Below are 144179 nucleotides of genomic sequence, written 5' to 3'. Positions count from 1 at the left end.
CTGGCAGGCACCTTATGGAATTGATCTTCCCTCGCAAAATCTCTGAGCAAAGCAGCTGGTAGGATGGAAAGCAAAAAGGCTTATGTCAGGGGAAGTCCTTTGATAACCTGGGTGGCCTTAAGAGTGAGAGTAAACTCTGTGCCTCAATCTCCTCATCTGTGAAATGGCCATAATAAAGCTTCCTTCCTGCCATTCCCAGGACGTCTGACCCATGGTTGTGGAGGAGCCCAGCCCAGACAGGGTGCCCAGCCCAGACAGGGAGCCCAGTAAGTGCTTCCCTTCCCTCCAGATTTTTCCAATAGCCCTAACAAAAACCTCCACTAAGAAAATGAGCTTCTGTATTAGTCAGGGTTCTCTAGGAAAAGAACCAACAGGAGGTATCTGTAAATAGTAGGAGATTTTATAAAATTGTCTCATGCGACCGTGGAGATGCACGAGTCCAAATTCTGTAGGGCAGGCTACAAGCCAGGGACTCTGATGCAGGTCCTCGATGTGTTCCCCAGAAGACACTGGCTGTCCCAAATAGAGATGGGAATTCTCTCTTTGAATGTTGAAATCACGTCTCCTTTCAAGGCCTTCAGCTGATTGGATGAGACATCCTTCATTGTTGGCAATCTCCACAGTAGATTGTAGATGTAATCAGCCAGAGATGCAGTCCACTCACTGATGATTAAAGCCCTTGAAATGCCCTTGCATTATAATTAGCCCAATGCTTGCTTGACCAAACAACAGCACCATTACCTGGCCAAGTTGACACATGAGCCCTAGCCATCACAGGCTCACCTGCAGTTTTTTGTAATCCTGTAAAAATATCGACCCAAAGGGCCATTGGGAACATGGACTTTTGTGTTCATCTTTGGGAGATGATAAGAAAACCCAAGTGATGTTTGCTGCCCTATGAGAGTTTCTCATTTGCTCGAGAACATAAAAGCAAACATTTATTGGCAAGGAATGCTCAATCACGGTAGGTTTTACACCACAGCTCTAGGGACGGAGTCCAGCATAGCCTGCTACCAGCTGCAGTGTATGGGAAATTATTACCCTCTTGGAGCCTGCTTCTGTATTTGTACAGTTGGATTTTTAATGCATGGCTTCTGGGGTGGTGGTTTGTATGACCTGAAAAAAAAAAAAACAAATATAATGATGTGAGTGAAACTTAATATTGTGCCAGGCATGCAGTAGACATGCAATAGGTGCTTCTGGAACCTTATGACAAAGCAATAAGGGGATGATGTAGTCCAGCCACAGCCAGCAGGTGGTAATAGACGGAAGTGAATGTAAAACAGGGAGGATTCGCTGCTGCTGCAGTGCAGCCCGTGCGTCATGATTCCTAGTGGTTTCTGAAGCTGCCCCAGCTTCCACCACAGTGAGGGGCAGGGTGCCCAGTGAAATAGGTGGATGTGTGCCAGAAAATGAACAAATAGGGGTTCCAAATCCAGTTTCCTGTGTCACCTGCTATGGGACCTGGACTGAGTAGCGGACCTTCCAAGTCTCTACATTTTGGCTTCCACGTGTGGGAAATGGCAATCATCTGTACACCTCAGTGTAGACAAAATGGTGTGGGGGGCCCAGGCTTGCCCTAGTACCCACATGCGGTAGGGGTCAATGGGTGTGAGCTAGCATCATTAGGAAAGACCCCATCTCTAGCAGCACTGGGAGGAAGCCGGTCCTGTCCTCCTGTAGGGAAGGGGCTTCCTCGGTACTGGTGAGGGGCCAGGAAGAATGTCAGAGAAGGGGAAGGAACAAGACCTGTAGGGTCCTCACTCATGCAAAGTGAAGGGGTCTAGGAGAGGGTCTCAGCATCACACCAGCACAAAGGAGAAGAGGAATAAGTTCCAGTGCCAGGAAGCCTCTCAGTCTCGGGCAGCTGGTCAACCTAAAAGCAGCATTAAAGTAGCAGCAGCAGTAACAAAGAATGCAGAGAAACCGGCACAGTTGAACAGTCAGAGCAGGAGAAACCAGGGGAGCATCTGAGGAGTCTCAGTAAGAAAAGCAACACCCCAAGGAGAGGTCCGCCAGCCCCTGAGCTATTGCTCAAGCTGGAGCTCCATGCGTGCGAATCTGCTTGTGACGGCAGCTCATCAACAATCTCCCTGACCCCACACTCTTCCCAGCACGAGGCCCTGCTGGCTGTGGTGGGCAGATGCTTCCTGAAAGTATCAGTGAGCCCCCTGCGGTGGAACTGTCACCAGGAAAGGAGATGCTGAAAGAGCCACTGGCCCTTTGGCCCAACTGGTGAAACCCCAGAAGAAAATGGAGAACCTTGGGAGAAAACGGGGCATTGAGGCAAGAAGATAGAACAAGGAACCTGTGGTGTAGACTCAGTCTCCAGGCGAGGAGGGACTGATGGTTGAAATCCTCAGCAGGATCTGTAATAATTTGTATGAGTTTAACCTCACTGTTTAATGAAAGCGACCATAATTTCACATACTATAAGACACGGTAATAATAATGATAGCTAACATTTTGGCACCTCACTGTATGCCAGGCACGGACAGCTTTTATCTCATTTGACCTTCACAGCAGCTCTGTTGTACAGGTAGGTACAATCTCTATGCCCATTGTACAAAGGAGGAAACTGAGGCTTAGGGAGGTCCACTCACCTGCCCAGATCACCTACTGGAAGAACCGTGAGTGGAACAGGGCTGTGACCCCCACATGAGAATAGGTCTATTGCCCGAAGAAGGGTGTGCTGGCTTGGTGCTATGTACCCCAGAAAACATGTTTTTCATCTTAATCCACTCCTGTGGGTGTGAACCCATTGTAAATAGGGCTTTTTCATGAGGTTACTTCAGTGAAAGGTGTAGCCCTCTGGGTTTTAGTCCTATTTCTGAGACCCTCTAGAGAAGGCTATGCAGACAGAGAGCAGCTCAAAGCTGGAAATCAGCGGGACTCAGCAGAGAGAGGAGACCCTACCAAGTGTGTGGCCCTGTGACAGAAAAGCCTAGGGTGCTCCAAAGATTGCCCGCAAGTCAGAAGACACCGCCCCCGGGAGGAAGCCAGCCTACCAGCCTCTGAAACTGGGAGCCAATGAATTCCTGATGTGACGCCAACCCACTGCCTGGACTCCATCTCAGCAGCCAGGAAACTAAGACAAATGAGAAGTAGGTGCTAAGGAGACCATCCCCCAAGTCCAGGGTCCCCTGAGCAACTGTACTCAAATTTGCTTTTAGTACCAGCTATAGTCAATGAGCGCCCCCCCCCCCACCCCCCACCCATCTAAAATCAAGCCTTGCCTAAGCCTCTTTTGTTTGTTTTGGTTATAGAGTTATTAAAAGTAAAATACCTTCTAGATGCCAAGTCATTGCCCAGACGCTCAACATACTCCAGCTCCTAAAGGCACGTTTTCACGTTTCACATTTTCTCCCATTTCAGTTAAAATAGTTGTTTCTGACAACCGGTAAAGAACTCTCCCACAACCCAAGAAACCTATTTTTTTACTTCTCTTTGTGAAAATAGGGTGTGTAATTATAAGAACCTAATTACCAGCTCTTTCTGAAGAATCAGGTTGCCTGGGCTGTGTTTGTGGTGTTGGACACAATGGTGTTGAAAACTCGACTTGCACAATATTATAATTATTATAATCAATCACACTAGCCTTGCAGCACAAAATGGGGACCTTTTTTCTAAAAAGGAACCCTTTCTCAATGACAACTAAGTAGCAGAATGAGAGGCAGTTAGCTCTGCCACCGGGAATCCCATATAGGAAACTGATTTAGAAAATTTCAGACCAGTCTTTACTAATTTTGGGACCTTGGGCAAGTTGCTTAATCTCCCAGAGCCTTAGTTTCCCTGCCAGTAGAATAGGGAAACAATTATTTCCCTTACAAGGCTGCCTGAGATTAACAAATAACACAGGTCAAATAAAATCCCAAAGCGCCCGGCACAAAAGAAGCATTCACCAGCTGGTAGCATTCCTGCAATCTGCTGTCTTTATATTATTTCATTGAATGAGGATGAGGGACTGTGAACGTTCTCGGTCAATCATCAACTGCTTTCTGTATGTTTTTACTCATTTGTCCCTTCCCCTCTACTTTCCTGGGTGAAGCCCCGTTTGCCAAGCTGAAGGAAAATGAAAAGATCAACAGCTTAACTTCCGGGGCCCTGGCCTCTCATTTGTAAAATGGGCTTGTTGTAAAGTATTTAAAATGTCCTCCTCTGTGTTCAGCACATATTTACCTATAAATGGCAGTTTTCTTCCTTTCTGTGCCCACTACGCCATTCGTTATGAACCACATTCCTATCCAGAATCGATAAATGGCAGTTTTCTTCGTTTCTGTGCCATTTGCTGAGAACCACATTCTTATTAGCAAAGCAGGGCTTGCGAAGATCCTTGTCTCCATTGGAGCAAAGAGGCGAACTGACCACTTTGAGGATCAAGCTGGCATTTGAACTCTGTCTCTGGCTTCCACTCCAGTCCTCTTTCTAATGCTCCCCCACTGTCTCATTCATTCGCTCAAAGAAACATCTGAGTGCTTCCCCTGGGCCAGGCTGCGGTGTGGGCTTCTGCAACAGTCCAGGCTTGACTTACGAGAGCCTGGGGGCGGGTGATGGCAGCAAGGAAGGGAGACGGGGCAGCGTCTCACCCTTCTCTCTTGTGCTTCCTCCTCTCTCTACCCTGACTATTCCTCCTCTCATTTTCTTTTCTCCAGGGCTTCACCACCCACGCAGCCAGCCACATTCTCATGAAGTTAATAATCAGGGTGTCAGTTTTAAATACCAGTTAGCTCAAGGGAGAGAACCTACTTGCCAAAAAGAAAAAACCAGCAAGAGGAAAATTCCAGCTAGGCTACGCCATTGCCACAGCCTATGGTGCCCAGTCTGTGTACGACACAGTTATGTTGCACTCATTCATTCATTCATTCATTCATTCTCAGAGCAAGTATTATGAGCATCCAATAGGTGCTAAACAGTGCTCTGGGCCAGAGGTCAACACACTCTGTCAAGGCTATGCAGATCGTGGTTTCTGCAGCAGAGACTCAGCCCTGCCACCATAGGGAGAAAGCAGCCATAGACAATACATCGATGAATGAGCTGCGGCTGCGTGCCTATGAAACTTTATTTATGAAAACAGGTGGTGGGTTAGATTTGGCCCATGGGCTCTAATTTTCCAAACCTTGCTCCAGGTGCTGGGACCCCAAAGAAAACAAGATCCAGAATTCCCCCGTGCAGGTGACAGTCTAGAAGTGAAGACTGACCACAGGCCACAGGCTTACGCTGCGATCGGAGATAGGTAGCCTGCAGTATCTGGATTGCCTGCTGTGTGCCAGGCTCTCTACCCAAGGTGTTTCATTTATTTTTCCAACAGCCCAATCATGGGGTCTTGTTTATTGTCATTGAGAGATGAGAACAAGGAAGCTCAGAAGGATGAAACGACTTGCCTGAGTCTACACGGCAGGCACTAGTGGAGTCAAAATGTGCATCTGGGCCTGACTTAAAGCTTACAGTCCACTGCTGCTCTTCTGTGGAGGCTGAAAGGAGAAAGGGAACAGAAGGGGTGGCACCTAAGCCCCAGCTTCAAGTACTGGCTGGAGCTCACCAGGCAGTCAGGAGGAAGGGCCTTTCGGGGGGAGGGTAGAGGGACCCACGCTCTGAGCCGCGGTGTGGCAGTGGCTGGAACAAGGCCAGGGCGGGCTGACCCCCGCCCCCTTCCTCCCACTGGACCAAGAGACCATGGCTACTAGCAGCTGGGCTGTGGGTGTCCAGAGGGCGAGAGCCGGGTCTTGTCTACACTCTTCTGCAAAGTCTCCTGGGTCATTGCCTATTTGCCTCATTCAAAGACGCACAGCGTGTGCAACCAGATCAGGCAGGACTCCCTTGAGAGCTGCCCTGCCCTACTCAGCTCCCCCAGAAGCTTACCAGCCTCTACGTTGGCCCTCCCGAGGGCCTCCCCATCAGGGCTAATTCCCAGTTCATGCTCTGCTGCCCCAACCCCTTATTGCTCCAGGTCAGGAAGCACTTAACTAGCCAGCAGACCCGCCATGCACAGTTCACGGGCACAGGAGGTCAGCAGGCCTGGGGTCTGCGAGAACGAGGCCAGTCCCTCTCCGGGGTGGGGGTCCAGCTTTGGGGGGAGGTGACAGCCCCCAGGACCTGCCCCACCTTGCTGGATGAACGGCTGCCCTCTCCTCTAGCCCGCCGGGGCTTGCCCCCTGAAATGTTGCGTTGGGACGGGGATAGCTGTTCCCATGCTCCTCGCCCCGCTCTGCTGTGGGCTCCTGCCCTGGGACCTGCCCTCCTGGCCTGCTCTGGCCTCCAAGACACACAGAACCTCAGGGCTTCTGCGCAGCAGACAGGAGAGGGGATTTTCAGCCAGCCAGGCCTGATTCAGACTCTGGCTCTGCAACGCATCTCCTGTGTAAACAGCGGACAGCGCGGTCAGCGGCCCACAGGAGGGGATAAAGGGCCTCAACAGCTGGTTTTCGGGCTGGGCTGCGAGGAATCAGGACAGTCGTGCCACCACTATCATCACAGGCCCTGTCCGTGCAGCTGAATACCAGCCAGCAGACGCGATAATCCATAGAAAGTGCTAGCACTGTCTTTGCCACATTGTCAGTGCACGGTAAATGGCACGTAAATTCGCTCAAAAAGTGGGAGCTGTTTTTTACCATTAGCATCATCATATTGTTTTATGGAGCCTGCCCCATTCTGTACAGCAACGTAACTCATAGTCTCACAACAATTTGCAAAGCAGGTGTCACGAGTCCCATTTTAAAGCAGGTGTCACGAGTCCCATTTTAAAGAGGAGGAAACTAAGAGAACAATTGTGATGCTTACTAAAACCACACTCATTCGTTGGCTCATTCGTTCAGTTGACAAATATTTTTTGAATACCTATCTACACCAGGTACTGTTCAAAGCACTGGGGATATAACAGGGAACAAAACAAAGTCCCTTCCTTCACGGAGCTGACATTCTCATGGGGAGAGGCACATAATAAATAATAAAATGATAACATGTAAGGTGGTGACAAGTGCTTGGAAGACAAGTGAAGGAGGGTGGGCAGAGGGCTTCTCTTGGGAGCTGGCACCGGGCAGGAGGAAATGAGGGTATGAGACTCCTGCTCCAGGCCTTAAGGACGGCTTGTGCAAAGGTCCTCAGCCAGTAGCGTGCTTGGGAGCCACAACAGACTCAGGGGAGGAGTTCCGCCAGGGGCCAGGGGCCAGACTTCCGATTTGGAGGGCTTTGCGGAGAGGTTTCGAGCAGCCAGGAAGGGTCAGAAGTGAGCCTGAGCTGCCACAAGCCAGGGCTTTCCCACTAAGCCAGGCTGTCTCCACTCCCACAGACCCAGATTGCCAAGGACATGCCAGCTCGAGAACGGGGCATGGCCCCAGCACCCCCATGCCCATCTCTCCACTGCCCACAGGGGAGGCTGCATGGAGATGGGAGAAGGCCCCGGGTCAGCCCAAATCAGAGAAGAGGCAGGTCTGGGCACCCTGCTTCAACTGAAAGAAATGGAGTGGGAGGATGTGGCTCAAGCGGTTGAGCGCCTGCTTCCACATGCGAGGTCCCGGGTTTGGTTCCTGGTGCCTCCTAAAAACAAAAAAGTAAACAACAAGCAAACAAACAAACAAAAAAACAACTCAGGGAAGCCGATGTGGCTCAGTGGTTGAGTGCTAGCTTCCCACATAGGAGGTGCCAGGTTCAATCCCCAGCCCAGGTACCTCAAAAAAAAAAAAGAAAGAAAGAAAGGAAAAATGGAGCAGCAGGAGAGCTTGAAACCTGCATGGTTCCCTGCAGCCCCGATAGCAGCTGTCACAGGAACGAGTAAAAGGGGAGGGAGGGAAGAGATTTCTTTAAACACACACACACAGGAACATTCATTTCCTAGTAAATCCTAACTGCTAAAAAACAAGATCAGCCAACACTTCCATAAATAAAACATCATGTTTGTCTTTTGTGAATCTGTTCTGATTTCTCTTTCCCAACACTACAGGCTGATGTGTGTAGAGTAAAAGCAACTATTTAGGTTGACTTATTCTTTCATTTTTTTTTTTAAGTAAGCCGGAACAATCACCAAAATTTCTTGCCCTTTAAATCAAACGTTTTTGTTTTTGAAAATTATTTTAACTAAAGACAGGAGTCAGAAGAAACCCATTGTTTTTCTTTTTTTAATTTCTGCTCTTCACCCTGAGATGGCATCTTTGTGAGCTTCCTGGGAATGACATAGCATAGCCTTGATTATTGTGCTGATTGCTTTTCTGAAGTGGGTATGATGTTGGGGGTGATGAAAAGATGTGGGAGATAAGGGTCCAAAGGGGGTCACGTTTTAAATCATTGATATTGAGCTTGCCATCACTCTGTTTCTGGATGAGTGTGTGTAGATGTCATAGAAATCTGCAAGGAATTTTAAAGAGGCAGGAAACGATATATTCCTTTTGACACTATCTGGATGCCAGAAAAAAGCTTCTGGACCTCATCTTAAGCAGTGGGCCCAAAATATGTCATTATCCTTCAGGGCTGCTAGCCGAAGGACCGTGTGCAAGAAAATGTGAGTGTGGTAGGATTCAGTCTGTGTTTAGAAAGATGAATTTAAAGTACTCATTATCTCAACTCTTTCCTCTTGGGGAAAAAAGCAGGCTGCAGGGATGCTATGCTAAAAAAACAAAAAACAAGAAAAAACAAAAAAACAAAAACTGTAGTTGTATCTACTTGCAAGCCTTTTTCTCTCGTATTTTTATTTGAAGGGAAGGTATCATAAGGGAGACCTGAGCTTATCACACTGTTTCCCACCTCCATGTTTTGAACAGCCTGATCCTTTTGTCTTGGGAGCCCTTTCCTATTATTCCTGCATGGAGAACTTTGACTTTTCCTTTAAAATCCAGCTCCAAATTCTGCTTGGGGTATGGTGAATGAACTCCTAGATTAACCCTCCCACAAACCACCACCACGAATTATGGACAGAAAACAAAAACAAAACACAACAAAATAAACAACACCCACAAATATACTAAAGATTCTGGTGAGTAACCACAAGCAGGCAGATCTTGGAAAAGAGCCAAAACATAAAAGGGACTGATACAGGATGAAAGCCCCATTTTCTCAGCTTTGGTCTGCACGTGGGCTGCAATCTCAAAGTAGCATGAAGCAACTGAAGTTCTGACAGAAAACTCACCATCTTTCTGACCTGAGGAACAAGAGGACAGAAACCAAAATGACCACAGACACCAGAAAGTAAGGGCAGGGAGCAAAAGAAGGGATGCTCCACATTCTGTGTGGAAACCGTGTACAAATATCTGAAAACCCACCTGAAGTGCATATGTATGGGGTAGGTTCAAAACAGCCCAAATAAAGATGAAAAACTGAGAACAAAGCTACCACCTGCCACAGGCGCTTCAGAGATTGCAGTTTGACTATGTTATGTTAATTGCCTGCTAAAACACAAACACAAACATTAACATTCCTCAGAGGAATATAACAGAATTCCAGTGTTTCCACAACATAAAAATCAAAATGTTCAGGATAAAATCCAAAGCTATTCAACATGTCAAGAACTAGAAAAATGTATCCAATTTTCAAGGGAAAAGAAGAGTCAATAGTGATAAACCACAAGATGACTCTAATATTGGAATTATTAGAAAAGGACTTTAAAGTGGCTCTTATCATTGTGCTCAATGAAATAAAATGTGCAAGTAGTGAATAAAAAGAAATATCAGCAGAGAAATAGAATATGCACTCTTTTAATTTGCTGAAGTCTGTCAATGCAAAATACCAGAAATGAGTTGGTTTTTATAATGGGAATATATTAGGGTGAAATCTTACAGTTCCAAGGCTGTGAAAATGTCCAAGTCAAGGCATCATCAGAGATGCTGTCTCATAGAAGGTTGGCTGCTGGCAGATCCTGAGGCCTGCCACATTGCATGGCAAAATAGAGACCAGTCTCTGCCTTCTCCTCCAGGCTCACTTTCTCCTGAGCTCCGCTGTGGGCAATCAGGCACTGGTACATCTCTCCCCTGGCCTTATCTATTCAGCTTCAGCCTGCTCCACTGATTCCCAGCCTCCAGGGTCTCTCTCCGCCTCTCAGGGTTTCTCTGTCTTTCTGTGACTGTGGGCGATCCCAGAGTCCTCTCTCACGTGGCGGGGTAAAGTGACTGCTCTCTTTCTCTGTGTGTGTCTGCTTTCAGTCCTCAGTTTATATCATTCCAATAACAGAATTTTGACCCACCCTGAGCCCCAAAATCTAATCAAAGATCCTTAATTAAACTGACCTAATAAAAATTCCTTAATTGAACCTAACCAAAAGGTTCTACATATAATAGGCTTATATATACAGCACTGAGTTAGCTTAAGAACATAATTTTCTGGGGCCCATAAAAGATTCAAACCAACACACACATGCCCGCAATCTAAAATCCAGAACTGAAAAAAATACAATATCTGAAATGTGATATTCACTGGATGAATAACGGAGACTTATAAGACTTCCAGCTTTTCCTTGATTTTGGACCTCTAGCCTCCAAACCTGTGAGCCAATAAATTCCCATTGTTCAAGTTAAGCCATTTTATGATACTTATTATAGCAGCTCTGGCAAGCTAAGACACCCAGCATCACCACCAACAATCTCACAACAGAAAAAGCTTGAGAGGGAAGGAGAATATTAAAAGGATCCAGGGACTTGAGCTAAGAAAAGGGCCTAGCCTTTGAGTTAGGAGGTCTGGGCTCTGGTCTGAGTGCCACCTGTAACGAGGTAGCTTCTAAGGGCCTTTCTCTGGTATGCCCAGAGTTGCCTGGAAATTCTTTTTCTTCTGTTCCAAGGCCGTTTTCTCTGACTCTTGTTCCACTCTCAGCAGAGTTAGTGACATCCTCCTTTTCACTCAACATCTTATTCATTCCTCAATTACAGCAGCTGCGTTTAATTACAATCATTCATGGTCAGTGGAAAGAACTAGGGTTCCTTTATTAGTCAGCCAAAGGAGTGCTGATGCAAAGTACCAGAAATCTGTTGGCTTTTATAAAGGGCATCTTTTTGGGGTAGAAGCTTATAATCACAAGTCCCTAAAGTGTCCAAACTCAAGGTACCATAAGAGGTATTTTCTCACCCAAAGTCTTTTGCCACATGTTGAGCAAAATGGCAGGCAATGTCTGCGAGGGTTCAGCCTCCCTCTTCCTCTTAAGGCTCTGTGGTCCCAGCTTCTTCCAATCTCAGCTATAGGCTGGGATAAGTCTTGTCTCTCTCCCAGGGCTCGTTTCTCTCCGGGCTCACCTGCAACTGTAGGCTATCAGGCTCATTCTCTTCCTGGGGCCTCCGCTGTGTCTCTGGACCCATCTCTATTCCTCTGTGTTCTTCTCCTGTGTATTTACCTCCTGGTGCTCCAGCATCAAAAACTCAAAACTCTTTCCTCTGCCATGTCATTTTCTCTGTGAATCCCTGCCCACCAATGGGACGGGGACTCAATGTCCTACTGACGAGGCCTAACAAAGCCTTAATCATAATTGAATCCAGTAAAAGTGAAATCTCTGAATTTAATACAATCTAATATGCCCCGAGGAACAGACCAATTCACAAACACAATCCAATATCTATTTTTGGAATTCATAAACAATGCTAAACTGCCACAGGTCCCCATCCTGAGCTCCCTCTCTCACTGTGTGTGACATTGGGGAAGTCACTTTTCCTCTCTGTGTATCTATCACCAACTGTTGTGAGCTTTTAAACATGAGAAGAAAAAATGCATATAAACTGCTCGTTATCACAATGAAGCACAATAAATCCTGCTCTGAGAAAACAGCAGGCTCCAGGTGGACAGATAATCTCTGTCTTTTGTGTCTCTCAGGGCCTGTTTGCCACCAGATCAGACTTTGATCATGCCCTGGCTCTGTCCCTTCCTAGATGGGTGACTTGAAGGCAGATCACTTTATCTCTCTGAGCCTCAATGTCTAAATCTGCAAAATGACAGCTTTTGTTAGGATCCATGGAGATAATAAATGTCAAATGTCTGGCTGTGTCTGGCACTTATTATGAGGTGTTCAAATTGCAAATTGTCAACTAAGCGCCTTAAATGGAAGGCCCTGTGAGGCTGAGAACTGTCTCTAGCTTGTTCAGGACTATACTCCCAGTGCCTAGCACCCAGGGCTGCCCTATACAGCTGGGCAAGTTGTTCACTGCACTATTCCAGACCCGTAATTCATATAGACTTGAATGTGAAGGGTGCCCCCTGGAGTTGTGTGGCACATCAGCCCTGCCAGCAGCATTGTTGTAGGTTCTGTGAACAGGACAAATTCCTGCTCTTGTAGAGCTTTTATATCCTAGTGGGGGTGGGTGGGTGGTGGTAATAAGAGAATAAGTTAAATAAGTTATGAATAAGCGAAATCCGGCAATGTGGCAGAGAGTGACCAGGAGAACTACTTTGGGCGGCCAAGGAAAGCTTCATGAGCGTGACATGAGCTGAGACATGAATGTTAGCCGTGCAAAGATAGGGAAAAGGGGGTCGTTCCAAGAAGAAAGCAAGGCAAAGGCCCTGGGGCAGGGATGAGTGCAGGGAGAGGTTTCGGGGAGGGGGCAGCTATGTTCACAGCCCAGGGGAGGCTAAAAGATGCTTATAATTGCTACAGAAAGCCACGGAAGATTTCCACCAGGGACTGGACATGATCCAACTGGTGATGTAAGAAGAGGAGGGATGTAAGAAGGGAAGGAATCTGATCCTGGCTATAGATAAGGGCCACTGGTACTGGGGAGGGGAGTTTAATTGGAGGGAAATGAAAGGAGTTGTACATATTTTAGAAGTGGAGTAAGAGATAGACCCACATTAAACTAGATGGGGTGGGAAGGGGAAGAGAAGAGATGAGAATGCTTTCACCATTGAGCCTTGAGTCCCACTTGAGTAGATGAGGAGCCATTTAAGAGGATGGAAGAGGGAAAGGAGAATGGGCTTGGGCAGAGTCCTGTTTGCAATGCCCATGAAGGATCCAAGGGGGGTGCCCAACTGGTGCCCAGTGAAACTTGTTGGATGAACGAATAAAGGTGACTTGGGCTAATAAACCTCACCTCTGTGGAAATTAAACGATGTCCGGGAGTCGTGACACAGAGGAGGTTGACTCTGATGCTTCTATGAAGAAGAACAGTTCTCCACTGCCTGAGCCTAGCTGCACCAGTGCACCCTTTAACCCTCCGCCCTCCACCCCCCTCTCCCTATCTCCCACCCCCTGCCCTCCTTGTCCCTTCCATTCTCCACCCTCTCCACCCTGCCCACCCCCCCATCCTGTCTGCCACATGCCCCCTCCGTTTTGCAGGCCCGGCCCACCTGCTTCTCTTGTCACTTCTGACTGTCCCAGAGCTCTGAGCATTCCTTCCCCAGGCCCCACTTTCCAGGAACTGCTGCTGCAGCAGCCAGGGCCGTGGCCCGTGGTGGAGGGCCAGCTCAGCTCCCGGGGTGCAGGGTCAGAGCCGCCAGGCCACCCGCGGACGGCACAGAGGCAGGGTGGCCGCGCTGTGTGCGTGTCACTGTGCGCTGCGCTCGGCCCCAGCCTGCCTCTTGGTTGGTGGTCTGAGAGGAGGATGGACTGCGGGGGAGGCTGCTCCTGGCGTCCTGGGGAGGGGCGCTCACCAGGTGGCGGGCGGGGCTGCGGCTTGCTCTCCGCTCTTTTTGGGTAATTCCCTAAATCTGCTGTTTTCAACCCTCCTCTGCTCCCACCCTCTAATTTGCCCTTTTCATTCTCTGGCAGGTGTTGCCTCTGAACTGGAGGTGTCTGCCAACACCGTGGATACGGGAAAATGTCAGGACTCTTATTTCTGAGCAGCAGCTTTTTTTTTTTTTAGAGGAGTTGTGAGTTTACAGAACCATCATGCATAAAATACAGGCTCCCCAGATACTACCCTATTATTAACACTTTGCACTGGTGTGGTACATTTGTTTCAACTGATCAAAGCACCTTTTTATAATTGCACAATTAACTACAGTCCGTGGTTTCAGTTAGGGTTCATTTGAAATGCTCTTCCAGAGACCTGGGACTTCACAGCAGAGCTACGGAACCAGATAGGCTCCGCTTGTATCCTGGCACCTTGCACTGCAAGCTGTGCAGCCCTGGGCAAGTCCCTTCACGTCTCTGAGCCTCAGGTTCCTCATGTGTCAAATGCACTGTTTATGAGGTGTGTGTGGTTACGTGGTGATGTACATTGGACCCCCAGCCCAGAATAGGGGCTCCTTAGATACTAATGCTTGGCTTTCTCCCAAATGAATGTAAGACCAGAGATCCCACAAAGCTCCCTACATGCTTTCAGACATTCATTCTTTCAAAAAGTATTTACTGAGCCTCTAGTGTGTGCCAGGGCCTGGGCCGCATCTCGGAGGTGAGCCAGAGGGAACCTGAGCTTCAGGGGCACTCACCAGCCTCTGGGTGCTGACCACTCCACCCCCTCTGCTCCCCCCACCTCACCCCACTTTGCCCTCCCCTACCGCCTATGACAGTCTAGTGAATGCGTGCACAGGGGCACCAGCTGACAAAAAGGCCCCGTGCTCAGGCTCAGGGAAGGCTCCTGGTAAAGCTTGAAGGAGGAGGAATGACCCCTGTAAAGGTGAGGGAGCCACCTGCTCTGAGGCAAGGGAGAGCTTGGAGCTTAGAGTAAAGGACCCAATGCATTGGCAGCCTCTGGGACACCCACAGCAACACTGTTTCATATGCCACTTTCCCCCTCTAAGCCCTGGTTTCTCATCTGTAAAATGGGAGTAATTGAGACCACGCCTCTTAAGCCTGTTATAAAAATTAAATGAGGTCAAACGTGGCTGGTACGGAACAGGCACTCGGTAACTGGAAGCTATTCCTCCTGCAGCCTTTTTCTCCCCATAATGCACACGTATACCCCCTTGCCCTCATGTACCCTTGGACTTGACCACGAACCCTGTTCCCATTTTTACAGCCAGTCCTGAGCCAACCACTGTGAGCAGCTCTGGGTTGAGGGCCGAGTGGGGCTGAAGCCCCGCAGGATTTGCGCGGTAGCTCGGTTGCGTAGCAACAGCATCAGCCTCTGCATTGTTGCAGAGCCAAGCTGCATCAGGCAACAGTCAAAACAAAGGCAGCAGAAATGACTCACAGCCAGTCACTGGGAATGGGTGGGAGCAGAGCCTTGTTTTTGGCAGGGATCAGGGACACCCAGAGTCTAGCTCAAGGGAGGTCCCAGCTCCCAAATTCTATCTCCCTCGGCTTCCCCAATGGGGCCCACACCTCTCACAATTCCCTGGGCCTCCTGGTGGAAAGAGGCAGCTTAGAGCTGCCTGTGTGCCAGTCCTATGCCAGAGGAATCTGCATCCATTTTACCATCACAATCTCCAGAACAATGCTCATCCCCAATTCACGACTTGAGGACACTGAGGTTCAGAGGGAAATTAAAAATTCAAAGTTTAAGTCTCTCTGTCTTGATTTGGAGCTGTATGTACCTGTGGAAAAGCATGCTGTCAAGTTATCTGGTCCTGTGGGTGTGAACCCTTGTGAATAGGACCTTTTGAGGAGGTGTCTTCAGTTAAGGTGTGGTCCAGGGTGGGCCTTAATCCTATTCCTGAAGGCCTTTTAGGGAAGGTCACAGAAAGAGAAAAGCCACAGACAGAGCAGCCAGAAGCTGAAAGTCGGCAGAACCTGGAAGAGAAGGGAGAGGCCAGGAGAGGCCGCCACGTGCATTGCCAGGTGACAGGTTAAGGAACAAGGTCACCAGCAGCCAGCCCTGGAACACCAGTCTTCAGGAGGACAGCAGCACCTTGATGATGCTTGGATTTGGACTTGTAGCCTTGAAAGTGTGACTCAATACATTCCCATTGTTCAAGCCAGCTGTATAAGTCAGCCAAAGGGGTGCTGATGCAAAATGCCAGAAATTGGTTGGTTTTTATAAAGGGTATTTATTTGGGGTAGGAGCTTACAGATACCAGGCCCTAAAGCACAAGTTACTTCCCTCCCCAAAGTCTATTTCCACATGTTGGAGCAAGATGGCCGCGGACGTCTGTGAGGGTTCAGGCTTCCTCGGTTCCTCTCTTCCTGGGGCTTGCTTCTCTCCAGGCTCAGCTGCTCTGTTATCTCCACAAGGCCAGCTGTTGACTATTAGGAAAACAGCTTGCTTTTCCTCCTGGGGCCTTTTCTCTTTCCTCATGACCAAGCTCCTCTGTGTACTTACTTCCCAGGGCTCCAGCTCAAGACTCCAGCATCAAAACTCCAACTCTGTCCTTTACCATGTCTTTTATCTGTGAGTCCTACCCACCAGAGGGCAAGGACTCAACACTCTACTGACACGGCTCAATAAAAGCCCTAATCATAACTTAATCATGCCCATTTAAAGACCAGTTTACAAACATAATCCAATATCTGTTTTTGGAATTCATAAATAATCCCAAACTGCTACAAACTGTAACAAAAGACCAAACTCCTTATATTGTGCATCCAGGGTGCTGATGCTTCTTGGCTCCTACTCCCCAGCTCTGACCTCTCTCTGGAACTCTAGGTCCAAATAACCAAGTACACCTGGGCTTCACACATGGATGAGCCTCCTTCATCTTACTGAAATGATCAACACTGGACTCCTTATCCTCTCTCCTCCAGCTCTTTGTCCTATGACCTTATCTCAGAGATGGCACCAACATCCACAAGTCCCACAAGTCTGATACAGTGGGTGTCATCGTGGTCCTGCCCTTCTTCCTTGACCTCAAGGCTAATCAGTCACCAAATCCCAGTAACTGTCCTCCTTCACGTGCCCTCTTCTCCACTCTCAGGACCATTCTCCTAGCCCAGGACTTGCCAGGGCATTCCCAGGCTAGGTACACTCACCTTCCAGCCTCCAGCCTCAGCCGCCCCAGCCCATTCTATACCCTGCAGCCAGAGGGCTCTTTCCAAAGGCTAAATCTGACCTTGACATTACTCACTTGCTGGACTCCCTATCATGGCTCCACGCCACCCACAATTTGAAGTCCAAACTCCTTACCAGGCCCTATAGATCCTGCACAATCCAGTCACTGCTTCCTTCTCCAGCCTTATTGCCTTCCATCCCATGCCTGCTGCCCACAACACATACACACACACACACACACATACACACACACACACACTTCACTCCCAAAACACTGAGCAACTGAGCTTCTCACCATTCCCTGCAAACAGATAAGCGAAGGGCCACTGGTGACCTTAGGAACTGAGGCCCCTCTCTGGCCCAGCAGTTCTGGAATTAGTCTTAATTCTAGGTCAGGTGCGGTCATCCCTGGGTCTGACTCCTCCAGTCAACCTCAGGTCAATCAATACCTAGTTCCACCCTCAAGATGGGCAAAGCCTGTGACTTCAGTCCTGTACAGGATGCAGAAGGCAGCAGGAGGAACCCAGGCTTGTCCTTAGCACTGCCATGATGATTGGGGTGTGAACCCCAGCAAGTCCACCGACTAGTTCCTTGACTCTGGTGGTTTTAAAATATGTCCACAAATTCGTTGACAACTCCTTTCCAAAGCTGAGACTTAATTCCCCCTTTTGAGTGTCAGGCGGACTTAGCTTATGTGCTTCTAACAAACAGAAAACGGTGGAAGTGTGGGCGTGTGACTTCCAAGACGGAGTCATAAAAGACATCCCATCTTCCTTCTTGCTCTTTCTCTTGGACGATTCACTCTGGACAGAGAGCGGCCGTGATGTGAGGACACTCAAGCTGCCTGGTGGAGAGGACCCTGTGATGAGGAGCTGAGTCCTCCTGCCAGTAGCCATGGGAGCCAGCCATCCTGGGTCCTCTAGACCATCAAGCCTTCAGGTGTCTGTAGCACCAGTGAACATCTTGATCACAATTTCACGAAGGACCTGAGCCTGAACCACCCAGATAGTCTGCTCTGGAATTTCCTACCTTCAGAAACCCTTCCTGTAAGCTCCACAATTGTGGAGTGATTTGTTTCACAGCAGGTGATGGCTGATACAATGTCCTAGGGTAAATTGCTTAACCTCACTATGCATCCATTTCCTCATCTGTAAAATGGGGTTAAGAAGAACACATGCAGGAACAACTTGGCCCAGTGGTTAGGGCGTCTGTCTGCCACATGGAAGGTCCGCGGCTCAAACCCCGGGCCTCCTTGACCCGTGTGGAACCCCGGGCCACCTTGACCCGTGTGGAGCTGGCCCATGCGCAGTGCTGATGTGCACAAGGAGCGCCGTGCCACTCAGGGGTGTTCCCAGCGTAGGGGAGCCCCACGTGCAAGGAGTGAGCCCTGTAAGGAGAGCCGCCCAGCAGGAAAGAAAGTGCAGCCTGCCCAGGAATAGCGCAGCACACATGGAGAGCTCACACAGCAAGATGATGCAACAAAAAGAAACACAGATTCTCGTGCTGCTGACAACAACAGAAGCAGACAAAGAAACAAGACGCAACAAATAAACACAGAGAACAGACAACTGGGGTGGGGAGGAGGGGAGAGAAATAAATAAACAAATAAATCTTTAAAAAAAAAGAACACACGCATAGTGTTGTTGAAAAATTAAAAGCGTTAATGATTAGAAAGCACTTAGCACAGTGCCTGGCATGTGTTAAATTGTTCAAAAGTATTGGCTATTATTAGTATTAAAGTGTATAGAATGTTTCTTTTTCATTTTACCGTATTAATGACATTTTTCATTAGTGTAGTACATTTGTAACTATTCATGAACAAATACTGAAGCATTGCTACTAACCATGGTCTATAGTTTACATTATGGTTTACACTTTACACCATATAATTCTACAGGTTTTTGACAAAATGTTTAATGACCTGTATCCAACATTGCAAATCTCATTCAGAACAATTCCAATGTCCCCAAAATGCCCCATGTTACACCTGCTCTTCCCTCTCTCTCCCCTCAGAACCTCTGAGGGTGACCACTGCCTTTCTATCCATGTTACAAGTTCTTCTGTTACTAGAATAATAATAAATCTACTTTGGTCCATAATTGCATTCCCCCTTATGTTTGTTCATTCCTCAATCTTGAGGATTTTGGAATGACAATGTCCGCACTACTTCAAGAGTTTCTCTTTCACTTCAAAAGACTACAAATAAGACCAAAATCAAGGGTCTTGCCCCAGACTCAAACTGGGTGTGTCTAGCTTATCACATCTGCCAGAGGAAGGCTAGATATTGGGATCACTGAAAGCCAATGTCATTACTTTGCAGAGAATGAGTTTCAGCCTAATGATGCCCAGCCTTTGCTTTCCATAACGATAACAACAACTGTAATAGAAACCATCATCACACCCCAAACTTTTACTCTACAAAGTGCCTTATGTACGTGAATATTGTAGGAATATTGTACCCAGTGACAATGAGGAACTGGAAACTCGGAAGAGCTGAGTTCTGTGCCGCAGATCTCTGAGTGAGCAGCAGGGCCAGTTAAGCCTCTGCTAAGAGGAGCTTGGAGAGTGGGAACCGCTGACCTCTAGCCTCAAGAACTTCCAGAAAAGCGAGTGTTGCCCAAGGTGGGGACGCAAATGTTACATTAAAAAATATAGGAGGTTCCCATATGCCCCACTCCCCTCATCCCCCACTTTTCTCACATCAACAACCTCTTTCATCAGTGTGGCACATTTGTTGCATCTGATGAACACATTTTGGAGCACTGCCGCACCACATGGATTATAGCTGACATTGTAGCTCACACTCTCTCCCAGTCCATTCAGTGGGTTATGGCAAGAAATATAATGCCCTGCTTCTGTCTCTGCAATATCATTCAGGACAATTCCAAATCCATAAAATGCCCCCACATCACCCCTCCTTTTCCCTCTCCCTGCCTTCAGCAACTCCAGTGACCACTGTCTCCACATCAATGATATAATTTCTTCCACTGCTAGAGTCAAAATAATTCTATAGTAGAATCTGCGTTTCAGAGACTTGAAGCCGCAGGATGCTTTCAAAACGGATTGCTCTGCTTTGCTAGAGTGCTGACAAAAACCCCATATCCTCCCACGCCGTCCGCTGTCCCGTCTTCCATGGTAAAGCTTCCCGAGTCCGAGTAAGACCACAGGCACTGGAATGAGAGAAAGTGACTTCCTATCATCCCTGCGTGCTCACCTTCCTGACATGTCCCAGAGGTTTGTGCTATGGGAAATGCTCTCCTTGCCTCCCTCTGCTGACAGAGATCTTCCTACCTCCCAAGACAGTCCTTTCTGGAAGTGAGATTTTGGGATCCCTACTGGGTCTGCAACTTCAGACCCACCCCTTTTGTCCCCTGAGCTTCAGCCTCCCCTTCCGTCCACAGGATTCCTAGTCTCACGGGGCTGCAGGGAAATTTAAACACACAAGGGACTGTGGATGTACTTTTCAAGGGCCAGGTGAGAGGCTTGCTTCGGTGGTAAGTACTGTTTTGCCGAGGAGGTCCCTAACTGCCTAACTGCCCTGCAGCTGTCCTTGATGCTGAACCCACATTCCATCTCCTCCAGCTCTGACTCACTCCCTATCAGAGGTCCTTAACAAGGGGTCCAGGAGCTTAGTGGACGTCGCCGCCCCAGCGTCCTCAGGATGGAGGAATAAAATACGGATTAGAGTGGACTTCCTGGTATTCTACTATAGAATTATTGTGACTCTAGCAATGGAAGAAATTATATCACTGATGTGGAGACAGTGGCCACTGGAGTTGCTGAAGGCAGGGAGAGGGAAAAGGAGGTGTGATATGGGGGCATTTTTGGGACTTGGAGTTGTCCTCAATGATACTGGAAAGACAGATGCAGGACGTTATATATCCTGCCATAACCCACCGAATGGACTGGGAGAGAGTGTAAACTATAATCCATGCTGTGTGGCAGTGCTCCAAAATGTACTAATCAAATGCAATGAATGTGCCACACTAATGAAAGAAGTTGTTGAAGTGGGAGGAATGGGGGTTGTGGGAAGCGGGGTATAATGGGAACTTCTTATATTTTTTAATGTAACCTTTTGTGTGATCTATGTATCTTTTTTTAAAAAAAGATAATAAGAAAAAGGGAAAAATTTTCAATAAAACATTATTTTTGTGGGGACTTGTTGGTGTGGGTGTGCTGTATTTATAAAATAATAGTACAGTGTGGACTTAGTAAGGGCTCTGTGGTTTTAACCTGACTGGCAAAGGGGTCCATGGACTGCACTAGATCTTTCACAGTAGTCGTGGTGAGAAAGATAAGTATTTGTCAGCTTTATTGAGACCCAAATCTCATCTGAGCATTGCCATTTTGGAAATATATTGGCGAAGGCAGTGGGGGCGCTCGCTCAGAAGGGTGGCACCCAGGGATCCTTGCTAATGAATTTGCTACTGGTCATGAGGCCACAGGCATCGAGGAGAGAGAAGTCCCCCCGCCCTCATGCCTCTCCCTTCTTTTTTTTCCATGGAGGCTCCCCAGATCCCTGCCACACTCTCAACATACCGCACTCAACACTCCATCTCCTGCAGATTTATCTCCTTCCGTAGAGCTTATTTCCCCCAGTAGATTCATCTATTTGCTTGCTTATCTGTCTCCTCTTGCTAGAATGTGAGCCCCTTTCAAGAAGGAAATTTGTCTGTCTTGTTCTTCACTGAGTTCCCAGGACCCCACCTAGGGCCTGGTCTATGAGATACTGAATAAATGTCAGTTGAGTGAATCTGTAAACAAATAATGAACAAAGCCCAATTTCTTCACCCAAAGGACTTCTGTTGGGTGGGGAAGAAGACTTGTACACAGATGGCATCAATTCAGTGCAATAAGTGCCATGACAGCAGATAAGCCAGGGATAATAGGGGCAAAACAGGATGGGGGAGGAATTCTGCTTCAGCTGTGTCCAGGGGGGCTTGCCTTGGGGGAGACATGAGGGGGGCTTTGAGGGATGAGTAAGAGTTGGCCAGGTGGATGAGAAAGTAGTATGTGCCCAGAACTAAGGATGTGTTTGGAAGAAGGAGCACAGCAAGTACAGGGTTCAAGTGGGTTCTGTTGAGAGAGATGAGGCTTGAGGGCACACCCTGAAATGCAAGGTTTGTATGTCTGAACTTTATTTTAAGGGCTGTAGGAAGCTCTGAGAGCCTCTGGCAGGAGCATGACAGTCAGATTTCTAGCTGGGAAAGAGCACTTTGATGCAGTGAGGAGGGAAGAGATTGAAGGTAGAGAGACCACTGAGGAGGTGGATCCAGGGGAGCGGTTGGGGGTAAAGAGGCAGGGAGACTGAGGAGGCAGGAAGGAGGGTTTCAGGAGTCAAGATGAGAACAAAGTAGGAACAAAGAGGACTTGAGGGATTTTTAAATAAGAAAAACAATATGAGTTTTATCATGTTAGCCTGGGTCTAAATTCCCAAGGAAGACGGGGAGAGACTGGAACAACCACATTTTGGCACCTGCTGTATACCAGATATTTTACATTGTTGAATAAAATTAAGTGGCTACCTGCGCTGGGCATTGCAGGGGCAGGGGCAGGCGAGGGGTGGAGGGGGTCCCCTTTCCTAGAAAGACCTTTCCAGAAGACAAAACTAATTGACCCGCAGAGGTTTTCCAAGAAAATGGAACACAACTTGTCGGGTTGCGGATAAGCAACCCCTGGTCTTAAAAACTAGTTTTGACGCAGTGGGGATAGTTTATCAGATTGGACACCCATACCATCCTAATCAATGTGTATCTGTGCCTCACTTTGTAAGACGCCCCCCCCCCCCGCCATGTAAAATAGAAACTTAATTATCAGCCAGTCAGAACATTTCCTTACTTCCTCTTTCACTCTATAGGAGCTTTTGCTTCCTGAATGCGATGCCGACCAGTTCATGCATTACTCAATAAAGCTGTGAGATCGAAAGCGCGAGAAAAGTTTCTATTTCATCAGCCTGCATTGCATTACTCAGTCCAGAAAGTGAGCATTATCATCTCCATTTACAGAAACTGAGACTCAGAGAGGCTGAAAAAGCTGCTTGAGTTCTCACATGTAGGAAATGGAAGAGCCAGGAATCAAACCCAGCTCCTTCTGACATCCCAAATCCCAAGTTCCTTACATTATACCACCTACTGCCCTGAAGACTCAAGTGAAATGAGGTATCAGGAGGAGGAAAGAAGAGAAGTACTGCGGACAAAATTGTACTGCCCTGGGAACTCAACCTCCGCGGGGTTCTCTCTTTCTCATTGCCAAAGTCAATCTTGTCTAAACGCCAAAAGTGAAAAAGAACGAGTCATCCATTTTCTCCCAGGCTCATTATATTAGCATCAAAGATTTTTTTTCAAAAACTCCTCCCCTACGCCTATCTCCAGGCACTATTTCCCCTTCTTGTGCATGTAAAGATTGTGAGGTCTAAATGCGGACCCTCTTTTCCCCCTCTCCTCTCGTACCAATCATTTGCAAACCTTTGGCTTTAAAATGAGAATTTCAGCACAGACACTGTGCGCTCCTGAAAGAGCCAGCTCTCCAAAGGGCAGGAAAAGCCCAGTTACTCAACACCCATGAGGGAGCTATTACTCAAGTCACCTTCTGTGCAAGATTGTTGAATCATCGTGTATAATTATCCTGTAGGTTGAATTACATACCCTAGAAAAAGGCATGTTCTTCATCTTACTCCATTCCTGTGGGTGTGAGCCCACTGTAAATAGGGCCTTTGGAAAATGTTATTTTTACCTAACGTGTGGCCCAGCTGAATGAGGATGGGGGCCTGCAGCCGGTACTGGAGGCTTTATGGGGGAAAAAAAGAAGCCGCGCGGAGGGGCAGAAGCTGCGAGTCAGTGGAACCTGGAAGAGACCAGAGAAGCTGCTGCCATGCCCCTCGCCATGCGGCGAAAGAGCCAGGACCACGGATCCCTGGCAGGCAGCCCCAGAACCCACAGTCTTCAGGGAGACACCGAGGCTCCCCGCCCCGCTCCATCCTCTTAAACGGGGGGGGCGGGCCCGTGACACGCACAGCAGATACTGTGTATGACACGGAGAGCCAGGCCAGGGCCGGGCCAGGCCAGGGGTGAAGACTTCCCACCCCCATGTACTTAGGTGGTGTCTGCTTTAATCCCTACCACCAACCCAGGAAGGAAACACCCTGGCATTTTTTACATGACGAGGGCTGCCTCAGGGTCTGTGCGTGGAGATTAAAGGAGAGGAAAACAGGGGCTTCCTCCGAGCTTCAGGCTGCCAGCTTGCAGAAAATCTAAACGCTCAGAAAAGTCACACAGCACAGACAGCACATTTCAGGAAACACCACGAGGCTGTAGGAGTGAGGCCTCCCCTTCCTGAATGGCCTCCGCCCCTTGGGTCAGAGCCCTGTCCCCGCACTGACAGCGGAGGACGTTAGAGAAGGCTCGAGTCCCAAAGAAAGGGCCCCATCGCTGCTCCAGGCTGAGCCCCGGGAGGGTGGCAAGATCCCTAAGGAGTTTGTGGGGTCCCAGAGCAGAGAGGACCTGCCCCGTGCGTCCCCCAGGGAGCCCGGGGGACGCTCAGGCACCCTGAGGCTCAGAAGCAAGTCTTCGTCCAAGGGGCTGCAGGAGCACCGGGATGACCTCTGCGAGCCAGGGACCCAGAAAAGACCCTCAGCGTTCCGGAAGTGGAGTGAGGGCCCCCGCGTGATCCTGGTGTCCTCGGAGTCTCTCCCACTTGTAGCGTTTCCTTTGGTTCCTCCCACTCAATCCCTAGCCAGCATCCCCCCCTTCGCTCCCTTTCTCCCTCTCTCTGCCTCTGTCTCCCTCCTCTCTCCTCTCTGCCCCCCTCTCTCTTTCCCTTACTCATCCCCCTGCTTCCTTCCTCTCTCTCTTCCTGCCCCCCACCCTTCTCTCCTGCTCTCACACTGTCCACTTCCCACCCAGCGGTCCTGGGCTCGTCCTTTGCAGCCTGCGTGCCTGGCTTGCTTTCCACTGCTCTTATTCTTTCTGCTTGGGCCCTTCTCACCAGCCTGGACCCGGCTGCCCCTCTCTCACCTGGACTGCTGCAGTAGCTGCTAGCATACATCCCCCTACCCTGCCTCAGTTTACCTGCCTAGAGCAGTCGGAGCCATCCTTCAAGACACACATTAGGCCACGGGGCTCCTCCTCTGCTCAGAATCCTCCAGGACTTCTCATCTGACTCCGTGAATCCTCCAGGCCTCACCGGCCCACCTCCCAGACCTCCTCTTCCAGACCTCCCCCCGTCGCTCACTCTGCACCAGTCACCTGGCCTCCTGGCTGTTCTTCCAACTTCCCAGGCTCACACGCCACCTCAGGACCTTTGCACATGACCTGGAATTTTCCCAAGCAGAAATGGGGCTTACTCCTTTCATCTGTCCAGGTTTTGACTCAAGTGCTACCTGGACACCTTACCTAAATCATCCTCTTCATCCTGTAGCCCTGCTTTATTTTTCTGTGTAGCCTTGATATACCTGTTTATTTGATTATTTTCAATCTCTGCTTCCTATCCCATTAGAATGCAAGCTCTGAGAGCAGGGACGTTATCTGTCTCTTTAATGTCTGCCTCCCCAGCTCCTAGGACAGTGCCCGATACTCCTTGTCTGATTAAGGAATATTTTTAGAAGGAAAGATGATCCACGCTGACAGATAACCAGGGGCCGGTGGGACAGAATTCTTTGTCAGGAGCCAAAGACCAGAGGAACCAGATCCCAGATGTCTTTAGAGAAGTTGCACCCTCCAGAACTTATTTGTGTCAAGAGGAATAAATGGGAGAACACTTGGTTAAGTGTCTGCCACCCTGGCTTGGGGACTTAAAATAGAAATGAATAGAAATGATAGAAAGTAAAGTTATGTTTCTTGCACTGCGTTTGTGGCCTGGGATTCATAGTAGCCACATTTTCTGTGAAGCAGAACCCCCCCCACCAGCCGGTGGCCTCCTACGGAGAGCCTCAAGGACTTTGCTATTGGGACCAGCTCACCTGCTTCCCCCACCAGTGCTCATTCTTCAGCATTGCCCAATCCCTTTCTCCATATCGGCCCGAGGCTGGGGGGGTCTTGGTTGCTATCAAAACTACCAGTAATCATGATTAGCACCAACTGAGCATTTACAGTTTCAGAGAGTGTGCCAAAGGCTTTGCATGCATTGTCTCTTTTTTCCAACTACCCCATAAGGTTTGCAAAGTTCCTACTATTCTTAACTGCATGCCACAGATGGCCCCTGACCCAGAAGCACTCTCAGTTCCCGGAGAGAGACACAGACATCAACTGGTAATCACCATATGGCACAAGCTCCCCCCCAGAAGGAAGCACGAGGCTGCAGGAACACAGATGGAAAACTGCTTAATTCTCTTTGGAATGTTGTTAACGAATTCCACTTGTTGCACTTACAAAACCCTCCCAAGCTCCTTCCTTTTCAGGGTCCCTGAACTTGCTGGTCCTCTCTGAGAGACTCGACCCTTGGCTCATGACAGGGGCTGGCCCCTCCTCCTTCAGCTCAAATGACTCTCCAGCACCTCCACCAAAAGTAGGACCCCTCTGCCCCACCTGTCTCATTCGTCACTGGATCCCCAAATCCTGGATGAGTGTTTAACACAGCATGGGTGCTGAGTAAATATCTATTGAAAAAAATGCAGGTACCAGTGATGAGTGATTTAATTAATTGACATTATAAGAAAGACTCAGTAGGCTAGTTGGGGGAAGGGAGGAGAAGAACATTCCAGACTGAAGAGATGGCATGGGCGAAGCAGAAAAGGGTCGACCAGAAGGCATAGCAGAGAGGGGCACGCAAGACCCGTCCACCTGAGATGGCCTCTGCCTCACTCTGTGTAGAGAGATCCTCACGGCCAGTATCTCCTAGTCCCTGCTTCCCCCACAAGTCATGCCTGGCAGAGTTCTTAGAACACAGTAGATTCTCCTCAATGTTGAAGAATGAGTGGATGACAGGCTCATCCCCATATGTAGATGAATGGGTGGTGTTGCCTCTCCCTAGGGCTACCCCCTTGGCGAGTAAGGGGTTGGTTCATTTTTCTCAATAGCCCATTCACTGGAAGTTTTCTTTTTTTTTTTTTTTGGTCCATATTAAGAAAGCATACAATTCATCTGAAGTGTACAACCACTGGTATGTGGTACAATCACTAGTTGTACGTTCATCACTTCAGTCATTATTAGACACTGGAAGTTTTATTGTCAGGCAGACCTAGATTGGACCCCTGGTTCCACCACTTACTGTTGCCTTGGACAGGTCACTAAGCCCCCTGAACCCCAAGTCAGGGCAGCATCACCTGCAGGAATGCCGTGAGGATGGGGTGAGAGGAGGTCTGTAAAATCCTCTACATCATGGCAGGTACATAGCAAGAACTTCATAAATGCCTGTGAATGAATGAATGGCAAAATGACATGGTTTTTTTTTGGCAAGACTTTGGGTTTAGCAAATTCAAGGCAATAGGACCCCAACGAGGCTGGAAATCCTCTTCCCTGCGCATACTGAGTGGGGGTGCTTCTTCAAGGCACGGGCGCAAGCTGTACGAGACCTTTGCTCTGGCGCCCACCCAGCGTCTTGACACAATCAGAGCAGCGGGTTTGAGGCCATGCCTCAGGGACGTTGTGTGATGGTCTCCATCTTCCTGCCCTGGACTCACCTCCGGCACAGCGGAGGGCTGCCCCTGGCCCACAGAGAAGGGCCTTGCGATGGGGAAGGGAGGCAGCTGGAGGCCAGCCCCTAGTCAGCTTGCCGATCTTTGCAGACCTAGTTTAGTACCTGAGAGTGTGGACTCTGGAACCCAACAGTCTGGGTGTCTTTAGGCAAGTCACTCGACCTCTCTGTGCTTCCATTTCTGATCTGTAAACTGAAAATAGCAATGGCACCTGCCTCATTGAGGTGGTGTGTGGAGTTAACACATGGGAATTGAGAGAATAATACAGCACACTGTATGTATCCAGTAGAGGTTGGCTACAAATAAATAGATTTTGGCATTTTACAACTCCCCTTTACTTCATGTCCGCTCTGTTCTGGGTCCTAGACATGGAGGACACAGAGGTAGACAAAATGCCGTCCTAGCCTTCACAGTGCTCTCAGTCTAGTGAGCGAGGCAGCGATGTCAGTGGATAGCCCCCTCCAGTCGTGGAAGCACCATGATGGAAGAGTAATTAACAGGCTCTGAGCACTCACAGGAAGGACACCCACCCCAACCCTGCAAGCCAGAGAAGACTTCCTGGAGGAGGTGATGAACCAGGAAAGCAAGGGACACCGAGCTCAGGAGAGACAGGGACAGTATTCTAGGCAAAAGCCAGTGCATGAGCAAAAGCCCAGAGGCAAGAGAGAGCTTGGTACGGCCAGGGTGTGGAAGGACAAGAGGCATGTGGGTCACGTAGGACATGACGGTCGGCATGCAGAGCACCGCCTGGATGCCAGGCCCTGCACCAGGCACTGGGCACAGAGAAAGCAGACAGCAGCAGCAACCAAGGAGCACGCCACCTAGTAAGGGAGTAGAGACCTGGGCAATTAATAATCCTTGCAGTGTGGTACAGCGGGTCTCGCGGATGAGGTCGCCCAAGCCCTGTACGGAGTTCCCAGGAGACACACGAGAAGGGTCTTGGAAGACTTCTCAGAGGACACAATAACGCAACAATTGTCCTTCCTTCCATCCACCCATGAGGGAATACAGCATGGGAGCCGAGAGCGATGGAGTTATATTCAAATCTTGACTCTGCCGTTTACCAGCTGAGTGGCTTTGGCCAAGCCTCTTAACTTATCCAGGTGCCTCAGTTTCCTTATTGCTCCACAGGTTTGCTGTAAGGATTAAATATGTTTGCATATTTAAAGCCCTTACAACACTGCCTGGCATATAAATAAGTGATTAATATGTAGATGTGATTTTCCAGTTGTCCAGTGTGCATTTATTAAGCTCTTCTGGGTGCCAGATATCCTTCTAATCTGGGATGTGTCATAATTATCCAAGTAGATAAGATCTTCACCTTCCTTCGGCTTCTAGTCTAGTGAGGGAAGACAAGAAATGAATGGTTAAGAAAATGAATGAGATGATGTGTGCTAGTGATTAAGTGCTATGATAGAAATAAAACAAGGTATGAGGGGCTCAGGAGAGGGTGAGTGGCTTAGGAGGATGAGTGGCTTTCTGCTCGGCAAAAGCTTTTGACAGGAGGTGACATTTAAGCTAACTTCTTGATGATGAGGAGAAGGCACTGGGGATAGAGATGGGGGCAGAGAGTTCTGATACTGGCAACAGCAGGCGCAGTGACTCTGGGTGAATGCATGAAAGCTCAGCTCGTGGTTTCCCACCAAGAAGTCTTCTGAGACTCTCACCAAGCTGGGAACCAGCGAGGTATGTTTGAAAAACAGAAAGAAAGTCAGTATGACTAGAGGAAACCTCACAAGAGACCCAGTAGTAGATGAGGTGAGTGAAATGTGAGCCCAGCAGAGAGAGTTGGTGGAGTTGGTACTTCTGGGCTAAAGGCTCAGATGTGTAGATTTGGCAGGTTTCACAGCTGTGGCTGATGGAGGGTGGGGGTAATGGCAGAAGAGGAAGTTGACGTGATAAGAGGGAGTTTGAGCTTTATCCTATGTGCCTTGGGAGCTTTGGGGCGTGGAGGACTCTACACTAGAGAGTGGACAATGCTCAGATTTGGTGTGGTAGAAAGAGCACTCTTCCATGCAGCTGCTCCATTGACCAGGGTCAGAGTTGCCCCTGACCCAAATTGGCAGGGATCTGTAAGCCAGAAAATAGCATCCATTATGGCCAGGAAGAAAAGGTGAAGGCCAGTGAGAGCTCCTTTTTGCAGGATCCAAACAGAAGCATTCACCTTTAAGACCTTCTCTATAAATAGCTGGTGGGGTTTATTACCTGCATCCAAACAGCTGCCACCTTCCTGCTGCTGCTCTGAATCAATAACCTTATGTCCCTCCTGGAGATGGGTTTGCGTCCCCTCACTTGAAATGCACTTCAGATGCACAAGCTTTCTCCCTGTTACCTTCACCCAAACAGTAGCAAACTCTGAGGACTGAATGTAGCCCATGATGGAGAGGGACATCCCTTGACTCACAGAGTGAGTAGGGAGGAGGGAAGGGGGTACAGGCTGAAACCTCCCAAGCTCAGCCCTCTGCCCAGATGGGCACTGCACTTCTTTTCAAGTCCAGCTAGTGAGGGGCCACCACCACCTGGATTGGGCAATAACATGATCCAGAGGAAGGGACCAGAATTTGAACTGGGTCTGCCTAATTCCTTAGACACCAAACTTCTCTGCCTTAGACACAGTACATGCTCTGGTCTGGAGCAGTGCTGGGTAGGCTTTGGGGCTTGGTGAGTTCTACCTGATCATTTTGTCTGTCAGTATAGTCTAACTGCTGTAACATCCAGCCCCAAAGGCCCAAGAGGCTCATCGTCATAAGGGTTCATTGCTCATTCACGTGGAAGTTCAGAGTGAATGTACCTGGGTGGGTAGATTTTCTGGGTATCTGTAAGGGTCTGAGATTTTACCCTACTTGAAAGCTAACAGGTTGGCTGGCCGCCATTTTGTGGATGCTGACAGAAAGCACAAGACTACTGGGGCAGAGACAAAGGATTTTATCCTGTATAGAAGAGCAAACAGCATGAGCTTCAGGTTCACACTTGTCCCCTTGCCCGCGGCAGCAATGGAGAGTGGCCCACGTAGATGCTGGATGGTGGGTTTCTATCACAGACAGGATCCCCCAAGATTAGGGGACGAGACTCTTTCATAATAGACAGTTATTCTGCTTGAACTTTGCCCTAGAGGGAGACATTATCTTTATTATATTAAGCAAGCAGTAAGCAAATCTACCCTCTGCTCCAGAAGTAGATACTATCTTTATCCCGCAAGGCTATTGGCTACCCAAACATCCTTGAAAAAATAGTTGGAAACAAAGTGTCAGAGCCTCTGCTCATAAAACACACAGAAATGTGAAAACCCCATAAAAGATCATCTCTCAACGGTGGTCCCCACTAGCAACGACCCAGTGACCCAGCTCCTTCCATTTTATATCAATACCCTTCTCCAGGTCCTTAGAGCCTTCTCTACACAGCTGGAGGATGGGAATAGAAACAAGAGGCTTGGAAGGGGATACAAGTTTCTAATGACCCCAGCTCAGAAGTGGTGTGCCTATATTCCAATGGCTAGAATTCAGTCACATGACCTGACTGCAAGGGAGGCTGGGAAATGTGGTCTGGCTGTGGGCCCAGAGAGAAGAGAGCAGAGAATGTTTTGGTGAACCCCTAGCCAGATTCTGACATTCTATTTTAATTCTAAGCTGAATTTCACAAAGGTGCTCCAAGGATTTCTGGGAATCTTCTGGGAGGTGGAGAGGGGAATGAGCAAGAACGAGAAAGAGAGAGAGAGAAACAACACTTCTGAACACAGGCACCATATTTCTTGAACAAGAGCAGAAGATTTGGGAAATGACAGGCATGATTTTAAAGTGCTGAGACCACACTTCCCTAAGATGACCAACTGTCCCAGGCTGCAGGGTTTTCCCAGATGTGGGACTTCCTCTGCTGAAACTGGGTCTATCCCAGGCAAACTGAATAAGGATACTCCTTACTTTTCAACTGCATTGCCTTGGGGCATCATTTCTCCTTTCTGAGCCCTGCACCTGCTGCCTTGGGGGTCTGCAATGAGGGACCCCAGAAGATCCTGAGCAGGAAAGTCTTTTGTAAAGGCTCCAAACATGGTTCTAGAATACAAAATGTTGGGATGGAGCAGACAGCACTGGAGCTGAGGAGGGGAAGATCTCAGAGGCCTGTCACTGAACCAGCTCGTTTTACAAATGAGGACACAGATGAGACTCAGAGAAGCAAATGGGGGATGATTTGCCCATGGCCACCCAGCGAGTCGGTGGCAGAATTGGCTTCCCAGGCCTCTTGGCAGTGAGTCCAGAGCCCTTCTCCTGCCTCTCACTTATTTTTCCTTCTCTTCTACACCACAAGGGTGAGACCCTTGTGGAGTTCAGTGCATCACCCCAAGGGGAGCCCTACTCAAAGCCATTCTAGTTGTCATTGGGGCGATTCCTTCTATCTGGTCAAATCAGTACCCCCCATCCCTCTGCTCATACCTTTGCCAATGTCTATGCGAACCAAGAATTGGTGAAATGACATTTTTGCCCTGTCACGAGTATTTATTTCATCCAATAAACTCTGTTGTTGCATTATGAAAGCCCTAAAGTATTGATATTCATCATGATTTGGAGTCCACAGGGAGCCAAGCATTTTGCACAAATCCCAGTTTATAACTCAGAGATTTTAAAAGGAACTCCAGCATTTCCATTCAAATCTCAAATGAAAACCTGCTATCCGGGTTGGGTCTGCCCAACTTCTGACCTTCAATGCAGTATAAATAATATTTGCTTTCTTCTTGAGTCCAGAAATTCCTTTTATGAAGGCACCCTTCCCATTTCTGAAAAGGGCTAATTTAACAAGGCCCCATGAGAAATGTGAGGCAGGGAATCTGCTCATATGGGTTGCCCAGATGTTTGCCAGCAATGAAATATCCTCACATCTCATCATGGACACACCAGCAATTTAATCATGTGTCGACAACCAAAAGGGACCTCTTTATCTTTACCCCAAACCTGGTTCTCCTCCTGCGTCCCCTGTCCTTGTAATGCCAGCACCATATCCTAGGTGTCCAGCAACATGGGAATTATTCTTCCCTCCGTCTTACCCCTCACATTCAATCTATCACCCTATCCTATCATTTCTACCTCCCCCTATCTGTCACTGAAATCAGTTGACCTCTCTCCATTGCCACTGTTACTAACTTAGTTCAAGTCTTTGCTTCTTTCTCCCAGATTATTATAAGAGGGTCCAAACTGTTCTCTGCCCTTGCCCTCTCCTGCCTCTGACACACACACTGCTTGGGCTCCTGGAGTCATCAATTCCATAGGGAACCTGAAGGTCACACATCCCTTTGGATTGTCTCCCTTGCTGCCCTTTTTCTTCATTAAAGATGTTTCTCCTTCCTCCCTGGTTCTTTATTAACCTTATCCTCCCCCCTTGGTATACATTCTAACACGTCTCATTTAATATGCCTCAATTCTTATCTAATAATAAGTAATAATCTTGCTTTGTGTGCACTATATTTCAATTGAAATAAATCGTATTCATTTCATTTAGTTTCCCACCTTGCTGCATGGAGAGCTACCGTGCAGCAGTCTCTACTTGTAGTAGGCAGTTTCTGGCTGTTGCTTAGTACAGAGCAGTAAGTTTTTACCATGTTTCATTTGTCCCTGGACCTAAACGATGAACACCCAGGTTGCTTTCAAGCCTCACCTCCCCTTACTCACGAAGTTTAGCAAGGACCATCCTAGTATGTGTTTCTTTGCACACCTTGGTAAGAACTTATCTGGGCTGTACTCCTAGGAATGTGTTAACTAGGACGTACGGCACATGCATGCTCAATATTGCTAAGTGTTGCAAATGGCTTTCCAGAAGGACTTTGCTGATTTACATTCCAGCTTGAGGGCAGGAGAGTTCTGGTCTCCCTGCATCCTCACCAGCACTTGGAATTACTCACTTGTTAACGTTTGTCATGCCAGCAGATACAAATTGATCATCGCATTGTTGTTCTCTTTTCTGTTTCTCTCATTACTATAGAGTGTGAGCCTCTCTTCAAATATTGTATAGCCAATTGGATTCTCTCTCTGGGAGATAATAGTTCATCTTCTTTGCCCAATTTCCTATTGCATTCTGTCTTTTCTTCTTAAATTTATTTGAGGGATTTCCTTGTATGTCACAGATATCAATAATTTATTGTTATGAAATATTGCATATATCCTCTCTCAGCCTGTCATTTATCAAAGAACTTTCCCAGAGGAATTCTTCATTGAGAGAGAATCCTCCACTTTTAATGTCAAATTCATTCAACTTTTTTGGTTCTATAGCTTGACAGATCTCTTTTCCTTCTCCAACTTACTCTGCCCCCAACCACATGACCATAGCAGAGCATCCTTGTGCCTTTAATAGTACCTTTTCTCTCTGGACACAAGTCTTTGGTGCACAGATGGGCACTTCACCCTTTTGGGCCAATGACCCCATTCCTAAAGAATACAAAAAAAAGAACTAAAAGCAAGTCAATCCATTCCTCACTTAATGGCTGTAAAATTTTGGAGCTGTTGACAATTTTTTCTTCTGATAAAGTTATCCTCCAGGGAGAGATGAGAATGGACTAGATGAGTGGAGAAAAGAAGAAACGGAGAAGGACCGGAGGGCTTTGTGCCTTCCCTCCCCCGTCCTTGGCTCTGAGGCCCAGCTCCACGGGCCAACCCAGCATCTTCCCGGCCATGTTCCCCAACTTTTCAGCCTTCAAATACTAACTTTATTTTAACCATCTCCTTGTACTGCATTGACTACCATTTATTCAATATTCAGTATTTTCTTTAAATTGACTATGTTTCTGCCTAACTTTCAATTTCAAAAGGAAATTTTCCATCAAGACTATAAATAGAAAATTAGTACCATTTCCTATACCTAGAGATAACGATGAAAATAAATATAGCTGAAACAATGTACATGCTAGGTACCATCATATGCTGAAGATAGAGACATATAGAATGGCCTATGGACAACATCGTCGTAAGTCGAGGCTTTCTCCTAATGTAATCAGCATTTATAGCGATTTTGAAAGCAAATAATCTTTTCATAGTTTGATTCCATATTATTTAATGCCTTGTACCTGATCTCTGAAAAGCACCTCCCTGTCTCGGTGACACCTTTAAAAATCAGTGTTCTAATAAATCCCTCCTCTCTCCCCCCGACACCCTGTTCTTTCCTTCTCTTTAACCTACACCTAATAGGTTTCTGATCATCGCAAACAGAAACATAACGAATTGAGGTGTCTGTGGTTAAGGAGACCAATATTTCTAATTCCTCATTTAAGAACCAGGCTGACGGGAAACCGCGCACATTGCCTCCTCCCACACTCCGCTGGCCGGAGCTCAGTCACATGAACGCCACCTCCACGCAAGGGTGTCTGGGACATGTTGTCCGGAGCTCAACTGCTGCTTCCCTGCATCCACTCTGCCCCATGGACAGGATGCATGAAACTTTGATGGACTGTGTGTGCCACACACTATCACCAGTAGCCTGCCTGGTGTTGGATGGGTTACAGGAGCTAAAGGAGGGAGGATAGGGAGAAAAGAAGAGGGACAGGAAATGAAGGCGCCTTATTCTTTTAAGTGGGAAAAAAGTTCTGCTTACCCTTGAGTTTCATACTATTTTAAATGAGCATGAACTACTTGTATGGTTGGTTTCAGTGAAAACTTTATGATCTTATTAAACAGTTTTATTTCCACTCCCAGAATCTCTCCAGGTATACATCGTATATAGATTAATTCTTGAAAGGTCAACTGGAAAATGTATTTCTACAAATTATATCCTTTTTCCAACTGACTTTCCTGATGCCACGAGAATTCAGTTAAATATATAATATCACAAACTTAAGGGCGGGATGTAAGGGGAAGAAGAGTTATTAAAACAAGTCATGAAACAAAATGCCCCAGGATTAAGAATTACTTCATCTCAAAGTCCAAATATTCAAAGGAGAAACAGCAGGACCCATGTAAGAAAACAAAATGTACTGTGCCAAAGTCCATCAGCCTGTGAAGTCCTCCTGGGCACCAGCTAGACAAACACGTTTTTTTTGTTTCTCCAACCTTATTTCCCAGGACTTAAAATAGCTCCTGTCCTCTAAAAGGATGGGCTGTGAGCCAATCTTAGGACTCGGGGAGATGATTAAAGCATGGGTGCTAGAGGCAGACTGCCAAGGATCAAATCTGGGCTTCCAGCTCTCTGACTCCATGAATTTATGCATGTTATTTTAGCTTCTCTGCACCTCTGTTTTCTCATCAGAAGCCTAGGGTGATGAAACCTCCTAAGATTATTAGAATGACTTAATGAGCAAAATTCTGGACAAGTAGTTCATACTGGCTAGTGCTAAGCCCTGAGAAGAGAGTGATGTTTAAGAGAGTCCTACCTTTAAAAGAATTGTACAGTGAATAGCCATGTACCTATCCCCTAGAGTAATTAATGCTTTGCTGTGTTTCTTTATCACTTACCTGTCAAGCTCTCCATACCCTCTAGCCATCCATTCATCCATCTGACTTTTTTATGCAATTCAAGGTAAGTTGTAGACATTGGTCTACTTCCTCTTGAACACTTTAGCATGCATAGTATTAATTATTGTTCAATCTTTATTAATATTGTTTCCTTTTATTTTGAGGCAAATTTAATATACTGAAATGTAAAAATCTTAAAAGCACCTGGTGATGAGTTTTGACAAATGTCTAACCTGTGAAACACAAACTTCTATCAACACACAGGACATTTTCATCCCCTGAGAACCTTCCCTTCTCTTCAAGCTATCTAGGAGCACCTCACAGTTCTCCCAGTCACCACCAATTACCCCATTCCAAAGCCATTTCCACATTTTGGTATATGCAATAGCAGCATCCCGTTCCTGGTTCCAAAATCTGTTGTAGTTTCCTAGGCTGCTTGAAGCAGTACCATAAAGTGGATTGGCTTAAACAAGAAGAGTTTATTAGCTTACAGTATGAGACCGAAACGATGTCTCATACTGATGATCAGGACATCATTATGGTAATGCTTTCCTCCAGAAGACAAGCTACTGATGATCTTTGGGTCCTCTGCTACCTGGCAAGGCACGTGGCAGCATCTCCTGGTCTCTCCCTTCTCATCTAGGTTTCATTGCTTTAAACTTCCTGCTTCCATGTCTTTCTCTCTCTATGTATTCGCTCCATTTATAAAGGACTCCTGGTGGTGGACTTGGCCCAGTGGTTAGGGCGTCCGTCTACCACACAGGAGGTCCACGGTACAAACCCCGGGCCTCCTTGACCCGTGTGGAGCTGGCCCATGCGCACTGCTGATGCGCGCAAGGAGTGCCGTGCTACACAGGGGTGTCCCCCACGTAGGGGACCCCACGCGCAAGGAGTGCGTCCCGTAAGGAGAGCCGCCTAGCGCGAAAGGAAGTGCAGCCTGCCCGGGAATGGCGCGGCACACACGGAGAGCTGACACAGCAAGATGACGCAACAAAAAGAAACACCCATTCCCGTACCGCTGACAACAACAGAAGCGAACAAAGAAAAATATGCAGCAAATAAACACAGAGAACAGACAACTGGGGGGGGAGGGGAAGGGGAGAAAAATAAATAAATAAATATTTTAAAAATAAATACATCAATAAAGGACTCCTGTAAGAGGATAGGACCCATCCTGAATGGTGTCTTGCACACCTTAACTGAAGTAGCCTCGTCTAAAGCTCCTCCTTAAAATGGATTTACACCCACAGGAATGGATTAGATTTAAGAACATGTTTTTCTGGGGCACATACAGCTTCAAACTACCACAGACATCAACTCAAAAATGTGCACGAGAAAACACAGTTTTTATTATCATTTTAGGGGGAACTGGCATAAAAATAAAATTTTTTGAAGATCATTGCCTTTAGACATCGCCCCTCATCCAAACTAGCTTCTCGATGCATTTCTTCCAAATAAATACAGAGCTCTTCTCAGGAGGAAATCTGGTGAATTGAATTTTCCCCATCTCATTGCATTAGTGTAGAGGGGAAAAAAATGATAAAGCTATCCCTTTGCTTCTGGGGATGTAAATTCTTTTGCAAAGAATTTGATCAGTCACAATAAAGCTGTGTGATGAGCCTGGGCGAAAGACAGACGTTTCATGTTTTCCAGGCCTCGACTGGAAGAGGCTTCCCTCCCAAAGCTGCAGGAAAGTGCTTGCTGCATTTCAGCAATGCTGAGTCTACACCTCTGTTGCCATCGTGTCACATAAAAGGCAGCACCCTTGACCTCCGATGAGGAGGCGTCTACACCATCTGCCGTCCCCCTCCACCACATACTCTGTTGAGGAAATGTGGCTGAGGACATGGGGTTGGCTTTTGTCCAACGCAGCCAGGCTTCATCTGTGTTGCTAAGAAAGAGTCAAAGAACCGCTTGCTTCAGAGCACCGCTTTTCTCCCTGGAGAAAACACAATCATGACTTTCAAAGATTTTCCACTGCTTTCGTTCCAAATGCAATTAGATGCCAACTACCTTTGCTGATTTCAAACCCAAATTGCTGAGGCTATTGTATCTAACTCTCATGATTACAAAGAGGAGCTTTCGAGCTAACAGCAAATAGGTGAGGAAGAGTTTGTTTTCCAGCTCATCTAGTCCAAATGAAGTTTCTCTCCTATTTCGTTTTCCTCCCAGCCCTCTCGCAATTGGATTATTGTGGTGGGTGTGAGGGTTAGCACGGTGACTGCTGTTATTAGCTGACAAGTCCTCGCCCTCGCCAGACTGGGAAGCACCTGGAAGCAGAGGCCAGCCTGTACGTCCTTCACTAGCCCTTCTCAAGCTGTTTGTAACTCTACTCCCTGCCCCTTCTGAGCTCCCTGAAGGTAGAGTCAGGTTCTCCCATCTTTAGATCCCAAGATGCTGATCCAGACAGCCATGGGCACCTCTTAAATAACAATGAGCATTTCAAAGGATGACAGCATCACTTTGGGCCTGTAAATGTTTGGCACCTGTGGCCAGCACTGGAGGGGCTGCCCCTTGAAGGAGAGGTCTACGTTTTAGTCATCGCTGGCTTCCCAGTTTCTAGCAGAGGCCCGCCATGTGGGAGACAGTCAGCCAGCACCAAACTGGAGACTCACTCACATTTGCATTAATTCACTTATCATACCCGCTCCACAGCAAACCGTCGTCCCATGCAGTTCAGAGAAAGGGCACTGCCTCTGGAGTCTGGTGGGCCAGGCCTTATTGTGGATGCAGGAGTTTCCAGCAGTGTGACCTTGTACTCTTGTGTTTTTAAGAGGCCGCACTGTTTTCTGTGTTTCTGCCACTTAATGTCATGGGACATTCTTCCTCTACTTCCAGGACATCTTGAAGCTTTCACAACACTTGGATACTTTCTCCAGTGATCTTCAGAGCAACTCTTTGAAATAGGGATTTTTTAAAGCACTTTTTAAATTGTCTTTTGTTTTAAAGATAAATAGATCACATAAAATGTTACATTAGAAAACATAAGAGCTTCCTATATACCCCATTCCCCCCTAAACCCCCCTACCCCCTGCTCTTCCCACATCAACATCCCCTTTCCTCAGTGTGTCACATTCATTGCATTCGATGATTACACCCTGGAGCACTGCCACACAGCATGGTCCGTAGTTTACACTGTAGCTCACACTCTCCCCTAGTCCACCCAGTGGGTTATGGCAGGATATACAGTGTCCTGCATCTGTCCCTGCAGTGTCATTCAGGACAACTCCAAGTCCCAAAAATGCCCCATATCACACCTCTTCTTCCCTCTCCCTGCCCTCAGCAACTCCCATGGCCACCGTCTCCACATCAGTGATACATGAAATAGGGAGTTTTACCCTCACTTCACAGATGACAAAAGGTGGGTCCGGAGAGGTGATGGGACTTGCCCAATGTCCCACAGCCAGAGAGCGGTAGATTCAGACCCGGAGCTGTCTGGCCCCCGGCCCAGGGCTCCTCAGATGCTACCACTTTGCCGACAGCGTCTTCATTTTCTCTTTTGAGAGCTCACTGGTCTGAACCTTGGGTTTTGGTTTTTCCTTTTCTTTTTTTTTAACTAGGTGGACAATTTGCATAGACAAGAATAAATTACCAGCATAGACAGGCACACTCTCCTAATCACATGTGTTTGTTTAAAGCTGCGGGGGAAGAAAAGCCCCTCAGTGGAGATGTCAGTGGAGGCGTCAGTCCTGGAGGAGAGTGGGTCCAGGGGGCCTCCGAGGGCAGGCACGGGCCGACTTCCTGCCGGGCTGCAGAGGCAGGTGCCTGGGCGCTGGAGGCATACAGAGTGCACTTGACCTAGGCGCTTGACCTCTTTGAGCCTCTATTTCTTCATCTATAAAGTGAAATAATCATAATAGTTCCTACCTCATGTTCTAGTGCATAAGTAAACCATTGCAAAATAAGTGACACAATGGAAGTATATACGAGATGCTGTGGAGCCCGGCGGGGAGCTAACTGTGTCTGAGAAATACGTATTCCTGTGGATGTGAACATACCAAGGGGACTGGCTGACATAGAGTGAGCATCTGCAAGATAAAGAGAAGAAAATAATAGAAGGGGCTGAAAGGTGTGACTCTCACTCCATAAATTCAAGTGAGAAAGACCTCTTTTTCCCCAATTAAAGTGCCATTTTGAGTCCCCATCTTGCCAGGCCAGCAGGTGATGTAACTTCAGTCCGTTGAAAGAGTTAGTTCCAGAATCACAGGCACCTCGCAGAGACAAAGTGTGCCTGTCTCCATTGGCTGTCTCGAGGGTTGTCTGATGATTCTGCACAGCAGACGGACCCCTAGAATCCTCTGGAAGGCTGTCCATCCTCCTGGACACACCTGTAGCCTTTCTTCTCCAGGCACCTGGTCAGCATGCTGCAGGAGCCCCTCCTCTCCATGACCCCACACCTCTCTCCTCCATCCCACAGACAGTCCAGTGGTGAAAACCAGTACATGGTCAAGCCCAAAATCAAGAGGGGCTACGAAAGAGAGTGGTCTTTCACCAGTCCAGGCCCTCCTGGGGGCAGTTCCACAATGGAAGGGGTCATGGAAATTTGCTAGACCACCATCAATCTCTGTCACTATTGGCATCTATCTGAGTGGTCAAGGGAGCATGGGGCTGTGGAGAGAAAGAGTTTGGGCTGGAACTGGTCTTTGTGTAGAGAGTGCTGTGGCTGATGAGCAGCATCTGCCTTGGGTACAGGCAGGAGCAATGAATGCGAGCAAGCCATTTGCCTACACGCCAAGCATGATGGATGGAGCTCAAATTTGCCTTTCAGTGCAGCCTCCACAAACCCTGTATAGGGCCCCTGTAGAGCAGGAAAGAGGTAGGGGTGCTGTGGATAAAATTAAAAGAATAAAGAGAACTACTTTGGTTAAAATCCTAAGGCACTGGAGGCACAAGCAGGCTGCAGTGGGAGCCTGATAAAAGAGGGAAAGGCAAGAGAGTGGTGCTGTCCCTCACCACCCTGCCAGAGACCGAGGCAGCTGGAAACGCCAAGGGCTCCACGGCAGTTGTACCACTGCCTGTCAAAATGTGGCCGTCGAGGGAGCTCGGCAGGACAGCAGATCCCAGCGCGTGCACACCTGTTCTCGAGCACATGTGGGACTCCATTTGGGGGCTCCCAGAAGTATCTGGAGCAGGCTGGGAGCGAGTTCTTTACCAAGGACCTGGGCTCCTCCAGGAGACTCTCCACAGGGGCAGGCAGCTATGGTGTCGAAAGTATGACTGTTCCTAAGACTCCAGTGTTACTCTCAGGGTGGGGAAGCCTTGGCGCACTCAGCCGAAAAACAACGTGCGATGCTCCCCTCCAAAACTATTAGCCTGCAGAACGTACGAGGTGACTTCATGTGAGGGCTTGTGATGAAACAGGAATGGTCTTAGCATAGTCCAAACAATTTTAGACGACTCAAAGTATTTATTTCTAGTGATAGAAAAAAATGGATGTATCTGAGATGTCAGAAAATCTGTGTCAAAAGTGGTTTTACATGTATACTAGAGATGAATAAATAAGTAAATATGCTGTAGATAATAGAGTCAGATTTCCCACTCTCAGAGAGAAGTTGCAAATAAGCAAAAAAGGAGATGCTAGCATGTATCCTGTAGCTATGAATGGGAATTGAAGATATAGTATAATCTCACATTTGTTTGACTTAAATGATGATGATGATGATGATGATGATGATGATGATGATGATGATGACAGTAAATTGGTAGTGTGGCAGATTGAATTATGCCCCCCACTGCAGGCATGTTCTTCATCTTTATACGCAGTCCCATAGATGTGACTGTTTTGTGCATAGAACCTCTTGAAGATGTGATTTTTGGTTAAAGTGTGGTAACAGGGAATGAGGATGGGTTTTAATTCATATTCCTGGAGGCCATAAAAGAGAAAAAACTGGAAACCAGATGTTGGAGAAAGCCACACAAGAAGAGGATGAAGTCAGCAGAAACCACAAGAGCTGAGAGTGGGTGAGAAAGATCATGGTGGGATGGGAGGCAGAGACGAAGGCAGGGAGCTCCACGGACTGCAGCCAGCCAGCACCCCAACGCCGCAGACTTGGAGGACAAAGCACGGCCTTGCCAACACCTTGATTTTAGACCTCTAGTCTTCTAAACTATGAAACAATACTTTCCTATTATTTAAGCCAAACCATTTATGGGATTTGTCATGGCAGCCTGGAAAGTAAAGCCAGGTTAGACAGACAGACAGACAGAAGGATAATGATGGATGGATAGGTAAGCAGGTATACATAGGCTATAATTCATCCATAAGTTCCTAGCTCTTTTCTTGACAGGGCCTAGGAGCAATGGCACCCCTGAAGAAACCAGCACACCTAACACCCAAATATTATTTCTAAATATTATTCCCCCAATAAAAGGAAAAAGAGCTTCTTGGAGAAGCTGTTGATTCCAAGACCAGAATAGGGAAAATACAAGATAAGCCTGGAGTATCTTGTGGTACCAGAATGTAAAATAGAGACATACTAAAAAAAAAAAAACACCAGAAACAATAACAATAGCAACAACAACAAAAGCATGAGGTGCATAAAAAGGACACAGAAGTCAACCTGAAAGAATTCCCGATGACCAAGGCTGAAACAATTTGAGCAATAAAATATAGTACTGGATCATAACCCAAAGAATAAAATAAAATGATTATAATAATAAATAAATGGGGAGGAGGGACATCCCTTCCTTACAGAGGGATTCCAATTAATAAATGTAGAAGGAATGGAGAGGATAGAAAGTTACCATGAAAACGCTACAGCAGTAATTGCTGCAGGCAAGCTCCACTGATGAATGCTAAAATCAGATGTGAAAGTTTAAAGAGAAACGGAATATTTGCATATCCTCAAAGTGTCTTCTCCCCCAATTTTTATTCATTATAAAAGGAAAAAATAACAACATTACAGGGGAGAATCCTGACAGATGCTATTTTCCCCAGGGATCTAGGTCAATGTCACCAGCAACAAGCCACATCATTATTGTATCCCTGATTTGATGCACTGAGAAAGGCACATCACTTCCATGCGGTTTGTCCCAAAACTCCATATGCTGGGTCTAATCATGAGCAAATATCAGAGAAACCCAAATTGATGGACAGTCTATAAAGTACCTGACAAGCACTCTTCAAAAGTGTCAAGGTCATGAAAGACAAGATAAGAAGGAGGAACTGCCACACACTGAAGAGCACTACGGAAGCATGGCAACTGAATGCAATGTGGTACTCCAGAGCAGATCCTGGAACAGAAAAAGGATTCTAATGGGGAAAAAGAAATGGTGAAGGCTGAATAAAGTCTACAGATTTTTAAATTAAAAGGTGCATGTAAATAGTTTGATGAAAATGGTTTTGGGAAATGGGAAAGAGACCCCAAAGCAATATTTTAAATTAATTTCTAAAAGTAAAATGGCATATTGGTGTAACTAAATTTATAAATTAAAAACTGTGTATAGACATGGGGAAAATAGGCCAGCCAGTGGCTTTATTTTGGGGCATATGCATAGGTGATATGAGGGAGGAAAACGGGAGATGCATGAGCGCTTCCTCAGGGTGGAGCAAGAGGTAAAGGATTTCTATGTTTTAGGCACTTCACAGCCATTAGCTTGTTTTTAATCCCAGTAGCCCTATGAATGGGGGGGGGGGGGCGAGGGGAGGGAGGGTATCAATAATTCCACATTACAGTGGACTCATTTAAAGAATGGTATCTACAATTTATAGGTAAATCTTCAAACACATATTATAATTCACTGAAATCTTATAAAATGCGGTAGATATAATTATTATCCCCATTACAGAGAAGAGGGAGCCAAAGCTTAGTGTGGGAGAAGAGTTGGCCACAGCCACAGATGAGAGGCAGGAGAGCAGAGCCTGAAGGCTGCTTGGCCAGGGGGCCCACACTCCCTCCCCAAGGCTGTGCTTCTCCCAGGGACACTGTCTCCCACCTCTGCCCCACACCCAGGCCAGTCCCAGGCAGAGCACAAACCGGGGACCTTGAGTTAAAACACAAAAGTTACATCAAGTCGGGCCACAGCACCTGGTCACTGTTCCCTCGGAAGGCGACAGAGAGGCAGAGACAGAGAAAGACAAAGATAGACCAAGAAGGAGAAGAAACGCAGAGAGCAGAGAGCAGCAGAAAGTGCCCAGAAAGCAGGGGGTTCCTCTCAGCAGGCAGCTTTGGCTAATTGAAGTCTGGGTCTGCATTCCCAGATTCTGACAAAAGGACAGTCAGATAAATGCCCCGCTTTGCCAGACTGCATCTGATCTATGGGAACCAGCATTGATGTTGTCATGGAAACCAGGCTTTTCCCCTGGCCTTTTCTGGAGCGCTATTTTCTAAAGAGATGATGTTGTGTGCTTCTTGGGAAAATGATGGGGGATTTATTTCCTCTTCTTCCACAGGACTCCCCAGTGAGATCAGAGTGCATTGCAGGGGTAGGTAGGGATGCATTCATTGATCAGCAACAGTCCTGCCAAGGGGGTCTTTCAATTTCCCAGAAAAATGTATGTCTCCCTTAACACCTTCTGACTTGATCGACTATTCATTCATCTCCCCCCCCCCCCCCCCCAGACTGTAAGCCCAGCAGGCAGGGGCAGCTCCTTGTCCATCGTGTTTTCTTTGCATGTAGCCCTGGCACCGAGGATACATCCCGGGAGCACTTTTGAAAAGAAGCCCCAGTTTTCAGCCTTTGCGCCTCAGTGATGCTGTCCCATCACCTGGAAAGTCAGGCTAACATCTTTTCCTCACCCTCCTGAATTCTTTCTGTCAAAATGCAAGCTGGGCAGAGCGGGTATAGCACAGTGGTTGAGCGCCTGCTTTGCAAGTTTGAGATTCCTAGTTCAATCCCTGGTACCTCGTGAAAAAAAAAAAAAGAGCAACCTGGCCTTCAAGTCCCCGTTCTAAGTTCAGCTCCTCTAAGAACCCAAGGCTGACTCCCAAATGGACATGTACTACCCCCTTGCAATTTCTAACACACTTTGGCTCTCTGCCCCATGGCCCATCCTGCACAGCTTTGGCCCTGCCTTATCTCCCCCATCAACTGTGAGCCTCTCAAAGAGGGGAATCAGTGCAGGACTTGGCAAAGAGATGCCCACAATTTGTGAACAAATTTTAAACTTTGCAAACATCACAAACGCAGCTTGTTCTATATACATCAAGGTGCTGTTTTGTGATCATTGTCGGGCTCTACTTGACTCTTTGTAAGTAAGCCAGGCTCTTCAAAACCCTATCCCCCCACGAAAAACAAAAACAGAACAAAACAAAATAAAAAACAGAAGCTTGTCCCAAAGCCCACACTTGTGATTCCCCACTCACTGGACTCATGGAAGAAGTTAGGAGTCCTATTTTTTTTTTCTGATGAGAATAATTATGACTCTGCCAGGAATAGCCCAGAGCTCAGAGTCCCTCCTAAAGCAGAATCCCTGCTGTCCGTCTCCTGGCCCTTCCACTCTCCCTATTTCCCATCCACACATCCATAGCCCATTCATCCCAGAGAAAAGAGGGCTTTGGGTCATTTTTTAAGGCAATGGAGTGGCAAATCCACTTATGACAGAATGTTTGAACATGTGTTCATTAAATCTTTAGTTGACTTTGTGTAATTGAAAAAACAAATGGATGTTTACCCGCTGGCCATATGTCTCCTCCTGCTTTTGTGAGTGGACGCCAGCCCAGATCTCTGCCCTGTCAATCCCTGCTCACCGTCCCCTAAAGAGAGGCTGGAAATGCAAGGCTTTATGGGTAGGATTAGGGCCACCTAATGTCGAGGGCTCACCCTGACTCCCCCGGCTGGGCTGCAACGCCGTCTACCTTCTCTTCCCCACTGCCAGGAGTCCTCGGCCACAGCCCCCGGCACAGCGCTCCTCTTGGAGCCTCAGTTTCCACCTGTGGCCATGCGAGCTCCGGTCTCTGCCTCTCATGGCCTGCCATCTCTGTTCGAGAAGACTCGTGAGCACAGACTATCCACCGGAAAGCAAAATGCAGAACGAGTGGTCACTGCCGCCTGGCACCGTGGTTAAGATGCTGGTGCCTCCAAAACGTGTGGGTCAGAGACGCAGCTCTGCCACTTACCAAGGGCACAGCCTGGGGCAAATCGTCTCCCTGCTCTGTGCCTCCGTCTTTCATCTTCAAGTGGGGACGCTGACGACAGCGATGTCGACCTGAGCGTACCTGCCTCACGGCACGGCGGTGAGGGTGATGTGAGCTAGTATTGATGCCCGGTTCTGGCTGAGAACACGCTCGTTCATTGGGGACTGTGACTTGACCTGCCAAGGAACTACCTGGAGGCTTTCCAGTGTTGCTCAGCGTCTCGTACAGAGCAGAAGCAGTCTAGGTGGGCAAAGAGGTCCCCCAGACGTGGGGTCCAATCCCAGCTTTTCTGCTCCGGCCCTAGAACAAGTCACTCCTCCCTCTGAGCATCGGTATCCTCATCTGTCAACCAGTAACCCCTAACTGCCAGTTATAACATGCACTGGATGACCTAATTATGACAAGGGCCCTGCTCGTCCCTTGTCCTCTTCCTCCTCGCCGGCTACCGACCAGCTGCACTGCAGCCATGGCATCATCGGGCTCTTCTTTGGCCGCTGTCAGTGTCCACGTCTGGATGTCAGGGGATGAAAACATGTCATGCCCAGCACAGCCCTGGCCCATGGTAAGTGTCAGCAGAGGCTTAGGGTGAAGGACCTCGAGCTGCAGGACACACAGTCAGATGCAGCCTCTGACCCGTGCTTAGGACCTAAAGCCTCAGCTCAGGCCCCAGTGGCCTGAGGAAGGAGATCCCCCAAAGCCCGATGCCAGCCCCACCTAACAGGCCGCCCCGCCCCTGCCCTGAAGGACCCCTCGAGCTCGCCGAGGCAGGACATACAGACAGTTGTCAAGGAAGGTCAAGACTCTCAGACATTTCTATCTTTATTTGTTTCCTGTCAGAAAATTTCAAGAATTACACCAAAAAATACTTCAGCCTCTGCTAACCTACTGACAAAAATACACCACAAAATTATAAAGCGCTCAGCGGTTTCGCTAGGGACAACTTGTTATTCCGCTTCGGGTGACAAATGAATTTACAGGTGACTCAAAGGCGGTGGGAGGGTGGGAGAGAAGGGAGGAAAAATCAGATGAGAGCGTTTGGCAGGAGGGGTGGAGCTTACACTTATTTACCCAACTGTTGTGTACAATGATTTCGGCAACGCAGCAAGCCACACACACAAAAACACCCTTTAAATGGCCTGTCAGTGACTCGTGGGGAAACAGTACCACAGCCCAAATAGCCACTTCTCCCAGCCAGTTCTGACCCTGCTGGGCCTGGAGCCAGCGGACACCTGAAGCGTTTGTAGGCGAGCTGCGGGGAGCGCCTGGGAAGACTCCAGGACAGTGGGAGGCCGTGCTGGAGGCAGCCTCCTTGCCAGAAGCTTCTAGAAGCAGGCTGGGGCATCTGGACCAATGGCCCCTGTCAACACGACAGAGTGGGGCAAAAGACAATCGCATTTCTCTGATTCATTTTAGAAATGGCTTGGGGTTGTTGCAGCCCCAATCTCAATTTCTTCTGTGTTGTCATTTGGGGCCTCTGGTGTTACTTTCGTGGCTGTTGATATTAGCACTTTGGGGAAACAACAAACAAACCAAAAAAAAATTTTTTTTCATTAGGTGCCTGTGCTTCCAGGCTGGCCAGGTGTTAGCCGCCCACACCGTGCCTCTCCTCCTCCAGCCTCTTCCCCATGCCTTCCCCGTCTACGCTGTCATTTCCTAAAGTGGAGCATCAGCCAGGTATAGCTCTCCAAAGACAAGAACCAGACACAAAAATAACCGGCCGGCTGGACGAGGTTTGCCCACACACCACGGTGCAGGCTCTTCAGGGGCGGGCCGGTGGGTGGGCCAGAGCCTCTGCAGGGACAAGTCTGTGCCAGCCTTGCTGAGTGCACCAGCCGCGGCCCCTTGGTACTTTGGACTGAGCTCCCGCGTCCCGGACTTCCCCATGTCCAAGCCAGTCCTTCTCCCCAACCCGGCCATTTCTACCTTCCCGTCTTCCCACCCTGCAGGCCGGAGGAAAACCGCACAGAAGCCCACGTGAAGCTGCGACTTCTCGTCTGAGAGGCCGGGAGAGCCTGTGCTCTCGACAGCCCTGCCACGGCTTCCAGACTTAGCCGGCTGAATGCGTCCTGTTCATTTCCTTTTCAGTTTTTAAAATTTTCCTAACAAAGATTAAGCAGCGGCTTTGAAAATATCTTACATGGGAACGATCAACACGAAACATGCCTTTGTACATGAGCCTGACTCTGGGACGAATCAACAAATACCAAGGGACAGAAAGAAATATCCATTCAGACAACTCCAGCGCACGATATTTTCGGTGAGTTCCTCCCCCCACCCCGCCCACCCCACCCCCGCCCCCATGTCCCAGGAGTACAGTGTTGTCTTGTCACGGGAGCTTGGCTTAGCCAACCCGGGGGCGCCCTCGCCACCCGCCCCGTTCTGGCTGGGGGTGGGCCCTTAGTGGCCCTGTGTCTTGGGCGGCTTGGGCTCATGGATGACGGCAGCGGCCGACAGCCACGGCCCGATGGCCCGGGCGGTGCTCTGCTTGGCCACGCTGTAGTGGCTGATGACCGTGTAGAAGCGGCTTCTGGAGCTGGGGTCCTGGGATGAGTAGTAAGCATCCAGGGAGGCCGGGATGCAGCGCTTGTGCTGGGGAAGAAAGAGACAGAGTCAAGGGCAGGTCAGCAGACTGTGTCCACCCCACCCTGGGAAACGGCCGCCCCACCTGGGAGCCACGGCCAGGTCAGGCCCTCGTTCAGAGAGCAGGGGACAGCACCTGGCTGGTGCCCGCATCATCACCATCTTCATCATCGTCATCAAACAAGCTGCCGCTGACTTGAGGCCAGAAGGAATTAACCTAATTTTGATAACGATTCAAAGTCTCTGCTGATTGATTAGATGACAGCAGTAGATGCTGTTGGTGACTCAACCAGATCCACCCACCCACCATTTGCTTCTCTAGGACATTGCCTGCAGCCAGTGGGAATCACGTCACAGATCACTCCCCACCCTCGCTGGGAGGGAGCCAACAGCCAATAACTGAGGGGTCCAGAGGACTAGAAGGCTGACACCCTGGCCGCAAGGTGGGAAGCTCTGTGGAGTCCTTCATGCTCCAGAGTGCACCGTGGGATCAGGCTCAGGGCCCCCTTCAGAGGCTTCTTCCCCTGGCCTGCCCTGCTTTCCTCCTGCCCAGCTTCCTCTGAGAACTCTCAGTCAGTACACCATCTGGGGGCGGGGGGGACATCCCAATTTCAGAGTCTGCTTCTTGGGAATCCAATTTGAGGCAATGACCTTGGACAAGTCACTTCTCTAAGCCTCAGTTTCCTTTGGATTTAATGGATAAAATGAAGGTGTCTCCTTTGATGAGTAAATGACTTACTGCAAGTAAAGCAATTTCTGACATTCATGGAAGACTTCCCAAGTGTGGCAGAGGTGGCCAGCCGTCCACCAGCCGTCCAGCCAAGGCTTTACCGTCTTCCCCTAATGCAGCGTGGTTGCTGGTGAGCAACTACCAAGCCAGAGACTGCACTTCCCAGCCCCGCCTAGAATGTGACTCATTCTAGCCAAGGGAATGTAGGGGAGAGTGATGTGCTTCTCCTAGCTCTGGAGTGCTAAGATGTGACCTGCCTTTGCCCAGCCACTGGCTAAACGGAGAGCACTCCCAGATTCTCCATCAGGGGTTCTTGACAGCAGGGAACATTGACAATGTCTGGAGATATTTTTAGTGGTCACAACTTGGTGGGGAGGGGGAGATGTTACTGGCTTCTAGTGGTAGAAGTCCAGGATGCTGCTGGTAAGCATCCCACAAAGCATGGGTCCGCACAACAAGAATGATTTGGCATAAAATGCCAGTAGTGCTCAGGCTGAGAAACCCTGCCCGAGAGGAAACTTATTCTAAACAAAAGAAGTACCCCATTCCCCCTTTAACACCATCAACTTAAATGCAGAAACGGGGCTGGTTACCCTGTAGAGTGCCCCACATTCTGGATTTGCCCATTTGCCTCCTCTTATCATTAACTTGTGCCTCTATCCCCTATAGTTCCTGCAAATGGAAGTTAGTCCTAGAGGCTTGGCAAGATGCAGGTTCAGCATTTTTGGCAAGAATGCCTTATTGGTTGTACAGTAGATTCATATTGCATCTTATCAGGAGGCACATAGAGTCTGAATATCCTTTCACTGAAGCCAAAATTAATCAGTGGGTCCAGGTGGCAATAGCTTTATCCATTATAAAGCTCTTCTCCCCATTAACCTTTCAATTAATGGCTTTACCCTTTGCTAATCATTGCCTGAATCAATTAATTCACCGATGTTGCAAAATAGTGATTTTCTAATTCCATCACTTCTGTGACATTTATTAGTTGTAATTCTTCTGTAAAGAAATTTCCCTCATCAGTTACGGTTATTTTGTTATACTAAACTAAAGTTTGTAATGGCAAAATAAATGTGCTATTCTGTACTTTTAAATTGCCAAGCTTTAGAGACAGGGGTTACTGCCCTAGTTATTGTCAATGATGGACAATAAGTTTGGGCTGTGTATATAATTTGTTGTTATAAACTCATAAGTTTTTACATATACAGTATATTTTAATCAAATTCATTTCAAAACTCCAGTGGTCCCATCTTTGGCCAATGGGAGGCCCTTTATGCCTGCCCTTATATCCTTTTGGCAAAACACATGAATATTTGATCAGCTTCCTTGCTTCAGGCAGAAGAGAGCCCATACTCATGTGTGTGTTTCCTGTCCCAGTCATGGAATCAGAATTTCCTCCAAGGAGCCTTAGTTTCCTTTAGTAGTAAGTGGTCATTAGAGACCATCATCTAGTGCTAAGTGTGCTCAATACTACTGGGTGGTCATTGTTTCTAGACTTCTGCAATGGACAAAGATAAAAAATGTGTGTTTTTAAAATATAAAATCATAACTTTGCACTGATATTTCTAATTGATTTTAACATTATAGGCTGTTTATAATATTTCCTTGATTTTATACCTGTTTCTCCTTTCTCTTATTCTCAAAAACCTTGATTACTAACAACATTCACATAATCTATATTTTCATTATCCTACAATATAAATGAAATAGTGACAAAATAACACTAAAAGTATTACTAACAGTCCTGAATGGACTTTAAAATTTCTCTACAGTTCTAGCTGTCCTTAGAATATAGTCCACTAAGGATCTACAGTCAATGTATTGCATTTTTTAAAAAGATTTTTCTTTTATTTCTCTCCCCTCCCCACCCCAGTTGTCTGTTCTGTGTCCATTTGCTGCGTATTCTTCTTTTTGTCCACTTCTGTTGTCAGTGGCACGGGAATCTGTGTTTCTTTTTGTTGCATCATCTTGCTGCATCAGCTCTCCGTGTGTGCAGCACCATTCCTGGGCAGGCTGAACTTTCTTTTGTGCTGGGCAGCTTTCCTTGTGGGGTGCACTCCTTGCATATGGGGCTTCCCTACATGGGGGACACCCCCGCGTGGCAGGGCACTCCTTGTGCACATCAGCACTGCGCATGGGCCAGCTCTACACAGGTCAAGGAGGCCCGGGGTTTGAACCGTGGACCTCCCATGTGGTAGACAGATGCCCTATCCACTGGGTCAAGTTTGTTTTCCAATGTTAAAGTCCCAATTTTAAAGTCACTTGAAATATTTAATTTCTTTGTAAGCTTATGTCACCAATTTGATATGGAACTAGATTCTTTGTTTAGCTTATTTTTAATTTTTAAGGAAAATTGCTTTTTATTATTATTTTAAAACTGTGAAGTATTTACATATTTCCAAAGACAAACATGTAACAAAATATATTCAGAGAAGCCTTGCTTCCATCTCTGTCCACCTATCCTGATCCCTCCCTTTTCCCTTGAATAACCATTCTTATTAGTTTGATAATTTATCCTTCCATAGTTTCTCTCAAGACATAAACAAATATTCTTCACTTCACCCTTTCTTAAACCCAAAGGTAGCACCTTTCTTAACTTAACCATATTATCCTGGAGAGCATTCTATGCCCATCTATAGAGGTCCCCACTTATTTTTATAGTTGTATAGAGTTCCATTGTGTGACTAGATTGTAGTTTATTTAACCTATCCCCTTATGATAGTTGTTTTCAATCTTTCAGAAACTAAGCTTTTAGTCCACTAAGAATGTAGACTTAATGTGGTATAGCTGAAGGAGATATATTTTCAAGTCAGAATATTCCCCATTTGATTCTTCCACTTTGGAATTTAATAGCTGTGATATCTTAGAAAATTCTCTGAACTAAATTCTCTGTACCTCTAACTCCTCATATATAAGATGGGGCAATTAAAGCTAATTTTCACAATAACGGTAGGGCTCAAATGAGATAATATTTATGAAAATTCCCATAAAAAATAATAGGTACTCTGTAAAAGGTAATTTATAATAGTAGTAGCTCTAAAACAGATTCTCCCTTTTTTGAAAGGGTCCCATTAACTAACATTTGTTGAAAGCCTATTGTATGATAGCCCTTTTGTTTATTTAAAGGTTCTCCTTTAAGGGCTCACAAAAACCCTGTGGGCAGGTATTATCAGCCCCCATTTTACAGGCAAGAAAACTGAGGCTTATGAGGCAGGGAGACAACCCCCCCCCCCCCAAGGTCGTGTCATTGGTTCAGATCTTTAAGAAAGGGGAATCATCAAAGTGTGTGTGGAGTAAAAGGTAGGAAGGAATAGTACCCTGCCATTGAGGCTTAGCTGGGAGATGGGGAGAAGAACCTCCAAAGCACCTACTCCTGTCTTCACAGCTCTGCAGGGCTATTGCAAAGGTGAGAAATCAGTCACCGAAATAGGAAGACTCATGCCAAGCCAGAGCTTTCCAAAGATGGAAGAGCCTCTCAAGAGACAATGAGCTCTCCACCACAGCTGATAAGCAGTCCAAAGCCAGACCATACACTCCAGAGAGCCTTACCCGGGGGGAGAGATCCTACTGCCTACTTGGGACTAAGGCTTTCACGAAAACTTGAAAACTCCTTACCAGACCCATAAGCATTTTAAATTGTAGGGAGGTCGCCCCACCCAGAATTTGCATGCTGACAAGCCCTCTGACGGAAGTTGAGAGTGACCTGGGGTCACTCACCTGGCAGAAGTCCCTTACCTTATAAACAAACCCTTCTGGGCAGCTGTGGTCATAGGTGAAGGCTTTGTAAACCACCAGGAACACGATGCAGGCGAGGAAAGCTAGGGCCAGGCTGACGAGGATGGTGACCTGGAGGAAAACAAAGTTGAAAGTCATCCGGCCACAGCTTGCCTGTCTTTAATCCATACATGCAGCCCTTGAAACATGGAGCTGGTAGGAAGCAAGGTATGTTACAGTAGGGGGCTGGGGTTTGCAGAACTGGATCTGTCTTGGCTCTGTCAGCACCTTGCAATGTGATCTTGAGCAACCTGTAATCTTTGGGCCTCGGTTTCCCCCTTCTTTGGAATAATCTCTGAAGATCCTTCTTGACCCAACATGTGGTTTGTCTCCCTCATTTTACTTTTCCTAATCGAGGTGAGAGTGGAGGATGGAGGGGTGATCATCAAACCATCACATATCCACTTTCTACCTTCCAACACCACCACCTATGCCACCACTACAGAATTCCAATCTCAGATTATTTCCAACTACTTATTTAACCTTCACATTCCCCAACCAATCCCATACTGTCCTTCCACCCAAAGCCTATTCCTCCTGCATTCTTCTCCCTCTCAGGAAAGGCCAATTCCATCGTTGAGTAATTCAGTCCAAAAACCTTGAGATCAACCTTGACTCTCTCTCACTTTTTCTCACAGTCTACATCTAACCTTCCAGCAGAACCTATCATTTCCACCTTCAAAATATAGCCAGACTCTGGCCACTTCTTACAACCCTGGTCCAAGCCATCATCACCTCTCATCTTCAGCTTTGCAACAGCATTCTAACCCCTTGGCCCCTGATGACTTGGAGCTTTGTATCCCAGGAAAATATGTTCTTAATCTTGATCCATTCCAGTGGGTATGAACATGTTGTAAATAGAACCTTTTGATGAGGTTACTTCAGTTGAGATGTGGCCCAGCTGAACAAGGATGATCAGGACGAGTCTTATTCCTTTAACTGGAGATCTTATAAAGAAGGTTACAAAGAGAGCAGCCAGAAGCTGGGAGAGAAAGGAGAAGACTCTGCCATCTGCATTGTCATATGACCGAAAATCCAAGGACCAAAGGCCACCGGCAGGCAGCCCCAGAATACCAGAGTCTTTGAGGAGAAAGCATGGCCTTGCTGAAGCCTCTTTTGGACTTCTCCTCACCTCAAAACTGTGAGCCAATAAATTCCCATTGTTTAAGCCAATTCACAGGATGGTATCTGTTTTAACAGCAAGGAAACAAACACAACCCCCTACACATCATCCAGAAGGATCCTTTATAAATCTAAGTCAAATCAAGTCCTCCCTGATCAAAAGGTCCTGTGGTCTACAACTCAGAGTAAAATCCAAGCTCCTAACAAGAATCTACCAGCAAGCTTTTAAAAAATCTTGATAAAACCATCAGAATTTATCGAGAAGGAGTAAGTGGTTAATTTCAGAGAAACCACTAGGTTTGCACTGGCCGCATCCCGTAGATGTGTGCAGAGTAATAGAGTAACCTCTGGGATATTGAGCATCAAGTGTTGTAAGTAGGATCATTTTACTTGTTTGTTTATGTACATTAACGCATCAACTGAGCAGTTTATTTTTAACCTTTTTTTATTATGGTAACATAGATACAACTCAAATTTTCTCATTTTAACCACATTTCACAATTCAGTAGTATTAATTACATTCACAATGTTGTGCTACCCTCATCACCATCCAGTACTCAAATTTTTTCATTGCCCTAAACAGAAACTCAGCATTCCTCTCCTCTCCTCCTCCCACCCCTGGCAACCTGTAATCTATTTTCTGTCTCTATGAACTTGCATAGTCTAGATATTCCATATAAGTGAAGTCATACAGTATCTGTCCTTTTGTGTCTGGCTTATTTCACTCAACATTAAGTCCTCAAGGTTCATCCGTGTTGGAACACGTATGAGAACTTGCTTTTCACAGCTGAATGAAATGCTATTGTGTGTATATATCACCATTTATTACTCATCTGTTACTGGATACTTGTGTTGCTTCCAACTCTGTTCAAGTCCTTATAAGCAGAATTCTTTTAATGTTATTTTAAAAGCTAGTGGCACTTTGAGCCAGTTGGCCTAGAAATGTAACAGAATTTCTCTCATGGAGAGAGGGTTTATTTTGATTCAGAAGGGGAACAAAATCAACCTTGCGTATACACATCCTAGGTCTTCCCACCCCAGGGCATGGTCTAAAGGAGACATCTCCAAACAAAGATGTTGGTTGGAAGCTTTAGATACTAGATGGGAAAATTTTGAAAAGGAGAAGAGGAAGCTGGGTATGGGGGCCATCTGCCTGAATCTGATGGAGAGACACCATCAGTGAGAAACTGTAGGACACTGATGTGTAAAATTCAGATTTTAACTATTGTTCATACAATGTGCTCTCCAGTCCCTCCATTAACCCGAAACCTCAGTAAAAGTCTGTACTACGTTCATTAACCTCCTGTCCAGGACTGGGGCAGTGATGGTGCGGGTTGAGATGGTGCAGAGATTGGACAGCGAGCACCCAGCAAGGCGTGCAGCCGACATAGAGGAAACAGTGGAGCTCGGGAACCTGGAGCAAGAGCTCCTTTGAAGACACAGAAGTGAAGATAGTATTTGAGTAGCACAGGAAAGGGGACCATGCAAAACCACCACCCATCTATGCTGGAGGACCTGAGAACACCCAGTCAGCAGATGTTTAGGATGGAACGAAATAAAAAATCCCCAGAGCACAGGCAATGTCCTGGCACCCACAGCTGTGCCCAGGGGTGACTCTGTCAAAAGAGATTTTTAAATCCGTCTAGCATCCCCTCACTTTGCAGAGAATGCTCCCTGGGTACAGCTAAGAGAGCAGCTTAGAAACTGGAGCACAGCCTTGGTCATAAGCACACACAGGGACAAAGAGCCACAGCCCCCCAATGCTGGGCTAGGGCACCCCAGAAAGCCAACCATCCTAATGACCATGAGCGATCCCAAGCCCTGAATGAGTGGGAGCCAGGCCTCGACAAGGGCCCCCAGCGTGGGTGTAACCAGGCAAGCCTGGATGCCTCCCCTGGTCAGCAGCGGGTGGGTGGAGGGCGCTGGGGGCTGGAGCAGAGCCCAGCGTGCCCGTTCTTCGGACAGCCTCCCCTGTCGGGGTGGCTCTTCCATGCCGAAGAGTTAACCCCAACCTAGGAGGGCCCCACAGTGTCCCTGGGGCTGGACAGGGTGAGCACAGAGGAAGCCTTCAGCAAAGGTTTCTGGATCAAAGAGGAGGGAGGGAGAAAGGCTAGGAGGCGGGAGCCCTTTAGGAACAGTGGTTGCCACTCTGGCAGCACAGCGGAGCCCCTGAGCAGATACTTAATGCTGATGTCTAGGCTGCTCCCACCCAGTGGTTCTGGGGTGGGTCCAGGGCAGTGGTGTTTATACCCGTTAGATGGGTAGTGTCTTGGTTTCCAGGCTGCTATGACGAGTACCGCACAACGGGTTGGCTCCTGACTGGCTAACTGTTCGGAAGGCTGGAAGTCTGAAATCAAGACGGCAGCAAGGCTCTGCTTCCACCCCGGGCGCTGCAGCTTGCTGGCGCTGGCTCGCCACGACCCCTGGGCTTCCTTGGTTTGCATGCCCCACCTCCATCACATGGCGATCTCTCTCTCCTCGTGGCTGATCTCCTGGTTTCTGCTGACTTCCAGCTCCTGACTCTGGCTTCTGGTTTCTTCTCTCTATTAGCCCTCCAGGAACAGCTTAAGACCCGCTGTGATTCAGCTTGGCCAAGGCTTAACTAACAAGAACATCTTCAAAAGGTCCTATTTACAAATAAATTCCAACTCAGAGGAACACAGATTAAGATGAAGAACGTGCCTTTCCCAGGGTAGGTCCATCAACCTTCCACAGGTAAGTTTATCAAGTCCCCAGGTAATCACGATAGGCAACCAGACACGAGAACCACGACTCCAGTATTACCTGTGGCTCTAACCTGGCTGCACATTTATTAGGATTATCCAGGGAGTTTTTTTAAAAATTCTGATGCCCTGGCCTCATCCCAGACCAGTTCCAATCAGAATCTCTCAGAGTAGGATCCAGACGTGGGGATTTTTTTTAAGTTCCAAGGTGATTCCAGCGGACCGCCGGGGCTGGGAAGAGTGCCCTGTGTAGAAGCAGGCCCAGGCACCTGCAGGACCTTCAGAGCCAAGGGTCTGGGCCAGGGTGGGACCCCAGGTGTGCAGCCCTTCGCGGGATTCTGCCTGAGCGAGGCTGACTTCTCTCAGGGCGAGCCACGTGTTCTGTGCACCGGAACTGGGGCAAGTTGAGGCTGCTTTAGCAGAAGGAGCGTTTGCCTCCTTGTCCTGAATCTTGGTCTGCAGCTCAGGTCATTCATTCCTTGAGAGCCGAGGGAGGTCTGACAGCACATGGCGGGAGAACCGGGCACCAGCCTTTCCCTCAAAGCCCCCCACCCCGGGATCGACCCTACGGAAGAACAACACGACTGGGGAGGGAGAAGTTCTGAGCGGAGGAAAGAGCCTCTGCCGCGGAACAGAAGCTGGAGAGAACACGGGCTGTTTCTGGAAACATCACACGCCTGGGTGTAGCTGGCCCAGAGGGCGCAAGTGAGTGAGAGAGGCCTGGGTGCTGGGAGGTGGACAGAGGGCCAGGCTAAGGAGCTTGGATTTCCCCTCAAGGGTGACAGGGAGCTACTGAAGGTTTTATGGTCAGGTTTTTCATGGAAAATCTCTGCAGCGACATGGAAGAAGGTTTATAGAAGAAGGCTGGAGGCAGGGAGGGCAGCGGGGAGCTGAGGCATTAGGGCAGGCCTGTGGCCGCAGGGTGGAAAGCAGCCAGGGATTTGAGAAGGCCCGGGAGGTGAGCAGGGAAGTGGGAGGAGATGGGGAAGGGGCCCAGCCGTGGGAGGAGAGAGGACGTTTGAGCTGGGCCTAGATTCTTTTTTTTTTATTCATTTTTTAAAAAATATTACATTAAAAAAAATATGAGGTCCCATTCAACCCCACCGCCCCCACCCCACCACTCCCCCCACAGTGACACTCTCTCCCATCATCATGACACATCCATTGCATCTGGTGAGTACATCTCTGGGCATCGCTGCACCCCATGGCCTGTGGTCCACACCATAGCCCACACTCTCCCACGTCCATCCAGTGGGCCATGGGAGGACATACAGTGTCCGGCAATTGTCCCTGCAGCACCACTCAGGACAACTCCAAGTCCCGAAAATGCCTCCACATCTCATCTCTTCCTCCCACTCTCTACCCCCAGCAGCCACCATGGCCACTTTCTCCACACCAATGCCACATTTTCTCGATTATTAACCACAATAGTTCATGAATAGAATATCATTAAGTCCACTCTGACCCTTACTGTATTCCTCCTTCCTGTGGACCTTGGCTTGGTTGTGTCCATTCCACATCTATGTCAAGAGGGGGCTTAGATTCCACATGGATACTGGATGCAGTCCTCCTGCTTTCAGTTGTAGTGGGCCTAGACATTCTTGATGCTTGAGTCAGCCTTTGTTGCCGGGCTGGACTGGAGAGAAGGAACTTTCTGATCCAGTTCGGGCTGAGATTTCCTGAGGGCCGATTTCCCTGGGGGCACCTGCAGGGTCCCCGCCTCTCCCATTCGGGCGGATTGGCGGAATCCCGAGTTCACTGGGTGCCTGAGCCCTGCCGCCAAGCTCCCCGAGGGTGAGCTCAGCTGCGGCGAGCACGAAAGAGGAAGTCCCGCTTCCCCCGCACGGCACCACTGAACAGGAGCGCCTGACTCCGTGTCAAAATTTATTGACGCGGTTTGTATAAGCTCATTCCTCGGAGACGTTCTAAAGCCCTCAGTTTCACCTCGCGCATTTGGGACTAGAAATAAACAACTGCTAGTGCTCCAGGGCTGGAGTGGAGCGCTCCGTCAGAGCCGCGAGCCTCCCCACGTGGCCGCCTCCCTGATCCCCATCTGCCTGTTCACCCACTCCTTCCTTCCTTCCTTCCTTCAGCACATGTTTATTAAGCATACTCGTGCCTGACACTGTGAAACAGTCATTGCCTCAAGGAGCTTACAGTAAGGGGGAGTCAGGCATCTAACAAGCAAATAACCAAATACATGATTACAAAACAGGAGCGGAACAGGCTCCTGGCACAGAGAGGGCAGCAGAGAAGCGAGAGGGCAGCAGAGAAGCGAGAAGGCCCCAGGCACAAGAAGACTCCCGGCAGGCGGGGTGAGCACAGCTGCCCCAAGACCCTCAAGAGGGGAGCGCTCAGGCGCCCAGGGGCCTGGAAGGAGCAGTCTGGCTGCTGAGGGGGAACGAGGAGGAGAGAGCGCCCCGCTGGGGCTGGCGAGGCCGGCAGGGGCTCTGGAAGCCGAGAGCGGCCCTGTCTGCGGCTGCATCCCGGAGCTTTCTGCAGAAATCCATGCTCGGGCTGGCTGGCCGGCAGGGCCGTTTCCCGAGCGCCCGCCACCCTCCCACCTCACACTTTGCCTTCCAGCCTTCCCCGACCTGCTGAGAGTTGCTGCCATTTCGCTTCGGGGGGGCCGGCGCCCGGGCCCGGGACTCGTGCACCCCCTCCCCTTTCCCAGAGAAGGTCTGCCAGCCCCGGTGGCCCCTCCTGAACGCTGGATCCTTCCGCCCTGCTCTGCCCCCGGGCCTGCACAGGCATCACCACCTCCCAGGGCTGGGGCCTCCGCGTGCTGGGAATGCCTGGGGCACAGAGCAGGCCTCACTCCTTTCCAGACCCCAAACCGTGGCTGAGACAGCGGCTCGCAGCAAATATCCACTGCACTGACAGGCCCAAACGAGAGCTCCCTCCCCCACCCGCACTCCAGACGTACACAGACAGACAGACGGGCAACGTGGCCCGAACCACCTTTCCTCTATGCAGAAGAGAGTGCTGGAATAGCTGCGCCTGGCCTTCTGTTCTCTTCCATCCCCCCTGCACAACCACCTGCCACCCACCCTACAGACACACTCAGACCCACCACAGGACCCTAGCCTTAAAGATTAGTGATCGAAGAAAATGTGGCACTGGGGTGGAGAAAGTGGCCATGGTGGCTGCTGGGGGTAGGGAGTGGGAGGAAGAGATGAGATGTGGGGGTGTTTTTGGGACTTGGAGTTGTCCTGGGTTGTGCTGCAGGGACAGTTACTGGACACTGTATGTCCTCCCATGGCCCACTGGGTGGAATGTGGGAGAGTGTGGGCTATGGTGTGGACCATTGACCATGAGGTGCAGCGGTGCTCAGAGATGTATTCACCAAGTGCAATGAGTGTCTCATGATGATGGAGGAGGTTGTTGCTACGGGGGGAGGAGTGGGATGAGGGGGGTGGGGGGTATATGGGGACCTCATATATTTTGAATGTAACATTAAAAAAATAAAATAAATATTAAAAAAGAAAGAGAAGCAGAGTTTGGATTACCATCGGCTAAGACCTGCCCAGGGGTTCTCCTTAAGCTCTTGAGCTGAGGTCAGGGAGAGAAAAGCGGGAGAAGGTAAAACAGAGTATGGACTTAGCAACTCTGGAAAAGAGGTGTGGAGCTTGGAGTTGTAATTCACCTCTCCCACACGATCCAGGCTCCCTAATTATAATAACAATGACAGAGGGAAACGTTTACTGGCAACTTCCTTTGTGCTGACATCACAGCACCCATAGGAAGCAAGGACAATTACATAGTCCCCATTTTGCTGATGGGGACACTGATGCTCTGAGAGGTTAAGCGACTCGCCTGAAGTCCCGCAGGTGGTGAACGGTAGAGCCAGACAGTGCAGGAAGGGGTCCCCTGGGCCCCCTGAACTCACCCTCAGTGTCTCTGCCCTATCATGGGGGAAGGCAGCGCTGCCCACCAGCCTCGGGGCCTGAGCCTGCCGTCGCCCTCACCTCCACTCGTCCCCTGAGCCTCTACTCCAGGAGCTTCTGCCTCTGCCATAGCGGATTTCCCTGTCCCCACCACCTGCGGATTTCCCTGTCCCCACCACCTGCTGATTTCCCTGTCCCCACCACCTGCTGATTTCCCTGTCCCCACCACCTGCTGATTTCCCTGTCCCCACCACCTGCTGATTTCCCTGTCCCCACCACCTGCTGATTTCCCTGTCCCCACCACCTGCTGATTTCCCTGTCCCCACCACCTGCCTTCTAACGTCCTTGGTTACAATTTGCCGCCGGGTCACCCACGGATGGCGCAGCAGCCACCTCGCCTCTCTCCTGCCTCCCGCTCCTCGACGTCCAGTCCGTCCTGGACTCTCCAACACGTCAACCTGACCACGCCGCTTCCCCCACGAGCGGCCCCTCTCTCCTCGGGGACAGTCTGGCCTCGGCACAGCAGACAGGGCCCTTCCTGAGGGGACCTCACCCCCCTTTCTGCCTCCGCCCCTCCCTCCAGGCGGCAGGCACTCACACTGAACGCGCCCTTGGGCCTCCGCGCCCCCTCTGCCTGGAGAGCCAGTTTCCATCCCGGGTCAGTCTGGTCCCTGCTCCTCCCAGAGCCAGGTCAAATACATCCTTGGGCAATATTTAGCCATTCAGCGGTGTGTTCCTGGCTCTTGGAAACACTTTTCCCAGCAGGCTGGGATTAGCCATCGGCTGCGTTATACAGTACCCTTGTGCTTACTAAGCACTGATGAGGCCCCAGGCTCTGCTCTCAGTGCTGGGCATGGAATTACTCATGTAAACCTCACAACATCTCTGTTTTTCAGATAAGGAGGCTAAGGAACAGAGAGGTTCTATAACTTCCCAAGGTCACACAGCTAGTAAGTAATACAGTCAGGAGTCTAATTCCACGAAGCAGGACCTGGGCTCTTAGCCTACGCTGTCTTCTTCATCCAGTATGGACTGAGATACTTGCCTATTTACTAAGTATTAATTGAGCACGTACGACGGGCCAAAGATAACTCCACAGACTGGGCAAACAGTGCAGAGGAGGGCAGGCGCGGTCCCTGCTCTCTTAAAGTTTCCCTCCTCCTGGGGAGGGAGGCAGACGATGAGCGAGCAACTAAAGATGACCACCAGATTACCGGAGGAAGCATAGAAAGAGAGAACAGCAAGCAGGTGATGGGGGAGAGGGGCAGGCCGGGCGTGGAGAGAGGGCATCAGCGAGGCTTCTCTAAGGAGCGATAGTTGTGTTTCAACCAGAAGTGCCCAAAGATAAACCAGGTTCCAGCCTGGTCCTGTCACTCACTAGCTGTGTGACCTGGAACGAGCTGTTTAATCCCTTTAAAGATGAGTTTCCTCTCCAGTCAAAGAGGTATAATAACAGTATCTGCCTCGCAGAGGTCTGAGGATTAAATCAGATAATGCACAGGAAGCCCTGCAGGGACTTGAACCGTCCAAAAGATCCAGCCATGTCCTAGCCCCCGGAACCTGTGGCCGCGTCCTTATTTGGAAAAGGGATCTTTGCAGATGTAATTAATTTAAGGACTCAAGGTGAAATCATCCTGGATTCGGCGGGCAGACCCTACGTCCAGTGATATGTGTCCTTACAAGAGACACTTGAGGGGAAGACAGACAGGGGAAGGGAAGGCCACGTGACCGCAGAGGCAGACACCGGCGTGAGCCTGGAGCGCCAGGAGCCGGAGGAGGCAAGGAGGCATTCTCCCTTGGAGACCTCAGGGGGCGGGCGACCTTGCCAACACTTTGATTTTGGACTTCTGGGCTCCAGAGACAATGAACATCTATTGCCAACAAGTTTGAGGTAACTGTTACAGCAGCTCCAGGAAACTAAAGTCAGCCCCGCCCCCAATCCCTGCCCATGTGCTACAAATGTTGGACCCCCCTCCCTCCCTCCGTGTCATCGGTCACGCTCCTAGGCACACACCTCAAGAACTCCGACCTCTCAGGAACGCTGCCGTTTTCTCAACATGGGTTGCTCTTGTGTGCCTTGCCAGCCCTTCCTCCCTTAGTGAACTCCTAGGCACGCTTCAAAACCCAACTCGCTACATGCCACCTCTTCTGAGAAGCTTTCCCTTGTCTCCCTGTGCTCTCGCAGCACTTCTGTGTCTTCCCTCCACTTAACACTTGACCCTCCTGTATCACAATTGTCTGTTCAATTGTGTGTGTCTTGAAAGTAGGGACCAAACCTTGTTTACCTCCGTGGTCCCGGCTTCTAGCTCATGGCCTGACCCAGGGTGGGGGAGCAGTGTATCCCACATTCCTACCCAACATATTTGGCCTAAAACTCTACCTGCAGACCACAGCCTGGGAGGGTGACTGGAGAGGAAAGGGGAGAGCCCCACGGGATAAAATCACCTGCGTAGGGTCACCTCAAGTACAATCTGCCTGACACTGTTAGGATTCATAGTTGCCCCTGAAGTGACGTTCTTGCCTGCCTGCTGAGCCCCTGAGGATGAGAAGTCTCTCTGCAAGGGTTAGGGAGGGAGGGCTGGCCCTTGCATGCTGCACAACACTGTGCAGTTCTCTCGAGCAGCCGTGTTCCCACTCCCGCAGCGTGCCAATCCTACTTCCAGCTCTGATGAGCTGTGTGACCTTGGGCAAGATGCTTCCCCTCTCTGAGCCCGTTTCCTCATCTGTTAAATGAGGGCAAAAATCCTACCCCACAGGATGGATGTGAGGATTAAATAAATGATGCCTGTGAATCACCTCGTGCTGTCCTGGCACATGGACAGTAATATCAACAACAACATTGTTGACTGTTCAGTAATGAACTAGGTACCGTGTCAAGTGCTGTGCTCCTCGTGATGGTCCTATAAGCCCAGTCACTCCCCCCATTTTCTAGCAGTGGAAACCGAGGCAGAGAGGGGCAATAATTTGTCTGAGCCTGACTGGAACGCTGGAATATCTGATTCTAAAGTCCTCGAGCCTAATTACGACTTTAATCAGCCTTCCGATGAATATTATTTCCCTGGCCTGCAGCTGCACTTGCTTTCAATAGTGTAGTGCAGCGAGATGGTCTATGTGATATGCTATGTGCTGTAAACTCATTCTAGAAAGCCATGTCACCAAAGACGTGGAAACCCCAGGAAGACAGTGGAGCAAAACAAGAATCTTCCCACTGTCTCATGAGCCAGGACCCTGACCTAGGACCCTGGTTATGCCAGGAAACGTGAAATTCATTAGCATTTAAATACAGCCGCATTTCCACACCACGGTACCCAATAAGCCACCCGTTTATATATCTATATATGAAGACGACAAACTCCGGAAACCTCAAAGAATAGAAACATTCATGTCAGGGGGGGAAAAAGAAAACTTTGTGGGGAGATAAAAGCAGACAACCCAACAGATATTCAGCTTTGTAAGCAGCAGCTGAAACCTCCAGAGACAGAATTAGGTGGCCTGGCCGCTTGTTCCTGCTGCAGTCCCAGAGCGCCTGACCGTAGGGCTTGAGTGGAAACTGTAGGAGGGGTCGTAGCCCCTGTAAATCCTGCCCAAATGACACCTGGATTTTCCTGGCCCCTGCAGGAGAGCCTGTGGGCCCAGCTTGACAAGGCTGGAGAGCCCGGCTCTGCTGATGAGTGGCTGTGTCATCCTGGACATGAGGCTTGCCCTCTGCAATCCTCGGTTTCCTTATCTTTGAAATAGGGTGATGCTGACAGCTCCCTGGCAGTGGCTGGGGCCAGGCTGGAGGAGGTAGCGAGCACGCGGCAGCATTCCCGGTGAGACTGGGCCCTGGGAAGTGCTCGACACGACGTGGCAGCGTCCTTAACACACGTGGGGCGCGTGCGTGCATTGCAGTCCTACGGGGTCAGTACTATCCACGAGCCCATTTCACAGAAGGAGCATTTGGCAGATTGGCTTCAGTCCCCAATTTAGACACGTTAACCCGTACCGCTGTGGAGGTGAACCCACTGGAAACAAGACCTCTAGAGGCTGTCCCTGTAGTTAGGTTGTGGCCCAGATGAATGGAGCGGGGCTTTAATCCAGGTCGCTAGAGGCCTTTATAAGCACAGAGAGAGAAGGGGTTCTGAGTGCAGCAAGGAGCTGTGTAAAAGGTCAGCTTCCTACCAAACTGAGAGGGATACAGCAGACCAAAGACAGACTCGGGCAGGTCCAGCTCGGGGAGCAAGCGAGCACTGGCTAGGGGCTTATGTGCTGCCTGGCCCTCAGTGGTCGGAGAGAAGAGCCTAGAGTCCGAGACGCGGCCTTGATCCTCGCCCCCGAGGCGGGAGGAGAGATGGGCAGTTCTAGGCTCGGGCTCCGCACTCGCCCCGCAGCGAGGGGCGCCTTTCATACTAGATGTCTCTGTGCGGGTGGCGAGGGCACGTGAGGGGCAGCACGATAAGAACTTGCAGTGTCAGGACATTCGCAACGTTTCTCAGCAGGACGGAAGGTGCACTTCCAGAGTAACTGCGTAAAACGAGCCTTTACAGGGTTTGTCAGCAGGGCCGAGGTGACCGCCTCACGGTGATTACGAGAGGGGCCTGCCGAAGGGGCTCCTGGGGTTCACGGAACGGGTCGTTCTTAGCGTGTCTGGGAGAGAAGCTAAGCACACAGGGTTTACTCGGCAGTCACGAGCTCCAAACAGCCGTTTCTCAGGCTTGCTGTGCAACTGTTAAGAAACGGAATGCTGCTGTATCCAGAAGGGGAAAGACCTGGAAGGACTGTGGGAAAAATGCAAAGCCAAGGACAGTACAGAAGGCCCCGGGGGAGAGCAGGACGTTAGCAGGACTCCGACTCCGGAAGAGAAAAGAGAGGGACGTCGCTGGGTAGCAGGAGGCAGGGTTTCAAGAACCCGCGGCGGCGGCAGGTCCGCTCCAGAGAGCCACAGGCCTCAGCGTGGAAGCAAGACTCACCGATGTCTAGATGTGGGGCTCCCTCCAGCCCCCAGAACCACGAGGCAAGAAATGCCCTTTGTTTCAGCCCAGCCCCTCAGGGGTATTTGTGAAAGCACATTAGGGAAACTAAGAGAGTGGGGCAGAATCAAACAGAATGACTTTACCTACATGAGGGCAGATTGAGGATCTGAACTCAGTTCTGTCAAACTCAGAAGGCTTTCCAGCTATTACACAACCTATAAACCTGGCCCCATGTTAGCATTTATTTCTATAAAAATGCATCGTCCCAATATTATAAAACAATCTTGGAATGTATGTTAATGTTACAAGATGTTACTATTAGGCAAAAATACAACCAAAGCAAACTATAGACAGTAGCATATAGTAATATATTAATAATCTAACAGTAAGGGTTTTTAAAAAAAGGAAATATACCAAGTGAAAGACACCAGATACAGGATACAACATATTGTTTGACTCCGTCTAAGAAATATAAATACAAATAAACTACAGAGACAGAAACAGAGAAGCAGCTATGTATAGCAGGGGAGGCATAGAGAGATTGAGAGGCAATGAGCCTTTGTGTGCTTGTTTTTTTAATATATTATTATTATTACTGGAATAATGATAATGAAAATACTCTAATAATGATTAAAGTGATGAATGCCCAACTATGTGATGATACCAAATACCATTGATTGAACACTTTGGATGATTGTATGCTTTATTAATATGTATCAATAAAATTGATCTCTTTAAATATATATATATATAGGAACTCTAAGAGGAAAAACACCCATTATGATCCTGCCACAATCCCAAATCCATGTCTACCTGCTTGCTTCTTGGTCTTATCCACATGCATCTCAAGAAACATCTTCATTTCTGGTGCTCGCATCCCAAATACACACTTGTCACTCGCCCAGCTTTCTATGGTCACAAAGAACATCTTAACATACCAAGTGTGGACCAGTCCAGAACCGAGGGAGGCCTCAACTTTGCCATCTATAAAATGGCTCTAAATCATTACACAGATCACACAAAACTCTCGAGAGGTCCAACCAAGAAGAACGATGCAAAAGTGCCCCATATGTGCTCACATGGTAAGCCAGGGCTTCTCGTTGCCCTCCCAGTTAGGCATCTTCAGGGCTGCGTCCTGTCTGGGTACTCCTTCAGCACAAGGACCGACGGTTGCCTGGTGTTGCCACCACCCGGGTGTGTGCTCCCCTCACGAGACTGCCGGTCCCCCCAGGGAAGGCCGTGCCTTCCCCAGGGCCCCTGCGCCCGGCCCTGTAACGTGTTTGCTGGTAGTGAGCGTGAAGGGGACAGAAAGGCATCTCTGACGTGGCCCTTCTCCACTCTGCCTCTCCTGCCTCCCCGACCCAGTCCAGCCTCCCTGCTGGCAGCCAAAGGACCTTCCTGAATGACTCCTCTAAACATGACACCACGGGGCCAAGCCCCTCCCCTGACCTCCCACCTCCTGGCATCAGAGCCATCCACGGGCATTAAGATGCAAAGCCCGGAGCCCTCTACCCAGAGGTTCTCATTCCCTCCATCTGCCACAGCACCCGCAAATCAGCATTTTTCAAACAAACCCAAGGAGGTTTGGATGCCACTGAGCCTATATCTAGGTCAAGACAAAGTCCAAAATCCTGTGTCGGGCTCTTAAAGGGATGAGGGCAAGGGCCTGCCGTCCCCTGAATGCCCGATACTCATCTCAGCACTTTACACATATTCTCTCAGTCCTGCCCAGAATCCCATAAAGTGGGCACGGGTGATGTCCCTGGTTTTCAGATGGTGAAACTGAGGACTGGAGAGTTGGGAAAATTCCTAAGATGACCCAGCCCATCAGCAGTGGAGCGAGACCTAGAGGCCAAGTCTGCTGGACCCAAGATGCCTTTCTGTTCCTGGGTGCCGCTGTCTGCATTATCTGGCTCCTGCCTGATCTGTCACGCCTCAGGCACCCTCACACACGCCCACACACAGGCACACACGGACGGAGTACACAGACACACACGCACAGACACAAAAACAGGCACACCCAAACACAGAGACACACACACACTCAGACGACACAGATACACATGCACACACACAGACACACACCCATCGAGACAGACACACACACACACTTCAGCCCTCATTCCTGACGGTCCTAGGCTCTCCCCCGCCTTTCTGCGGCCTGGCCTCCTCTTGCCCCTCTCCGTTCCCCTAGGAGGTGCCCACACCCACCCACCGGCCTTGCCCCTCTCCCTAGCAAGGACGATCTCTCATCTCTCGGGGCTCCCGGGGCCTGGGCTCTGGCCTCCATCCCGCATCACTCTGCATTATCCTGGTTTCCCGACCTGCCAGCCTGTCCCAGCAGAGCTTGTGCGCCTCGAGGGCAGGGACCCTGTGCTCGCCTTGCTCCGCGCCTGGCACAGACAGCACATGACTATGATGCCCTGAAGGCCTCCCAGACCACAGCAGTCAGCCCCCACCCAGCCCAGAGATGGGCCCGGGTGCAGGGCCGCGAGGTCCCCTCTGCCCGGGAGCCGCCGATCCAGACACCAGCCCTGCAGAGGTGCAGAGCTGCCTCGCCCCCTCCCGCCAGGCTGCTGGCCTGGGCACAGCCTGCATCAGCATCGCCATGGAGACGGGAGCCTTGCAGCCCCAAGAGCTTGTTCCATTCAGCTGCTCACATTCCTCAATCCCCTGTCTTGGCAGAAGCATTGATAAAAAAAGAATCAGGTCAGCAAAATTGGTTTGGAAAATTAGAAATCATCTTCTCCCAGTTCCCGTGTGTGGAGCTGCCAGGCAAGCCAGTGGGGGGTTCTGAGCCAGCTTAACTCCTCCACATCTTCTTATAATTCCTGCAAAGCTCAGAAATAATGCCTGCCAATCCCACAATCTAGCATACACAGCAGTCTCTCCTCTGCACATACCAGCCATGTTTGGGGAAAGCGGCGTTTCTGCTCCTTCCTCAATTTGCTGGTTCTGTCCATGGGGAGGAAGGGATTTCTATCCAATTTTCTACCTCCCCACCCCTCCCACTCTACACACACACACACACACACTGCCTAGGAGGAGTCTTGGAAGGAGTTTTCAGCTCCCGTGCAGAGAACACAGCAGACCCCAAATTGCTATCCTTAGGAAGGCCTGCTGGCCAGGCTGGCCCTTGGCGAGAGTCTGGGAACTTGGATATTGGGTGGGTCTCCAGTGTTCCCTGAAGAGTGGCTCACTGAGCCTGAATTGTACAAGTAACATCGTTCATGCTGAACACTGCTTTCCACCCAAAAGTCTGGAATTTGGGTATGTGACCAGACCCCGATAAAAATGCTGGGCACCGAGTCTGTCCTGCAGCTTCCCTGGCAGACAACACTTTGCCCACGCTGTCACAATTCTTTCCTGGGGAAGCAAGCGCAGCCCGTGTGACTCCATGGGGAGAGGACTCTGGAAGCGTGTGCCTGGGCTCCCCTGGCCTTTGCCCCAAGTGCCTGTTCCCTTTGCTGATTTCACTTCGTGGCCTTTGGTTGCCATCAGTCACTGCCGTGAGCAGCACTCTATGCTGCGGGCTATGAGGCCTCCTGGCCAATCATCGAACCTGGGGGGTGGTCTTGGGGATCCCCAGTACAGCTCTTCCCTCTGGTCCCCTCCTGGCTCCTCCTGAGAAGGCACTGTGTATCTTAGTTCCAGGGCCTGGCGTGCTGTATTTTACCAGCACCACTGGGCCGTAAGGGCAGGCCCAGGCCCCAGCCCCCTGCCCTCCCCGTCCCGGCCCCAGTGCCTTGCTCTGTGGCTCGGGGAGGGGGCAAGGCCTTATTCTTCCTGTCTGGGGTGGGGACGGGCTGGGCCATCTCTCTTCAGGCCTATCGCTATCGCTTTCCTCCCCGGTGGCATCTTGACCTACACTATTGCCAAGAGAGCCTGCCACTAGAAACGGAGGATAAACACACTGCTGCCAGCCACCTCGCACTTTCCCCCTCTGGGGAAGGTGAGGATGCTTTGGACTGGCCTTCCTGTGTGCTGCAGTGGTGGGATTCCTCCCCAGGGGAAGGGTGGGTCAGGAAGGATGGAGAGCCAGAGACACGCACAGGCCTTCCAGCCCGAGCGCCAAGCCTTTGCCACCAGAGAAGCTGCCCTCTCCGATTTCCCGGTGCTGGTCAGGAGGATAGAGCAGTTCCTGGTCTCCCTTCGGGGTCTGTCTTTATATTCACACTTCCTTGGCAGGGAACCTCAGAAGGAAGGCGTGGTAGGATTGTCCCTCTAAACAGCCAGCACTCATTAGATACTAATGAGATCGTTTTCTTCTTTGGAGTCATTAGACTCAACACGTACCTGCGGGAATGGGTTGAATGGTGGTCCCTGGAAAGGTCTATCTACCCAGAACCTATGAATGTGACATTATTTGGAAAAAGGGTCTCTGTAGAGGTCATCGAGTTAGGGGTCATGAGAGGAGATCACTCTGGATTGTCTGGGTGGGTCCTAAATCCAATGACAAGTGTTCCTATAAGAGACACAGAGGAGAAGAAGGAATGATGCAGCCACATGCCAAGGAACACCTGGAGCCACCAGAAGCTGGAGGAAGCAAGGAACAGATTCTCCCCGAGAGCCTTCAGAGCGGGTGCAGCCCTGCTGAAAACTTTGGTCTCTAGAACTGTGAGAGAACACATTTCCACTGCTTTAAAGCCACCCAGTTTGTGGCCCTTTGTTATAGCAGCTCCGAGAAACAAATACAGTCTGCGTAGGAGATAACCAGAGTGACCAAAACGAAGACCCCTGATGTTTTCATAGGTCTGCTTGGCCCAATGAGAAGAAAATGAATAGTTTCCTTTGGGTTTTATGAAATACTGGCTCAAGGCTGACGTTGGCCATCAGTGCAGGCTCCAATTGCAACTCCTCCCCTTACTATTGGCATGACTTTGGGGGAAGTTCTGCAACATCTCTAAGCTTCAGTTTCTTCACCCATAAAATGGGTGTTACAGTAATCCCCAGCACCCAGAAGGGCTGAAAGGTGAAATGAGATCATGTAAATAACCTGTCCAACTTTGGTCTGAAACAGGGCATCTTCAGTAAAGGCTGTATAGTGATTGTAATAGAAAGAGTTTTGTCAAGATATTATTTCTTGGGTGGAAATATAAAATGGCAAGACAGTTCCAGAGAGGGATTGCCTGTTGACAGCCTTGTTTGCTGCCCACAATTTTGTTTAACTCCTCAGTTGTTAGTGGGGTCAATTTCTGGTGTGGGATTTGGCTCCGTCTATGGGCCATGCTGTCTTCATCCAAGATGATGTCATCGGAAAGGCTTAAGCTGAACATCAAACGTTATTACATACAGTTTCATTATTTTAATTTTAATTGTGATCAATAATTTTGAAAACAACCCTATCAGGTAGGTTCTATCATTTTTTTCCTGTTCTGTCATGTGAAGAAAATGAGACCTGGAAAAAGTATGCTCAGTTGCTGAGGATGCTCAGATAATGAGTGGAGTAGCCAGGATTTATCTATTTATTTTTCTTTGTTGTTTTGGAGTAGCCAGGATTTAAACTCAGCTGGGACCTCAAAGGCTGTGTGTGCTTTCCACTCACTCCACTGCCTCTGGAGCACAAAGGCTCTCTCTCATCCCCAAACCAAAACGGCTACAGCATCACACTGTTCAGTCAGCTCTGATGAAGCCCCCCAAAACTATTAATGAAGCCCATTCTCCAGGGCCCCCGTGAATCCCACCAAGTAAATTGCCTTTCGAAAGTAAAAGGAAAATGAAACATCTGTGGCCTCACACTTTATATGTGCAATAATTCAAGAGTCTCTTTCAGAACCCAGAGAGAAACACTCCCCACAGGAAGCGGGAGGGGTGTGGAAGCGTGATCACGGGGTGCAGAGCCAGGAATTCATTAATATTTGTGGAATCCTTGAAAGAGAAAGAGCACGATTTAAATGGGAACGCTCCAAAGCAATAAGTCATTTCCTGATTTAATGTGCTATTGGCATAACCATTAGAAAGAAGGAACGAGGGTCCGGGAGCCCTGCTTAGGTAGGAGATAAATCTCGGGCGTGCTGAAGTATTTTTCATTTTAAAAGTTCAAGCCATCATTCAACCTGGGCCAGCGGATATTAAGACCTCTGACAGGGAACGGCTTACAGGATGGAGAAGCAGAAGGCTTCCTTCACAATGATTGCGTCTTTATAAGCTGGCAGTACAAAGGCAAATGCAAAACAGAGATCCAGACAGGTTCACCTAGATCTAAACAACCTGTCGAGACAGAAGACCCAACTTTTCCTGATCACCTACTACGTGCAACATACTGGAATGTGGAGCGTCAACTGCAAGGCAATAGGTATGTCAGAGCTTGTAGGGACAGGGGACAGCAGCTGCTCAGCTCCAGACAATTGTCCAGAACAGGAGTGGAGCCCTCCTACCGCCCGATCTTCTGATTTTCCAAGAGAAGACTGAGATCCTGAATTCAGATTTTCCCAGATTTTAAACTGGGGGCTGCTGATACAAAACTATGCTGCTTTCTTCCCTTATCCTTTAAGCCTTTCAACAATGCTGTGAAGTTAGTCTTTTTCATCCCTATTTTATAGGAAACAACAGTTCCAGGGAGACTGGTCCAAGGTTAGACCTTCAGCAAAAGCTGAAGCCAGGACTCGCCCTGAATTGGTTCCAGGAAGAGGTGATGAGGCCCAAAGCGAGGCTGGGAGTGTGGCCAGCCTGGCGCCGAAGGGAGAGGTGGCCCTCAGGTGGCACTGTGAGCAATGGTGACCAACTTCTGTCCAGGGCATGTGGGAGAATTCAAGATCTTGGAATGTTTGTCCACAAAAAATCTCCAAATGGGTATAGGCCCATTGCCTTCTACCAGATCAGAGGGATTTGGGAGCATGGCGGAGAAGGGCCTTTTATTGAGCATCTACTGTGAGCCAGGTGCCGTGCTTTAAATTTGCCGCCCGATGACGTCTTCACTGCAACTGTGGGAGGGAGAGGTTATTATCCCCATTTCACTGTTGAGCAAACTGAAGCTCAGAGAGGGGAGGAGAGGTCCCAGAGTCGCCCACCCAGCCCAGGTGGAGGCTCTGCTTTGGGATTTGCCCAACACACCTGAGCCTTCCACCTGCCGGGGCTGTCGGGTGAGCTGAGCCCTGGAGAATCCTCGGCCACCCTCTTAATCACCAGAATTGGGGGTAAATAGGGCCGATAAAGAAAACCCTCTCAACTCTTACCAGGGTGATTACAGATCATTTTGCAAAAGGTGACAAGTCCGTGAGTTTATATGTTGTGCCCCACACCTTAGCTGTCGCCACAGGTCAAGATTGTATCTACAAATCTCTCTCCACATGCAGGCAGAGGGGCTTTGAGCAGATAGGGCATGCGGTCTATTTACTGCTTCAGGGATTGTGGATTTTAACTTATTAAGAAAATGAAAGGCTGCCAAGGGTTCAGGGGGCAGGCAGGTGTAGCAGTTCAGTCTGAGCTATTCTGAGGCTGGACTAAAGCAGTTTAAAAGGGGAGGAATGGGAGTGGGAGAAAGAGCCCAGGCTCTGACCCCAGAAAGACTTGAGGTCTGGCCTCTGCTGCACCATCTATGGACTGTGTGACCTTAGGCAGGGGATGCCCACTCTCTGAGCCTCACTCTCCATATCTGCACAAATGGGATTAAACATACCACCCACCTGTCAGGTACACCGTGTAGCATTGGATAGTATTTTGATTATTATCATTTACATACATTCCTTAAGCAGTCCCCTTATAAAATGTTCTTCCCAGGCTTGCCTGCCTGCCACAGAAATAGCTGGATGCCTGACTGGACCTCTTAATTTCATCAAGATGGCCTGGTGAGTCACAGCCTTAATTAACCTTCCCACTGTTTTTTCTCGGGGGCAGAAATCAGGCCCTTGCATTTCACCCACTCTCCCTGGCTCCAAATCACGGAAGCACAGGTCTGTTCATAAATCGCCCTGACTGTCTGACGATGAGAAAGTCACCCCATAGACACAGGGTCATAAGCACAGCAAACCTGCGAGGCCAGGGAGACATCTGCACAGGGCATTAAAGCAAAAGCAAGGAACCTAACGTAATTACCTGCACTCAACCAAGCTCCGTGTAGCGGCTGCCACTCGCGGGCCAGGTCCGGGTGTTTATTCAGCTGTGACCTCTTCCCATTTCTTCCCAGCAGCCCTGGCAGGGAAAGCGGGGGCGTCGTGACCCCAGAGTGAAAGGCTGGTGTCATTTCCTTTATGTGACACTGCTCTTTGCAGGGTTCCTAATAAACTACGGGGTTGGAGGCAAGCGTCAAGCTGGGGCCACTTCCCAGACACGGAAAATGAAGCAGAACAGGAGATGCAGAGAATGCAGAATGTTCTTAGCTAGAGGCTCCGCGAAGAGGAACCCCAACAAGCCAGCCAAGAGGGCCAGTTTAAAACTCACTGTGCCAGACCTGGACTGGACGGAACCGTTTGCCCCTTGAGGGCCGAGAGCTCGATGATTCGTGTCCATCCCCCCTGCCTCTGGCCAGAGCTTGGCTGCAGGAGGCACCAACAGCACCAATAACCCTGTGAGTGCTACCTAACCCATTCCATTCATCTTATTTTTATTACACTCCATCTTTTTTTTCCAGAAATGGTTTAAGGCAACTCACAGACTACATGGTTTAATAATAGCTGGCATTCATAGAGTGCCTACAATGTGCCTAATTCTGCCCTGAGCCCTTTACATGGTTTCTTCATTTGTCTTCACAGCAGTCTTTTGTGATAAGTATTGTTATGATTATTGTCCCAATTTTACAGATGAGAAAAACAGCCATGAAATGAAGAGGAGAAACAAGGAGAAACTCTAACAGTGCCCCACACTTGCACTTAGGTGGGCAATGAATTGGCTCAAGGTTTTCCAGAAGGCCATGGCCAGTGATAGGAGCTGGATGAGTTACAACATTCACAGGGTTCAGAATTAAAAGTAAACTGTTCGGAAGAGGCCCAGATGCCTCCTTTCTAATCTGTGTCCTTAGCAAGTCACTTCTTTCCCCCCTCTGTTTTCCCTTCTGTAAAATGGGAGAGATTAATGCAATGCCCCCATCTCAGAACAGACACGGCAAGCACAGAGCCTGGGGCCTGGGAGATGCGCCATCCATATTCACCATTGATATTTTGGCCTTTTTCCCTCTGCCACTTACTGAAGGAGGCCTTTTGGAGCGTGGGCGTTCAGCTGTCAGATCATTGGCGAAGCTGCCCAATTACCTAAAAAAAGAAGGAAGGAACTGTGCAGGGAGGCTCGGGGCTTTTCAAGCACTCCTGCCCCTGACGCTCCTGAGCAGTGGGCAGCGGACGGGTCGGAGGAGCGCTGGCCCAGGCCCTGTCTGAAACACGTGCTATAATAAAAGGTGCCTTCAACTGGCCACTGGACAGCTGAGTCCTGGGATGCTCAGGAAGGTCAGGACTTCCGTCATCTCGCAGCCGAGAAATGCAATCGATCTTCCTGGCCGCGCCTTCGTGTTTTAAAGAACGATTTCCCAGGGGCTCCTCGGAGAACTGAAATGGAGAAAATCTCATTCATATTTTACCACGTATCCCAGAGCCTAGTCATCCAGCTGACAAGAGATACAGGCTGAACGCCTACTCCGCAGCAGACCCAGGGCCAGGCCCAGGGGACGCAGGGGTGACAGACAGCTGGTCTCTGCTCTCAGGAGACTCAGGAGAGGGACGAAGGCAAGGGGAGAAGTGCTGTGATGAGGGATGTGTTGGGGAAGGGGCACACGCTCCAGGCTGCAGGGAGAGGGGCAGGAAAAGAGGAGGGAAGGCTTTCTGGAGGAGGTGTTGCCTAAACGAAGTCTTGACGTAGGAATTCACCGCGTGAAGAGAGGGGCAAGGGTGCTCCAAGCAGAGAACAAGCGCGGAGGTGTGGGCGGTACATAAGGGTGCAAGGTGAGGCTTGCAAGGTAATAAGGGCAATCTCCAGAAGGGGCTGGAGCATCAGATGCAAGAGTTTATTGGGAGTACCAGAGAGTGAACGGTAGGGTTTTAGCAATAGGTGTTAACCGACGTGGTTCAGTTGGCATTTTAAAAATTACTTCGGCAGTTTGGATGGAAATTGAATTGGAGGGGATGGATTTGGTACATAAGAAGGCCAGTCAGGGGGAGCTCTAAAAATCATCTGGAAGAGAGATGACAAGACCTGAGCAAGCATTCCAGGAGTGTCTACTTCATAGCCCAGGACTGAGCTAGGTATTTGGGGAGGTACCAAAACGAGACGGGAGGAAGCGGACTTGGCCCAGTGGTTAGGGCGTCCGTCTACCACATGGGAGGTCCGCGGTTCAAACCCCGGGCCTCCTTGACCCGTGTGGAGCTGGCCCATGCGCAGTGCTGATGCGCGCAAGGAGTGCCGTGCCACGCAAGGGTGTCCCCCGTATAGGGGAGCCCCACGCGCAAGGAGTGCACCTGTAAGGAGAGCCGCCCAGCGCGAAAGAAAGTGCAGCCTGCCCAGGAATGACGCCGCCCACACGGAGAGCTGACACAGCAAGATGACGCAACAAAAAGAAACACAGATTCCCGGGCTGCTGACAACAACAGAAGCGGACAAAAACAAGAACACGCAGCAAATGGACACAGAGAACAGACACCTGGCGGGGAGGGAGGGGAGAGAAATAAATAAGATCAATCTTAAAAAAAAAAATGAGAAGGGAAACTTAACAGTCTCTGGATACAATGAGATTTTTTGTTGCTGTTTTTTAGTTTTTTTGAGGTACTAGGCTGGGGATTAACCCAGGACCTCTCTATGCAGGTAGCCAGCGTTCAACCACTGAGCCACATCAGCTCCCCTGAGTTGGTATTTTCATTTGTTTGCTCATTTCTTTTGTTTTTAGAAGCGCAGGGGACCCAACCCGGGACCTCCCACGTGGGAAGCAGGCGCTCAACTGTTCGAGCCACATCTGCTCTCCGCAATAAGGTTGTGATGCTTTACATGTGCTATCTCATGTAAGGCTTACAAAATAAGATTAGTGTCTCCATATGACAGATAAGAAACCTAAAGCACAGGGAGGTAAAGAGATGTGAATCACTCAGCCAGCCAGAGTCAGAGCTGAGAAGTAACGCGGGTCTAATGGGCTGTACGCCCCCCACACACACATGGCACAGACCCACAGCTCTCCTCTGTACACAGCACCAGAAACGGGGCCTGCCTCACACACAGAAAGGAAAGGCAATTTGTTGCATCAGTGTTTGCAGCCCAGAGTGAGACAGTGGTCTCTAGTTCCAAAGCTGACTAATGCATGCCTATATGGTAACCTGTAAATACAGAGCCCTGAGCTCTATTAATAGTCAATGATAAACGATACTGCTTTAAAATCAAATTTGCATAAACAGAGATTTCATCTGTGTGCCAGTATCCCAGAAACATTAGATTACAGAGCATATCTTAGCCTTCCATGAATTACCCACATAACTTACCCCCAGGCCTGGGATACAGTGCCTCCTCTAAATACTTACTGACTGAATGAGGCCACTTGGAGAAAAACTGCTAGAGGGAGTAACAAGAGAATGACAACGGGTGTATTTAAAATGCAAATTTTTTCATAGCTCTAAGGAGGTAGCTGGGCACAAGTGGAATTTATTTGTTTATTAATTCTTCACATAGTTACTGAAAACTACCCACCCCTTCCCCAAAACACTAAGCCAGATGGTTTTATGGGTGACTTCTAACAGACTATTTCTCTATGCTTTCAAATTTTCTAGAACATAGAGAAAGAAAAGAGCATGTATATTCATTTTATGAAGGCAGCCTAATACTAATATCATACCTGATAAAGATAGCACAAAAGAGAAAGCTCAACACAATCTTACAACATTATTAAAGCACAAAACTTATGGCATCTGTTAGCAAATAGAATTCAGCAGTACACTAAAAGATAACACACTAAGATCAAAGGAGAGCATGCAAGAATGGTTTAATAGTTAGAAATGCATCAGTATAATTTATTAATTGTACTGGGTCAAAGAAGACAAACCCTATGAATATCTCCATAGAGGTAGAAAGGGCATTTCAAAAAATAAATAAGTACATAGCTACCAAATTTAAATGGTAAAATGCTAGAACAGCATTTGAGAGTATTGTCCCATGCAATTAGACAAGAAAATGATATAGGTAGTCTAAAAACTAGGAAGAGGAATGACATGAGAAAAGGGGAGGCAATATTAGCATCATTGGCAGATAATATAATTACATATCTAGATAATCATTTATTTGTAGATATTAGAAACAATGAGAGAATTGGGTGATGACAAAAAAATGTACAAAATTCAAATGCATTCTTCATTAAATATAAAATTTAACCAATTAGAAAATATGAGGGAAGAAAAAGTTACTTTTAAAATAGCAACCAAAAAATAGATAAAATATTTCAGAATAAATTTAACAACAGTTGTAAAGATAATCTTAAAATTCAACTAAGAGACATGAAAGACTTCAATAAATGTAAAGTTGAAGTTTGTTTTTAAATTGGCAATATTTAAAGATGTTGCATTTCCCCAAAAGTCTATAAATCCATCAATTGTATGAACATATCATACTATCATATTTGTATAAATGTTCTATTATATTGTCTTACAATAATATAATAATTAGTATAATTCTCTGAATTCATGAATCCAAACTGAAAAGTAACAGGATTTAGAATAATATTTACCTGGAAAAGCAAACATGGAAGAATGGGAAAAGAGTTTCTGAAAAGAAGAGTGAAGAAGAACAGTTCATACAGATATCGGAGTGTAAAAATAAACTCAAATACATACAGCAATGCAGTATCTGAAAAACATGGCTTGTCAAATCAGGGAGTTGAGGAGAAAAATTAACAAATGATGTTAGGACAATTGACAAACTACCATTAGAAAATAAATAACTTTGGATTCCCACCTTACTCTTAACATTGAGACAGATTCCAGATGGATCAAAATTATAACATAAAAAACAAAAAAAATCCTACAAGTACCAGAAGAAAACATGAGCTTAGGATGGGAGAAAGCCTTAATTTTTATGTAGTCATATGCATCAATATTTCCCTTTATACCTTCTGGAGTTTGCCATAAATTTGAGTAAAGCAAAAGCAAATTCTGCAAGATTAAAAAAGAAGTCACACCATAAAGAAAACCATAAGCAAAGGACAAACTGTGGAAAATACCAAACATACTGAGAAAGACTTGTGGCTTTGTGGAGAAGACATGCAAACCAGTGGAAACAAAAGATAATTGGTTCAACCAAACAGGAATTTTGCCAGGAAGCAACCAAAAGTCAAGGATAGTCAATAAACACAGGAAAAGAGACCCAATCTCACCTCTAGTGAAAGAAATGCAAATTTAAACACAGATGGGGAGCCATTTTCTGATATTTAGATTGGCAAAACATTTGATTTTGTTAAAATCTGGTGCTGGCGATGTAGGAGGAATACATTCTTAAGACGCTGTGGGAGGAATGGTGGAGGTTGGTGGGAAATTACTGGAAGATAAATTTGGAAAAATCTATTAAGATTGAAGAGCCACACACCTTCTAGCAAAAGTTTTTCAAATGGAAGGTTCTCATACTCTACAAATACACTTGACAATTACATGAAAGACATATATGCATATGTGTACATGTATATGTGTGTATCTATATTATGTGTGTAATGCGTGTGTGTATATATATAACCTATAGATTAAAAAACACAGAAGTTCACTGCAGCATGGTTTATTTTCATTTTTTGGTATTTTCTTAGTAGCAGAAGTCCAAAAGCTAGAAGAAGCATAGGGGACTGATTGGGAAAGATTATGAAATCTCCTCATTCTAAAGACAGTGACAAGAACAAAAATATTGCAAATTGCTGATGTGCAAAGATCTCATTATTAAGGGGGAAAAGTGGGAAAAGTGGACATGGTGGCTGATATGGGTATGGGGAATAGCAGGAAGAGATGAGATGTGGAGGCACCTTTGGGACTTAGAGTTGCCCTGGATGGTGCTGCAGGGGCAATCACCGGACATTGTAAATCCTCCCAGGGCTCACTGGATGGAATGGGGGAGAGTGTGGGCCATGATGTGGACCAATGACCATGAGATGCAGAGATGCCCAGAGATGTACTTACCAAATGCAATGGATGTGTCATGATGATGGGAGTGAGTGTTGCTGGGAGGGGAGTGGTGGGGTGGGGGTGGTGGGGTTGAATGGGACCTCATATTGTTTTTTTAATGATATTTTTACAAAATCAATAAAAAAAAAAACAGCTGCAACAACAACAACAAAAAAGAGTGTGTATACAACAATCCCATTGGAGTAAGTGAAAGGACTATCAAATGTATACATGCATATGTATGTAGAGAATGTCTCCAGATGTTTACATAGCAAACAGTTCCTGGGCTGTTCTACAGAACTTTCTGTTGTGACGGAAATTCCACTAGTCACACGTGACTTTTGAGCACTTAAACTGTGGCTAGTGTACTTTAGGAATTAAATTTTGACTTTTATTTCATTTTGATTAATTTAAGTGTATATAGCCACATGTGGCTAGGGGCTACCAATTTAGACAGCTCAGACCAAAACAAGGGGTATTTTGGGTGAGATGGATTATAAAGGGAGAGAAAGGAAGAACTGTATTGCTTGCTTTATGCTTTTCTGTTGGGACTTTGCAAGTGTTTAAGTGTTGCCCTTATTTAAAAAAGAGAACTTACTGACTACCTACGGCATGCAAGTCCCAGGGCTAGATAGAGGGCCTAGAGAACTGAGCCAGGGCCAGTTTCTGTTCTTAGGAGCTCAGGCCAACATAGGAATAAATGTAGGGGGAAAAAAACAAAAACAAAAAACCTGGAAGGAAATAACTTCAGGAAGGAAGTAAAGTTGACCCACCCTTCCCACAGAGGAAGGTACCAGAGGAAGAAAAAGTCCGTTCTACATCTGACCCAGGGGACAGAGCAAGGGGCTATTAAGAAAGACTCCATCCAGGAGGCCATGCTGGAACCAGTCGAATGAAATGAATAGGGGTCCCCCACCAGTCACTCCAGGCGGAGGAAGAAGAAGCCTAGAAGTGGAGGTGAGCAAGGAGAGGGGGTATTGAGGATTCCATAGAAATTTAGGTGGCTGGGAGCATAATCGGGCAGAGGCAGCCAAGAGAGAAGGTTGAAGAGGTGAGCAAGAGACGGGCTCCAAACCAACGCGTTCAGGTTTTACCCTGAAGGCCAAGGGAAACCCCAGAGAGATTCTAAGCAGGGGAAAGAAGTACGGTCATAAGAGTTTTAGAAGACACATTCCCTAGCTGTGACTTGGAATGTCAAGAAGGGAGACAGGTGCTGGAAACAAGAGGGGAAGTTAAAAGTTACACAAGACTTATTTTTAACCCTCCTGTTTAGGAAAAATAATACTCAAGCTACTTTATGGACCTAATGTTGCATTCTGTGCATTTTTCTATGCTCATGAAATAGTCATATTTGGCCTTTTTAGAGTCATGCAGTCTCAAGGGAAAAGAAAATTCAAAGGGACATATTTTCCCCACTTCCCACTGCCATTCCATTTTTTATTAAGCCCCTTGGGACCTTCTGAAATCTTTTTTGTCTTTGTCTTGACTGATGTTGCAAGGGCTTCGAATCTCTAGAAGGTTGCTAGGGTAAGAAACTGAAATATATACCAACAAACCTGACACAACTTGGTGGGGTGACTGTGGCAGGATTCCTAATTTTAGACCCAGTAAATATGCTGGTAAATTCTAGGCCAAGGTTTCTCAGCCTCAGCGCTGCTGACATCTTGGGCAGGATGTCTTCGTTGTGGGTGACTCCTGAGTATCCTGTAGGATGTTCAGCAGCTTTTCTGGCTTCCACCCACGACATGCCAGGAGCATGCTGCCTCTGCCCCCATGTTGGGAAAAGCAAATGTCCCCGAGAGAGGGAACCCTGTCCCGGAACATCACAGCCAGAGGGCCCCATGGGTATCATCTCATTCAACCCGCCCATTTCACAGATGGGAAAACCAAGTCCCAGAGACTGAGACTGGAAACCAGGTTTCCTGACTCAATTTAGAGATTTTTAGAAATTATGGACTTCTGGGTTTTTTTTCTTAACCTCAGAGAAATGCAATGAAAAAACATGGGGGAAATTTTAATCTGAGTCAGTTTTAGCTAGCTGGAAATTCATTTATAGTTTCTCTCTTTCTCTCTCTCATAGTTCAACCTGGAATTTGTTTAGTAACCTGCTTTTCTAACCACAAATGCTACCAAAATTAATGTTAATTATTTAAAAGATGGTGAACCCATCCACCCTCTCTACTTTCAGCATTTTTCACTTTTCCTTTGTTCTCAGTGAGACAGGTTAAGGGGAAGGTGTCTAAACACACCAGGAGCCTACCCTATGCCAGGTACTGTGCAGGGCGCATGCACGCATTGCCCTCACGGCTACAACGACCCTCTAACACGGGTCGCTGCCATGCCCACTTTACAATGGAGGAGACGAAGACTCAGGGAGGTGAAGTGACTTGCCCAAGGTCACACGGCCAGCGAATGCAAGCACAAGCATTCGAACCCAGGTCTGTCAGATTGCAAAGTAAAACTGAGTTCAAGCTGTAGAGACTTGGAACACTGCTCGACCAGAATGAGTTCATGATTAACACCCAGGTGAGAGCTGCTCTCCTTGGAGAACCAAATTCCCTCCCAATTGCACGGATCACAGAGCTGAGGAGCTTGTCAACATCTCCAGGAAGCTGGGCCAATGTGGCAGTTGCCATGACAACAAGTTTTCTTATAACCACAGAACATGGTGGTGACATGACAAGCTGCACCTACAGCCACTTTGTTAGGGCCCATCTTCCTCCTACAGCTCCAAGAGCTTCGACAACAAACTCTAAAAAAAAAAAAATCACATGGACTATAATCACGCATTGTAACGGCAGAGACCCAGAGGGCGAGGAAGCCAGATGAACCAGCCTCCTTGCGACTGGAAGCCTGAGCCTTGAGGAAAGCCGCCGTTCTCCCTGGGAAAGCGCTGCTTCTCTCTTTTCCTTTTGGATTGGTGCATTTCAGGACGGGGCCAAACAGTGGATCCAAAGAGAGAAAGAAAGCCAAAGCAGAATTACCCCGAAGCTTGGCAAATAGCGGGGAAGTGCAGCAAATCTCAGTATTCTAATGACCATTTTTCAGTTTAGTTTAATTTAGCCAATTCCCCAAATGTGCAGTGTTTCCTGATTTGGTATAGACACAAGCACACACACACACACAAACAGATACACACACACTCACACACATATATACACCCGCATATACACACACACGCACACTGCTTGTGGTCAGAAAAGCCTGACTCAGCCCCTTCCTGGCTATGTGACCCCGAGGATGTTAACTAACCTCTCTGTTCCTGGTTCTCAAGTATACATCCAAAATACTGCCAATCTCATGAGTTTTAATAAAGACAAAGCGGAAAATAACTACCAAAGCACTTCATAAGAGTTCAGGATAAAGGTATATAACCAGAGTTCAATAAAATGGAAACTGTTACAAATTATGAATGCTCATAAAATATTTTTGTGTCTTACTTTCCATGGACACTTTCCGTTTATTACCCCAGCACGGGATTTGAGAAACCTTGGTTAAACCCCCTCATCAGTACTACCTTCAGAAATCCAGCCAAGAAGGAAGGGGCTCTAGGGAAGCAAATGTATCTTCTCAGAGCAGTGATAGGCACAAGAGTGGAGGGAAACGCTGGGACTTGAGGACTCCCGGGTGAGAAGTGGACTCGGGCAATCCAGGACGAGTCCCAGGAGGAGGTGAGCTCTGAGCTGGGCCAAAGCTGGAGTGGGACGGCAAGACAGGCAGAGGAAATGGCCCGGGCAAGGGCCTGGAGCGGGGGAAGTCATGGTGGTCCCACAGAACCACGACAGACCCCACAGGCACAGGAATTCAGTGGCCGCGGGGCCTGGAATGGGAAGCAAGGGCCACCTTTGGGAGGGCTTGACGCCGTGCCGAGGACGTCACCCTGTTGCCTGCAGGAAGTCAGGATGAAACGCCACGTAACCACGAGAGGCTGCCGGCGCTTACCGAGCCACTGTGGAGCAAGCAGTGTCCACCACCGCCACGGGCTGCCGTCCTCACACCTGGCGGGCCACGTGGGCATCGTCGGCCCCGCTTTACAGGTGGGGCAACACGGGCCCGGAGAGCTGAGGGGACTCGCTTTAGTTCCCCAAACTGACAGAGTCCCAGCCAGCGTCTTTTCCCATATCCCTCCGGCCCTCCACACAGTGCGGAGCTGCCAAACTGGCTGTCTGCGGGGAGAAAGGAAGTCCCGCTTTTGTAGAGTTTGTCAATTTCCAGTGTCAGTACCCTCACCGGGGGGGATGCCAAGCTTCCAATCCGTTCACAAGCGCCTGGCAAACTTCCAGCGATCGCCTCTCAGGGGTGAGCAGGAGCCGGCTCCAGCACCCGGCTGGGAATCCCACGGGAAACGGAATACTCACTACCTTTTGGAAGTCTTCTTCTCTACGCTGGGTTTCTTAAAAAGTGACTTGCATTATTGCATCATTTATTTTCCAGGGTCTGTCTGAATCAACAAGAATGAGAGGCCAACGATGAAACCAGCGAGTCTGGGGGATGGTCGGACCCTCGTCCAAACCCTGAGCATGTTCCTCTGGAGAGAGGGCCGCGTCTCTTTTCTCGCTCAGGGAAATGAGTTGTTAAAAGGAATAAATAAATAAGCCACATTTGCTTTTCAACTATCGATAGCACTTTCTATTTTTAAAGGTCACTATGAAAAGTGCGATTCCGTCAGTCCAGGAGAAAGCATCCAGCACAAAACATAAGCCGGCATTTTATTCTGATTTTCAATAAGACCCTACCAAAAGTGGAATAACAAACTTTAAATACTACTGCAGGCTTCTCCCCACCAAATACTCGTGTGCCAGTTCCTTTCATGCCAGCTAATGACTCTGCTCCGAACCCAGCAGGCAGTGTTTTTAATAACTTGCCTAAAATATTCTTCAAAATGAAAAATGGAGAGCAAGAAAAACCAGGGACACTAAACAATAAAATAAAATCTCTTATCTCCATTTGCTGCTGTCAGCAAATATTAGAATCCCACCAATGGAAGGCAGCCCCTGGAGTCTGATGGAAAAGTGGTAGAAGCAAATGGCAAAGCTACAAATGGGGTCTCACCTCCCCAGGAACGTGGCATCAGAAAGGAGAAGTTTATGGGAATGTGTTATCACCAAGAAGCTTAGCACGGAAGATGGGACCCCGATTTTAACTAAAGATATTGGAAATGAGGCAGCTTGAGAGCTGGTGTTATCACTGCAGAGTTTCCCGGTCAGCGGTGGGGACGTTTTATTTGTTTGCTCATTCCATCTGTTTACTCATCTACTAAAGGCATTTTTGGGGTGCCTACACTGATCAGATAGGCTCTTGAGGTGCAGAGATGAAGGAGATGCTGCCCCTGCCCTCAAGGAGCTCCTGGTCCAATCAGGAGGAGACAGAGCAGGTCAAACAGTTACATCAACACTGCGTGGTCAGTGAAGGAATGGAGGACCTCAGGGGAAGGGCAGGGATCCAAAGGAGTTAGGACAAAACTCTCCTGGGAATGCAGGCAACACTGCCATTTGAGCTGGAAGTTGAGGGATGAATGTGGAGTTTGCCCAATGGTGAAAGCCAGAAAGGCATTCCAATAAGAAGGGATAACATATACGAAGACATGAGGTAAAAAAAAATTGTACAGCGCTGGGGAGCTGATGTGGCTCAATGGTTGAGTGCCGACTTCCCGCATATGAGGGTCTGGGTCTGATCCCCAGCCCTGGTACCAAATAAATAAATAAATTAAATAAAGTTAAATTTAATTAAATAGACATAAAAATGTATGGTGTCATGAGGGAAGGGCCAGTACCCCAGGGAGGCCAGGGCACCTGTGGGAGGAGGTGGGTAAGAATTGGAAAGGCATGGAGAGGTTTTCAGAGGGGAGTGCTATTGTGGGGCTTTAGAAAGATTCAACCTCTGGGGAAGGGAGATGAATAGACTGGGCGCAGCTGAAAAAGGAGGCAGGAGGGCCAGGGAGAAGATGGGACAGGAGCCAACGAGGGCCTGAACTAGAGTGGTGGAGTGGGGACAGAGCAGAGAGGGCGGTCACAAGAGGCTTAGAGGAGCGAGAGCAGACTGGACCCTCTAATGTCCCTTAGCCACACCGGGCAGCACTGGGGAGACCGTGACGTTTCGCCATGCCTCTTCCTGTGTTGGTGTTGGAGGGAGCTTAAGCAGGGCTGAAGCCGGAGACAGGCGGTGAGCGCCCCGCTCGGAGAAGGAAAGGAACAAGTGAGCGGTCCATTAGCTCAGGACCATTCTCTAACTATTTACGCATAGACAGAGCTCCCTTTCCACTCAGATGCAACTTCCATCGGGCAGGCCTGGCCAGCCTCTTATACCTGGTGCAGGTGCCCCTGTGCCTGGGAGGACATCCCAGCTCCAGATTCCCGGGCAGGGGACTGCAGGTACATCACCTAGCTTCTTTGACTCGAGCCCAGTGGTTGGGTAGTCGCTGAGATATTATACACGAAGCACCAGTCACTAAGAGCACATCAAGGGTTTGCAGTATTTATTACATCAAGCCTGCGCCCCATTTTCCTGGCGAGGAATCAGCAGCTAAGAGAGGTGAAGGGACTTCCCTAAAGTCAAGAAGCTAAGAACAGACAGGGCTGAGATCTGAAACTCCCTGTAGGTCGAGCCCAAAGCCTAAAGGGTTCCCAGGACGTCTCTCATCGGTGAACAGAGACAGCCTCCAGTGCAAAGGTCAGTTCAAGGTCACAGACCAGCCCCGGGGCACCCAAGCTGGGCACCGAGGCCAGGGCAAAATCAGCTTTAAGATGAAGCCCCAGCTCCTAAGATTAAGAAACAAGGAGGCGCTTCTTCTCCGGCCTGTTCCTATCTTCCCGGATAAGCTTGATGAAAGGTCTTCGGATCTGCAGCCCTTGGCGGGGACTGCGAGAGCGCCTCGGTTGTACAAATGACAAGTCGAGAAAATTCTTTCAGCCGATCTCTCAACTCATCGCTCTCCTCGCCCCGCTATCATCTCTCTTTCTCTCAAAACGTAATTGCTACGAAGGGTTCCTTTTCCAGGAGGATTTTGAGAAACAAAGCCACAGGCCGTTCCTCTGCCGTGAAGGGGTCTGGCATGATGGGAGGCACCTTTGCCGTTCGCAAGGTCACCCCAACCTCGGACAATGCACTGAAGGGCGGCGTAGCATCAGCGCCACATTCGCTAAAGCTCGAATGCCCCTGACTTCCAGTCCTGGTTCTCCAGCCAACATCTCCGTCGTGAGCTGCAGAACCGCCGCAGGCCACGGCCGCCGCCTGCCCACACCCTTGCACGCAGCGCACCTCCTCTGTTCCGGCTTCCCTTCCTGGGTTTATTCACCTCCGTGGAAGGCATCCCCAGAGGCTCAGCCTGCCAAGCCAACCCCCTGGGAGTCACTCCAATCCCTGCTCCAAACAGGAACAAGTTCTGTCCATCCTACCTCCTAACCAGGCCCCCACCTCATTCCCACCTCCCACTGCAGCTGGCTCAGTTCAGGGCTTTGCGAAGTCTGAATTGCCACCACGGCTCCCTCGCCAGTCACCTGCATCCAGCCGTGCCCGCCTCGCCCCAGCAGATGCACCCGCCACACGGTTCAGAGGGAGCGTTCTTTAAGAAAACCAAAAGCTAATGAGCGCCCACAACTTTGCGGTTTATGAACTCGCTTCCTCCCCTTGGAGCCCTGTGTTCATACCTGACAGTCAACACTGACAAAGGGTCACCTCTGAACCCCAATGCCTCTCACCCTGACCCCGCAGGATTAATGAGGCAGATGGCATGGGGGCTTCACAGGCCCTGGACCCCGGCAGAGGGCCTCCTCTGCCCCTGGCAGATCACTGCGGTGCTAGCCAGTAGTCATCCACTCCAAGGCAGGAAGGCTGAGCGGGAGGGACGGCCAGACCCCAGCTCCGAGCCACTCTCTTCCCCTCTGAACCTTATTTTCTCTTGATTACGTACCTGTCCTTAGGGGACTCACAGACTTTCATGTGATAATACAACCTCATCACCAAAACTTGTCAAAGAAGAGAAAAAGATCAGTATCCAACACCACTACTGATATGACAGCTGCAGACAGCATTTTGACTTGTTTCTTTCCATGGCATTTTCCCTCTCTATATTTGTGGTTTTGCATAGCTCGAATCCTAGAAAACACACGAGCCCAATCTCTGCTTTCTCATTCTACATTCTCTCCTAAGTTTTTGCCCAAATTATTAAGTGACTTCGGGACCATCATTTTAAAATGACGCCTAAATAAGGAATAATTCCATTAAAACACCATACTTGGTGGGGGGAGGAAGAAGAGTTGGGGCACAGAGCATTTTTAGGGCAGTGAAACTATTCTGTATGATGCCAAAGGGCTGGATGCTTGATGTTATGCATTTGTCAAAACCCATGGAACTGGACAATATAAAGAGTGATGTAACTATGTAGTTGATGTAAGCCATCGACTATAGCTATGAATACCACATCAACAGTGGTTTATCAGTTTTAGCAAATGCACCACACCAATGCCAGATGTTAGTATGAGGGGAAACGATATGTGTGTCAGAGGATGGATACAGGAACTCTGCACTTTCTATGCAACTTTTCTATAAATCTAAAATTGCTCTAAAAAATAGTTTGTTTTTTATTTTTTCTATAAGTCTAAAACTGCTCTAAAAATAGTTTGTTTTTTATTTTAAAAACTCATAAAGCTATTTGGTATACTTTATTTTTTTATTAATTAATTAATTTATTTTTAATGTTGCATTCAAAAAATATGAGGTCCCCATATACCTCCCACCCCCCTCACCCCACTCCTCCCCCCACAACAACCACCTCCTCCATCATCATGGGACACTCACTACACTTGGTGAATACATCTCTGAGCACTGCCGCACCTCATGGTCAATGGTCCACATTATAGTTTACACTCTCCCCCAGTCCACCCAGTGGGCCATGGGAGGACATACAATGTCCAGTAACTGTCCCTGCAGCACCACCCAGGACAACTCCAAGTCCTGAAAATGCCCCCACATCACATCTTTTCTCCCCATTCCCACCCTCAGCAGCCACCATGGCCACTTTCTCCATCTCAATACACTTTAAAGATAATACTATTTTTTATTATTGGAAGAATACAAGCTCTTTATATAAAACTTGGAAAGCACGGGTAAGTATTAATATAAAGAAGTCTTTCATAATTCCTTAATCCAGAGAGCACTACTAAAAAGTCTTTTAAAAATGAGAATCTTAAGAAGCTGTCAAAAAAGTGATGTGATCTACTCATGGAATCACGAGGAAGTTGTTGAAAATCTAGCATGGTTTCCCATTCTTTGATTTTATAAATGACACTGTGATAAACATTTTGCCCACAAATCAGGGCGTATTTCTGAGCACCTCTGTTGCCAATGGAACTCGACTGCCGGCATGGCCCTCAGACACGACACATCAAGGTCCCCCTCCTCTCCTTGCAGCTATGGGTTCCTGCACACAGGTTCCTGCACCCCATTCGGACCAGATCCCCATTCATCGAGGTCACCCTGAGGTGAAGTGAAAAATAAAAGCTTTCCCTGCCCTCAGGGAGGAAATCCCAGGAGAGATGCACACAGAGGTGACACATTCCCTCTCGGGCTCGTGCATTCGGCTGCTCTGGCGTAGACTTAGCAGGGAGAAAGATACTTAGGGACAGAAACAGACCAATATGCTCATCCATACCCACACTCCAATTCCAATATAGCCGGCAAAGGGTTGCCTTCACTTTCAAAGCCCCCCGTCATGGTTGACACAAAATAGCCGCTATTAATCATACCACTCTCATGTACAGGGCAGAGTGCTCTGCCTGGATTCTCCACTTCATCCTCCCAGCCACCCTATTATTATCTCCATTCAATAAATGAGGCTTGTGATCACACAGCTAGCATAAGGTGGAACCAGAGCTCAAACCCAGCCCTACCGTTCCTATACCACGCACAGATCTTCTTTTTTCTACTGCCTTCATGGCATGCCCCCAAATGTTTCTTAAGTCAGCCCACATCTCTCCATTTGCTCTCCATCCTTGTCTGAACCACCATCATTTCTTGTTTGGATGGTTGCTGTAGCCCAATAATCTCTGCCACCCTCCCTCTTTCCTACTCTACTCCATTTGCCACATAGCAGCCAGAGTGCTTTTTTTCAAAACACAAATTCACATCAAGTCCTTCCTCTTCTTGAAGTCCTTCAGAGGCTTTCTGATGCTCTTAGCATAAAACACAGATTCTTCCATACAGCCTAAACGGCCTGGAATTGTCTTCCCTCTGCCAATCTCTCTTGCCCTATCTATTTGCTTCTTACCCCCACTCCCCAACCCAATGCCCCACTCCTACCCATCCACCAAAATTCTAGTGCAGTCAGTTAGAGAAGGCTACTTAGGAGCCAGAAGCTGGAAGGCAGCACATTCCACAAGAGCAGACATGAGAAAGAGGGTGCCCTGGGATGGGTGGCGGAGGTGCAAGCCAGAGGACCCCAGGATTGCAGCAGGCCAGCACTGGCACGCCACAGACCCAGCAGAAAGCACAGGCCTGCTGACACCTTGACTTTGGACTTCTAGCCTCTGAGACAGTAAATGCTGGTTGCACAATCCAGTCCACAGTCTGACATTTGTCATAGGCGCCCTGGCGAACTACAACAGTGCTCCTTCATGCAATCACCACAAAGAGTGATACATGTTTATCAGTACCTCCTACTGCCTCCTCCACCAACAAATAGAAAGTCAACCAGTCTTAGTGAGTTTTTTTTAACTACTAATAAGTCAGCTTTTCTTTTTCTTGCTTGTCACAATCATATCCAGTAACTAAACTTTGGGTTTCTTTATACACTGCTATCATATTTCCTGGAGATTGTAATGGATAAGCAGAGAGAGGCCAATAGGAGAAAAGAAAAGGAATAAAAATTTCAAATTACCAGAACATTCCTGAGTAGAAGGGAGCACGAGGAGTCCTCAAGAAACCGAGTTCTTGGTATTTGATTAAATCGGTGCCCCAGATAGCGTGGCCTCAAGAAATATTTCAAAACAATCCACGCCATCTTCTCACTCCCCAGTATACCTACTCCACTAGCACGAGGTGTCTTGAGCTGGCTAGAGCCAGCCTTACCTTTACTCTTTCTGTTAGACCATCGAGAAACTGACCGTAAATTCAGCGATTTTCGGCACCCGGAACTTCCCTTTGTTCTTCTGTTCTGGCTGATATTCTGTCCTTGTCTTCACAATCACCTGAAATGTTCAACCAGTGTCAGCGTGCATGGAGACGTGGAACATTTGTTTTCTCTCCTTTTTCTTTTTTAATAACTAGAATTTATGATACATTGCGTAAAGATCAGAAAATAAAGAACACATGAGAAAGCAGAAAATTCAAATTACCCATAATACTTAGTAGAGACAACCACGGGTGATAATTTTGGTTACACCTTTCCAGATGTTTTTATATGTGTGATTTATATACATTTATATCTCCCTTTTAAGAAATAAATTCATACTTCATAAACTATACCCTGATTTGATCACATAATAACACATTCACATTTTTTTCCGTGGTAACAAATAACGATTTTATTTTGCCTTTTGATGTAGCATAGTATTTCATGGTATGAGTATACGACCATTAATTTAATCAATCTCTAATTGTTGGCCATTTAAGCCATTTCCATTGCTTTGGTCATATAAAGCAAAGTCATGATGAACTTCCTGTAGTTAAACCTTTACACATATCTGTAATTCCAATCTGAGGTGGGGCTTGTGCAAAGAAAAATATAAAGGTCTATTGCGCCTATTGTATCATCTTATTTTTGTAAAGTTTGAATCTTTGGCAGAGGGGGTTAATATCTTGTTGAGATATGCTGTCAACCTGCCAAGACATTTCTGGAACTCCATCCCACTGTGCAGGCAAAGTGGAAGAGAGAGAAACCTGACAGATCATCAGTAACTCCTGTCACGTGCCACAGTACCAGGAGGCACAGAAAATCTGCTCGAGCGTCAGAGACCTCATCTATCAAGTATGCACAATAATTATAACATAGTATCTATTTAACAAGGTTGTTTTGAGGGTTAAATAAGATGATAATAGGTCATATTTCTTGAACCATTTGTGCTGTGCCAGAACTAGATCAAGCACTTCATATACCTTACCTAAGTGGCACTATTACTTCCTTTCTCCTGACCAGGAAACTGAAGTTCAGAGATGGTAAGTCACTTGCCCCAGGTCACATAGCTAAAAGGAAGCAATCCTCTAACTGTGATCACTCTTCCCATTAGAGTTTACATTAACAGAATTTTCACTGAAAACCTGCTGAGTTTTCCTGGAGGCAATAGTCAAGTGTATTGACTTGAGCAAGAATTCTTCCATGGAGAAAATTCTTTAAAGTCTGTGAGGCAAGCCATTGACTAAATGTATCTCAGAAAGGAACAAATGGGAAAAGAACTAGCTCGTATTGACCATCTACTACATGGCACTTAACTATATTAGTTAAGGTGCAGTTGGGCCCCAGCCTGTCTAGAACATCTTGATATCTAAAACACATTCCCACATGTCAATTTTGCTGTCGTGCCCACACTCCTCTGTAGTCTGCTCCTCGAAGTGACAAAAAGAGAGACCCAGGGAAGTGGGTGCAGCCAAACAAGGAGGGGTTCTTTAGCAGGAAGGCAGGGGGAAATGCTTTATTATTTTTGTTTGCCTTCTACTTTCTATTCTTTGGAATGGGAAGGCAGAAGCCTCTATGCCATAAGCAATAAAAATAACACTTGTGTTTTGCACATTTACCATTTAGCAGGCATTGAGCATTTGACGTGTTATCTCACTGAATTTTATACTATGAGGTCGACACTGATATTATCAGTACTGAAGAGGGTGGATGTAAGTGCATAGGCTGAGTTCAAATCCTGACTCTTCCACTTACTAGCTGGTGACCTTGGGTGAGTCATTTAAACCTCCCAGATCTTGGCTTTCTCATAGATGGGAAATGGGAAAATAACCATAACCACCTATTTAGGTTTTTATGAGATTTAAATGAGTTGATACAAGTTAAATATTCAGACTATTCATTTAATAGAAAATGTTTATGTGAACACTGCCTCCAGGTGCTGCTGCATTTCCTTCCATAGATGTCTGAGGCAGGTGTGAAACTGAGCCTGACTTGCACCTATCAGCCTGCAGATAAACCCTACCCATCCCATCAAGAACAACACAAGAATGTATCAAGAATAATGCTGGTTAAGCATACCCCTGCTCTTCCTCCTTTAAAACAAGGGTTCTGAAGGATGAATAGAAGTTTTACAGGGTGGACAAGGCAAGAGAAGAAATTTTCTGCAAAGAAAAACAAATAGCTAAAGAAAAAAAAGTATGAAGAAGCATGTGATCTACAAGTACCTATTTTATTGACGTGAAATGCACTGGGAATGTAAGAGTCAGGAGCTGTGATAACGGCTAAGTTCCTGTGTCAACTTGGCTGGGTTATGGTGTCTAGTTGTTTGGTCAAGCAAGCACTGGCCTGATTGTTTCTGTGAGGGTATTTTATGGACTTAGATGATTATACAGTTTATTGCATCCACAGCTGATTGAATCTAACATCAACCAAGGAGATTGCCTTTAGCAATGAAGAATTCTTCTTATCCAATCAATTGAAGTCCTTAAAGGGAGTCAGAAAGGAGAATATCCATCTTTACCTCAGCCAACCAGCTTCTCCTGGGGATTTCATTGAAACCTTCTTCAGAGTTCCCAACTTGTAGCCTGTCCTACAGAACTCAGACTTGCCAATCTCCATGTGTCACATGAACCAATTCCTAGAAGAAATCTCATATACCCTGTTGGATCCATTTCCCTGGAGAACCCTGACTAATAAAGATTTTGGTACCAAGAGTGGGGTAAATAAAAGAATTTTGCAAACACTAAAGCACTCTTCAGAGGCTAGCTGTTTCTATTATTACCTAATTCACAAAGTTCTGGGAATGGCCAAATGAAGTAATATATGTGCATGTGCTTTAAAATCTTAACAAATATTATACAAATTCTACTTATTACAAGATTTTGGATATCCCTACATCAACTGCCAGATTCTGAAGTGGTAATAGAAAATTTTAATGTCTGATTATTTCTCTGTATCTACAATTTTAGATCTAGTCACAAATTTAGAATTATAATTTAATCTCTCCATTCTTCAGATGTATACTAAATATCTAAGTATCTATTTTTTAGCATAGTACATTTCCTGGTATGAACTGGATCACTAAGTGTCAGCCTATGAGTCTTGGAACAGTAATTTTGTTGCCTTTTGTGGTAGTCAGAATTCTAAGATGGCCCCCAAGATTTCAGTTCCCTGATGTGTATGCACTGCATCATCTTCTCCCTCAAGAGTGCGGGTTGAACCTGTGGATAGGATGGGACAGTCACTCCCATGATTGCATTATATTATTAAAAACTGTCTTAGCAAACTAGAGAGAGCTCTTCTTGCTGGCCTGGAAGAAGTAAGCTAACATGTAGTTAGAGGGTCACCAGGCAAGGACCTGAAAGCTGCCTCTAGGAGCTGAGAGTGACCTCCACCTGAAAGCCAGGAAGAAGATGGGACCTCAGTTCTATAACCACAAGGAACTGGATTCTGCCAACAACCTGAATGAACTTGGAAAAGAGTCTGAAGCTCCATATGAGAATGAAGCCCATCCAACATCTTTACTTCAGACTAGTGAGACCTTGAACAGAGGACCCAGATAACCTATTCCTGAACTTCTGACCCCCAAAAAACTGTGAGATAATAAATTTGTGCTGGTTTAAAATCTCTGAGTTTGTGGTCATTTGTTACAGCATCCATAGGAAACTAATACATCTTGCTACATCAGAAAGTCCACCGCAACTGTGTCTTGGCTCGATCCCTTATATACTTAGCCATCAGACTGGTCGATAGCGTCTTCACATCACATGTGAAATATTGACCATTTGCTTCTTAATCCTTCCCTCTACCTCTCTAGTTTTATACACATTCTTCTCAAAGCTTCTCAAAAAGTTCAAAATTATTTCCATCATTCCTTGTAAATTATAAGTTTTAGCCAACGTATTAAGGCAGGAGAACTAAAAAATATAAATGTTGGAAGAAGACAAAGAATAATCATTATTTATACACAATATCATTTTAAGAGTTATAATAAACACTTGGAGCTATTCTCTAGCATCCATTTCATTCTTTAATCAAAGGCTCCTTGGTATTCCTGTTGGGAACTCATCCCTGTCCCACTGTGTGGAAGCCACACACTTTGGTGGGATCAACCCCCCTCCTTTAATGACAGTGATGGTCTCTACGTAAAGTCAATCAGTTCATACTACCTTACTGATCAAAAAATTTATTTGGGTGAAAGGTGGGCATGCCACCTAATTTGGGCCAGTGAGATAACAGGCAAATTTGACTTAGGTATTTGGGGAAAGAAGCCTCCTTACGCTTTGTGAGAATTCTTCAAAGAGATGAGCTCTTTCCCTGCCTGGTGTTCAGAAAGAGGTGAAATTGCTATAACAGTTGTTGCCCCAATGAGGAGAAGCTAGGATGAGAAGAAAGGCAGTGCACAAAGGAGGAACCCAGATGGGCCCTAATGAGATCCCACCCACTGCATCACCTCTTGTTTGAAGATAGTCCCACTCTGGACTCTGAAGTTTTGGGGGCAAATACATTCTCTTTGGGCCTTAATACAATTTAGATTGAGTTTTCCATTACTTGAAGCCAAATGCTTTCACTCTGATATAAATGTGTTCCAAGTAAACCCAAGAAAATGACTTGAAAAGCTATAAGAATTAGTAAAATGTCCAAATACTAAATAATCATACCAAAATTAATATATTTCCTACATGTCAGCAAAAATGAATGCAAAAATATCATGGGTCCACCAAAAGATATATACAAGAATATCATAGCAGAATTTTGTCATAATAACCCAAAATTGAGAACCATCCAAATATCCATCAATAAGAGAATAGATAAATTCTGGTTTATTCATAAAATAGAATATTGCAGCAATACTACACACACATATACAAATGAATCTCATTGAACAAATGAAATCAGTCCCAAAAAGGATTCTTCCTAATATGTGGGATTTCATTTATATTTCATTTATATAAGTTCAAAAAAGGTAAAACTAATCAATGATCATGGAATTTTCATCAAAATGGTTGGGACTGGGGAGTACTGATTGGGAAAGGGCACAAGGGAATCTTCTGATGTACAAGAATTATTCTATATTTGGATGTAGGTGGTGGTTGTGTAAGAGTATACTTATACAAAAGTGCATCAAAGTGTATTTTATGCATTTTACTGTCTGTAAGTTCTACCTCAATTTTAAAAATAAAAAACTGATATTATAGGATATAAAGATACAAATGCAGTAACAAGTGGGGGAAAGGGCTGGAGCTGAGTTTATGCAGAGTTGGGGCCATGGTCCTTTCTCCAAATCCATGTTCTGCTTTGCTCTGAGCCCCTACGAAATGCTGCTTATGCCCAGAGTGATTTTCTAATGAAAACAGTGAACTTGGTGCAGTCGCTTGGAGCTATGTACCCCAGGAAAATATGTTCTTAATCTTATCCATACTTGTGGATGTGAACACAGTGCAAATAGGACCTTTCAATGCTGTTACTTCCATTGAGGTATGGTCCAGCTGAATCAGATGGTTGTCTAGTAATCAGATTATTATTGGAGGCCTATAGAGAAGGCCACAGAGAGAGAGCAGCCAGAAGCTGAAAGTCAATGGAAGAGCCCAAAAAAGAAGGAAGAGGCTTCCATGTGCATTGCCATGTGGCAGAAAAGCCAAGGACCCAGGATTGCCAGTAGCCAGCCCAAGAACCAGTCTTTGGGAGAAAGCATCGCCTTGTTGACCTCTATTTTTGATTTCTCATTTCCAAACCATTAGCCAAGAAATTCTCATTGTTTAAGCCAACCCATTGCATACTATTTGCTTTAGCAGCTTAGAAACAAAAACACTTGGTTTCAGGGCCTCACTCCTCAAACCACAAGTTCAAACACAGGCTAACAAGCAGGTGGGTACCTGACACCATGTCAGCCCTCAGTCATCGTCTCTCTTCAGCTAAGCCACATTTTCTCCAAAAGCAACCAGGGTTGAAAAGTTGCAACCCAACTCACAGAGCTAGAGTCTGAAATGTAAACATTATGTTTACATTTATGTTTACAGGAGACAGAAAAGGAGTAGTGGGTGGTGAGCTGATGCTCATATGGGCAATATCTACGACAAGGTGGAAGGGTGTAGTTGGGCAGTGGATGAGGGTGACACTGGTACAGTGATGTGACTGGGTTCAATGGTGCTGGTTTGTGAGGGAGGGAGGGTGGGGGGTGAGGTTGGACTGTCATGGCACGGGGGGGAAGGTCAGGGGAAGGACCAGGTGAGCTCTGGGAATTTGCAGGTCTGTGGTTAAAACTGCAATGTTGGGAATGTTCCTTTGGAAAATATGGCAGGGGAGGGTTACTGGTGTAAGCTGTTGGATGTGGGGTGGGGTATGCAAGATAGGACGGACCTGGGGTAGGCTTCTATGGAATATGTAAATGTTCACCTTGTCATAGTGTGTTATATTAGTGGGTGGAAATCCACACAATAAACAAGAAAATATTACACTCCCATCCTGGGAAGTCCTGCTATGTTCCCAATTAGAGGGACAAGAATCCCTAGAGAACGTAGGCAGTGCCTAACAAAAGAAAACAGACCAATATGTCAACCCCTCAGTATTATCGCAAGTAACTATGAAACTTGATTCTTCAGAAATTGAAACCTAGTGATTGCCATAGGTTCTGAGGCGAGGGGAAAGGAAAACAGAAGAGATGGAACACAGGGCATTTTAGGGCATTAGAATTGTTCTGTGTGATCTTGCAATAATGGACACAGGCCATTTTAAATTTCATCAAAACCTATAAAAGTGTATGGTCTAAAATGTAAACCATAATGTAAACCACTGACCGTGGTTAGTAGCAATTCCTCGATATTTTATACCGATTTTAACAAATGCACTGTCTGGATATAAAATGTTATTAATAGGGGTGAATGGAAAAGAGGAAGGGCGTTGGGTATATGGGAATCCCCTATATTCTCTACATGACTTTTTTGTAACCTAAAGCTTCTTTGAAGATAAAAAAAAAAAAAATAGGACACTGGGGGAATACATGAAAGAAAATGTCACTGTACATACAAGACAATAGATCTTACACTGATGAAAGACAATGTCTAAAAATTTTTAAAATTTATTTCAATTAAAATTTTTATTTTATTTGTTGTTTTTAAAACTCTTATTATTTCATTTTCTTATTCATTTTATTTGGTTATTTTGTTGGCTTCATATTTGGAGACGTTTTGCATTACGAAAGTGTCACAACTGTGGCAGGGGAGGATCTCTGGTGCAGGGCCTCCGAGATGGTTTGACGCATGGGGAGGGGCTCACCTGGGGCATGCTTCCCAGGCATATGAATATGTTCAAGTGTTCATGGGGCATTGTCTCTGTGGGTGGAAATCCACATAATAACCAAAAGAATATTGAATTCCCATCCTGGGGAGTTCTGCTACATTCTCTAATAGGACAGCCAGAATCCCCCAAGTACAAGGGCAGTGCCTAGTAAAGGAAGACCAACCTTTATGCCTTAGCTCTTGATATTGATGATTGTACTTAGGAACTTTTTCTTGTGAAATTGAAACTTAGTCTAGTGTTATATATTGCTGTATTAGTCATGGTTCTCTAGGGAAACAGAATCAACAAGAGATATCTATCAATAGTATGCAATTTTATAAGAGTCTCTCATGTGACCAGGGGAGGCACAAGTCCAGGTTCCGCAGGCAGGCTGCAATCTGGGACTCCAATGAAAGTCCAATGAAGGCTCTTGATGAGTTCTGGGATACATTAGCTGTCCAAAGATGAGCTGGGAAATTCTCACTCAATGCTTGAATTACTTCCCCTTTTAAGGCATTCAACTGATTGGATAAAGCATCACTCATTGCTGATGGCAATCTCCCTGATTGATGTAATTATAATCAGCCATCTATAATTTACCACTGTAGTAAAGTCAGTGATGACTTAAGTGCATAAATGCCCTTGTATTACAGTTAGCCCAGTGCTTGCCTGACCAAACAATTGGGCACAATTGCACAATTACCTGGCCAAGTTGACACAATAGCCTAACCATCACAATTGCCTAAGAGTTATCTCCTGAAAGCTTCCTTGTTGCTCAAATGTGGCCTCTCTCTAAGCCAACCTCAGCAATCAGCACAAAAACACACTACCTCTCCGCCACCCTACTCCAGTGTGGGACATGACTCCCAGGGATGAGCCTCCCTGGCACAGAGGGATTATTACCAAGTACCAATTAGAAATGCATCTGGAAAAAGACCTTGACTGAAAGGGAGAAATGGTATATACAAAAGAGTCATTATGGCTAAGAGATTTCAAAGTGAGTCAGGAGGTCACTCCAGAGATTACACTTATGCATATCTCAGCAGGCTCTCATTGCCACAGTAAACAATGCCTCATACAGGGGGGCTCTTGAGGGCTCTATAGACATCTAGAAACTGTAAGCAGGACAGACAGCTTAGGAATTCAGCACCCTGTCAGTGGGCCTTACTTTGGAATTTATGCTCCCCAAAGTAAAATAGATAGATGCATTTATAGTTTCCCTACACATGGCTCTTCTGCCCCTTTTATTTGAACTTATAATTAGCCAGCTACTTGATAAATATATGTCCCAGAGACTTAAATCTTTGGTCCATCCATGTGCCATTTGAGCCCTGAATCTCAGCAGAGTTGCAACATCTACTCTCCAGTTCATTGGACTCGCCCAGGACAACTAATAAGGAGATGATGATGGACAACATCCATCCATCCATGCCTGTAATTGCAAGGAAGATAGTTCCACCCATCTGCCCCATAGGATCTAAGTCACCTCTTAATCAGAAATAGAGTAGACATCACCATCCCAAAATCCTCAAGATTGGGGAATGAAAAACGGAGTAAAATAAACTTACTCTTCTAGCAGTAGAAGAACTTTTATCTTTGATATAAAGGCAGTGGCCACCAGAGGTTCTGAGGGGAGGGAGAGGGTAGAATAGGTATAACATGGAGGCATTTTGGGGACATTTGATTTGTCCTGCATGACATTGCAATGCCAGATATAGGCCATTATATATTTTGTCATAACCTACAAAATTGTGCAGGAACAGAGTATAACCTACAATGAAAACTATAGTTCACGGTTAGTGGCAATGCTTCAATATGTGTTCATCAATTGTAACAAATGTACCACACTAATGAAGGATGTTGTTAATGAGGGAAAGTGTGAGAGAGGGAAGGGGTGGGGCATATGGGAAAACCCTAAATTTTTTATGTAACATTTATGTAATCTAAAGCTTCTTTAAAAATAAAAATATTAATTAAAAAAAATTTTTTTAAGTTGCAACCCTACATAATATATGCCTTCATCCCCAAACAAGTGTTAGCTCTTTAGAACCTCATCTCGGCAGCGGACTTGGCCCAGTGGTTAGGGCGTCCGTCTACCACATGGGAGGTCCGCAGTTCAAACCCTGGACCTCCTCTACCTGGGTGGAGCTGGCCCATGTGCAGTGCTGATGTGCGCAGGGAGTGCCGTGCCACGCAGGGGTGTTCCCCGCATAGGGGAGCCCCACGCGCAAGGAGTGCGCCCGTGAGGAAAGCCGCCCAGCGCGAAAGAAAGTGCAGCCTGCCCAGGAATGGCGCCGCCCACACTTCCCGTGCCGCTGACGACAACAGAAGCGGACAAAGAAACAAGACAAGATGCAGCAAAATAGACACAGAGAACAGACAACCAGGGGTGAGGTGGGGAATTAAATAAATAAATAAATCTTTTTTAAAAAATAAAATAAAATTTAAAAAATAGAACCTCATCTCCATTTCAAAAGACTGTCTTTGCTTACTTCTCTGGAACAAATGGACAGCCCTCTGCCCTCCCCGACTTCAACCTCTTTGAGGTAGTCCTCAGACTGACTCTCTCCCTCCTTTTTGAAATGCTGTCCTCCCTTGGGTCCATGGAAGTCTCTGTCTTGGGTTCTCTTCCTAACGCCATGGCCAGACTCCCTCAGCGTCTTTTTCAGGCTCCTCTTCTGTCCTAACCTTCAATTTTGAAGTTTCTCAGGGCTAGGTCACAGATGCTCTCCTTTCCTTCTACACCTGATTCTGAGTGTTCTCATTCACTCCTGTCCATCTTTATTCTCAAATTTATATCTCCAGTTCAGACCATGCCCAACACTCAGATTACCCTACTTGACGGTTGTCCTTGGATCTGTGTACCTTAACGTAACTCATCCACAGCAAAGCTCTCAAGTGCCCTGACCCACCTCCTCTCCCAGCTCCCTTCCCTCAATGCTTTCTTCCCCATGGAATTCCCATCTCAGAAGACAGCAGCAGCATCCACGCCACTGTGTATGTCAAATCAAATACATTCAGGCTATCATCATCTCTCTGCGGACATTTGCTCAGGCCAGCCTCTTTGTTTCCACTCTTGCCTACCCACACCCAGGAAAGAGCTTTCTAGACCAAAGGAACAGCATATACCAACAAGCATACAGAAGACACTCAGGAGTCTGGCATCTTGAGAAACCACAAATAGTTCTGAGAACAGAGAATGGGGCCGTTGAGGAGAGGGGTGGCAGGAGATGAAGCTGGAGGGGCTCCAAACGGCATGTTAAGCATCTTTAACTTGAGGACAATGAGGAGCTGAGGAAGAATTACAAGCAAAAGAGAAGATGCAGAGGAGTGGGGAGATGCAGAGAGCAGGAAAAATACAGACCAACCAAGGTACTGGAATCAACTGGATATTAGGAGTTTCAGGATGCTTTGGTGTTCTGTCTATGGAATGAGGCCAGAAACTTTTCCACAAAAATGATACAGTAACAGTTACCTTTTTTGTACTGTTAAGGGAAAAGCATAAGAAATGCTAGCCAATTGTGATTAATTGTACCCTCAAGGAATCAACTTACACAAACAGAGAGAAAGAGAAATTTGCAAAGAAAGGCTTTACTCTGGAAATTCTTCTTTTTCCAGCAGTTAAAAAAAATGGAGCAAAACAGAGCCTTGAGTTCCTTGATTAATAGTAGAAATGGAGAAAAAAATAAGAGAGAAGGGAGAAACATTGTTTCCATGCTGCTTATTATCAAAAATGGGGTTTTATAAATATTTGGAAAAAATGGAACTCCAGGTTTTCATGTATCATTGTAGATTTGGGCAAACTAATAAATGTATTTTCTTTTCATATTTACACATTGGTCCCCCATTCTTCTGTCTGCTGCTGATATGAAGAATATAATTCAACATAATTGGCATTGTGAAAACGACATAAATTATTCATCCCCAAAGGACCCCACGCCTGGATATAATTCTCTCTTCGCTGGCAAGGCCAGATAATGCATGGTGGTTCAGATGGCACAAAGTACAGATCATAAAAATTTAAAATACGGCTTCCCTGGATTATCAATAATGAAGAGGTTCCCACATGGAGAGGCCCCAGGATTGACAGGAACAATAAATAAAAGTGCAGAAGGGCTGGCAGGGAGCAAGGCAGTCTTTTCACGAGCTGGACTAGCACAGGCCAAAAATAGCTCTATGCTGTACACTTCTGCTCCTCCCCGCAGAAAAGAGACTTTCGAGCCTGGTGATCCTCTGGACACCTACTGTGTGCGAGATGCTGAGCTGGGTGCCCTACTTCTGCGGACTCATTCAATTCCCGTCATTCTCCTACAACAGCCTCTCCAGTCCTCACCGATCTTGAAAACAGTTACAATCGTGCCCCATTTTTCAGATGAGGAGCTTTCAACTCAGATGGTTGTGACTGGCCTGTGAGCAAATGACTCGCAAGTGAGTGAGCCAGTATTCAAATTCAGGATTGCCATGCTCTTCCCTATCTACCATGTTAAAAAAAAAATTAAGAAAGGCTCCATTTATTGAGCACCCACTGTGTGCCCGGCACTGCGCCAAAAATGTTACCTCCTCAATCCTCAGAATCACTGTTAGGTAGGGATGATGATCTTCATTGTACAGAGGAGGAGACAGAATCAGAGAGAACAGAAATGACTTCACAACCACAAAGAGGCAGAACCAAGGCTTGAACCTAAACTTCTGGCTCAGATACAGGTGATGCCCACAAGTAAGGCCATTATTCTAGAATCGTAACACCCAAACTCTGAGCCTATGCACCTGGTACATAACAGGGCCCCACAAAAACTCAGGAGTGAATGAATAAATTAGTGGGTCCTGTTTCTTAGGAGAGAAGGCCAAGTTGACCCAGATGGGGTCTGAGTCCTTCCTTGGCGACCTTCCCCAAGGTGTCCCCTTCACTCCCCACCCCACACTCCATCTCTTTGGGTTTGAGTCTTTCCCTGGCCCCGTGAAGCCTGACATTGGGCCCAGAACACAGGGAACAGTGTCAGTGCTCAAGGGCCCTGCGTGGCAGTGATTTCCATCCCTCTCGATTCACAGATGGAAAGACTGGGGCCCAGAGAGGGGAAGGATTTTCTCCAGGTCACACGGCAATATTGGGTCAGAAGCAAGATCCAATCCAGAGTTCTTTTCCACACCATCAAGTCTCTTTTCCTTGCTGGGCCTTTGCTTTCTCAGATGCAAAATGGAAGGCTGATCAGGATGGCTTCAAATGAGCCATGTGCCCCATAAGAATATGTCTCTCCACCTATGGGGCAAGATGGGGCACTCTCCATGGGGGCCTCTGCAGGGGGCTCTGGCTCCTCCTGCTCTGAGCAGACCTTAGCTGTCTGGGCTGGCATATGACAAGGAAGGGCCAGGGCTCTGCCACCCCGGACGTCTTCCATGGTCCAGAGGCTCGACTTGCGTTGCTGCCTGGGATCAGCCCCTACGCTCTTGGGAAGCAGGGGTCCTGAGACTTAAATGATGATGATAATAATAATAAGCACTTTGTATTAAGTATTTTGTGTGTGCCAGGCACTGCACTAAAATATTTGACACGTATTTTCTCATTTCATCCTTACAACAATTCTCGGAGGGAAATAGTATTGTCTTCATCTTAATGACAAGGAAACTGAAGGTGAGAGTGGTCAATAAACTTGCCCGGGGTCACACAGCAAGTAGGTGGTAGAGTTAGGATTCAAACCCAGACTGCACCGCTCTACCGCCTCCCTGTACATACACAGATGCTAGCTCGCTCCACAACGGTCTCTCTGTGTGTGGACATCAGCACATCACTTTAGCCCCCTGAGATTCCTTCACCATCTGTGGACAGGGGGTGAAGTTTGAAAATTATAAAATTTGGTACATGTCCATGGTAAAAAAAAAGGACAAACATAAAATAAATGTCTTCAAATGGGCCCCACCCACCCCATCCTTACCTCCCCCAAAACATTTAACAGTTACTTGTGGGTCCTTCCAAAAATGTTTTATGTATCATAAGCATAAAACAAACACACATATGTGTGTATGTGCTTCCAGAAATGGGATCACTCCACACCACTCTTTTTAGAGTTGTCCTTTTTTTAGCTCAAGCAATGTGCCTTTTGCTTCTTTCCACGCTAGCACATACAGATTCGCCTCATTCTTGTAATGATTGCTAGGTAGTTCACATCCATTCACCATAGTTTATTCAATCAGCCCCCTCTCACAGAACATTCTAGTTCCAGTTTGTTTATACATTTGAGAGACTATACCAATAGAATAACTTCCTACCAGCAGAATCACTGGTTTATTCAGTTTAAATTTTATAAACCTTGCCAAAATATCTTTGGGGAAAAAAGCATCAGATTGTGTACCCAACAAGTGTGTATTGAAAAGGTCCATTTGTCCCCTGATATTATCAACACTAAACATTATCAAACTTCTTTTCCCACAATCTGATAGGTTTTAAAAAGTCACATTTTGTTGAAAGTTTTTAAATTATGAAGAATTTTCAATATGGGTATTTTCGTCTGCTAATTGGTCATTTTATATCTCTTTGCTTCAATTGCTTGGTCAGAGTCTGTGCCCCAATTCGGGGTGATTTATGGTCTCTCCTTCGGGAGTCTCTGAAGCGCGAAGGAGAGCCATGCGCCTGGACCCTGCAGAGCTGGGCATTTCTGACACTCCTTGGGGACAGGCTGGTGTTTCTCTGAGCCTGTGGTCTCAAGGAGAAAAATAAACCCTCCGGGGAGGACAGGAGGACATGCCTGGGTGAAGGGCGCCGGGGCTGGGTGACAGTATCGTGTCTCAGAGTCCCGCGGACTCTCTTTGCCCAGCGTCCTTCCAGGACTACCACGTGGAGCATCTGGCCCCCACCTCCTTGCACCCCTCCCTGGAAACCTCATTCTTCTCAGCCTGCTTCACTTTCACAGTCTTCTTCACAAAAGAAACCGTTAGCACGTCTGGATGTCCAGCCAAAGAAAGGAAAGGATATTGATTAGCTCCCTTTGGGGGCCAGGCTCCAGGCTGGGCTCATTAGGAAGTTTTCGCATTTTTTCCCTCATAGTGACCCTGTGAAGTTAATTGTACACTCATTTTGGAAAACAACAACAACAACAATAAAACTGAAGCCCAGAGATGCTAAGCAACATACTTACAGTCACACACTAAATAAATAGCTTGAGGGAGATTGGAACCCAGGTCTCTAGAGCTATAAAATGCATATGGTCTAGCATACAAAATCAGAAGCATCATCAATAACTGGTCTTTAGATATCTGTGCCCCTCTCCTGCCAGAAGCAGGTGAGTCAGTTTCCCCTGGGACAACATAGAGACTTAATAATCAGGAGAAAGGAAAGCAGCCTTTGCCCAGAGCCTGGCAGCTGCTTTGCCAAGCACCTGGGGCTTTGCCAAGGCAGGGCAGTGCCTCTCGTGGCTGGCTTCCTGCTGAGCTGCCTTCCCTTAGCTGGCATCTCCCAGGCACTCCTGGGTGTCTCCCTTGGCCGCACTGTTTCCTTTGGGTGTGCCCGAGGACACGCATTTCACCTCTAAGAGCCTGTTCCTGCACCTATAGAATAGGAGCAACGGAACCTCACAGAGTGGCTGTGATGACATTTGGGTTGTTGTGGTTACTTAGAGAAACCGAAGGCAGGGAGGCCCCAGGAGCACGTTCCAGAATTTGATATCTGCAGATCAACGCTCCAGCTTCTCAAGCACTTGCTCCTACCACCCGATGGCTTAAGATTCAGCTCTTTTCCCACCAGCTGTCGAGCAGAGAAATCGAGCCCAGTCTGAAGCGAGGCAAGGGAGAGGGGACCTCCCCCAGGGGGCCGGCACTCACCACTGTCCCGCACGTGCCAGCACTAAGGAAGGAGAGCTGAACGGAGGCAGGGTGCTCAGGGCCATGGGCAAACAGAACCGAGAGAATTTTCCCTCGCTCCTCACATCCAGCCTGGCGCTGGGTCCTGTTCTTCTCTAAGCCATCCACCCACGGCCCCATGCCCATTGGCCTAGTCCGAGCCACCAGCATCACTTCTCAGAACATGACAGTGGACTTCTAGCTGGTCTCGCTGCTTCCGCTCTTTTCTCGACTCCCACCACTCCTGGAGCAGGCTGTGAGAACCAGGCGCCTCTGTTTGGGGGGAGCTGCCTCTGGTGCCACAGGGAGGACTGATTGGAAGGACGGAGGAAGTGGAGGCCAGGGGGCACCAGGCACAAGGCGGGGCCTGCCTTCTGTCCCTAGGCTGCCAGAGCGATCTTCTTGAAAGTACTCTCCTGCATTAAACTGTTTTTAAAAAGTTGCAGGAAGCCCTCCATGAACTGGTGTGCTTCTGGTCCCCTCCGACCCCTCTCATGTCCCGTGCTCCGGCCAAGCCTATTTGGCTGTTTCTCTAATTCATAGTCTCTACCTGGCACAAGGTCTGCCCACTTGCTAGGCTCTCTGCCCCCGCTCCCAACCCTAAACCCTCCTCCTGCTTCCCCAAAGAGGCCTCCCCTGACCACCCTCCCATCATAATTAGGTTCTCCAAAGTCGTATCTTTTCCTACATTAAAGCACCTTGTTCTTCCTTCGCAGCCCTTCTCGCAGTTTGCAGGTGTGTGTCATGACCTGTCTGAAGTCCCTCTTCCCCGGAAGCTCCTCGAAGGCAGTGGCCGTGCCTGTCTTTGCTTGGCTGTACATCCACAGCCTAGCACCGTGCCTGGTGTGGAGAGGGTGCCCACAAGAGCTACTTCATGACCGGCTGAGTGAGGGAGGGAGTGGACACCTTCCAGTGCAACAAGGACAAACACAGTTACGGGTGGTCAGGGAAGGTGCCCAGGAGAGTTCCCGCCTGAGCCGGGTTTAGGAAGATGAGCAATGTCTTATCAGCAGGCAAAGGGGTGGGAAGGGCATCCTGGGCCAAAAGATGGCAAGTGCAAGGATAGAGAGGCAGGAAACATCCTGGAGAGTGTGGCAAGTTCTAGGTCAGGGTTCTCAGCCTCTGCTCTATTGACATCCTGGGCCTGCTAACTCTTCATCGTGGGGGGCCGTCCTGTTCCTTGCGGGATGTTTAGCAGCATCTGCGGCCTCTACCCACTAGATGCCAGTAGCACACGGTTTACCTCTCAGTTGTGACAACCAAAAATGTCTCCAGACATTGCTAAATGCCCCCTGGAGGACAAAGTCAAGCCCCTCCCCAGGTGAAAACACCTGCTTAGGTAGATCTGATATGTGAGTTTGCGACGTACAAAGTGGAGTGGTTGGAATGGAAGCCAGAGGGCCAGATAATGAAGGCTCTGGAATGCCGAGGTGGGGATCTGAGGACCGTCTCCTGTGGGGATGAGGGGCTGAAAAGAGGTTTCCACAGAAGAGTGACCTGCTCACGACTCCACGGAATCTACCTCAGGGGCAGGGTGGAGGCTGACGAGTGAACGAGAGAAGAGGCAGGAGACCAGCCATGAGGCCAGGCCAGTCGCCTCTCCCCAGGGAGGCAACAGTCTCCACAGCGTGGGGCAGGGAGGGAGATCTGGAGGCTGAGAAGTTCCCTGTCTGAGGGAGAGTTCCAGAAAGGGCCAACATGGCTGCGGCCATGGCTGAGGGAAGGGAGAGTCTGAGGAAGGACTCTCCCAGGGCGGGTGGCTTCTCCACACTGCAGGCAGCACAGGGCAAAGGAGGACGTTGGGCAGCAGGTGCAACCGGGTTCCAAACCTGGGTCTTCTACTCTGTCTGTGAAGCTGGGGCAAGGCCGTCCATTCATCTGAGCCTCGGTTTCCCCGTCAGAGAAACAGGTTCATTAATACCTACCTCCTGGGGCTACTGGAAAGTTTAACTGAAATGCAGCTCTCAAGCACCCTGCGTGGCCCATCCCTAACTCAGAGAAAGTACTTTAGGCATGTGGGTCCCCTCCATTTCACTTGCTGAAGGTTTTCTCCCAATATGCACATTCCATACAAGAGAGGATTTAGTGAACCCATCTAAAGATGACTGTCAGGATTACACACCAAACACATTCTATATTTTATATTTTCAAGACAAAGAACTATGATTTAATGTCAGGGCCAAATTATACTTCTTTCTGATAGCTGCCTTAGCTTCAAAGACTTACCATCTGACTGGAGCACAGCCAAAGAGCTGACTACATCGTGTCAGGGCTCATTTCTCCTTCTCTAGAATCTGTGATGTGAGACCTGGCATTATCATCCCCACTTTACACATGGGGAAGCCGGGGCCTTGGCGCTCTCCCAAAGTGCTCAGCCAAGGTAAGCTCATAAAAGGCGGAGCGAGGATTTGAACCCTACGGCGGTGGCTGCCGAGCCTGGGCTGGTAACTGCAGCATGAACATTTAGAGGACTTTGGGCTCCTTGAGGGGAGTTCACTGTTAACTGGTCTGTCCTAATGTCAGGAACAAAAATTAGTTTACTCTCATCAAGATCATAAAACCTAAACGCTGCCAGAGAAAACAGCTCCTACAGTTCCTGACTCGGAGAAGAGAAAACAAAGGCTCAGGGGAGGAAGCGTGGCTTGATGGCGTCACACACTGGGTTAGCCACCAAGCCAATGCCATGGACTCCCAGGCCAGCTCTCTCCACGCTGCCTGGGTTCTGCATCCAGAATCCACTGCTGAACAACTACGTGCTTTGGGCAAGTTGCTATCTTACTTTCAGCCTGAGTTATCTCATCTTTAAAATTTGGGTGAAAGTAGCAACTCCCTTACTAGTGCTATTAACTGTTGAAAGGATGAAATACATTGTGTGTGTGTGTGTGTGTGTGTGTGTGTACATATGGCTAGAATAGCATCTAGTATTTAGGAGGCACTCAAAAGTGATAACTGTTATTCTATCATGGATAGTTCTGTGTTAGGCACTTTATATTTGAGGCCACATCTAATTTTTTCCTGACCTCTGCAAGGCAGGTATGAGCATCCCCATTTCACAGAGTGGGAAACGGAGGTCCACCTTGTGGGGGAAAAAAAACTGTCATGAACACCAAAGGGTGCCACTGTGGGGAAGTACCCCTGTGGGCATGGCCCTGGAGGGACTTGCAGCCAAACAGGGGCCTGATGCACCTTTCAGGATGAATTGGTTTCCCCCTTCCTTGCCTGCAGGCACCCCCCCTGAGCGCCAAAGTATTTATTCTTCAGGCTTCGGGACAACCTGGCTGTCTCCTGTCTCAGGGACAGGAGGAAGCCCCTAGAGGCCAGTGGGAAGAGTAAGGAGAGTCAGAGGCCATGGTATCATCTGAAATGGCCAGCGGGGAGAGTCGGCCTCACCACAGTCCCTTGCCATTGTGCACCCCTCAGGGACATGCAGATCTGGGAGGCTGTAGCTGTTGGCTAAGGGGTAAAGGTTCTTCCTGGACCCTCATGAACCTCTAGAGAACATCCCTTCCTCTTCCGCCCTGCCCTTCACTTAAATCCTGCTTCAAAATCCCACTTATTCTTTCTGTGAGCTTGGATAATTCACCAAACTTCTCTGATCCTTCACACTTGTACCTATAAATTCGAGCAGAGTCTCTGACTCCCAGGGGTAATAAGCACCTAGCACAGTGGTCCTCAACTTTGACTGCACACAGGAGTTCACCTGGAGTGATTTAATTAATACCCCGGATCCGAACATAATTGGCCTGGGGTGTAGCCTAGATGTCAGGGTTTTTAAAAGCTCCCCTAGGTGATTCTAACATGCAGTCAGAAAACTGAGAACCTCTGCGATAACATGTAGCAGGTACTCAATTACCACTGTCTCTTCTCCTCCTCCTCCCACTTCTTCACTGTTAATTGCTTGTTTGAAATTTATTTTTAAAGAGCTTATCAGTGTCTCAGGATGGCTCAAGGATTCTTTCTTTCTGCCACCCCCTCACATGTTCCCATACTGACAGGCATGGCACTCTCAAACCAGATGACTCAACCTACTGCCAATCAGCCAGACCCTTTATCTAGCTTTGGCTTCTCTTCTATTGACTGGATGGAGCCAATTGGTTAAGGCACACAATGCCCTCTTGGAGATGCCAATGAGAAATCAAGCAGATGGAATGCTCCATTGTGTGCTTCAGCCAGGGAACTCCATCATTTGCCTCCAAATCTATACCTGACTGTACAAAAGCTGGTATAATTAAACCCCAAGTCTTCTTAGACAGATTTTAAATGATAACATTGTTCCCACCTTTCCAGGGGATAAAACTGCCCTCTGCCTTTGTGTAAATGCCCACCTTCCTTCATGGCTCCTGCCATGTCAGCTGCACCATCAGACAGCTATTCATTGCCAGCCACACCTCCCCCAAAGACACTACTCCAGCCACCTCTTCCCCCAAGCTCTCCACACCTCCATGGCTCGGCACATATGAGCCTTTTACCTTTAACACCTTCCTTCCCATGGTCTACCTGGAAGGTTTTCACTCACCTGTAAAAGCCCAACTCAAATGTTCCTTCTCTGCAGCTTACCCAACTTGGCCCCTCAGTCTCCCTCTCCAAATCCTCCCCACCCCAGCAGAATTGAGCTAACCCCTGTGCTCTCACAGTCTCTGTAATCCCCAGATTTTGCTTTTACCATAATGCATTATATCCATTTGTTATAAACTAATTAACGCATTTGCATTATATTTTATTTTTATACTGGTCAGGGATCTTGCTATTTGTGTTTTTACTTAATCAGCTCCTAGCACAGGAACAGGGCCTTCATAGGTACAAACTAAATGCTTGTTGGACTGAATCCAATTCTCTGTCCTCAAATCTATACCTGTAAATTTTTTAAACCTCCCCCCCAAATAATCAAGACAGGTTTTCTCTGTCACCATCTAGAAGCTTATTGGCATTCTACCTGCTGTGATAAAGCTTAAAAATCGAAGACTAATTTTCTTGACTATGTATGTATATATGAACCAAACCAAAACAAAACAAAAAACACAAAATACACTTACCACAAATCTGAAATAACACAAGAAATGTTATGCCTCTGGAAGGAGTATAATTACAAGGGAACATGTTTGGCTCATGAGGGAATGAAAGGAATTTGGGTGGGGGAGTGGGGAGGGGGAATTCTTGTTGTTTTATTTTTCTGAGTGGAGGGAGTTTGGGGAGTGATAAGAAGAACACCTGCTTTACCTTTTCGGGAGCAGGCAGCTGCAAGTGGTTAACCTCCAAGGGTGTGATGAGAGGGACGGTCTGGAAGCCATCCTCCACCGAAGGGGGCTTGGCTCCCTTCTCACTGGGGTTACTGTTCAGCTTCACCATCCTTACGCCTTTCTTCCCAGACCTAAGGCAAGCAGTGGGATTCTGGTTACAGCAGAAGGTGAGGCAGGGAAAAGAGGGCTGACGACAGAGAAAACAGTGCTGTCTTCAACAACTCCAGTGGGGTGGCTTTCAATCTAGAGATCGTCATCGATCTTCCGGTAGATTTCCTGACATGATTCCCATTGTCCAGTAAAACTTCTTTAATCATCAGAATATGCCACCTGCCTGCAGGGTTCAAGAGCCCACAAATTTGGGAAACTCAAGGAAAATCCCAGACCTATGCAAAAAAATATAAGCTTAAAAAATTACCCCAGACACGAAACTAAAGTATTCATATAATCTCATGGAAAAGCTTATTTTTAGTGCAAAAAAAAAAAAAAAAACCCATCCTGCTACTCTAGATCAGACTGCAGTATGATAAATTTCACCTTATCACTTAGGTTGTTGTTTTATTATATTGCCCCCTCCAAAAAACCCTCCCCCCAAGAAATAAAATGTTAAATATATTATGTGTACCTCTTGACACAATATTTACATTTGTAAATGGGATCCAGTTTCCTAAAACAAAAGATAAAAGACTGGCTTGAACTCCATCCTGTTATTCAGCCATGGAATGCCTCCATTTCCTGAATAGCGGAGGGACATATTTTTTTGGTTCCAAGGAAAGTTAGCGACCCCCGTATTGCAAGATTGCCAACCAAATAAACAAATGACATTTATTCCTCTCCAGTTCTCTTGGAAGTCAAATAGTGCTCCCACTCCACCCCCAAAAGCCCAGCACAACTGAATGTCTCTTGCAGGTGGAACGATACTAGAAAAACAGGGCTGTTGTGCCGGTGAAAGGGGCGATAAGAGGTTGGAGGATATTGGAGCGGGGGGCGGGGGGGAGTAGCAAAAACAAATGCCTACTTACTGTGTTGCACTCTTGGGGGGGTCAGAGCGAATTCAAGCCAATTTGAAGAGGAGAGCCGAGGGTCCACCCTCCTCAAGCCCGAGCCTGTGGTGCTGAAAGGACAGCGCCTTGCTAGTATCTGGATTAGGAGCTTCTGAGAGCGAAAAGCGAGCGGGGAAGAGCTGCTGGCAGCTGCCTGCCTGCTCGCTTGCTCGCGCCCCCTCCCACCGGGGAACGGGCTCCCACACCATCTGTCATCTGGCACCACCTGCTGTTTCTCATGCATGGCCACAACCACTGCACGGGGCGCCACCGCTTCAAGAAAGGGGGGCAATAACTGAGCGGGTGGGAGGGGTTCTAGCCCCCAAAATTAATACACACCATAGAGCAAGCAATCCGTATTAGTTTCTGAAGGCTCTTGTAACAAATTCCCACAACTTAAACATCAATTTATTTTCTCTCAGTTCTGGAGACCAGAAGTCCTAAATCAAGGTGTCAGCAGGGTTGATTCCCTCTGGAGGTTCTGAGGAAGGCCTGTTCTAAGCTTCTCCTGGTTTCTGGGGATTGCCCGCAATCCTTGGCATTCCTTGGTTTGTGGCAGCCTAACTCCAAGCTCTGCCTCTGTTTTCACACAGCTGTCTCCCCTGCATCTCTGTGTCTCAGATCTCTCTCTCCTTTCTCTTGTAAGGAACTAGTTGTTGGATTTAGGCTCACTCTAAATCCAGCGTGATGTCATTTCAAGATTCTTAACACTGCAAAGAACCTATTTCCAAACAAAGTCACATTCACAGGTATAAGGGGTTAGGGCTTGGACATATCTTTTTGGGGAGGGGAGAGGGGGGATCCACAGTCCTTGAGCCTTTAGGGAAACTGAAAAAAAAGGGGCACATTCATTAGGATAAATGGCCACCTCCTAAAACCTCCCAGGGCAATACTATGAAACAAACTATGGGAAGTGGATGTGGCTCGAGTGATAGAGCTTCTGCCTACCATAGGGGAGGACCCAGGTTTGATCCCTGGGGCCTCCTAGTGAAAAAGAAGAAGAGAGTGTGCCTGCATGGCGAGCCAGTCTCCACACGAGGGCCCTCATGGTGAGCCAGTGCCCGCACAAGTTAGTCATGCAGCAAGATGATGACACATCAAAAGAGAGACAAGAGGGAAGCGGACTTGGCCCAGTGGTTAGGGCGTCCGTCTACCACATGGGACGTACAGGGTTCAAACCCCGGGCCTCCTTGATCAGTGTGGAGCTGGCTCATGCGCAGTGCTGATGCGCACAAGGAGTGCCCTGCCACTCAGGGGTGTCCCCGCATAGGGGGATGTGCAAGGAGTGCGCCCCATAAGGAGAGCCGCCCAGCATGAAAGAAAGTGCAGGCTGCCCAGGAATGGTGCCACACACACGGAGAGCTGACACAACAAGATGACGCAACAAAAAGAAACACAGATTTCCATGCCACTGACAATAACAGAAGCAGACAAAAAAAGAAGACACAGCAAATAGACACAGAGAACAGACAACCAGGGTGGGGGGGTGGGGGTAAGGGAAGAGAAATAAATAAATAAAATAACCTTTAAAGAAAAGGAGAGAGAGACAAGGTGAAGCACAGCAGAGACCAGGAACTGAGGTGGCACAATTCACAGGGAGCCTCTCTCCTCATCAGAGGTCTCCAGGATTGAATCCCGGTGAATTCTAGAAGAGAGAAAATGGGAAGAGAAGACAACACAGACAGCAAAAACAGCAGTGTGGGAGGAGAGGAAGGGAGAAAATTAATCTTTAAAAAAAACACAAAAGATACAGACTAGTTCATGACCTCCCTTTGTTCTGGACAAAAGGGAAACTAATATTTATTTCTTATGTATTGGGCACTTTTCCAGTCTCCTTCACATACACTATTTTCCTCATTTGCAAAATGTGATTTCTAATAGCACTTACATGATGGCGTTAGCATGCGGTGCGAATGAAATAACATAGGGAAAGCATTTCACTCAGAGTAGAGCACATGGCAAGTGGTAGAAAAACATAAGCTGCTGTACTAACAATTTCACTATGATCGTACAGGTCTGCTAAGACCCCACAGCTAGGAGAGCACTAGACCTAGGATTTGAACCCTGATAATTGCCAACAAAGTTTGTATTCAGCACTTCAGGGGATGTCTGGAGTCAGAGGTCAAAGTCCTCCCAAATTCTAGCCTTGAGGATCTTGAACAATCTGTGTTCGTTCACTCTCTTAGCCTCTCCTTATCTCTCATGTGAGAATAACAACATCTAGTTTAGAGTGTTTTTTGAATAGCAAAAGAGGTTGTATGTGTTCAAGCAAACCCCATTTAGCTCAGGGACAAGGTTCTGAATGACTGAATTCATTCATCTTTGGGATCTGCTCTGACATGCTCTTCAAATCCTGAGGTCATAACTGTCACCCCTGGTTCCTCCCAGCTGTGGTTAAAATCACTGGTGGTCATTCACCCCCGGCTGCAGTGTTGTTTATGATGCACTTCATGAAGTCCAGCTGTCTTGGTATTTTTAATAGCATCCCCTTTCACTTTCAAAGGCATCCTGGATTGCATGATAAATTATTTGGTCACTCTAGCTAGCGCTCGCATGCTGGACATATCTGTACTAGCTAAGTGGTCAGGAGAAAATGTACATATTTTCTATATTGTTCAGTGACGAAAGGACTGTGTGCATGTGTTGTGGGGGGGATGCATCTGAGACAAGAGAGACTGAAACACATCAGAGCTGCAAGAGGCAGTATTAATTAAAGTATGCAAATATATGAGAGGATGTTTTCTAATAAATGCTAGTTCTTCACTCTCTTCTTCCCCAAGACCTGGGTGATTTTCAGGTGAAAACAAAACAAAACAAAACATCTTCTAAGGACAACACAGTATACAAAACCACATAGAATCAGTAGTGGGGACTTGTGTTTGATCTTATTATTGCTGCCTCCAAAGGAAAAAAACAATCCCTGTTATATCTACAGTGACTGATTCACAAGCAAACATCACACCTTTAGTAATGCCAAGCCAGAGGCCCCCAGGGTTCAGACAGGAGAAGGGCCTGTTTCATGGCAACGGGAAAGGCAAGCTTTCTGATGTGTGAGGTCAGGAAGGAGGCTGCAGGAAGGAAAGGGGGGCTGGGGTGATGTGGAGAAGCTCATTGTTGGATGATGTCATTGAGAGATGCTTAACAGAATAGACTATATTTTCCTCTTCTTTAAAATATTCTTGACAGTTGAGAACAAGAATTATTTTTATTGGAAGTTTCAATGTACATGGATGGAATCCATAAAGCAACTACAACATAAGGGGGGAGGGTAAAGGGCCCAACATGGTGATAATATTTACATGGTCCATTTTAGGTGATAAAATATTAATTCCAAGCAAACAGTAAATAATTAATTATGTCTATTATAATCCCTAGGACCCCTAAAAACATACAAAGAGATCTATTCCAAAATATAATATACAAAATGGAATACTAAAAAAAAAAAAAAAAGTTCATATAACCCAGGCAGAGGAAACAGAGGAATGAAAATGCAGAGGGAACAACAAACTGAAAACAAATAATGAAGTAGTAGGCCTAAATCTGAACATATCAATAATTACATTAAATGTAAATGGTTTAAACAAACCAATTAAAGGCAGATATTGTCAGAATAGAGATAAAACTTGACCGAAATACATGCCGTCAACAAAAAAATTCACTTCAAATATAAAAATATAGGTAAGGTAAAAGTAAAGGGTGGTTAAAAAAAAATACACCATGATAACATTAAACAAAGGAAAGCTGGAGTGGCTATATATCTTAGTTAGTCTGAGCTGCTACCAAAAATATCACAAACTGTTTTGACTTAAACAACAAGCCTTCAGTGGCCCCTGGTTTTGGAAGCTAAAAGGCTTGCTTTCTCCTTGAAGGCTGTAGATTTTGATGCTGGATTGCCACAATCCTTGGGATCCCATGGCTTCCAATTCTGCCTCAAATCCCATGGTGACATCCTTTCCTTTCTAGCTTCTGTGACTTCCTGGTTCTCTCTACAGAGTAATCCAGATTAAGACCACTCTCATTCAGGAGGACCACACCTCAACTACAAGAGAGAGACTATTTACAATGAGCCCACACCCAGCGAATACATATTAAAATTAAGAACATGTCTAAAGTGGGGCTAAGTGGACTCCAGAGCAAAAAAAAATTACAAGAGATAAAGGACATTAAAAATGATAAAAGGGTCAATTCGCAAAGAAGATATAACAATTCTAAAGGTTTCTGAATCGAATAAAAAAGCTTAAATGTACATAAAGCAAAAAAGGACAGATGTGAAAGAAGAAATACACAAGTCCACTATTATAGGTGGATACTTCCACACTTCTGTCTCATTAACTGATAGAATAAATAGAAAACCAACAAGGCTATATGATAGGGTTTTTCAATAACAAAACTATTAACATTTTAGACTGGAAAATTATTTCTTGAGGGGTGGAAGCTGTCCTCTGAATTACAGGATGCTTAGCAGCATCCCTACCCTCTATGACCTAGATGCTAGTAGCACACTCCCCCAAGTTGTGACAATCAAAAATGCCTCTAGAGATTGCCAAATATTCCCTTTGGAGCCTATCGATTCCCAGTTGAGAACCACTGCTATCGGAAGAATTAAACACCATCATCAACCAAATGGATCTAGTTGACATTTAGAGAACACTCCATTGAACAATAGAATGAACATTCGTTTCAAGTGCACTTGGAATATTTACCAAGATGGACTATATCCTGAATTATAAAAAACCTGGACAAATTTTATAAATCAAAATCATATGAATTATGTTCTCAGACCCTAATGTAATTAGAACAGAAATAAAGAATAGAATGGTAACAGTAAATTCTCCAAACACTTGTAAATTAAACAATTCATTTCTAAATAACCCATAGGTCAAACACAAAGTCTTAAGGAGAATAAGAAAATATTTTTAACTGCACAAAAATAAAAGTATAACATATCAAATTTCGGGGTTCAGCTAAAACAGTTCTAGAAGAAAATTTATAGTATTAAATGCTTATGTTAGTAAAGAAGCAAGATTGCATATCAATAATCTAAGCTGTCACCCAGCAAAAGAAAAAAAAAAGCAAAAGTAACCAGAAGGAAAGAGATAATAAAATAAGAGTAGAAATCAATAAAATTGAAAACAGAAAAACAATAAAACAAATCAATGAAGCCAAAAGTTGATTCTTTGAAAAAAATCAATAAATTTGATAAAATTCTCAAAAGACTGGCAAAGAAAAAAATAATAAGATGCACAAATTACCAATAAAAGAAAGGATAGTACTACAGAGAATGCAGACATTAAAAGGATAATAAGGACTGCTTCAAACAATTCTATGAACATAAATTTTATGAACTAGATTAAATAAGCCAATTTCTTGAAGATTATAAACCACTGAAACTCACTCAAAATAAAATGATAATCTGAATAGTCCTATTATTATTATTTTTTTAAAGATTTATTTATTTATTTAATTTCCCCCCCTCCCCCGGTTGTCTGTTCTTGGTGTCTATTTGCTGCGTCTTGTTTCTTTGTCCGCTTCTGTTGTCGTCAGCGGCACGGGAAGTGTGGGCGGCGCCATTCCTGGGCAGGCTGCACTTTCTTTTCACGCTGGGCGGCTTTTCCTCACGGGCGCACTCCTTGCGCGTGGGGCTCCCCCACGCAGGGGACACCCTTGCGTGGCACGGCACTCCTTGCGCGCATCAGCACTGCGCATGGCCAGCTCCACACGGGTCAAGGAGGCCCGGGGTTTGAACCGCAGACCTCCCATATGGTAGACGGACGCCCTAACCACTGGGCCAAAGTCCATTTCCCCTGAATAGTCCTATTATTAAAGAAGTTTAATTTCTAGCTAAAATATTTCAAAAAAATAATAAATAACCAAGCCCAGATGGTTTCACTGGTGAATTCTACTAAAGATTTTTAAAGGAACTAATGTCAACTCTACATAATCTTTTCCAGAAAACAGAAAGAAGGAAACCATTCCTAGCTCATTCTATGAAGCCAGCATTACCCTAATATCAAAAACAAACAGGTAGACAGTACAAAGGGAAAAAACTACAGATGAATATCCTTCTTGAATGTATTATAAAAACTTTAAGCAAACTATTTGAACATCAAATCCAGCAAAAGACAAAAAGAATAATACACCATGAAAAAGTGGGTTTTACTCTGGGAGTGAAATTAATACAGAAAAGTCATTTGAAAAAAATTAAAATTCAATAATAATAAAAACTCTCAGCAAACTGGAGAAAAGGAAGCCACCTCAAACCAAGAAAGGGCATCTTAAAAAAAAAAAAAACTCTATAGCTAATGTCATACTTAATAGTGAAAGACTAAGTTCTTTCCTCTAAGATCTGGAAGAAGGCAAGAATGTCCACTGTCACCACTCCTATTCACTCTTACCCTACAAGTACTAGTCAGGGAGGGAGGGAGGGAGGGAGGGAGGGAAGGAAGGAAGGAAGGAAGGAAGGAAGGAAGGAAGGAAGGAAGGAAGGAAGGAAGGAAGGAAGGAAGGAAGGAAGGAAGGAAGGAATACAGAGTGGAAAGGAAGAAATTAAGCTATCCTCTTCTGCAGACAAGATGATTGTTTATGTAGAAAATCCCAACGAGTTTATTTTTAAGGTGCCTAGAACTGATAAGCAAGTTTAGCAAGGTAATGGATAAAGTGAGAAAGAAAGGAAGATAGGAAGGAAGGTAGGAAGGAGGGAGGGCGTAAGTGAGGAAAGGCATAGAGATTGGACAGGAAGAAATAAAGCTATCTCTATTTGCAGTCAAGATGATTGTTTAGGTAGAGAATTCCAAGAAATCTATTTTTTAAATTCCTAGAACTAATAAATGAATTTAGCAAGGCCATGAATGGAAGAATAACATGCAAAAAATCAGTCATATTTCTATAAACCAACAGTGAACAATTAGAAGCTAATATTTTAAATACCATTTACAATAGTTCCCAGAAACGAAATATTTTGGTATGAATCTAACAAAACATGTGCTGGATCTATATGGTGAAAACTACAAAGTTCTTATAAAAGAACTCAAAGACCTAAATCATCGAAGACATACCATGTTCATGGATTGAAAGACTCAATATAATAAAGATGCCAAAATTCTCTAAGAACTAATCTATGGATCAATTTGCAACTCCAATCTCCTTCAGAATTTTTTGTAGTTAAGACAATATTATTCTAAAATTCATATGGAAAGGCAAAGGAACTAGAATAGCTTAAACAAATTTTAAAAGAAAGAACACAGCTGGAGAATTCACATTATACAATTTTAAGATATTCTATAAAGCTACAGTATTTTTTTACAATACTGTATTGTCAGTAAACATAGAGAACAGAAATAGGTCCATACAAATATGGCCAAATGATTTTTGACAAAAGTACAAATGCATTTCAAAGGAGAAAAAATAATGTTTTTGAAAAGTGGTGTTGGAGCAATGAACACACATGACTTATTTTAAAAAGAGAACATAGATATAAATAGAAAATATAAATCTAGAAAACATTTAGAAGAAAACATAGGAAATAATATTCATAGGGCTAGGCAAAAAGTATATACACTTGACACAAAGCTCAATCTATAAAAGATGAAAATGGATAAAATGGACTTCATCAAAATTAAAAACTTTTGCTTGCCAAATACACTGTAAAGAGAATGAAAATATAGATGGGAGGAAAATATTTGCAAATCATATATCTGAGAAGGACTTGTATCCAGAAGAGTTAAGAACTCTCAAAACTCAACAGTAAGAAAACAAGCAATCAAACTGAAAAGTGGGCAAAAGATTTGAACAGATAATTCACCAATGGAGATGAATAGATGGCAAATAAGCATATTAAAATATGTTCAATATCATTGGCCATTAGGAAAAACCATAAATTAAAATACAATGAGAAATCACTACACTCCTACTAGAATGGCTAAAATCAAAATGTTGACATTATCAAGTGTCAACAAATATGATGAGAATCTGGAACTTTCATACCTTGCTGGTGGGAATACATATGGTATAACTGCTCTGGAAAATAATTTGGCACTGTCTTATAAAGTTAAGCATACATCTCCTATATGACCCAACCCTAAAAAATAAACACAGAAATACCTCTGTATACAGCCATATTCACAATTTCCAATAACTGAGAGCAACCTAAATGTCCTTCAATAGGTGCATAGCTAGACAAACCAAGATAGCCATGCAACAAAATACTACTCCGCAATAAAAAGGAATGATGTATTGATATATGCAACCACTTTGATGGATCTCAGGGGCATTGTGCTGAGAAAGAGAAGCAAATTTCAAAAGGTAACATACTGTATTATTCCATTCGAAAAATGATGGAAAACACATAAGTGGTTGCCAAGGGTTAAGTATGAGGGGAGTGTGTCAACACAAAGGGACAGCATGAGGGGTTTTGGAGGTGATGGAACTGTTCTTTGCCCTGATTGTGGTGGTGGTTACATGAATCTATGCATTAAAATCACAGAACCGTACACCAAAAAATGTCAATTTTATTACGTGTTAATTTAAGAAATAAACTTTGTGGCCTTAATAGTTCTACCACATCTTATCTTTCATCATATAAGGATTCATCCAATTCTTAATTCTTAATGAATTCTTCTGCATTCTTAATGAATGCTTCTGCATGTCAAATTCACCAAACTTACACTAATTCTCCTTCTTTCTTACCTTCCTTTTTTCAGTCTTTCTATTTTTTCCTCTTCATTTTCTCTTCCACTTGTTATCTTCTGGAAAAATCCTGGACATATTTGCAACTATGTCACCAGTTCATTCTGCATTCTGCTTTGTTTTATCTAACATTGTCCATGTTTTCACTTCTTAAAGATCATTTCAACTAGACAATCTCCAAATGTTATAATTAATGCTGGGAGAAACCCCTTATGCTCATAGATGTTTGCTTCTGCTATTTTATATTCATGGGGAAAAAAATGCCATAGGAGTCTTAGGACAATGGCATAGTTCAGAACTTTGAAAGGGCAACCATAAGGGTGTATAAGGGTGTATGGGATTTTCCCTTTTGGAGAAATTTTCTAAAATTGACTGAGGTGATGACAGCAAAACTCTGTGATGAAAATGAAAGCCACTGAGTACACACTTTGAATGGATTGTACAAAGCTTGGGACTATATAACACAGGGAGTCCAATGGTGGATCGTGGACTGTGGTTAACAGGACAAGTATAAGAATGTTTTCTCCTGAATGATAACAAATATACAATAGTAATATAGGGTCTTAATAACTGGGTGGGTTGGAGTAAAATGCACCAAATGTAAGATATGAGCTACAGTTAGTAGTAATATTCTGACGATGCTCTTCATAGTGTGTAATATATATTTCACAACAATGCAAGGGTTAGCGGTGGGGAAATGTATGGGAGCCTTGTATGATGATACGTGTATTTGTTTTGCAAATTCACAAATTTTACTATACATTTATTGCTTACATATGTTCATATATGAATGATATACTTCAATTAAATTTTATTTTTAAAAACTAAAAAAACATTTTTATGGGGTCAACAGCAAGATGGTGGCAGAGCAAGAAGCTCCTAGAGTCAGCTCCTGATACAGGGCAGTTAATAAACACCCAGGGCTTTCTGGAGCTAGCTGAAGCACCTGTTTGGGGGCTCCAGGAGACCAGCAGGGCATCCGGCAACATCCTTGAAGGAATGGAAGGAGGAGACTGCCCATCTGCAGAGAAGACTTGTGAATAGAGGCTCCACGCCCCAGAGGCAGGTGCCCATCCTCCACTGGAGGCACAAGCAGCCTTGGAAGCTGTTCCCGGCTGGAACTGAAAGCTCCACTGCCCAAAAATGGGGGAGGAAGAGGCGGTTGGGCACCAACTTCAGCGAAAGATGAGTAAAATTCAGCGGGTTAAAGTATAATCCTGAGAACAGCTAAAGTTTGAGCCTGTCCAAGTCAGAAAGAGGCCAGAGCTACCATCTTAACTCCACACCTGGCACAAGGGGAAGTGGGATGGACTGAAAATCACAGTGCTGGTGGCAACCGGCTTCTTTCCATCCAGATCAGATTGCAGGTGTAGCCTAAGACCCAGTGCCACATCCAACAGGGAGGAAGCTGCAGGAACCTGTGCCAGCCTCTCCAGGAAATTGCTAGCCAAGCCACGGAGGCCAGTGATTGTCCTACTCTGCAAGCCACCCCATGAGCTTTTCTGTGACCAGAATTGGAAGCTACATTTCCCAAAAACAGGGAGGAGGAGACTGCTGGCTGCCTATTTCAGCTACTGATTAGTAGACTCGGATGGCTAAGGAATAACTCTAGGAACAGCTGGGGTGTGAATTTGTCCAAGTTGGAAAAAGGCCTGTGGCCGCCATTTTAACTCCACCCCCAGAGGGGAAGCCAGCCTGACCAAATATCACAGGGATGATAGGAACTGGTTTCTTTCACCTGGATCAGCCTGCAGCCCTAGCCTAGGGTTCAGTCCCCCCTTTGGCAGGGAGGAGGCTGGCTAGCTCAGCACCAGTCTATCCAGGTAACTGAGTGTACCTTTGGCTGGCACAAACTGAATAATTAAAGGTCTACTGGGGCAACTGCAGTCATCCTGGACCTGCACTGCATAGATTGCTGCCCACACCTGCAGCTCCATCCATGCCCCAGGCAGGGGAGAAAAGGGTGTGAAATTTCATCAGTCTCTCTGGGCAACTACAGTCTAGGCCTGCACGACTTGGATTATTCCACACAACTGTGACTCTGTCCCTACCTCTGAGAGGAGAAAGTTGGGAGAAGCTTCACCCATCCCTGGGGCAATGAGCACAGCTTGAGCCTTCACAGTTTGTAGCACCAATTACATTCTTGGCTCCTACTGCACAACCAGCAAGGAAGAAAGGGCAGGAATACTCTAGTAATCCAGATGCCAAAACACCAACCAAAAATACAATCCACACCAAGAAAAGGAAGCTACGGCCCAGTTAAGGAACAAGATAAGCCCCCAGATGACATAAAGGAGTTGAGACAACTAATCATAGATGTTCAAACAAATCTCCTTAAAAAATTCAATGAGAAGGCTAAAGAGATAAAGGATATTAAGAAGACACTGGATGAGCACAAAGAAGAATCTGAAAGCATGCATAGAAAAATAGCAGATCTTATGGGAGTGAAAGGCACAATGAATGAAATTAAAAGAACATTGGAATCATATAATAGCAGATTTGAGGAAGCAGAAGAAAGGATTGCTGAGCTTGGAAAAAATGGCCTCTGAAAGTGAACATACAAAAGAATAGATGAAGAAAAGAATGGAAAAAATTGAACAAGGTCTCAGGGAACTAAACGACAGCCAGAGATGTACAAAGATACATGTCATGGGTGTCCCAGAAGGAGAAGAGAAAGGAAAAGGAGCAGAAGGAATATTTAAAGAAATAATATTAGAAAATTTCCCAACCCTATTGAAGGACATGGATATCCATGTCCAAGAAGCACAATGTACCATCCAAAAAAATCTGAATAGACCAAGTCCAAGACACATACTAATCATAATGCCAAATGCCAAAGACAAAGAGAGAATTCTGAGAACAACAAGAGAAAAGCAATGCATGATATATAAGGGATACCCAATAAGATTAAGTGCTGATTTCTCACCAGAAACCATGGAGGCAAGAAGACAGTGGTCTGATATATTTAAGATACTACAAGAGAAAAACTTCCAGCCAAGAATTTTATATCCAGCAAAACTATCTTTCAAAAATGAGGGCAAGATTAGAATATTCACGGATAAACAGAAACAGAGAATTTCTAAGCAACCAGATTTTCAGGAAACACTAAAGGATGTGCTAGAGCATGAAAAGAAAAGACATGAGAGAGAGGCCTGGAAGAGAGTCTAGATGAATATTATATCAATAAAAGTAACTAAAAGTGTCAAAAGAGAGGTGAAAATAAAATGCGACAGATAAAACTCAAGTAGTCAGGAATAAACTTAACCAATGATGTAAAGCACTTGTATTCAGAAAACTGCAACCCAATGTTAAAAGAAAATTTTAGAAGTCCTAAATAACTGGAAGAACATTCCACGCTCATGGATTGGAAGATTAAATATCATTAAGAGGTCAATTTTACTCAAATTGATATACAGATTCAGTGCAACCCTGATAAAAATTCCACCAGCATTTTTTAAAAATTGAAAACACAATTAGCAAATTTATTTGGAAGGGTAAGTGATCCTGAATAGCCAAAAACATCATAGAAGGAAAAACAAACCCTCATCTCTGGACTTTATATCTGGACCAAGATATAGTGGTAAAAACAGCATGGTACTGGCATAAAGACAGATACATAGACCAATGGAACCAAATTGATGGTTCAGAAACAGACCCTCACATGTATGGTCAAGTGATTTTTGACTAGCCTGTCAAACCCACACAGCTCGGGTAGAAGAGTCCATTCAACAAAATGGTGCTGAAAGAATTCGGTATCTATAGTCAAAAGGAGGAAAGAGGACCTCTATCTCACGCCTTATCCAAAAATTAACTCAAAATGAATCAAAAACCTAAAAATAAAAGCAAGAACCATAAAACTTCTAGAAGAAATTGTGGGAAAATATCTTCAAGACCTCATGGTAGGTGGTAGATTCTTAATAGAGAAAAGAGAAGGACTGAGATGAACTACTGATGTTTAATGTATGTAGAAGTTTTAATTAGCTTTACTGTTAAAGTGTGGAAATGTATAGAATGGATGGTAAAAATAGTAATAGCTAGTTTATAAATAGGGATGTGGCTGAAAATGGTAGTCTAGGGATGTAAATGCCAATTGATAGAATGCTAGAGAATAATCTAGGAACTGAATAGCACAGTGAAACCAAGAGGTGGATGAGAATTGTGGTTGATGGTACAGATGCAAGCGTGTCCTTTGTGAGCTAGAGCAAATGTATATCACTACTGCAGGGTGTTGGGAACGCATAGGAAAAATACAACTGGAATGACCTATGGACTGTGGCTAGCAGTAATAATGTAATATTCTTGCATCTATGCCAAAGATGTACTGTGTTGATAATGGGGCAGTATGGAAAATGTGAGCCAAATGTATACTATGGACAGGGTAACAATCAGATGATATTATCTTATCTGCAGATAAGATTTGTTACAACAAATGTTCCATCACAGTGTGGTGTGTTGATAGAGAGGTGTTGCTTGGGAATTCTGCATATGTGCATGATTGTTTTATAAGTTTATAACTTCTGTCATAAAAAATATATTTAAAAAATAATAATAAGCTGTGTTGGGGGAAAAGTACACCAAATGTAAGATAAGGACTATAATTAATAGTAAGATTTTGACAATATTCTTTGGTAATTTGTAACAAATATCTCACAACAATGCAAGGTGTTAGTGGAGGGTTGATGTAGGGGACCCCTGTATGATGTTACGCATGTCTGCTTTGTAAGTTCACAACTTTTACTATACACTTAACTGTTTATGTATGTTCATATATAAATGATACAAAGATAATATTAGGGAGGGTTGGGGGAAAATACTTTGGTTAGTGGTAATATTTTGACAATGCTCTTTAATCATTAGTTAAAAAGGTTTAACAACAATGTAAGGTGTTGGTGGTAAGGTAAATTATGAGAGTCCTGTATGGTGTTGTATATGTTTGTTTTGTAAGTTCACAACTATTACTATATACTTATTGTTTATGTATGTTTGTGTGTGGGTGATACATTTCAATAAATTAACTTTCAAAAAAAACATTTTTATGGGAAAGCATTCCTTAAAGAAACATGCAATGAATTTCCTATTTTACTAGAGGATTATGTTTGGCTTAAGCTTACCCCAAAATATAGTGTCTTCATTTTACAAGGAAGAGTTACTACATTTTACTTGACTTGAAAGTCATTGTCTTATCACTGATGTGGAGGCAGTGACCACTGGAGGTTCTGAGGGCAGGGAGAGAGGAAAACAGTTGTAATATGGGGGCATTTTCGGGACTTGGAAATTGCCCTGAATGACATCGCAATGACAGATGCAGGCCATTATATATCTTGCCATAACCTACAGAATTGGGTGGGAGAGAGTTTAAACTACAATGTAAACTTTATCCATGCTTAGTGGCAATGTTCCAAAATGTGTTCATCAATTGCAAAAAATATACCACACTAAAGAGGGATGTTGTTAATGTGGTAAAGTGTAGGGAAGCAGGGCATGTGGGAATCCCCTATATTTTTCATGTAACACTTATGTAATCTAAATATCTTTGAAAAAATAAGAATAAAATAAGTCATTTTCTTTTGTTCGTGAGATAACAAATTGATAACGCTTATGGTTAATGGATAAAATTATTTGGGAAAGAGATTTCATGCTACTCTGCAGAAATGTCAAAGTTGAAATATCAATCAGAAGTAAAGACAATATCCTAAGCTTAAAAATCTGGACTTCCCATCATACTGTTAGTGCTTGTACTTACTGGTCCTTTAAGACTCTGAAATGAGGGTGAGAAGTTAAGCTGCCTACTTAGCTCTCAATTAGAGACATAAGAGTAAGACTGTAAAGATTGGCGTTTCTCTTCTTTAATGGTTAACGCAGAACATTTTGGTGAAACCAGTATATTTCTAACCAGATGGCTGAGATTGTCCTCAGGTTCAGCTTGGAAGCCATAGAGAAGTGGAAACAGAGTTCTATCCAAAACAGACCTTAATCATTGTCTCAGACATCACACTTGTTTCCATGACATTGGTGAAGAAAACAAAATTATCTTCTCCTAACAAAATTTCATTTTCTCCTAAATGAAATCCACCTGTACTTTCAATCTTCTGCTGGGACCCATTCAGAGAGAGAGAAGAAGAATGAAAAGCATGATAATAGAAAAGAGAGAAAAGAATGAGAAGACAAGAAAGTAAAGAGAATTCAAGGGAAGGAAGGAAGAGGAAATGGAAAGAGAGAAAGGTTAGACAGAGAAAGAAAAGAAAAAGAAGAAAAGGTGCCTGTGTGTGAGAGAGAGAGACAGAGACAGAGAGGGGTGGTGGTAAGAGATGAGAAGGGATGGAGTGGGACTGGTGACTAGACAGAGTAAGAAGAAAAGAAGAAAAATCATGAATATCCAGTGGATTTTCCAGCAGCTTTCACTTGCTCAAAATGAGTAGAGACAAATGAAGGGCTTTCCCTAAAATTCTCTCAAGTTATTTTCCTTTTCCATTTGAAAATGAGGTAAAATGTCAAAATTTCTATTAGGACATTTAATACTTAAGACAAAATATATATTGTTATTTGAGCTTCACTCATCTAGAATGATTTCTAAAATTTAGACAATGGAATCATTTTATTTTAAAATGCTTACCATAATTTGCCCTGGGTAGAACAAATACAAAAGCAAAGTTCATTTTTATGTCCAGAGGATGATGCCATTTTCAGAAGAGAGGGAAGCAGGCTACAACTTTTCCTTTTCCTCTTCCTCATCTGCGTGAGTGGTTTTATACTCTTGCATAGGCAGGCTTCTTAGTCCAATGTTTCCCAAGACAATATATAGTCAACATTTGTTAGATGCCTTGCCAGCATCCATTTATCCCTTCCCTCTCCCCAACAGTGCCCCTTCCCCTTTGGGGATCCATGTAATTCTGTGAAAGCTGACGTCTCTGCTCCCCATTCAGGGACAGAACTGGTGACCTAGGCCACGGCGATCATCACAGTCCCTTCCCTTGACTGCAGGGATTGAACCAAGGCAGTTATGTGAACTGACCAGACCACACGATGATTATCAGGGGTTTTCTGGGAATGCTGGAACAAAGCTGCTGCCTCTGACACTAAAAAGTTAGCATGTGGGCCTAGAGCCAGCTTTAGAATGATACTGACACTTAGAGATGGAAAGAACCCAGGTCTTTTGGATATCCTTGAGGCACTGGCTCAAGCTTCATCTAAAAAAATCCCTATCTCTGGATTTTTCAGTTGTGTGAGCCAATAAATTTTCTTTGCTATATTATCTAGTCACAGTATAGGTAAAAGTTAAATGTTTTCTTTTCTGTAAATGGATTGTGCTGCCAGAAATAGCCATTGGGATGCTTTCTGTTGTAACAATGACTATTCTTTTGGACAAGATCATGGGACAATCAGTAGCAGGACTTTATGTTGAGAAGTTACTTTCAAATGTTGCAGGAAACAGACTTTCTTCCAACATGGATCTAGGGATTTCATTAGGGGAACCTTCAAAGAAGATCCCTCTTGCCATAAGATGTTAAAGCCTTTTCATAATTAAAATTCTGTCTCTTCTAACTTGCTTATGGTTTAGCCATCGTCTCTAACAAATGGAGAAAAAATTAGCTAAATAAAGCAATGTCCTAACATGTGGGGGAAAAAAAGTTATAATAGAGGAAGAAATGGAGAGTGGTTAAATGGAAGAAAGAACTTAAAGAAGAGAAGGAAATACTTTGAAAGTGAATTCACCTACTTCCCAGCTTTGTCCAAAGAGGCAATAATGTATAATGGAAGAAAGCACAGATGACTGGGTCAGACCTGTGGTTTGAAGCCACCTCCAACACGGTTCCAGATCTTGAAGAACTCAGTCCATTAAATGAGATAGGCTCACTAACAGACAATTGCACAGCCCTTCCTATGTGCCAGACTGTAGGCTTTACATGGGTTGTCTCTTTCTCTTTGCAACACACTTCTGAAGTAACATCTAATACTTATTGAGCACTTACTATGTGCCAAGCACTATTCTAATCACTTATCATGTATAATGCAAAGTAATTCTCACAATATCCTTCTGAGGTAGGTACTATTATTATCCCCACTTTGCAGATGAGAAAACCAAGACTCAGTAAAATGATTTGCCCAGTGCCAAGCAGCTAGTAGGTCACATAATTGGAAATCAAGTCTCCCTGACTCCAGATACTACCATGACCACCATGACAAAGGGAAGCATAGGCTGCGGCAGGAGTGGAGAGGAGGACTTCATAACCCAGTCCTAGCCTAAGGACATAAAAGGTTTCCTTGAGGAAGTCTAGCTGAGATCTGAGGACAAATAGGAGTCAGGGAGGCAAAAAGGGTAAAGTCCTGGCAAAGGTCTCAACACTTCCCAGGAATGGTGAGCAGTTTGGTCTGGAGCATAAAGTTCAAAGAAGGAGCAATCGAGGGAGGAGACTAAAGAGGTAAGTACAAGTCAGGCCAGGAAAAGCATTCCAGTGGTTGTATTAATGAGGACTCCTGGTTTCAAGTTACAAATTTGTAAAGGTAGTATAGGCAGAATCAGAAATGTACTGGCTCAAGTAGCCCAAATGATGGCTCTGTCTCTATCCTCAATTATTTATCTATCTGTATCTATCATCAGTCTGTAGCTATCATCTATCACACTCTATATCTCTCATTTTATCTGTCATCTATGTAATCTATCATCCTATTGAATCTTGACTATCCATTTTTATCTATCTATCTATCTATCTATCTATCCATCCATCTATCTATCCATCTATCTATCTACCTGCCTATCTATTCATCCATCCATCCTTCCATCATCTCTTGGATCTACTTCTGTCTGTGCTGCCTTTATCTTCTCAGACTATCTACCTCCATAAAACAGAAGTGAAGGCCAAGCAGCCTTCAGGATCACCTCCTACAATAGCAAATAAGACTTACTTTCTCTGAAGTGAATTGTTTAATTTCCAAACATTTGGGGATTTTCTAGATATTGTTTTTATTACTTAATAACTTCTTGTACTGTGTTCAGAGCACACACTATTATTTAATTCCTTTGAAATGTGTTGATTCTTACTCTGTGCTTAGCATGTGGCCAATCTGGGTAACTGCTCATGTGCACTTGAAAAGAACGTGTATTCTATCATTGTTGGGTGAAGGACTGTGCGTAGGTCAAAACAGTCAGATTTGTTTACCAAATTGTTCAAATACTCTATACACTTACTCATTTTCTATCTGTTTGTTCTATCTGTAACTTTAATAAATGCATTGAAATATCTCACTACAGGGAAGCAGACATGGCTCAACTGATAGAGCAACCATCTACCATATGGAGGTTCAAGGTTCAATCCCCAGGCCTCCTGACCCGTGTGGTGAGCTGGCCCACGCGCAGTGCTGCTATGTGCAAGGAGTGCTGTGCCCCACACGCAAGGAGCATGCCCTGTAAGGAGAGCCATCCTGCATGAAAAAAGCACAGCCCAACCAGGAGTGGTGCTGCATACCCAGAGAGCTGACACAGCAAGATGATGCAACAAAAAAGAGTCGCAGTTTCCCAGTGCTGCCAGATAATGCAAGCAGACTCAGAAGAACACACAGCAAATGGACACAGAGAGCAGCAAATTGGGGGAGGAAGGGGAGAGAAATAAATCTTTTTTAAAATTTTTAAAAAAGACATCTCACTGTAACTGTGTGTTTATCTATTTCTCCTTTTATTTCTGTTAGATTTTCCTTTATGTATTTGAAGTCTGTTTAATTAGGTAGATATAAATTTAGAATTGTCTCTGGTGGATTAACCTTTGTTATCATTATGAAATGGCCCTCTATCTATAAGTGTGTCTTATCTTAAAGTCTACTTTTTCCAGTATTAGTATAGTTACAGCAGATCTCTTGTTAGTGGTCATTTGGTAAGTATTTTTTCACCTTTTAACTTAAAATCTTTAAGTATCTTTATGTTTGAGGTATGCCCTTGCAAGCAGCATATATTTGGGTTTTGATTTTTATCCAGTCAGAAAATCTTTTTCTTGTGATTGATTTAGCCCTTTTACATTGAATGTAATTATCAATATATTTGGGCTTAACCTACCACCTTATGATTTGTTTTCTGTGTCCAATCTGTTCTTCCTCCCTTTCTTTCCCCTTCCTTATCTTGTTTTGGATTATTCAAATATTTTTAGTTCGTTTTTCTCAATATTTGATTTTAGTTATCTCTTTTCTAAAAAATAATTACTTTAGTCATTACTGTAGAGATTATAATGCATATCTTTGATTTATTATATTCCACTAGAAATTAATATTTTTATTTCTTCTAAATGAGAGGAACTTAGAACAATTTAACTATATTTGCACTTTCCTACCTTTGTGCTCTTATTATCATAAATTTTAATAATACATAATTTAAAACCCACATACATTATCATTATCATGTAGTTTTATTAAGTCAATGTTCATTTACTTTTACACACATACTTATCCTTTACATTGCTTTTCACTGCTGTCTACAGTTCTGTGATTCTACCTGGGATCATTTTCATCTTGCCTGAATAATTTCCTGTAGTATTTATTTTAGTGTGTATCTGTTGGTGGAAATTTTCTCATTTTTTGTTTGTCTGGAACTGTCTTTCAGTTTTAAAGGATATTTTTTTCTGGGTATATAATTCTATGTTGGCTTGATTTTCCAGAACTTGGATGCCATTGCTTTATTGCTCTTGAAAAATCAGCCATCCATCTAATTTTTGCTCCTTTGAAGGTAATGTTTCTTTTTTATTCCAGTTTCTTTTAATATTTTTTCTTTGTTTTAGTTCTCAGCAGTTTTACCGTGATGTAACAAAGTGTGGCTATCTTTGCATTTATCCTGATAAGGATGCCTAGTACTCTAATCTGTGGTTTGGTGTCTTTTGATTTTATTTCTTCAAATGTTTACTGGCCCCATTTTTCTCACTCCTTTTTGGGGGAAATGTTAGTTGCATGTTTGTCAGACATTTCCACCTTATCCCAACATCTCTTATGGACTTTTATGTATTGCCCATCTGTTGATTTTTAAAATATATATATACTTTAATCTGGATATTTTCTATTTGACCTATCTTCTACTTCGCTACTTTCCTTCTCTGTCTAATCATTGTGGGTTTTTCTATTTAATTGATCTAATTGGCTGTTAAATTATCTATTGAGCTCTTGATTTTTGTTAATTTTAAAATTCGTGTATATTCTTTATAGTTCTTTTACATAGATTCCAGACTTTGGCAACATTTTGCATCTTTTATCTATTTTCTTGTTCATATGTTGTTGTTTTTTATTATTTTTAAAGTCCATGTTTGACAACTCTAGTTTTTCTGGCTCACAGGTGAATCTTTGTCTATTTTTTTTTTCTCCTTTCGTTTTTAGTCATTTGACCCTGGCATGCCTAATAATTTTTTTACTGAATGTTTTCTATCACATATGAAAAATGGTAGAGACTCTGGATACTATTATCTTCCTATAGAGACAATTTCCTTTTACTCTGGCATGATGTAAGGCGCAGATTCCCCTTAATCTATTCAGGACATGAGGTAATTAGAGGCCAGGTTTCCGTTTTTATAAGTTCTGGTCTATTTTTTGTTTTAACAGTCCTTCATGTAACAATCGCACATGAAAGCCTACCATTAAGAATTGGCAGTGTGAATAGGGGAAAGCAGTGGACGATTTGGAACTTGCCTGAATTCATTAACCTCTCTCTAGAACCTTAGCTACTTAAGTTCTTGCTTCAAGGTACTCTTCTTCAAACAGCTGTGTGGGTTTTTTTTATTTTAAAGGTTTATTTTATTTATTTATTTCTCCCCACTCCCTCATTATTTGACTTGCTGTGTCTGCTTGTTTCTTTAGGAGGCACCAGGAACTGAACCCAGGACCTCCAAATGTGGGAGGGAGGCACCTAATCACTTGAGCCACCTCCATTCCCTGCTTCATTGTGTCTTTCATTATGTTTTTCTTCTTGTGTCTCTTGTTGCATCATCTCATTGCATCAGTTTGCCACACCTGCCCATTGCACCAGCTCACTGTCTTCTTTAGGAGGCACTGGGAACTGAACCAGGGACCTCCCATGTGGGAGGTAGGCGCTCAATCATTTGAGCCACAGCCACTTCCCACGCTGTGTGGTTTTTTTATTTGTTTCCATTTTAACTAAAATTTTAGCTGTCCTTAGCAGGAGGTTGTTAAGACACGTTTCTCCATCATGGCCAAAAAGCAAGTTGAGGCTTCCTCTCTCAGGTCAAAACTCTTAAGGAAGGGTTTTGATGGGCCCAGCTGGATTTGAGTGTCCACTTCCAGTCAGCAAAAGTAGATTTGTATGAAGAGGACAATTCTGCATGGTTGAAGTGGGCAAAAGCATTTCTTGGAAGAAAGGAAGGGAGCATTTCTAAGACATGAGAAGGAGCACTGAGCATTGCAAACAACAGATGAATCTGTAGCACAGTACCACACTGAAGAACTTAAACTTTGCCAACTTTACCCTCAAGGCAGTGTATTGGCATTAGCCTGGACAAAACACAGAAATAATTATTCTTTTGAACATTATCTGATATTTTAGGAGGCTTTCATCATAAATAATTTATAAAGAATATACAAAATCCATCCATATTTTTAGCATACTCTTAAATGCATTGTTTTCACTTAAACCTTTTAAATTGGTATTGTTTCTATGACTTTAAAATCATTTTCCTTAATAATGGTGAGTACAATATAGGAATTAAGAACACAGACTGTGTAGGGTCAAAACCCAGCTCTGCCACTTGCTGGGTTTATGATCTTGAGTAAGTCACTTAACCTCTCTGTGCCTCCATTTCCTCATGGTAAATTAGGAATAATACTAATACTTATTGCTTACAGTTATTCAAGGATTAGGTGAGATAATATATGGAAAGTGCTTAGAATAATGCTTGTGTTATGCAAATATTTACTCTTATTATTCTATTAGCTGATTAACAATTTTAATGATTGGCTCTGGCATTAATCAGCTTTATTGATATTTATATTTCTAATATATTAATTTATGCTTTTGAAGTTTTTCCTCTTCCTATTTTCCTTATTTCCTTATTTCCTATCTTATTTTTCTCATTTGAACATCCTGGCACAAACATCTTATTGCTGTTTTATATTGGTAGCTTCTTGACTTGACTTCTTTCTGTCTGGTAATTGTGGTGGCTTGGAGCTATGTGCCCCCAGAAAAACAAGTTCTTAAAGTTAACCCATTCCTGTGAATGTGAGCCCTTGGAAGCAGGACCTTTTGATGAGGTTATTCAGATAAAAGTGTGGTCCAGGATGGGTCTTAATCCTATTCCTGAAGGCCTTATAGGGAAGGTCACAGAGGGAAAACCACAGGGAGCAGCCAGAAGCTGGAAGTCAGCAGGACCCAGAGAAGAAAAGAGAAGCAGGAGAGGTGCTTTGTGCACTGCCATATGCCTGAGGAACCAAGGACCAAGGAGCCCGCAGCCAGCCGCACGTCAATCTTTGGGAAGAAAGTATTGCGTTGCTGATATCTTGATTTGGACTTCTCCTTGCCTCAAAACCATAAGCCAATAAACTCCCAGTGTATAAGCCAACCCATTGCATGGCATTTGCTTTAGCAACAAGGAAACTAAAACAGATTTAGGTAATAAATTAATGCTATTACTTTGGTTTACCTCTGATTACTGCTGCTTTCTCATTATCTACTTTCAAATATAATGGAAAATTTGTTTCTCTCTTTGACTCAAAGTCATTCAGTAAATGATTTTAATTACTAAATGCTTGGCTATTTATGCCTTTTGAGACAAATTCCAGCTTTATTGCAGGTGGTCTAAGAATGTGATCTGTATATTTCCTGCTGTGGAAAATATATTAAATTTTCTTTGTGGCATAACATATAAACTATTTCTGTTACAATCCTTTGAGAATAAGGAAAGAACTCATATTTTTTACAAAAACAAATTTTATACATAACTATAAAATCAAGTCTGTTGGGAAGCGGACTTGGCCCAGTGGTTAGGGCGTCCGCCTACCACATGGGAGGTCCGCGGTTCAAATCCCAGGCCTCCTTGACCCGTGTGGAGCTGGCCCATGAGCAGTGCTGATGCGCTCAAGGAGTGCCCTGCCACGCAAGGGTGTCCCCCGTGTAGGGGAGCCCCACGCACAAGGAGTGCGCCCCGTAAGGAGAGCCACCCAGTGCAAAAGAAAGTGCAGCTTGCCCAGGAATGGAGCCACACGCACAGAAAGCTGACACAACAAGATGATGCAACAAAAAGAAACACAGATTCCCGTGCCGCTGACAACAACAGAAGGGAGCAAAGAAATGCAGTAAATAGACACAGCGAACAGACAACTGGGGTGGGGAGGGGAGAAGGGGAGAGAAATAATCTTTAAAAAAAAAATCAAGTCTGTTTATCATGTTATTTAAATCTTCTAAACCCTCATTTATTTTCTACTTGCTTGATCCATCAAGAAATGAGAGGGGTATGCTACTATTTTCTATTATTGCTATGATATTTCTCCTTGCATTTCAATTTTCTTTTTGTATATTTCAAAGCTGTGTTATTTAGAATATAGTTTCATATCATATCTTCTTATGTATTGTATGATAGTAGTCTTGTGAGTCCTGTGAAATAAAATGACCTGTTTTTCCTACTTAATATTTTGCTGTTTGAATTCCTCTTTATCTCAAAATACAATTGCAAACCCTTCTTTCTAAGAATTCCCAGCCTTTTTTTTTCTTGACTAGACTATTAGTAATCTTTTTAATATGTTAATTTAACTCCTCAAAATTAATTGCTATGATGTCATGTACTCTTTTACATTTTTCATAAATTTTTATGGTTCCTTGCTGTTTTCTTTATTTCCTTCGTTTTTCCTGTACATAAACTTTTTTTGATAGTAGTTTGGAAGATACATGTAGTGTTTGAAATGTTTTTAAATTATTTTTAATGTCAAAAATATATTTGAATTGACATCCTTTCCCAACCTCAAGAACTGAACAAATTATTTTGATCTTCCCCAATGTGAAATGAGATAATTAGCACACATTTATCTCTCCTCTTCCTTTCCCTGCCTCTCCTTTCTCCAATATTTATCAATATAACCTTAGCTATTAAACTCAAGTCTTTGTTTTCACTGCTACACATTTTCCCCTGCTTTATTCCCATTCCCTGAGACATTCTTATCAGAACTAGAAGTGAAAGAAAAGGGAATAAAATGTATCTTTATCCAGAAGGCTTCAAATGATACTCTATCTGAAACTAATTATTTTTATATACATAAATTTCAAAGGATCTGTGATGCTCCTGAAATCAGTTTTCATTGCATCTTAGCATTTAGTATATTGGGGTTTTTTTTCCATGTATAAGTATACCTTCAATGAAAGAGATGATAAAAGCACTTTAAATGGCTCATTATAAATCATGTTAAGTTGTCAGTTTAAGAATGTTATTTAAAATTTAATAGTCTGATAGGAATATAAGCTTTGTAGAAATCTGTTCTAAGAATCTCCCAGAGGCAAGTATAAAAGGACTCTTTGCTCAAACTAATGCTAGGAGCTCTATATTTAAATTTCAAATAATAGCAGTCAGAAAGCCATGAAAAGCTTGAGATTCTCTTTCTTCTTAAAAAAAGAGAAGGGGACATTGCCTACTTTTGATTTAAAGTTTTTTAAAAAAGGAGAATAGAGAGGCAGAAAGGCAAATGGCAAAAAGGCCAGTCAAAATCTCTACTCCAATTGGTTAGGAAAAAATAGATGAAGAAGGAAACTCTCTAAATGAAGGAGACAAGTCCTAAGGGTGAAAATCAACATCACCTTAACACCAGCAGGATGACTTACAAAGAACCCTTCCAATTATGGTCCAGGAATCTACTTAGAAAGAAATATCATAACAAGTAAAGTTTTTTGAGAAATTTTTAAATTTTTGCCCAGAAATCTATGATTTTTAAAAGGCATTCCAAGATACTATTTTCTCAATAAATGATCCATTCACCTATCTCTTTTAACCAAAGGATTCATAATCTATGTTGTAAAGTAAATCAAAATTGAGTGGAAAAATTCTAACACAGGATAGGGTCCCTAAAAAAACAACTCCAACCCAGAGCTTTTCACGCAGCAAGCTTATTAGGGAATGCTGTCAGGAGGAAGAAGAGAAGGAAGAAGCAGAATTAGAGGATGAATTTGGGTTGTGATACCGTCTCAACAAAGTCCTCAGTCACTCCCACAAGTAGCTGTATGAACCTAGGCAGCCCTAGGTACCTTGTTAGTTGTTCCAAGGTGGGACCCCTGAATAGCTAAGGGCTGTCAGCAGTTGGGGGGAAAAGACTTTCAGTCCTGAAGAGGGGGTCTGGGTGGCACAGGACAGCATCCATCACAAGCTCTCTTCACACCGTATTTTCTCCCTCAGCAATTGCATCCCCTTCTATAACTTCGAATGCCATTCACATACCAATAACTCCTAAATTTGCCTCTCTAGAAGAAAGGTTTCTTCCAGACTCCAGACGCATACATGCCAATGTTTCCTAAACATCCCTGCTTGGATGGCTCACAGCAACCTGAATCTCAACACGTACAAATCTGAACTCACGTCTCTCCCTTCAGACCTGTCCCCTCTCCTGTGTTGCCTCTTTCTGTGAACAGTCCCTGCATCCACTCATTGCTCCATCCAGAAGCCTAGGAGGAATTCTTGACATCTCCTCCTTCCTCACTCCTCCATTCAGTCACCTATCCTGATCATTATTCCTCCCCAAACTCTCGCAAATCCATCCATCCATCACTCCTATCTCCATTGTTCTACCTTAGTCCACTCTGTCTCCTTCTCTAATGTGTCACGTGGCAATATGTGCCCTCCCCACCGATTATTTATACTATAACCCAAGCAAAAGTGCAAATTCAGGTAATGCTACTCCCTTGCTTAAAACTCTTCTGAGGCTTTCTTAAAAAAAAAAAAAAAAGATATAGACCAAAATCTCAAACTTAGCCTATAAGGCCTTTCATCTTCTTTGTCTCCTTCACAAGCTTCGTCTCCTGCCCCACTTCGCCTTGCTCACTATGCTCCAGGGTCCCTGGACCCCTCCCCCACCAGACACACTCCTTCCCAACTCAGGGACTTTCCACCTAATGTTTCTAACAATACTCCTTTCTTGGGAAGTAAATAAAACCCTTCCCCACTCCTTTGATTAATTGCTTATGAACCTACAGAGCAATTTAAATATTACTTCCTCGGGGAAGTCTCTCCTGAGGCCCCACTCTATATCTGACTCCTCTGGTATTTGCTTGTGTAGCACCCTGCTCTTCTACGTTAAAATATTTATCGTTCTTAAAAATTATATGATTGGCTGTATAACTGCAGCTTAGTAAGAATATGGTTTGAGTTTTTTGCTACCTAAATATCAACAGCCAGGGTTGGATAGGTGAATTTCAATTTATCCCAATGGTGAAATATTATACAGTCATTAAAAATGATGTGATATGGGAAGTGGATATAGCTCAGTAATTTGAGTACCTGCTTCCCACCTACAAGGGCCTGGGTTCATTCCCCAGTACCACCTTTAAAAAAATGATTTGATAAAATACTGAGTAACACAGGAAATGCTTATAATATTTACTGTTAAGTAAAAAGAGGAATCAAACTTGTATAGACATTATGATCTCAACATAAAAGACTAAAAAATATAAAAATGTAAGTTTTTTCTGCATGATTTTATGGGTGATTTTCATTATTTTCCTAATAACTTTCGTTTCTCATCACACCCAAAATGTTCTCTCTTTTTAAATCAACATAAAAAACAAATAATTTTTTGGGAGATGAAAAATTCACTGAGTCCTAGAAAATTTTAAAAAAGACAATGGATTGATAAATGCGGGGGGTTTCTCCTCCTGACGGGGGCGGCTGGAGGGGTCAGGAGGGCCGCACCTTAGCGGGTTCAAGGTCGCGGCAGACGGCCTCGGGGGCTCTCAGGTGTGGAGGACGCACGGCGGGGGAAAGGAAGATGCCGCAGAGACCAGGTCTGTGCGCAAGTCCAATTTATTGAGGAAGTACAGTGGGTTATATAGGAGACGCAGAGGGCGGGGGGAGACGTGGCGGTAGGGGATTGGCAGAAGCATGGGCGGACTTGTGGTTGGCTGCCGTAAGCAGTTACTAGGGATGGGGGCGGGTATTAGGTTAGCTCTGCTGTCTATAGGGACGGGGATTGGTGCAGGCGGGTACTGCCTTCCGATAGGTGGTTGCGATTAGTTGCTAGGCAGAGGGCAGGCGGAGAGGCTAGGGGCGGGGGGAGGGGAGGGAAAGAAAGGGGGAAGCGACCAGGCGGGAGTCCGCTATCCAAGCCTCCAGGACAGCTGTTTGAGGAGATAGGCCAACATTTGCCCCTTCTAATTTATTGATTTGAAGGAACGCAAGAATGAGGGTTTGGATTTTTTGGTTTTGGCGGTGGTGGTGGCGCCGGCTGGGGAGGGGAATGGGGTTGGCTGTTACGGTGGGAAACGTGCGGGCCGGGAGTGCAATGGGATGTGTCGCGGGGTTTTTAGGTGTTGGGTTGTTCTTGATTTCTTCTTGGGGCGGGCTGAGCAGGGCTCGTTGGGGGAGCTGTCTTCAGTAGCGAGCTGATGGTACTGGATGCGCATGAAGGACGTGAGGATGGCGTTGGTTTGGTCCTTGGCGAGCTGGATGATCTTTTTGACAGCCCAGGGCCCTACGGTAAGAGCTAGGAGAATTATTATTAGCGGGCCTAGGAGGGGGAGGAGGTATGGGAGGAGGGTATGGAAGACTCTGGAAAAATAGTTTGCGGCTTCGCGCTCCTTTTGGCGCCGCTCTAGTCCTTCTTGGACCTTTCTTAGGCTGTCCTCGGTGAGGCCAGTAGAGTTGGCATATATACAACATTCTTCTCCAAGGGCGGCACAGAGGCCTCCCTCTTTGAGGAGAAGAAGGTCAAGGCCCCGGCGGTTTTGGAGAACTACCTCAGAAAGGGAATTGAGAGAGTTTTTAAGATGGGAGATAGCGACTTGGAGGTGGGAGATATCACTGTCGACAGCTTGCCTGAGGGAGGAGAGGGAAGAGGATTGTGTGGTAAGAGCGGCGATTCCCGTGCCTGCCCCGGCGAGACCTAGAAGGGTAGCAACTGTGAGGATGGTGAGGGGTTCTCTCCTCTGGAGGTGAGCAGGGAGTTTTTGACTCTGAAGGGCGGAGAAGAACCCTTCGTCACTGTGGAAAAGGACTCGAGGAGCTAGGAGAATGAGCAGACAGGTTTCATTGGTAGCGTTGAGGGTAGCGACGTTGAGGCAGGGGGTTAGTCCGGTGGAGGTGCAAAGCCATGGGGAGGTGTTATGGGGGATTAGGAATTTGGCGGAAGCGTTGGGAGAGGAGTAGTTGGAGCAAGCATCTAGGAGGGGATGGGAACCTTGGCGAGAATGAACACAGAGCCCTGTGGAGGAAACAGATTGAAAGGTTAAGGGGATAGAAGAGGTGTTCCAATTGCATTCAGCAGGATTATGTTCAGAGGATTCGCTGAAGGCGAGGTTAGTGGCGACGGGCTCGTATAGAGGAAGAGAGGGGGAGAGACAAAGCCAGCAGTTCGCAGTGAGGTTGGGGTGGGAGATATTCAGAGAGGTGTACGAGGCTTTGATTAGGTTGATGAGAGGGCTAGAATACTGAGTAGGGGGTAAGCGAGGCTTGGGGTTGTGGGAGCTAAGGGGGGCAGTTGTGAGGGAGGTGCCGGGCGAAGGAGAGGGCGAGGCGGAGCGGGGCGGAGAGGGAGGCTGTGCCTGTGGAGGATTGAGAACCTGATTTGGGCTCACTGGGGTGGAACGTGTGGGAATTGGCTCCTTTTTTACAATGATAAATGCGCCGTAGTCAGTCGTAGCCGGTTGCATACAGGCGGACTCCCCACGTGCGGCCAGACAGCCAGACTGGATCTAGGGGATTTTTGACTCGTAGGGTGACGGAGCGCCAGTTTGTGCTGCTGTGGGCGAGCTTAATATAGGGGTCTTTGTTAGGGGCACCGGACCACCCGTAGGCGATGGTCTCGCACCCCCAGGAAGGGCAGTAATAGTGTGCAGGGTCATGGCATCCTCTGGCGGTGGATGGACAGATGTAGAAACCTGAGAAATGGTTACCATTGGAGCCAAGGCACTTTTTTGTGAGGCCCGCACCGTACGTGGCTGCAGGGATACGCCTGCTGCGGCGCGATGGGGGTGAAGTATAGCAATGAAGAGAGCAGCTATCGAAGGCACTGCTATAACTGGACGTGTAAGCTAGGTTGGTGAGATTACATATGTGCACGGTGAAGGAAGGAGCGCCTGCGGTGACATTTACAGCGAGGAGCTTTTCCTGCTGCCAGAGGGTGAGCGTCCAGTTGAAGGGTTGATGCGAGGGGTTGGAGAAGGCAGGCAGGAGAAGAGGAATGAGGAGGAGAAGGACTGGATACAGGCGAGCTTCAGTCTTCTGCTCTATTGCCATTGCTCTCTTCTTGTACAGGTGGAGTAGGTTCGTCCGCTGGCGGTGCTCTCTGGTGTTTGATCAGTGACCGGCCGGACGAAGCGTCCCGGGATCCAGAGGGGCTGTGGCTCAGAATCTGGGAAGATACAAGAAAAACCCCTACCCTGGGCAAGGAGGGGAGCTGGCCCTTGCCAATTAGTATTTTTGGGGTCTTTCCACCGAACTAGAGGGGCTTGGGTAGGGCGGTATGAGGGGCCCCAGTGCTTATGGATGGGAGATAGCCCCTTCTCATCAAAAGAGGGGAGGTTAAGATGGATAAGGCAGGAAGTGATGACATCTCCTGGCGTCTTTAAGGGATTTTCCTGTCTTTCTTTGTGGATCAAGAGCTTGAGTTGCTGGTTGACACGCTCGATGATGCCTTGTCCTTGCGGGTTGTGTGGGATGCCGAAGTGATGGGTGATCTTGTAGAGCTGCAGGAAGGCCGCGAAGGCAGCACTTTGGTAGGCAGGACCGTTGTCTGTCTTGAGGTCCCAGGGCACTCCCATGAAGAGAATGGCTTGGTGCAGAGCTCGGATGGCGTGCTTTGCTGTTTCTCCAGGTAAGGGCACGGCGTAGCACATGTGCGAGAAGGTATCGATGGCCACGTGCATGAATTTGAGCCGTCCGAAGGAATTGACGTGCGTGACGTCCATCTGCCATCGGGAGTTGGGGCGGAGGCCGCGGGGGTTGACTCCTTGTGGCTGGAGGGGCCCGAGGGGCAGGAGAGGTGCACAGGTGCGGCAGGAGCGCACTAGATGCTTACAGGTCTCTATGGGTAAGTCTGGAAAAAGCCGGTGAATGGAACGCACAGAGAAGTGGAACTGCGCGTGTAGAAGCTTGGCTTGGTTGATGGTATCCCCAGGGTCGAGAGGCTGGGGCGTCGTGTGGCTGGTGAGAGCGGCCGACGGGGCGGTTGAAGGTTGTACGGCTTGGTCTGCTGCCTTGTTTCCAGTGGTCAGCAGGCCTGGGAGGCCGGAGTGGCTTCTGATATGTGAGATGAACCATGGATGACATCTCGACTCCAATTGACGCTGAAGGAACTCAAGCGCTTTATCGATGGGTGAGTCCATTGGGAAAAAGGTGGCGAGGGGCAGGGCATGGCATGCCTGCAAGGTATACAAACTGTCCGTGAAGATGTTCAGTGGTTGATCTGCACAGGTGTGCAGTGCGATGGTGACAGCAAGCAGTTCTCCCACTTGGACAGAGAATGCATTGGTGAACAGGAGAGTCCGTGGTTTCTTGGTTGTGGGAGTATAGATGATTGCAGCATAGCTAGTTTTGGAGGCATCAGTGAAGATGGTGACGGCGTGAGGAATGCGCTTCCGAGCAGGAAGCGTATGGAAGAGGGGGGAGAAGGGCAGTCGAGTGATGCCTTGCAGGAGTCAGTGATGCGGGTAGTGGTTGTCAAAGGAACCTCTGAACACTTTGGCAAGGACTTGCATGTCTGCATCATGCTGGAGCAAGTTGGTGGTGGCCCTGGCATCGAAGGGCCAGATTATTCGAGCGGGTTGGACGCCATAGGTGTGCATACTTTGGTAGACCAGGTCGGTGGCGAGAGCGATCCATGCCCGAGTGAACGGGCAAATTTTTGGGAGCTTGCTCTTCGCTGTGTGAAGCCAGAGTAGTGGCCCGTCTTGCCAGAGGAGTCCGGTGGGTGTTCCCCGCGTGGGGAGGACAAGAGCTTGAATGGATTTGCCAGGATCATGGCGCTCGAGTCGGCAGTTTTTGAGCGCTTCATTAACAGCCTGTACAGCTGCTCGGGCTGCTGGGGTGATGATGATTTTCTGGGCAACGGCTTCTGGAGGCTGGCCCTTAGTCTGCAGGAGCGAGAAGAGGGGTTGGAGCTGGGCGGTGGTGATGGGGAGCGCAGACCGCAGCCAGTTGATTTGCCCGCATAATTGCTGCAGCTCCGCGAGTGAAAGTTTTGGCGGGATGGTTAGCTCTGGTGCTAACGGAGTGATGGTGTGATGGAAGCAGAATCCCAGGAAGTTAAAAGGCGGTTGAAGACGAACCTTGTCTGGCTGAACAGCCAAACCGATTTGGGCGAGGAAGCAAAGAAGTTCTTGAAGGACACTTTGTAGTTCTTGAGCATCCTCGTGGGCAACGAGCAAATCGTCCATGTAATGGATGATAAATGCCCGTTTGCGCAACGGAGCAACAGCACGGTCGACATAGAGCTGACAGATGGCAGGGCTGTTGCGCATCCCTTGTGGAAGCACTCTCCATTGGAAGCGCTGCGCTGCTCCTTGGTGATTTGTCCGTGGTACAGTGAAGGCGAACCGCGGGCAGTCGTTCGGGTGGAGAGGAATAGAGAAGAAGCAGTCTTTGATGTCGATGGTTGCTGCATGCATATACTGAGGAACTGCGGTGGGGTGCGGACACCCTGGTTGCGGTGAGCCCATCGGCTTGATGTGTTTGTTGATTTCCCGCAGATCATGGAGGAGGCGGTACTTTCCATTGCTCTTCTTCAGTATGACAAAGACAGGTGAGTTGTATGGACTGGTGGAAGGTTCAATGTGTCCTGCTTGTAGCTGCTCCTGAACGAGGGTCTCAAGAGCTTTCAGTTTATGGGACGGAAGAGGCCACTGCTCAACCCAGATGGGTTCCTCTGTGTCCCATTGTAGAGGAACGGGTTCAGGCGGTGTAAGATGAACAGTGGCGCTTAGTATTGGGGGGACTTTTGGACTGTGGAGGCTGCTGTGGTGAGAATTGCTCCCATCTGTTTGAGGATGTCTCAGCCCCAGAGAATGTTGGAGACGGTGGAGAGTATGAGGGGGCGGAAGCGGCCATGGCAGCCTTCTCTGTCCTCCCACTTGATGGCAGTGGCGCACCTCCAGGAGTTGGAGGAGCCCGTGGCTCCAATGACTTGCGGCCCTT

At 46.2% G+C, this 144179-nt stretch overlaps 1 protein-coding gene across 1 annotated transcript; it reads right to left on the bottom strand.

The window, feature by feature from the left end:
- Positions 1-46696: 46696 nt before the first annotated feature.
- Positions 46697-112408, bottom strand: NSG2 (neuronal vesicle trafficking associated 2). Its single transcript, XM_004472305.4, has 5 exons — positions 112177-112408; positions 111135-111285; positions 90802-90885; positions 52941-53051; positions 46697-48484 (listed from the first exon to the last, which is right to left on the bottom strand). Exons 2-5 carry the CDS (start codon positions 111261-111263, stop codon positions 48293-48295), a joined length of 516 nt encoding a protein of 171 aa, XP_004472362.1. The 5' UTR covers positions 111264-111285; positions 112177-112408; the 3' UTR covers positions 46697-48292.
- Positions 112409-144179: the final 31771 nt, after the last annotated feature.

The sequence above is a fragment of the Dasypus novemcinctus genome, chromosome 2, assembly GCF_030445035.2.
Source record: "Dasypus novemcinctus isolate mDasNov1 chromosome 2, mDasNov1.1.hap2, whole genome shotgun sequence".
Classification (NCBI taxonomy): domain Eukaryota; kingdom Metazoa; phylum Chordata; class Mammalia; order Cingulata; family Dasypodidae; genus Dasypus; species Dasypus novemcinctus.
The sequence above is the reverse complement of the archived record's forward strand: the minus strand, read 5'-3'. Positions and strand labels throughout refer to the sequence as shown.

Bases quoted from the DNA above. Each gene is read 5' to 3' on its own strand.
- NSG2 (XM_004472305.4), bottom strand. From the start codon at position 111,263: ATGGTGAAGCTGAACAGTAACCCCAGTGAGAAGGGAGCCAAGCCCCCT. The intron at 53,052-90,801 runs GTCAGTTTCTCG...GTTTTCCTCCAG, and splicing joins CGAAAATCGCTGAATTTACG to GTCACCATCCTCGTCAGCCT. The intron at 48,485-52,940 runs GTAAGGGACTTC...TTTCTTCCCCAG, and splicing joins CAGAAGGGTTTGTTTATAAG to CACAAGCGCTGCATCCCGGC.